The 143,503-nt window shown below is 39.9% G+C and overlaps 6 protein-coding genes across 17 annotated transcripts in view; 4 read left to right on the top strand and 2 right to left on the bottom strand.

Annotated features, from left to right (window-relative positions):
* Positions 1 to 49,961, top strand: part of CAP2 (cyclase associated actin cytoskeleton regulatory protein 2) — a 68,662-nt gene extending 18,701 nt beyond the window's left edge. For both annotated transcript variants that reach the window (XM_005149889.3, XM_031049732.2), the window contains 10 exons: positions 12,954 to 13,031; positions 25,461 to 25,604; positions 25,838 to 25,923; positions 27,810 to 27,915; positions 41,486 to 41,678; positions 42,508 to 42,683; positions 43,894 to 44,017; positions 44,242 to 44,324; positions 47,674 to 47,814; positions 49,358 to 49,961. In XM_005149889.3, coding sequence (XP_005149946.1) covers positions 12,954 to 13,031; positions 25,461 to 25,604; positions 25,838 to 25,923; positions 27,810 to 27,915; positions 41,486 to 41,678; positions 42,508 to 42,683; positions 43,894 to 44,017; positions 44,242 to 44,324; positions 47,674 to 47,814; positions 49,358 to 49,441 — 1,215 coding nt within the window. In that variant the 3' untranslated portion in view covers positions 49,442 to 49,961. The remainder of the gene's footprint in view (positions 1 to 12,953; positions 13,032 to 25,460; positions 25,605 to 25,837; positions 25,924 to 27,809; positions 27,916 to 41,485; positions 41,679 to 42,507; positions 42,684 to 43,893; positions 44,018 to 44,241; positions 44,325 to 47,673; positions 47,815 to 49,357) is intronic.
* Positions 49,962 to 58,107: 8,146 nt separating this feature from the next.
* Positions 58,108 to 66,164, top strand: FAM8A1 (family with sequence similarity 8 member A1). Of its 2 annotated transcripts, XR_004550279.1 has the most exons (6): positions 58,108 to 58,717; positions 61,960 to 62,080; positions 64,159 to 64,282; positions 64,483 to 64,622; positions 64,938 to 65,470; positions 65,852 to 66,164. XR_004550279.1 is itself a non-coding variant. In XM_034069346.1 (5 exons), exons 1-5 carry the CDS (start codon positions 58,114 to 58,116, stop codon positions 65,083 to 65,085), a joined length of 1,137 nt encoding a protein of 378 aa, XP_033925237.1. In that variant the 5' UTR covers positions 58,108 to 58,113; the 3' UTR covers positions 65,086 to 66,164. The 2 variants fall into 2 exon arrangements, 1 of the variants encoding a protein (XP_033925237.1); XM_034069346.1 differs by having other exon boundaries at positions 64,938 to 66,164.
* A 1,649-nt stretch (positions 66,165 to 67,813) lies between these two features.
* NUP153 (nucleoporin 153) lies at positions 67,814 to 111,541 on the bottom strand. Of its 3 annotated transcripts, none has more exons than XM_031049734.2 (22): positions 111,437 to 111,541; positions 96,743 to 96,959; positions 94,261 to 94,506; positions 92,786 to 92,925; positions 92,575 to 92,703; positions 90,901 to 91,017; positions 90,737 to 90,775; positions 90,580 to 90,633; positions 87,766 to 87,912; positions 86,227 to 86,279; positions 83,519 to 83,648; positions 81,816 to 81,947; positions 80,967 to 81,059; positions 80,662 to 80,752; positions 80,269 to 80,385; positions 78,048 to 78,662; positions 76,487 to 76,690; positions 75,030 to 75,875; positions 73,011 to 73,379; positions 70,848 to 71,120; positions 69,396 to 69,555; positions 67,814 to 68,924 (listed from the first exon to the last, which is right to left on the bottom strand). In XM_031049734.2, exons 1-22 carry the CDS (start codon positions 111,539 to 111,541, stop codon positions 68,840 to 68,842), a joined length of 4,362 nt encoding a protein of 1,453 aa, XP_030905594.2. In that variant the 3' UTR covers positions 67,814 to 68,839. The 3 variants fall into 3 exon arrangements, with proteins under 3 accessions (XP_030905594.2, XP_030905595.2, XP_012984708.2); XM_031049735.2 differs by having other exon boundaries at positions 80,662 to 80,749; XM_013129254.3 differs by having other exon boundaries at positions 96,743 to 96,956.
* Positions 111,542 to 113,911: 2,370 nt separating this feature from the next.
* On the bottom strand, positions 113,912 to 127,162 carry LOC101880488 (tRNA selenocysteine 1-associated protein 1). Of its 7 annotated transcripts, XM_013129249.3 has the most exons (11): positions 126,521 to 126,612; positions 125,449 to 125,632; positions 123,714 to 123,791; positions 122,647 to 122,723; positions 122,422 to 122,552; positions 121,692 to 121,823; positions 120,669 to 120,788; positions 118,933 to 119,128; positions 118,381 to 118,426; positions 117,461 to 117,629; positions 113,912 to 114,226 (listed from the first exon to the last, which is right to left on the bottom strand). In XM_013129249.3, the coding sequence occupies exons 4-10, from the start codon at positions 122,674 to 122,676 to the stop codon at positions 117,493 to 117,495; spliced, it is 792 nt and encodes a 263-aa protein (XP_012984703.1). In that variant the 5' UTR covers positions 122,677 to 122,723; positions 123,714 to 123,791; positions 125,449 to 125,632; positions 126,521 to 126,612; the 3' UTR covers positions 113,912 to 114,226; positions 117,461 to 117,492. The 7 variants fall into 7 exon arrangements, with proteins under 7 accessions (XP_012984703.1, XP_030905494.1, XP_030905489.1 ...); XM_031049634.2 differs by lacking the exon at positions 120,669 to 120,788 and having other exon boundaries at positions 126,521 to 126,613; XM_031049629.2 differs by lacking the exon at positions 126,521 to 126,612 and adding an exon at positions 126,994 to 127,162 and having other exon boundaries at positions 113,921 to 117,629.
* On the top strand, positions 126,640 to 134,920 carry PAK1IP1 (PAK1 interacting protein 1). Its single transcript, XM_005149891.3, has 10 exons — positions 126,640 to 126,874; positions 127,639 to 127,801; positions 129,572 to 129,692; positions 129,788 to 129,862; positions 130,501 to 130,553; positions 131,038 to 131,183; positions 131,270 to 131,367; positions 132,106 to 132,205; positions 133,643 to 133,769; positions 134,398 to 134,920. The coding sequence occupies exons 1-10, from the start codon at positions 126,812 to 126,814 to the stop codon at positions 134,556 to 134,558; spliced, it is 1,107 nt and encodes a 368-aa protein (XP_005149948.2). The 5' UTR covers positions 126,640 to 126,811; the 3' UTR covers positions 134,559 to 134,920.
* A 2,439-nt stretch (positions 134,921 to 137,359) lies between these two features.
* Positions 137,360 to 143,477, top strand: LOC101880653 (transmembrane protein 14C-like). Of its 2 annotated transcripts, none has more exons than XM_034068889.1 (5): positions 137,360 to 137,397; positions 137,605 to 137,688; positions 139,850 to 139,951; positions 142,615 to 142,702; positions 142,898 to 143,477. In XM_034068889.1, the coding sequence occupies exons 2-5, from the start codon at positions 137,613 to 137,615 to the stop codon at positions 142,953 to 142,955; spliced, it is 324 nt and encodes a 107-aa protein (XP_033924780.1). In that variant the 5' UTR covers positions 137,360 to 137,397; positions 137,605 to 137,612; the 3' UTR covers positions 142,956 to 143,477. The 2 variants fall into 2 exon arrangements, with proteins under 2 accessions (XP_033924780.1, XP_005149949.2); XM_005149892.3 differs by lacking the exon at positions 137,360 to 137,397 and adding an exon at positions 137,406 to 137,523.
* Positions 143,478 to 143,503: the final 26 nt, after the last annotated feature.

Raw genomic sequence — 143,503 nt, 5'->3', positions numbered from 1 at the left:
AATGTTCACCCCACAGACATTGGTCATATGTACATACCCAGAGTTTCTTTTCTTTATTACATGAAAGCAATGGCATTCTCCTCCTTCCAGGCACAGGCTGTGTAAATACAGTAAGACAGATGAAAGCAGGAGTTATCTTTTATGAGGTATATATGCACTTTGTAAAGTGCAGCTCTGATTTGGCCTATCGTAGAATCATAGAATAGTTAGGGTTGGAAAGGACATTAAGATCATCTAGTTCCAACCCTCAGTGAAGTTAAAAAATCCTAGCTTCCTCATTTTTTTCAAAGAGTAGTTATTACACATGAAATGGCTGTATCTTGTCTTTTCTCATGATAGAGGTTGAAGAATTAGTCAATGACTTTCATAGCATTGAAAGTTGAACAGGATGTGCTGCTGCCTGTGATACACAAAAAAACATTTTTGCACTTTATTTTAGCTAATCTAAACCCAGACTATCAAACCCATTATTTCACTGATTCCTCATTAACAAGGCAATTTGCTTACAGGGCAACAGAATGCACAAGTGTACTCTCGTGTTCATCTTTTGTGCCCAGAGGCTCTGCGGTTTTAGGCATTGTGTTGAAAGTTGAATTAGAGCTCAGAAAGGAGGATGATGTCAACATGCCCAAAGACAAACTTGCTGTCAGGATGCCTTTGCATTTCTGTGGTAGGTATTTTCTGCTACATGAAATAAACACCCAACCAAGTAGCTGCTACGGGACTGGGAAAAACAGAACACATAAAAAAGAATAAAAAGGCAGAGATTTTTTAAAGCATACAAGGTACACTCAGCTGAAAGAAAAAGACTGTGTGGAAAAAAATGGTACTGCTATCCACGAAAAGTAAAAAAAAAATATATATGACCAACCAGAAAAGCAACCTTGGAAATCTATCAATATTAAAGTTTATTTTGTAATGCTAATTCAGCTAGATTTATTACCCTGTGTATGTACGACAACATACTTCCCAACATAAGCAATAAAGAATGTTCATTTTAATATGACAAGAAAGATGGAAATGCAGTATACACTATGTAGCCAAGTGGCTAATCCAGAAAAAAAAGTATTCTTTTTAGGAGCTTTACAACTTTTGATTGCACTGCTCCTAAGTATAGCTTCACTTGTGGCCTGGGCATTGAATCTGGCTTTCAAAACAAGATGGATTTACTGGGTCAGGGGCAGTGGTGTGCAGATGTGGTTGCACCTCTCAGACTGTAAGACACCTGGGAATAAGATGGCTCCTGAGCATAAACATAAACCTGTCCATTGAGAGTCTAGACAAACATCCTTTGAAAGAGTGTGAGTTTTTCCATTAGTTTTGATGGGAGCTGGATCAAGCTGTTAGTTTCTTGACACTGACATTGCAGTAAATACCACTTAGTTGTCTTCTTATTTAAAAAGGAAAGGAAGACACGAAAGTAAAACAGACTCTACTGAAAAATACATGAGATGGTGGCCATTGCTGGCCATTTAGTTGTGTATTGCTGGCATGAGAAACATGCACATGTAAATTTAAGGGTGGAGTGGGCTGCATGGAGACCTCACAGCAGCCTTCCAATATCTGAAGGGGGCCTACAAGGATACCTGAGAGGGACTGTAGTGATAGGACAAGGGGTAATGAGTCCAGACTTAAACAGGGGAAGTTCAGATTAGATATAAGGAGGAAGTTCTTTACTGTGAGGGTTGTGAGGCACTGGAACAGGCTGCCCAAAGACGTGGTAAATGCTCCATCCCTGGCAGTGTTCAAGGACACTGTTGGACAGAGCCTTGGGTGGCATGGTCTAGTGTGAGTTGTCCCTGCCCATGGCAGTGGGCTTGGAACTAGATTGTCTTAAGGTCTTTCCAACCCTAACCAACCATTCTGAGAAGTGGGTGGAGGTAGTAATATGTAATGAAAACATTCCATATGGCATTTCCTCAGTCAGAAACATAACAAATCAGAAACACAATGAGCCAAGGCTATCAACAGTTCTTCATAACTGGTTTTCATGGGGCTTCTTTGCATATGGAGTAGTTCCTGACTAAACCCCTAAGTAGCTGGTTTCAAAGTAGTGCAGTTGATCAGGGACCAGTTTTTTGCGTAAGGGTCTAAAACTGTTGGCCCACTAAAAGCAGGGGTTATATCTGTATGTGATTACCCAGAACAGTGGGATTTTCTGATCACCAGAGGATGCCAGAAAAACTTTATCAGAATGGTTTGAGTGGGAAAACCTACATGAAATGGCAAACCAAAGAAAACTCCATCATGTTTGGCAAGGAAATGTTAAAAGATAACTCTCTCATATGAAAAAAATTCTGATTGTGAAGGGTTCTTTAATTGACCAGATGAATTCAGAATAATATTCAAGTGGGCAGGCTAGACTGAAGGTTCATGTTTTTCTAATTAATTAATTAAACTAATTATTGGAGCCGTTATTCAAGGCATATGTTACATTTCCAGCCATTTGAAGTCTAAATCAGAACTATTCATATGCTCTAGCTTATGCTAATTTTGCTGTCCTCTAAAAATTTTTCACTGAAGTCCTTTAAGACCAAATTTGAGTCTATTGGCAGGAAACCTGTTTTTCTTAGTGGTTTTCCAGTAGAAGTAGTGTATAGACTTACAGGCATAAGTGTCCCACAGGTTGAAAACCACTGTGTCAGCTTAACCAAAAATTACATGATAAAATTCCTTGGCTAAATTAGCTAGCTAAACAACAGGTAGCTTTGGTGTGTGGACCAGCTGCACTCATAGCCACAAATACAGTGTGAGAGTTTCTCAGTGAGCCTGTTGCAAAGTACTGTGTAGGACACTTGCCCAGGGTAAAATCAGGAGGATCTTTTTAGGAAGGATTGAAGACATAGAGTTGGCACAGATCCAGAGTCCATGAGAAAGGCTTGAAAAGGTAATCAGACTTCTGTTTTTCTTTCTGATTCAAAGGAGCCCAGGATTGAGAGGGCATGGGTGGTAATAATCTTGGGCACTCTACCTTAGAGCAGTGAGCTCTGCGGTTCTCAAAGCAGTAATTTCCAGTGAACCACTGGCAAGTTAAACTATCTTGATTCACCAGGAAAACCAAGACAGAGGAGCAGTCAGGCAGTATCCATGTTTTTATCATCAGCATGAACCTCATATTCCTGAAAACTCCCTTTTTACTGGCATCAGTCCTCATGGTTCTTCTTTCTCTTGTGGAAAATAATGATTTTTCAAGTTGGAGTGGTAACACTACTTAAACTCATTTATTCCAAGCTAAGAAATACACATCCATTAGTTTTTTATTACATTTTTCTATGTTTTGGACACATATCTCCCATGCTTTATTGATGGCATTTGTTGTTATCTATTATGAGAAAACCTTTTATTAATTTTCAGTCTCATTCTTTCTGAAAAGCACATGCACACTTTTCACTCATCCTGCCTCCCCATTCCTAACCTGCTTTTATTTTGCTAGTTGGTGGTTGCAGCTGTTTTGAGTATATAGAAATGCTGGGCTTGGAAACTGAGAAGGCTGTTCATTGTAGTCAGCAAAAAAACAATGAGCTCAGAATCTGGCTCTTCAGTCAGTTTCTAGTAAAAAGGAGTTCAGTGAATAATGAGAATTAAGCCACAAGGGAAACCAATGTGCAGTTTGAATGTTGTTTTAAATAAGCTGGGAGTGCTGTCAGAACTGATTGGGGTAGAATGTGGCCACAAATGTGTATTGCCTCTTTTCATCCAGTCTGAATTGCATGATCAATATGGCTGATTTTGGAATGTTAAAGAGTCCATTAGGATAGCTTAAACTATGTCCCTATCCCTGCTAACTTATGTTCATCTACTGACATCCATAAATTGAATTATATACTTCTAAACTAATCTGAAGAGCAAAGCAGTTTAATTTTTTGCTATTTTGTTTCATAAGATTAAATGTATGTTTTATTCTAAATCCCAAAGCTATAATAAAAAGATTGGTTTAGGATCTTGAAGTAGATTTTTGAGGAGGAAAAATTTCTTTCTTGTTGCTTTAATACATGTTCTGTTTAAAAAAAAAAAAACTGTAGGTCAGCTCTGCTCTTCAGTCACATCACTGTGCATTAGCATAACTACTTTGCCTTTCAGAGATGCTGAGGCCCTCTCCACATAAATGTAGGTTTTTGGTATTTAGCATCTCTGAAAAGGAAAGCATGGTTCAGATGAGAAGAAACATTAAATACCATTATAGATGTGTCAGCTTTAAGCTTTAAACTTTCTTCCACATTAGCACATCTTAGTCAGGGTCTGGGATTCTTCTGAGGTAATAAAAGTGGAAGTAAAGCTTCAAGGAGACAGATTTTGGTACTGTGCAAGTTACCTACAGAGAGCTCAGTGGGACTACTTGCAAACTGAGGTGGGCAATGTCACCAGTTGTCCTGAACTGTGTGAGAGGCAGAATGTACACAAAACCGTTTCAATGTAAGAACTGATTTATCCAAGCTCTCTCCCTAAATATAGTGAAATGTTTTAGAACTGGATGGTTTTCCAGTGTTTATATCAGGGTATTTGGTATTTGTCAGACACAGAAAGTCAAGAAATTGGCTCTTCAGTAGAGTGCCCAGTGAACACTGCAAGAGTATTTGTGAAGTGATAACCTTACAAGTGCTGTAACCTTTTTAATTTACAGAGATAAGCAATTGAACTTCCTAGAACTTGCATTTGTTAAATCAGGGACACCTGAATGACATTCTAAAGCCTGTGAAATCATAAAGCTCTTATGAAATTTCTTCAGCATGGATTTGGACCTTTAATGAGAAGGGCTTCTGAAATAATTGCTGGGCATAGAGAGTGGGACTCCTTGGCAGCAGACCTCAGGGGCAAACTTATCAGAGAAATAACTGGAGTGCCTGCAGCCAGTGCAGGCAAAAGCTCATTTGTACAGAAGGCAATGAGACCTGCAGGTCCCTGAAATCTTTGTGGCTGCTGGATGTGCTGGTTTACAGTGTCAGTACCATGGAAGAAATGTAAGTTTGCCTTTCCTCGGTGAAATGATGTCGCTCTGCAAATAATTCTTTGACACATGCAACCAGGTCTTCCAAAGAATTCTGAACTCAGATGTCCATGAGGGAAAAAAAAAGGAAGCTGAATTTTAAAAGTGGTTGATATATACAATAGCCAAAGTTTGGATTTTGGCTATTCCATACATTGTATGTGGTTCCTATTTACTTAAAGAAGTAATGCACACTTTCAGAGACACAGAATGTAGCTCCAAGTAATAGTAGAAACTAGAAGCTTTGGAAGTCTGTGAAATTCATGTACCACAGTTTCTGTTCTTCAATGACATTCTGAAGTGGGCTGGTTTCCTTTTCCCATCTCTCTTTGAGAAACCTGCTTGTTTTTGCAGGCTAGTCAGGATGGAAAGCTAGAAGAGCCCTCTCAGGAAGATTGAGGCTAACTTCTGTAAATGCTGTGCAGGTTGGCATTTGCTTGCTATTGACTCTCCCTAATACTGAATCCAATAAATCTATAACTTTATCATGGTATAACCTTTAACATGTGATACAAAGGATATTCCTGTAATGTCATTAGTTAAAGTTGGGGCTGTTCAGCCTGAAGAAGAGAAGGCTGCGTGGAGACCTCATAGCAGCCTTCCAGTATTTGAAGGGGGCCTACAGGGTTGCTGGTGAGGGACTATTCATTAGGGACTGCAGTGAAAGGACAAGGGGTAACAGGTTAAAACTTAAACAGCAAAGGTTTAGACTGGATATAAGGAAGAAATTCTTTACTGTGAGGGTGGTGAGGCACTGGAACGGGTTGCCCAGGGAAGTTGTGAATGCTCCATCCCTGGCAGTGTTCAAGGCCAGGTTGGATGAAGCCTTGGGTGATATGGTTTAGTGTGAGGTGTCCCTGCCCATGGCAGGGGGGTTGGAACTAGATGATCTTAAGGTCCTTTCCAACCCTAACTATTCTATGATTCTATGAAATCAATTCCGCCTGGAAAATTGCACAATTTTCTGAGTTGTCATTCATTTACAGTATAAGCTTTTCACCTCAACAGTTCCAGGGACAAATTGAAGGCACATGAAAAGCAGCTGATCACTATGCTGGTTTTTTTTTTTTTTTGTTGCTGTCATTTTAGCAGCTCCAGTCAAGAGTGGTGGCCTAGTATACATTTTAAAGATGCATCCTCTGCATTGCAGAAAAGCCATTTGTTTTTATGATGTTTTATGCCTGTTCTCAAAACATTTGTCTGTTTTTATCAGCTGTTTGTTGCTATGATTATCACTAATTGCATATTATAAAGGCAGGACATGACAGCACAAATTCCGCCAACCTGACAATCAATTCTGGGGATGTCCAGTCTATAGATAAGCACCAGGGACTAGAAGATCACGTGCTGCAATGTGCCAATAGCATCTTATAATTCACTGATGTGGAGGCCATTAAATGTAGATCCATGACTGTATGCTGTGCAAGGACAAGGCTTTGAAATCTTCAGCAGGTGAGTGATCCTCTGCAGAAGCCAGCAGTCTGCAATGACAAAACTTGCATCCTTGAACATTTCCAAAACTTCAGAAAAGACAGATATTGAAAACAAAAAAAAACCCAACCTTTTGTTTATAAATAGACCACATCTTCAGTTACTTGTGGACTGTTGAGTTTTGCACGCAATTCTTGGTATTCTTCTATGCTGAATCTTCTGGAATCCCTAACTATCAATACACCACACCTGGGTTTGGAACTTCCATGTCAAAGGTGAAGAGAGGTCAAGAGACTTGCAGATATTTTGTCTTTGTAAAAGAGATTCATGAAGAATTTGTCAATCTGGAAGACACAAAAGAAGCCTGAGCTTTGGGAGAGCTCTGGACTTGGTCTTCTTCTCTAGTAGGTGGAGATGCTTTGTGAGAATACGATCTCCTCCTTCTCCATTTGGCAGTAATCAGTAGCTAAAATGGCCCTGCAGACAAATATTTGTATCTGTTTGAAACTGTGACAGATGAACAAAATAACTGACTGCTTCTGCTAAGATTAATGATTAACTATATCACAAAGCTGACATTTAAATAGTATTCATTAGGTTTTAAAGTTAATGATCCCTTGAGATGAATTATAACAATTCTTGTCACTCAAAACTGGGAGAGCTGAGAGGAAATTCTGAAACACTGGGGCAAATCTTATTGGAGCAAAAGATGCAGAAAATTCTTTATCCAAGGTAGTAATTTTGTAATTAATGTGGAAACAACAATCATGTCTTTAAATACTGCTTTATTCCAGTACATCTGTACAGTTCATGTATCATACAGAGAAAGAAACTGTAACAATCTACCCAAAACAACTCAATCCATGTCTTATGTTATTAGCACTGAAAGATCTGTAAGACCAATATTGTTTGAGCTTGACCAGAGGTAAGAGCTCTGAGTGGTTTAACAGTCAGTTAAGCTTACTAAAAGATGAAGTTAACGAACCTAGATACAGATGCTACTCTGAAACAACAAATAAGTAATACTGGCTAGCACTGTGCTTAGTTACACGTGCACAGTGTTTAGTACACTGGCAGATATAAGCAGCTAGAGAGACTCAGCACTGATATAACCTTAGATTGGTCCTGGACAAGCAGTAGCAATGCTGAGAAATTTTAGCAGAAATTCCCTAATATAGACATAGGCACCGAGGCTGGAAAACACTAAAAAAAAAACCACTAAGAGAGGACAGCTGATTGGTGGTAGTTAAATGTATCTGTCTGAAAATAGAAAAGAAAATATCTGGGGTGGTGTCTGGCTCCATCAAAATCAATGGCAAATCTCACACTGACTTAAATTTTGACTAGAATTTCAATCCTGTTTTCTGCATGGACCAGTAGGAAAAAGGTGACTTTTTTTTTGCCCTTCCCTTTCCGGTATAAGAAGTGCTCTGTTTGGACAACTGCCACTGACTCTTCAGCATTTGGCCCAGTTTTAAAAAAATCTCTATCGGCCAATTAGCTGTACAAAATAAATACTGTCTCTCCAGCTGGCCTGGATAATTTCTATGGCAGCTCCATACTTAATCTAAACTCTACTCTTTTTCCATTTCTTGCTTCTCCCTTCAAGCCACCAGCCACTTCACCACTTCACTTTGAAGAGGCTCTTGGAAGCAGAATATAAAAGGCAAACTGTTTCTCTTCCTCTTGCAGTACCTTCAATTTTAGAGAAAACTGGGGTCTTTGCTCATAACAGTGAAGTTCCATCTGTAGTTGCTACTTGCTGCCTGTCATTGTTTCTTTCGCTAGACCCAAAGGCCCCAAAATCATTTCTGCAGAAACTGTGATTAGAACTCTGGACTACTTAATCCCAATTGTTTTCCCTCACATCCTCTTCACTATTTGGTTTCGGAATAAAGTCACGTTTATTTTAGGAATTCAGAATGTATATAGATCTGTATTTTGATTTGAAAATTATCACTTTTAATGTTAGCATTACATATATATAATGTTAGTATATATGTGAAGGTGTGTATTATTCTTCAACAACAGAATTCAGTGGATTCTAATATTTACACTATGCTTTTCAGTGGTATGACTCTGAGGAACTATGTTATTTAGTAACATTTGACAAATTTAGTATTTTCAGTTCAGTCTGGTAATTTTCTTGACTAATTTTCATGAGGAGATCCCTTATTTGTTTCTCTTATATTTAGTTGTTTTTTTTTTTCCCAAGGACAGAATTCACTTGTAACTTGAGATCTGAATGCATGTGACTGTTTCTTCTTATAGTTTGCCAAACTGTTGACACATAAATAACATTTGTATTTATTAACGCTTGGATACCAGTATGATGGGTAACTTAGACTGAATAAAACATTTAAAATGAGAAGGAGACAGATCTTAAAATCACATCTGCTCTGGAGAACTGAACTTTGCCAGAGCAAACTTTAAGCTTCAGTTTCAGTGCATCTATGTCTGCTTAGCCTGAAGGGCTGCAAATTTGGGTGGAATCTGCACTCACTACTTCAAACAGGTCAGAAGCATGATCACCATTAGACATCTCTCATAGGGCCAGTAGCATTTTTTCAAGCAGTGGCTTCTGGAAAATATTAGTAGTTGGCGTTGTATTGTGACAGAGAAAGTTAAACCAGTTGCTGTTAAAAAGATGATTCTAAATATGTATGATTCCTCCATTAACTTCTGTAGGCTTAACTGTAAAGAGGCCTGTCTTTACTGTTACTGTGAGGGCAACAGAGAGGTCACTCACTGTAGATCAGCCACAGGTTTCTACATGCATGTAATTTGACTGACACTGCATACATGTCAGACTTCAGCTCTTCCAACCATATCAGTCACCTAACTCAGCTCTCAAACACATCTGAGGTAAAGGTTTGAGACACCTTATTCCACACTTTAGTGATGAGAAAACTGATGTGGTGAATGGAATACCACACAGTCCTGGCATTCAGGTATACAATTACAGCTGACTCCTCCAGCCCCTGAAACAAATTGCTAAAAGCAAAGTAGGAAATTATTTTAGGAACTTGCTTCCTTCAAATATTCACCTTAGTCTGATGATTGCTATGTCTGTAGATAGTCCCAAGAATGCCAAAAGGATGACCCAAGTTGAAAATTACTGTTACTTCAAAATATGCCAATTTCTGTCTGCAGATAGATGTGTGCAAGTTTGTGGTCTAGTCTACCCCAATAAATTTAATTATGATAACCATACATTTTTGACACTTGGGCTTCATTACTATCATTCATTATAACTGAAAGAGTTTCAGCTGTTTCATTCTGTGGCAGTCTTTTGCCTGAGCCACACAGCTGTTGAGAAAAATCCCCCTGGTCCATTTTCACTCATTAGTCTTCCACTGGATGTGACAGTCTAATGAAAGAGTCATCTGCCTATAAAAGATAGTGCTGTCTGCTTAGTCACACAGGCTGCCTGCTAAATAGAAGGAGATAGCAATGAAGTGTCACATTTCAAAGACTACAAGAGAGAACTGGAATGGTAATAGACTGAACTAATGCATTCTTAATGAGAGGAAGCTCTTCTATTACTTTACTGGGATGCATGGAAAGAAGTCCTGAATGCTCAGAAACAATAAAACTCAGCCATTTTTAATGCTTTTGGGGGGAAAAAAAAAAGAAGAAACTGTGGCAGAAGTCTTAACAAATTTTTGCTTGTAAATTGCAAAAACTTTTTAGCCTGATTCTTTGCTTAGGGTTTAAACTCAAAGATGAGAGATGCAAGTTCTCTGATCCCTACACACTATAAGCTTTTTGGGCTAGGTAAGTTCTGGACATACAGCACAAGTGTTGCAACCAATATTGTAATCCACTGAGCACTGAATGTTTCCAATATCCTATAGGTACAGGATAATAAGAAAATGCAAAAAGCCACACTTTTGACACATTATCCTTGTCTAAGAAACTGAAAACTCTAAACAATCCCTAAAAGTAATGATTTTAACCACATGTAGTCCCATTGTAATCTCTCCCATTTTTAATTGTACTGTGTGTTTTTAATCACTCATTTCAAATCCATTCTAAATGTGCTGAAGTCAAACTAACAGCCATAAAATCTCAACATACTTTTTCCACCTTTTCTTGGGCATATTTGCCCAGTCCATCATTCCATACTTCTGTGATCTGCTACTATCTCCAAATGATACACATTTAAAATCTTTTCTACTTGTGCTTCCATCTGCCAGCATCTTCAGTACTGTAGAATGCAAATACTATGGACCCAATTATTTTTTACTCTAAGCTACATGTGTTTGACTTCCATTAAAAAAGATGTAATTCCCATTGATTTATCATCATTCTATTTAGCCATCCATTCAGTATCTTTATGTACATCAGATTCCTTGAAACTGGGGAAAAGCATTTGTCCAACAACAGGTAAGCTATATGTCAAGAGGAATGCAGGCATGTCCAGCTCACCCTTCAGGTCACTGCCATGGTCTCACTTCATCAGTTTATTTCTTTATTGTTTCAGTAGCTAAAAAAAAAAAATAAAAAAAATGCTTTGTTTTACTTTTCTATGCAAGATACAACAAGGCCTCTACCCATCATTCCTTTGCTTCTGGAGTTTATAATGCCTGAAAAAAAAAATTCTGGCTAATCAAGGCCTCTTTTCACTCTTTGGGGGTTTCGTAATTATTCTTAGTATCTTGCTTTAGTTCTTTATTCATTAGGAGACTCCAGCCCTTTCCTACAATTCCTCCCTCCTGCCCAGCAGGAGTAGATTATTTCCAAAAACACTAAGCTTAAAATAGCAGACTTTGTTGTTCTATGAATTTCTGTACTAAAAGGTCTATCTTCTGAAATGCTGAAGAACATCTAAAATTGCTGTTATTTATATCTGTGTCTGGAAGATTTAAGTTTCCTATGCTCATACAATTTTTCCCTTATTATTTATTTCTTCATTTATAGAGATGATTACCCTCTTCCAAATCTCAGCCTGTCAGACCATAATATCCTCTTCTCCCCAAACACTGTCCAAGTTGGGCCTCTTTTAACATCTTCCTTGCACTAATTTTCATCCTAACAGACAGGTTATCTTTTATTCATGCCATCACATTTTAAGATGAATAAATATAATTTTGGCTGTTTTACTTTGCTACAACTTCAAATTTGCTGACTTTTATATATTTTAAGTTGCATCCACATAGGCCTGTATATAAAATTTCCTTGTTTTCTTTTAGATTGAAGAAACCCCAAGTAAAAACATCATGAGCTTCCCCAGCCTTTCACAAAATTATTATAAATGCACCCATTCATATTAGATTAACTTAACTGCATTTGGTTTGGGTTGGGTTTTATTTAGCAATATGCACCAGCTATGAATAGTACTTTTCTATTCCAGTAATGCTTTCTCCTAGTCACTACTCATTCACCTGAATGAGGTATAGGTGATACTGAAACAGCAGTTAGATTCTAATCAACGTGCATCAAGTTGTGGCTGTTCAGCCTGGAGAAAAGAAGGCTGCATGGAAACCTCATAGCGGCCTTCCAGTATCTGAAGGGAGCCTGTAGGGATGCTGGGGATGGACTATTCATTAGGGACTGTAGTGAAAGGACAAGGGGTAACGGGTTGAAACTTAAACAGCAGAGGTTTAGACTGGATATAAGGAAGAAATTCTTTACTGTAAGGGTGGTGAGGCACTGGAATGGGTTGCCCAGGGAGGCTGTGAATGCTGCATCCCTGGCAGTGTTCAAGGCCAGGTTGGACAGAGCCTTGGGTGGCATGGTTTAGTGTGAGGTGTCCCTGCCCATGGCAGGAGGGTGGAACTAGATGATGTTAAGGTCCTTTCCAACCCTAACTATTCTATGATTCTATGATCATGTACAGAAAATGTGTAGTGTTCAGAAAAATGCCAAAAGGCCACCGATTTGAACAGCAGGGAGAACCTGTAAGTATAGAGATTTACCTCCCCTCCACACTGTTAGCATGTAAACATGTTGTCACATGCAGCTTTAACCCAAACTATAGAGTTCTGGGGAGGAAAATTGTACAAAACCCTTCACCTACCATCTCTTGTAGCCATTAGTCTTAGGGTGTGCTTACAGAGGACAGGCAAGGAATGAATTACAGCATTGTCCCTCAGCAAATATGTCAAGCTCAACTCTTCTTAAACTTCCCTAAAGCCCAAGTTACAGTTCAACAGATAGTTTGCGAGTTGCCGTTCTTGATAGTAATACATTTTTTCATGTGCACGAGCATATACCCCACCATTAAAATGCTGAGACATTTTCTATTGTGTTAAAATTAAGTTCTGCGACTGATCTTATCAATGATAATGAAAAGACTGCGTACCAACTAATTTGATTTCCTATCTGAAGGAGATGGGGAATTTAACCTTAAATTAAAAAAAAAAAATTATAGCTAAGCCAGTACTGTAGTACATATTTTCCAGTCAGTGTTGCTGTGATTTATGTGAGAAGCAGCAAGAAAGATTGGAGCTGTCACACTTGACTTTGAGCTGCCAAGAAGAGGTATTAGAGGTTACAGGCTAAGCTTTAATTTATATTCCTCCTTTTGTTACAGGCAGAGATGGTACGTGCTGCTTTCCAAGCACAGAGATCTTTCCTGGTGTTAGCATCCCAATGTCAAGAGCCTCAAGAGGTAAGAAAAGTGACCTAGAGTTGCAAGAGGCAATGTATTAAAAAGGCTGCGCTCCTATATGTTATCAATCCCTGCATTTGCTTTTATTTGTTACTTTATTTATGTGGTGCACTTAGAGGCTTGCTTTCAGTTTTATTAGCATGGTGCTGCAATAATGAGAAAGGCATGGTGCAGAGTTAAGAAACTTTTCTGTACCGATACACATAAGATCATTGAAGAAACCATAGGAGGTTTCCGTTTCACAGCTGTAAGTGAGATCAGTGTTTCCCTGGAAGCTGGAAATGCCATGGAATAGAACAGTTTTTTTTGCTAGCCCTCTGTGGGATGCTATATGACAGACTTTGAAGTCAGGGGATAGGTGGTGAGAGGAAAATCAATACTGGCCCATAGACTCAGTATTCTCCAAGCTGAGGTCCAGATTAGGCCACTTCTGGAAGGAAAGCAAAGCATATTGCCAAGAAAAAGAAAAAAACAATTTATATCAAGTTGATTTATATACTTATTTTAGTGTCAACTATTTAAATCCTCCCCTAGAAAACTCAGGAAAGCTGTGGAGCTTTTATGAAATCTCATTTATAGTTTCTAGAGGGCACAAGGTTTTGACCAGTAGCACCTTATCATTCCTGCAAATAGCAATTATGTAGCCCTTCGGTGGGACCATCTTTGAACCTTCCTTTCTGGAGTGTGCAGAGAATGAAGACTTCACTTGCAGTGTCTCTCTGGAAGCTGGAAATGCCATGGAATAGAAGAGCTTCCTACTAGCCCCCCTGGGATGCTATATGGCCTTCAGTTGTGTCTTTTTCCACTAGCTCCCCACTCCATAGTGCATGAAACTGTATTTTCAAATCAGAACTTTCAGCAACTGGTATAAATTAATTTTGCTGTAACTATTGTTCTTAGAGACACAAATTAAAAGATTTTCTAATCAGTATGTTTGAATGCCAAAGATACTCAAGGAAAAAAAAAAAAAAAAGCACAGATATTCCAGGCAAGTCTTTAGATTTATAGATCTGCAAGCAAGAAGGGACCAGTTGTTTTTCCAGCTGTCCCTGATCTCAGAGAGTAAAAGTGGGTCACGACTCATGCAGAACAGGCAAAATTCCCATTGGTACAGGCCTCAGGCAGTCATTTATATTGTCTGCAAATACAGTTGCACCCAGTGGCCCACAAAACTCTTCATGATCATAGGTAAAACATTCCCAAGTGAACAGTTTCTAATGACCCACAATGTAATGTGAAGTTCTGAAGTATTGCTATTGTGTGAGCTCTGGTAAGAGTAGAAACTATGACTCAGCTTGAACTCCTCTGCTGATGTTCTATCAGTATGATTTTCTCTGCTTTTCAAGTGAGAGTGGCAATGGCTTCTCCCCACTTTCACCCTTACAACTTTCTGACCTCAAGTCAAGGCTTTTAGATCTTTTGAACTGGCAAGTTCAGAAACTTTCATAGAAAAATGCAACAAAACCAACAAAAATACGTAGAAAGAATTTCTCCAGGAATCCAGAATGACGGTTATGGAAGCATTAAGAAAAGCAATACATAATAAAAACCTTGTCCATGTGTATCCATACATCTTAGTTCCATGTTATCAGGCTTGCATAGATTTCTGCAACTTGTTAAAGGCAAGAAAGTATACTTTTATCTTCTAACTATCTTTTAGGACTGAGGAAGTGCCACATGATACATGTGTACACATTATTCCATAGTTAAAATACCAGGAATATTAAAGAGTAAAGTTTCTTTCTCACTAAGGACAAACTCAGTCCAGTTACTTAAGTTTTGTTAAAATAAGGACTGCTGGGTACACATTTTTTATAGGCAAACATATGTTGTTATTCATTCCTGTTCTCTTCTTTCCATATATTTTTTCTTTTTGCACAGGTACATTCAGCTTTACTATAGATAGACTTAAAAATAATTGAAGACTGCCTGTTTCGTGCAGCTTGAGCAGTATTTTCCACTTCAGAAAGTGATAGTTCCAGGCACTGGGCTTTTTATATCTCCATAGTAGTGGGGAAAAAAGCCCTACTGTAAAGCTATACTGGTTAACCATTTTGAAAAAGCTGGTTATCATCAGCTAACCCAGAAGAAGGAAAGAAGCAGGGGTCCTTCCCCTCACCCCCAGGACCTTGTTGACTTGATGTCATCTAGGTTCTGGTTGTATTTATAGCCTAGAGCCATGGAGTCAGTGTGGAATCCAAACAGGAAAGCTAATCATTAGTGTACCAGAATGCACAGAGTAGAGAAAAGCAAATGAAGATGACAGCATATCTATAAACGCAAGAGAAAGGAGAGTAATTCTGTCATTCAGCTGTCTAGACTGTTTGCTTTATAATGTAAAGCTGTGAATGAGCCAGCGGGTTGCGATTATGGCATAGTAGCTTTGTAGACATTCAGAGACAGCGGTGTGGAGACTGAGGGGATTTACTGAGTTCCTGTCATGTTGGGATGTCATACATGGTGCCTTTAAAAAAAAGAAGAGGGAGGGGAAAATGCCCTGGAAAAATAAATTAGCTCAGCTCTCGCAGCTTACAAGCTAATGAATAAGGAATTCAAACAAAGTGAAAGCTCCTACATGTATAATAATCCTTAGATTTTTTTTTTTGTGCTCAGCAAAGAGAGAAATGCATCTCGTACAAAAGCAGTATTTTTTCCCCTCTATGAAAATGTTGAAGCCCTAGTATTCATTTAGCTCTTTAACTCCTGCTATGAGTCACTAGCAAACATTTTCAAACAGTTAAGCTTGCTGAAGTTGTTTTGGCAGAGCTTTGCTTCTTGTTAATAATGTTGATATTTTCCATTTAGAATCTGTTGCAGTGCACAGCCTTGTATTATCTGTATATGTGAAAATAGTAGGAGCTGAGAAGGTAATTCCAGCTGGCATGCCAATCCAGCATCAACTGCAATAAATTACTTTGCAGAGAGCATGTTCTGTTACTTTTTATGGTCATGTTCTATATTTGTATGTGCAGTGGAAGAGATCACATGACAAAACCACTGGTTGATATTCCTGTTTGTGTATGTCCCAGTTAATGACTGCTGGATACAGGCTCATTCAGCAGGATAGGATTCTTCAGTTCATCCACTTACTAAAAATCATTTTCTGACGCCAAACTTCAAACATTAAAGCCAAAAATGTCTATTATAAATTGTTTATTATACATAGATAGTACAGAGAAGATGGAGGAGGGAAATAAATCAGGATATTGCTGTATTCTGTGAGAAGTTGTTTAAAAGGTGTTTTGAGACCATACATTTACAAGCTGCTTGAGCAATTCAGAACATGGATTTTAACACAAACCTTCACAAAACTTTATTCCACATACTCTATGCCACATACAATTCTGACTGAAACATTATTTTTTTATTGAATAATAATTTTAAAAGTTATTAGTGTCCTTGAGCAAGTTTATCTGTTTAATTTATGATCATGAATACTAATGTACGAGATCACTGCTCAGAGTCACTGCACTGAAGTCTTTGTGAATGGTAACTTACATACTGACTTTATGAATTGTTTCGTTTCACTTTAAGAGTTCAAACAATTTTGAGAGTTGCTTGAGGGCGTGAGTGATCCATTGTTCCCATAATGGGAACCAGTTAATGAGATAAGTTTTTCTGTGAATCAATATAAACATATCCAGATGAGCACACTCGTGGTTAAGAAGTCCTACAGATTTAAATGACAGATGCAATTCAGACTATAAATGAGTATGTAATTTCTTATTAAAAAATAATGCTGAGTTCACATGACCGCCAGAGTTTATGGATTTAATTACTAACACTGTGCAGACAAACATTCCAACTAAATACCTATCTTAAACATCCAGATTCAACACACAGGTGGGAGGAAAGGAGTGGAAGAAAGTGAGAGGTAAAGGAGAGCTTTTCCTTTTTTTTCCTAGAAAAGGGGAAAAAAAAACCCACTGAAACCCAAGAAACTGCATTTGAAGTTAGACTTTGAGCCATGAGAGCAAATCCTAAGGCTTTTAATTTTTTATAGCCAAGCAAAAAATCTATTGTATTGTAGAACAGTTGTGGTAATTTCTTTGAATAAAGGATTCATTCTCAGAATTCCTATATAGAAATCAAAGATTAAGATTTACAGTTCCCTGCTCTCTCAGTGTAAGATGGTTCATTTTTTTTCTCCCTTCTATTATTAAAGTACTTCAGTAACAGGACTCGTGACACTTCTTATTCTGCATGTTGGCAGCATTTTTGTTCTAATTGCCTTGACTTGCTCATGTAATTCCATTTCCCACTACTTTTCCTCATATTTACTGGGATCACCCTTACTGTTTTCCAGAAATATGAAGAGCAGGATTCTCCTCACATTGCTAATTTATTACTTACGTAAGCAAAAGAGTTTGAGCTAATTTTTGTTGCCATTCTACTCAGTTGACTGCTGCAAACCTGCACCTCTGTATCTAGAAATAGCCTAGGGAAGAATTTGGTCCAGTCCTTTTAAGGTCCTCAGGTCTTATGGAAGGTGTCAAGAGTGACATGGTCAGAGCCTGAGAGTCCCGAGCTGCAAAGCGAGCCCCTTCCCCCTCCTTTTCTCTGAAATCTTGCCAAACCGTTAACATATTTCTGTTATCAGCAAGCCTACAACTGCGCACGACATGTGGTCACAGAAACAGCGATGGACCAACTGACATTTTTCAGTTGCTAGCCTGCTGCCTTACAGTGTTCACAGGCTCATTTTTGGGTATTGTTGCAAGCCCTTACTCAGTTTCAGGTCCAGACAGCCCAGTGACACCTGTTATCTCACAGTTTTGTCTCAGAGGCACTCAGCTGCATTTAACCAGCCTGAAGTTCATGATATTTTGTGATCACAGAATCATAGAATCATTTAGGTTGAAAAAGACCTTTAAGATCATCAAGTCCAACCATAAACTTAACACTGCCAAGTCCACCACTAAACCATGTCTTACAAATATCTCCAGGGATGGTGACTCAACCACTTCCCTGGGCAGCCTGTTCCAATGTTTGACAACCCTTTTGGTGAAGGAATTTTTCCTAATATCCAATCTAAACCTTCCCTGGTGCAACTTGAGGCCTGTCATTTCCCCCTGTCCTTTCACTTGTTACCTGGGAGAAGAGACTGACATCAACCTCACTGCAATCTCCTTTCAGGCAGTTGTAGAGAGTGATAAGGTCCTGCATGAGCCTCCTCTTCTCCAGACTAAACAACCCCAGTTTCCTCAGCTGCTCCTCATAAGACTTGTGCTCTAAATCCTTCAAAAGCTTTGTTGCCCTTCTTCGGATATGCTACAGCACCTCAGTGTCTTTCCTATAAACCTCTGTAGGTATCCTTGTACCACTTCACTTTCCTCACTTGTGTTTTCGAAAACCCCCAGCTCAATAGCCTCTGCAGTATAAAAATAGATGCATTTGAGATTCAGTTCTGCCCCTGGGCCAGTGCATTCAGCTGTAAGAAGGCCCAGAGACATCTAAGGATCCAGGGAACACAGAAAACTACATCTCCCAGCCCCTATGGAAGAGAAATAGAACCAGAAATGCACACTATTGCACACCTCTAGACTGGCTCACATCAACACCACCAGGCACAGACTCTCCAGCAGTTTATATGCTGTGCAAGAGCAGATTCCAGTAAGCAAAGGCTCATTGCACTTGTTTACTTCAGTACATCTATACTTGTACTAAGAACAGCATCATCCCATAAGGAAGACATTACTGAAGACAGTATTCTGTATTTTGTATAGCTTCTCATCTGGGCATCCTATGGACTCTTACTGGAATTTTGCTGTGTCCTAAAATAGTGTCCTAAAACCACAAGGCTAGTTTTCAGTCCCTGAGGCAGCGTTCATATTCAAACTGCACGAGGTCAGATCCCACTGAGTTATGCTGATGGGACATTCCCTTTCCCATTTTCATATTCATTGTTTCTGCTGAACACAAATCCAAAACAGTGCACTCCTTCCTCTGTGCTACACAATTGTTCAACAGGATTTCTGGACTGCACATCATCTTCTAAAAGGGAAAGCACTGAGGACACAGCTGACTGAAAAGCAGAGCTTTTTGGTTCACAGGTTATTTCAATTTTTCTAATTTTTCTTTGGTCTAAATCAAACCACAACCAATGATTTTTAATTCTGAATGTTAGCAGAGACAATTTGTCTCTGGGGAGATCTCAGGTGAGCCACATGAATGTCCAAAGCTGGAAGCCTGCACCTTCTAACATCCCTGTCCTGGGACATACCCCATGTGAAATCTGCTTGTCCTTAACAAAGATTTGTCAGATCTCAGATGTTGTGAACAAAACAATTGTGGCACAACACCATCTTCTGACAGAGCTTTGCTACCTGGAATGCCCCGGACCCACTGACATGGACTATGGTCACACAACAGAGATTGAAGAGTAGTAAACCAAAAGATTGGTAACAGTTCATTAGTGTAATTGCTCCTGATTAGATGTGGGATGTTGCCTGTGTGCCTAAAGCAGAAGGACCCTTCTTCTGCTAAATATACTGCCCATGGAGAGCTGTACTGGACTGGAAAACAATACATAGAGTGTTCAAGTCCAATTTAAAACCAGCTAGATTCCTGGCTGAAGTAATTTCATGTGATTCTGCATTGCTGTAGACTGATGCATGCAGTTCACATCAGGCCCTGGATTTCTCTACTGCTTAAAAGCTATTTGTCTTTCACTTTTCTCTCAATTTGCCCTCCCTATGAGTTTGCATTCCAAAATAAACCCACAAATGAATAAACTAGTAATCTGTGTTGTGGGGTGTGGTTTGGTTTTCCCTGATTTTTTTCCACAAAGCACAGAATTGCTACAGATAATACTGGCTGTTAGATTGAGAGTTTATGTGCTATCTAAGAGGCATAAAAGCCAGATACCAATTAGGTCACTTTGGAAGTGCACAAATGTGTCTGAGCTTCTGTGCTATAAAGCTGACCAGACATTTCTGCAGATCCGTTTCTCTAGGTCATAGTCCTACTGTTGCACAGCAGTGAGTTGAAGTGGCAGACCTGTACTATTGACAAACAAATCAAACATTTGTTACATCATTATGTTGAAAAGCTGCAGTCTAAGAAAATGAGACCAGAATAAATTAATGTGTATGTGTAGTTAGGTAGGAGGAGACTTTTGAAGACTGAAAATATCGGAATACTAGAGGTACATGAGTGTAATGATCTTAGAGAAAGATCTCACTGATGGTCTCTACTTCCCATCAGAAAATGCTTGCAAAAGCACTGGATTAAGGTGCAGTTGGTTATACTGCAAGTTTAAGAGCAAAACTGTGCTAGCAAATATGGAAAACTTTCTGCAAGGAGAGATGGAGATAGGCAGTGCTAAAAGAACAGTTTGGCAGCTGCCAACAGAAGCTGATAGTATTGCACTTAGGAAGTAATAATGAAAAGGCCAAAAAAAAGTAAGCATTTGAGGACTCTGGATGCAGCACTTGGGAGCTCAAAGTTACCAACTAGCTTAGGTTCACCTCTGGAAAAAACATGTATTTTCTCTGTACTTAAAGGAAGGTTATTCCATGGCCTAATCTGAATGCTGATTCCATTCATACTGCTGACACAGCTACAACAAAAAAGACAAGCCTTTCTTAAACCACATATATACAAAAAAGAAATAACTTAAATTTAATGTCTTCTTTACAGATTGCCTATTATGAAATACAAAATATGGGAAATTATAGTTAATCTAAAACTATTTTATTTCTATAATCATAGCCACTCAAAGCTGAAATGGATCTTACTGGTGGTCACTGAAGCTACCTGTATCTTATTCTTATAGACACAGGATGGGATTCTGCTTATCAGCTTTAACTATCAAGGCAGGCAAGTTGTGTAAGGTGTCTTTCTAGGCTCTCTTTACAGTAAATGACAGAACCTCTGGAGTACATTCTTCACATCTATTAATGTCTTCTATTATCTAGTCTTCTAACATCTATTAATAGATAGAAAGAATTCCTCAGGGGCATCTCTTTCTTCATTTACAATGAGAGAATCAAGATTCATCTGAGAGCAGATGCTCACCTTTTACATTGTTAGAACTGAGTGTGGTGGATGCTATCCATAGCATCTTTCATCCCGTGAAAGGGTGAAATGTGGGATTGGACTGTACTAAGCATTTGCAGAGATAATGGCTGTGTCTGCATTACTGTTTTAATTCACAGTGGGACTATATTCTTCATTTAAATCAACCCCATTTACTATGCTGTGATTCACATTTAGAGAAGTCTTAGGGTATACAAAATGGGTATCTTTCTGATGAAGTGAAATGGAAAATACACTCCCAGACAGCACCTAAACTGCAGTTTACAGCTAATCCAAAATAATCCCCAGCAAACACATATAGTGTGAATGTCAGTCCTCAGCACCAACTGGTTTGCTGTACAGAACCATTCTTATTAGGCTGCACTACTTGCCAACATACACAAAGACAGCTGATTCAGATCAACTCCATGTTTCAAACTTCCTTGTGAAAAATACATCGTAAGTATGATGGAGATTTTGAACTCACAGAAGAAAAGAACAGAAGCATAGACCCTGGAATAAAGGTTGTAGTCATGCTGTTCTGGTTGCAGCTGAGGAAAATGAAGGGGCTGCTGATGCCAAATGCACTCAGCTTTCTTTTACTGCTCCTATGCCAAAGATTGCCACCCCCTCAGTTAGCATAACTTAAAAGGGTATTTGTTCCTTTGCCATGTTTTTTTCATAATCGGTCAGGTTGATTTAAACAGTATAATAGTGAGGTCTGAAGTGTGTTGCCACCTATCAACATAAAAATTCTTCAGTAAACAACCTTACCCTCAAGCCCATGTAAAATTAGCTTAAAAATACATAAGAGCTTTAAAATCTGTATTTTTATTTACCTGCTGGCTTTTGTGCCTTTGTGATTCATGCTGGCAGGTTTCTGAACAACAATGATTCTGAGAAAATACCCATTCTCTCAAATTAAAGCTGAGGTTTTCAAGTAATCATTGGCTCAAGCAGCCAGAGTTTAAGCAAACCACTCAGTTTAGTGATTTCACAGGCAAATCACAAGAATTATAACCGCCAGAAGTTTGGCCATTCTCCTGAATTAAACCTGTGTGCCCCAGTCCTGTTAAACCTGTCATTTGGGGAACTTCCTATGTGAATATTACAAAAATTAGAAGAAGAAGAAAGTCTGTTTGGTGCAGTCTGTTGGAATACTGGTATGCCAGGCCATTTTATGAGACTGGGCTGAGACTGTCAAGTCTCTGAAGCCAAAGCCTAAGGCAGTTCTTGTTGCTTGCTGTAACTTTCTTGGAGCGTTTTCACTAATCATTGCTGTAGTCTTACTACTCTTGCTTTTCTAGTAAGAATTGTAAGCTTTGGATCAAGGCTGGCTGGTTGTTCAGGTATTAATGTCTTAAAAGACCATCTGGTTTTAATAGTTCATAGAAAAGGACAAAGGCATACTGGGAGTTACTTTCGATATTTCTAAATTGTTCCACTATTGCGTTTTTAAACATTTCAGCAAAACTGATATTATAATAGGAGTGGTGTTTATACAAATACTCTTAAATTTTTGTTAAACAACTGTGCTCTGTATTAAATGACAAGAAATTTTATCTAGCGCATGCCAAAGGCATTCTGAAGATTTTTCCAACAGCTCTGATTCATCTCTTTGAATTCATTTTGTCTTAGAGATACAGTATAGACAATAGTGTTATTAACAATCAGCTATTTTAATATTCATTGCAATAAAGAGATTATTCTTGTAGAACTCTCAGCATAACTGGTTCTGCATTGTACAGACAAATAAGACTGACTGACTGATTACTGCCAGAATTAATGAACCTTTCTACACCCATATGCCGTATACACTATCATTCATCTGCAGTTTAATCACTAACTAGAAATTTAGAACTGATTGCAGAGAGACAGGACTCAATGAAGATATTCCTTGCAGCCTGGTATTTTTCGGTATCCAGCCCTACCACACAAACTTGGATCATGAGAAGCTTGCACAAAAACTCATGCACATTTTATGCAGCCAGGCAAGCAGCAGCCATTGCAGAACTAGCTGAAGGCAGGCTGGACTGATCTGCCCATCTCACATGAGACAGAGCTCAGCAAAGCCGCAAGCTCTTTGTGGCTCTTTCTGGTGTCACTGCAGTGGCAAATGAATGATTGCTTTAAGCCACTTTCCTTAGCAATATATGTACCACCTTTAAAGTTCCATGGGACACATTTTCTGTGAAATTACATAAATCCACTACATTTTTATAAACAGTTGATTGACTGAACAGGTTAAGTGCTGTGTTATGAGGGATAGAAATTCTGTCTGTACCACTGATAGAAAACCCCCACAAAAGTGGTTAGGAGTTTTTCTAGGAGGAGGAGGAGGAGGTGTGGATCTTATGGTACCATTCAGGGTAATGTTTGGCCCTAATTTTGCCTTCTTATCAGTTGATATCAAAGTGTTCTACAGAATAAAACAGTTCCTTGTATGGGGAAGTTTAAACAAAGAAAGGTAACAGCTTTCCTGAAACCCGATGATAATTTGGTGGGAGATATGCAAAGAGAACCCCCATTTATGGACTCCCACTTCTGTGCCCTATTCATAGGTACGTGCTGCCTCACAGTGCTGTCTAGATATACCAGGCATCTGTCAAGCTGTATTTTTTGCCCTGATATTCTCTTTGGCTGGAACTGGGCCATGAAGATTCACAGTAAGCTAAGGACTGTAAATATCCCTTAGACTTTATGGGAGGAAAAACTGGCATAATATCAAAGAAGAACAAGCACTTTCTTAAATTTCAGTTTTGTTAACTACTGTCATACTTGAAAGATTTCCCTGCAAAATAAGAAAGAACAGACCAGCTGCAGCGTGCTGTAAACAAGCAAAAATTAGAAAGAAGAATTCTTGCAGACTTTATCGTGTTATGGCAACAAAATCAGCTTTTGAGAACTACAAATCATGGAGTTTTCAGGGCTTTTTCAGACTTAATGACTTGCGCTGGTCATTAAGCCATCAACAAAACCTCTTTAAGTCTCCCAGTAAGACTGTAAATATTTGTTTTCTTCCAATTCACTTTGTTGTAGGAAAAGACCAAGTATCCCTATGCGTTACAGATGCATAGGCCTTTCTCAAAATTACATAATCACTAAAATATTCAGGCTCCATAGTTGGATTAAAATTCTTTTTAAAATGCAGATCCTCTTTTTGTCATCTTGTTTGGAGTCTTCTGACCTATGTTGAGCCATAGCAGACATGCTTATTTTAAGGTAACATAAAATTCTGAAAGCTGAGGTCTTGTGGAAGGATGGAAAGAAATATCTTACACATGACAGAGATGAAGCAAGACATCTGTGCACATCATCTGCTATGTGTCATGACAGCATTAGTGCTCAAGAATATGAGGATTAGTTGTCTCCAACAAGCACTTAGTTCCATGAAAAAAGTAGTCCTGAGAAAAGGTGAGAAAAAACATTCTGTTCAGCTATATCCTAAGTGATTTTTGAGTGAAGTGCCAGGGAAAATCTCTTTGGTGGGACATTGTATAGGTTCTGCAGGCATCCTTTTGCAGCAAGGAATTGGACTGATTTTATAGAAACATTCTGTAGAGTTGCAGGGTACAGCGGTTGTTTTGCTTGTAAACTAATGACTCCTTGCCCCTCAGTGTGCTGTTTCTGAGTGGTGGAAGAATTCTTCCCTGTAAGTTAGTGCTCTAAATTGTTTTTTCCAGTGTGATTAACATTCACTTTGCACAGAAAAGAGGCTGCATAGATTCTACATTCATTCTGCTTTTTTCTTCACTCCAGACACTATTCCTTCCGCTTAACAGTCATTCCCCTGGATACCATTCATTTCTGTTTGATGCAGGAGAATTTCCCCAAGCCATAGTACATAGACAGTATGTTTCCCATGAAATCCTTCCACATTACCTGCAGCCAAAGGAAATCAAAACATTAAAACTTACCAATAGGGAAAGCTGAAATTGGTATTGCCTTCAGTGTATTACTTTCTCAGTCTTGTTGCCAGATGATAAGAGGCCACTTACTTAACCCACCAAGTAGTTTGTGTATCCTATAGAAAGAACAACTTGGTTAATAACTTAAAAATTCAAGCCAGTATAAAGCCTCCCCAAAAGTTCTAGGGATATCAGATGAAAAATACAAGTATTCTGCTAACTCTGAGCTATGGGGTCTCCATGGGTCTTAACCTGGGCAGCATGTAAAAATGCTGCCAGGGCTGAGAAAAAATTTTTGCTGTAGCACATTATTAATAGTTAATGTTTGTGCATTTTGCCACTGCAACCAAAGGAAGATAATAAATTGTTACTGTAATGTAGAGAATATGCTGACCTTTCTTTCAAGCTGTTAAATCAATGGGCAGGAGGACAATGTTAAACCACAGGGTAGTTTTGGACCACCCATTGTAACAGCAGTGTCATCTTTTCTTTTTTTCCCCAGAACGAGGTGGCAATGCTTCTCAAGCCAATATCAGAGAAGATTCAGGAAATCCAGAACTTCAGAGAAAGGAACAGAGGGAGTAAAATGTTCAACCACCTCTCAGCTGTCAGTGAAAGCATACCTGCCCTTGGGTGGATAGCAGTGGTGAGTGACACACAGGATGGTTGGAAGGGTTGTAAATGTGCTTCTGGATGGTGTGGCCCAGAATAGTTTCAAATCTTGCAGAACTCTGCAGTCTCATCTGCATAGTTCTTCAGTCTACTACACCCAAGAAGGTGTTCTGTAATATACCTAGTACATCAGGGAAAGTATCTGACTAATGTTTTACTTCCTTTCTCCTTCTGTTATTTCCTGCTACCATGGTTTGATGGTCCTAGTCTCCTAAACCAGGCCCTTATGTCAAGGAGATGAATGATGCTGCTACCTTTTATACTAACAGGGTATTAAAGGACTACAAGCACAGGTATGTTGCCAAGCCCCAGTATCTAGTAGCCAGAGAACAGAGCATTAACCATACAGACAGGGTTCACAGTGCCATCACAGAAAGCCTTTTGTAAACTAAAAAGCATTTGATAAAATCTGCTTGCAGTAATATATTTTCTCCTCCCCATCTTTTACCCACAGCATGTTGCAGTGAGAATGGCAGCAGCACCAGCAGTGCTGGTTTTCAGTCTCTGCAAATGACAGAATTATATTTAATTTTCTGGCATTACAGCATCATAAGCTTATATGCAAATGTATATTTACATATCAGTGTGTGGCCAACTAGCTGCCGTGCATCCTTGTCTCATTTGTGCACTCATACTGTGGCTGTTCTTGCTCTTTGCTTGAAAGTATGCATTTAGGTGGTAGATATATACAACTGAGCATCTAATTTCATAGCTACCAGTTTGATTTTTTTTTTCTGTATGACTGGATTGTTTTTAAGAGCACAAGGAATTCATTAAAAAGTTCTGTGAATGAGATTTGTGAGCTGGCAGCAAAAAAGAAAAAAATACAGGTCCTTTCTATGCCCTCTTAGAAAAGTCATATATAAATCATGTTGATTTGGTACTTTTGGAAGCCACATTTTGGCTCTTGGTTTTTCTATCCCAGTGAAGAACAGTATTTGCTATTGAGTTTTTCCTCTTTAGTGAGGAAAACTATATCTATATAAAACCCGGTTGTATAGATTTCTATTTATTGTCTAGGTTTAAATATCCATCCCTGGCAGTGTTCAAGGCCAGGTTGGATGAAGCCTTGGGTGATATGGTTTAGTGTGAGGTGTCCCTGCCCATGGCAGGGGGGTTGGAACTAGATGATCTTAAGGTCCTTTCCAACCCTAACTATTCTATGATTCTATGATTCTATATATTATGTACTATATACAGTATTTTATATTTTTATATATTATGTATTATTCCTGAAGCCTTAGTTTACCTACTGAAAGTAGTACCCACTGGGGTTACTGAAGATATTTAGAATACAGATTGGTACTTCTGAAGAAGAAAATGTCTTACCTAACACTGTAAACAGGGTACATTATTTAGGTATTTAGTTCTTCCCCTAATAAGGAATTCATTTCCTGTTTTTCACAATGTCTTCCAAAGTAGTGGAAGGCTTTCCCTTGACTTCAGTAGGCTTTGGATTAAACACGTTGACTCAGATCCTCAGCAGTATTAAGAATCAAACTCCAAAGGAAATAAATACGAGGTAGACACCCAAATCCTTGTAAACATCCAGTCCATAGCCATCACTACTCAGTAATAATTTTTCATAACCAAAGACTTAATCTTACAAGCAGTTTCTCTCTCTCTCCATATTTCTTGTTCTCACTTACTGTCCCATCAGAAGACTAAGCCTTCCAGATAATGTTTCCAGAGCCAACTGTGACTTGTACTTGAAAAATTCTTTATGTATAAATATTTTAGTCTGATGACTATAACATGATCCAGCATTACCCTGGCTACATTTGAACTTGGAAACTAAAATGCTTTACAGAATCCATGGATGTTTAATTTTCTAAAATTCAGCTCCCTGAAACTGAGTCTGAGAGGCTGCTGCACAGCTCCATATACCTTTAGTGCTTCTTCAGTTGACTTGGAGCCTGATTGGAATGATGACGCACCTTCATGAGTCACTCTGTGCTAGAGGCATCCTTGGCCTTTGTTTGTCTATGGAAGGATCTAAAAGCTTTCTAGTGTAGTAGGCTTCAGTATTTTCAGCACTGGGCTGGCTGGCTGGCTCTCTGCTAACCGATTTGTCCATGGCTTTAAGGCAGACATTGGGTTTTACGTGCTTTAAGCAAGAATAGCAATGCTTTCAGGTTTTAAGTACATTCACACATATAAGTATTGCCTCTTTTTACAGTGACACACGTCACGTTGATTGGGTGAAGTCATATCTGAACATCTGGTCTGAGCTTCAAGCTTATATCAAAGAGCATCATACCACAGGTCTCACCTGGAGTAAAACTGTAAGTACTCTTTCCTTCTTCATGATGACCATAAAATGCCAGTAACCAAGTTGACTTTAACTGCAGGTCATTAGCTCAGGAAAAATAAATATAGAGGCCAGGGCAAAAGTTATGGTCCATGGACTTCCCAGTCAAGACAGTAAAATTTTGAAAGACCTGGAGATGTGTCAGGCCATTAAGGTATAGGTTTGGCAGAAGAGGAAAGAATGATTTGGGACAATTATAGCCATAACTTCCAGCTGCAGATGGTGAGGAGAGGCAGACAATTCTCCAGGCCTGCTCCAGTATAAGGTAGAAACAAAAACAAACCCCAGAAATTTGAAGGATATGCCAGACTAAAGGAAAACTGGGGGAACATGACAGGGAAATAAGAAGAAGGGTGGAAAGAATCCAAAGAAAAGAGAGACAGTAACAGGAAAAAGTAGCACAAGGGATACATACCAATTTCTTACTTCATAGCTAGCTATCTGTATAAAACTTATGCATACAGAAACAATTTCTGAAATACATATAAAGTAAATATAACTGTATGCCTTATTATGCTCTCTATTCCACAAACATCTCTATATAAACAGCTTATGTGTGTTACATGTGAGATGCATAGAAAGATGATGGCCATGAATACTGTTCTCTAAGAGATGTAGCCCCGTCATAGAAGGCCACCAAATTGGTCAGGCAGGATTTTCCCCCAGTAAAGCCATGCTGGCTGTCACCAAGCACCTTGTTTTTCATGTGCCCTAGCATGCCTTCCAAAATAATCTGCTCCCAGATTTTGCCAGGCACAGAGGTGAGACTGACTGGTCTGTAATTCCCCGGGTCATCCATTTTCCCCTTCTTGAAAATGGGGGTTATGTTTCCCTTTTTCCAGTCATTGGGAACTTCACCCGACTGCCATGATTTTTCAGTTATGATGGCCAGTGGCTTTGGAACTTCATTTGCCAGCTCCTTCAGGACCCGCGGATGGATTTCATCAGGTCCCATGGACTTGTGTACATTCAGGTTCTTAAGATGGTCTCGAACCAGATCCTCTTGTACAGTGGGCCCAAGGTCTAGGTTTTCACAGTCCCTGCATCCGCCCTCCAAGACTCGGGTGCTGCGGTCAGAGCCTTTGCCAGTGAAGACCGAGGCAAAGAAGCCATTCAGAACCTCAGCCTTCTCCAAGTCCTGTGTAGTCAGTTCTCCCGAAAGTTTCCGGAGGGGGCCTACATTGTCCTTAGTCTGTTTTTTAGCCACTACATACCTATAAAATCCCTTCCTGTTATCTTTAACATCCCTTGCCAAGTTTAGCTCCAATTGGGCCTTAGCTTTCCTAACTTGGTCCCTAACTACCCGGACAACATCCCTGTATTCATCCCAGGCCACCTGTCCTTGCTTCCACCTTTTATAAGCCTCTTTTTGCTTGTGAATTTTTCTCAGCAGCTCAAAGGTTATCACATGCTCAGCTTGCAAAAGCAAAGCCAGGAGGAGGAAGGAGTATATATAGGCAATTTTTTATTTTTTTTTAATTGAATGACTATTCAGGGGACTGGTATAGACCATCAGATAATCTAATTTCCAGATCAACCTATTGTAGGAACTCAGGAACATAGGGAAGTGAAGTAGAGCTTTTGGATGGAATGTATTTTAACACAGAATAAGGGATGGAAGACCTCTCCTATGAAGAAAGGTTGAGAGACTTGGGCTTGTTCAGCCTGGAGAAGGACAGGAAAGCCTTATTGCAGCCTTTCAGTATATAAAGGGAGCTTATAAGAAAGATGGAGAAAGACTTTACCAGGTCCTGTAGTGACAGGACAAGGAGCAACAGTTTTAAACTGAAAGAGGGTAGATGCAGATTGAATACAAGGAAGGAATTTTTTTTATGAGGATGGTAAGGCAGTGGCACAGGTTGCCCAAAGAAGCTGTGGCTGCCCCATCCCTGGGAATGGTCAAAGCCTGTCTGGATGGGTCTTTGAACAACCTGGTCTCGTGAAAGGTGGCCCTGTCCATGGCAGGGGGATTGAACTGGTGATTTTTAAAGGTTCCTTCAAACTGAAACTGTTCTGTCATTCTGTGGCACCTGGAAAAGTTACTGTATCTCCCCATGTATGGAGCTGATAACCATGTAAGAGAATGTATGTTGGGGAGATAACCATGTAAGAAAATGTATGTTACTTGTACTCAGCAACAGATTATGCAACTTCTCTTCACATCTTGTACAATTACATATTGTACAAGGCCTTATAGTACTCAAGTATTCAAGTGCAAGTTCGAACACAGGAGAGATGATAATCTGTCTGTACTACTTAGTTCGAAGTAATGCAAAAATGCTTAAACATGATAAATTAGAAGACTGTAATTATCTGCTTCTTTGTAGGTTTCTGTAGTAAAAGATTAAAATATTAAACGTGATTTTCTTCCTTAATTTAGTACAAAATTGCACACTTGCTACATCCTACTCTATTATAATCATCAATGTGAGAAGACTTAATGATTTTTAAATTATTAGATAAGGAAAAGAAGTTGTAGTGCCCTGTTAGCCGAATTAGCCTGAGAATCTGGGACAGATTTAGTTTTGGTAATACAGAGAAGGAATCCTCTTCACCCTTAATGGAACTTTACATGTATGGAAATAGTGTTGTAAGATAAAGATTTGTTATATATTGTTATATATTTGTTATATATTGTGAGGTGTCCCTGCCCATGGCAGGGGGGTTGGAACTAGATGATCTTAAGGTCCTTTCCAACCCTAACTGTTCTATGATTCTATGATTCTATAGCCATTTGATTAAACTGGAGGAACTCTCAGTGCTGGTGGGTACTGGTAAGTCTTACTCAGAAGTGTAGCTGTTGCAAATTGTATTTGACTGGTCTTATACTCATCTTTCTATTCCCCATTTTTCCCCATTATTATTATATAGTGTTACATAATTCTCATTTTATCTTATACCCATTTTTATTTCCTATTATTTCCCATTCATCTTTCTATTTACCCATCAGATCTTTCTATTTCCCTCTCTTCAGTTTTGCAAAAAATTGCTGAATGCAAATCTGGGTGTGAGTTGTTTATATTAAGCATAGCTTCCTACCAGCAGTGCTCATTCCATCATGAGTGATAAGCCCATTACAGCATCTGAAGTATTGATTTCACTCACTTCAGATATCACTTAGATCTGGAAGTTGACTTGGAAGTATGGCTCATTTAAATTATCATTCATATAATGTGTGTCAGAAATATTAAATTCAATTGCTGGCACATTTTTATGGATGTATATTTTTTAAGTTTTACTTCATGTAAAATTACATGGGTTTTTCATTTCATGATTTATTTCATGTTTTACCTCAGAATTCTATGTGAATTTAAGGAAATTAGAATCCAGTAAATTAGCAGGTTGTTTAAATAGCTTATTGTTTAAATGTTGTATAAATATTTCTATGAAGCTTGGTAACAAATATATGTAAGAAAGCAAGAGTTACCCAAGTGATAATTTCATTTTTACTATACATTTTAAAGAGAGAATGAAAGTCACAGATTCATGCTGTGTGAAGTGAAGCATAAAGGTCTGCAGAATCAGGGCCTAAACATAAATAGATGTAAAAGCTGTAGAGATATTCCAGACACAGTTGTTAATCATTGCACACAGCAGCTTCTACTTACATGCATAAAAGGAAAAAGCAAGCATTTGGCAAAGCATTAAGAAAGTGGCACTTTTATGAAAGGGAAAGGTTGATGCAGAAATGCTATTTTACTGGAAAGAGAGAAAGAAAGTCAGGTTTTGGCCTGTATAAAAGATATAAAAGTACATTATACCAATAGTTTACCCTTTACAGCTGCAGAAGTCAACAAAGCATTGCTTGAAGCTTTATATAAAAAGCTATTAAGTAATGTATTTGGCTGTTTCTAAAGAGAGTAAAGAGTCAGGGAGAACAATAACTACTGCTTCTTTCAGAGCTGTATTCTCATAGCTTGAACTGCAACAAACCCCCAGGAGCATCTGTCTGCACACAACTATGCTTGGTTTCCGAAAAGGAGGGGACAGGAGTTTTTAATGGGCAGTTGGCCTCTTTACCTCTAGGTTCTGTATACAATGGTACACACAGTTCTGGCCATGCTTTATGGCAGTATCCCAAAGCTGTGCCATTTACAGCCCTCCTGTACCTTTCCATCAAGCTGCACAGGGCAGCTGCAGCTAACCTTGGAACAGATCGCTAGTGCATACAGTAAAGTGTTCCTGGCTCTGGCAGTAAGCACGCAGGCAAACACTTTACAAGAAAGTGAAAGAAATGTCTTAATAAATTACAAGACAGACACTGAAAGAGATGCAAAAGCTTGAAATAATAGCTAAGCAGTTGGCTCTGGCAATAACGGTTACTTCTATCAGCTTCATAATAAATCTGTGATAAAAGCAGATGCTTACAGATCTTTGAATCTAACACAATGCTTTCTCCTTATTCACTTTGAAGTGAATAAGGTATGGGACAATATTTTACCCCTCGAGAACATGCCATTGAAATGTGTGGGACTGTGTGAGGAGAAAGCCAAGAAATCAGTGGAGTTAAGGACCTTGAGACCTTTGTGTATCAGAGCAAGTTTTGCTACCCATATGAAGTAGTGGTACAAAACTGGGCCTTATGTAAATTACAGGCATTTCAAGACATGATTGATACAGTTATAGTATTTGTTGGTACAGTGCTCACAGAAGAAAACTACATATTTAAAGTATGTATGTTTGTGAGGAGGATTGTCCCAGAGAGTAAAAAGCTCCATTCTGTATTTTCACCATCATCTGAAGTATTCATTTCCATTAACTGATTGTACATATGTCAGAAAATATATGCTTGTCAGTGGAAGTCAGATGAATCTACACTATTTCCTTAAAGTGTAATTTTGTAGTTCATTACTTTAAATTTAAATGTGAGCCACCTTCTGCCGCACATATTCTGTGGTGATTGGCAGCTCACTATACTAACTATGCTCACTAAATCTCAAGTTATCAATCCTGAAAATGGGAACAGCAGCAATTACCAACCTAATGGAAATTTGCAGATTTTAATTTGCTACCAGATACAATATTCTCAGATGTCAATGAGTCCTATGCAAAAGCTGTTACTATAATGAAATGTTTTATGTGCCCAGTGTAGCATTTTACCCATGCAGCAACTGTCATTTTTTCTTGCTACAACTTTCTGACTTCACATGAAATCTACATCTGTAACAGTAATCTATGTCTTTTTTTCAATTCTTACTGATAAACAGCAAGTGCCCTGTCTTTTGGGGTTTTTTGGTTGGTTTTTTTTTGCCTACAGAAGGGACTCTATTGAAGTATGGCTCTTTTTTCCCCTCTCTACTGTTTTTTGGTGGTCCAAAGAAATGAACACCTGTAATATAAGTTCACAAGAATGCCTAATAAAAGTTTGTTTGCTACAAGGACTGCATGAGTAAGTTGGAGGAAGTGAAACTTTTGCTCCTATTTCTGCAGGTTAACTTTGCAGCAAGAAAACCAACAGTGATAATGGGAGATTGCTGTAGATTTCTGTACATCAAATAAGTGTTAAGAAACAAATTTTGCTCAAGGATAATTGTCTGAATGTTTCTGTCAGTTGCAGGTAGATCTGCAGTTAGATTCTTTGTATATAATAAACATTTAGGACAAATTTTGCCAGCAGGATTTTTTACAAAGAGGAAATATTTACAAACTAGCAGTGAATTTCATTACACTGTTTAGTTTCCAATACAGAATTTCACTCAAGTGACAAATGTCTCCCCCTCCTTTAAAAATCAAAATAAATTCTTAGGTGGAAGTCTGCATCTTTAGATCTCAGAAGCAGCTGAGATTTATTTATACCCTGTTCCCATTTAAGACAATACAGTATCTTCCAGTCTTTTTTTTCCTGAAACATCTTTTAGAAACATTTCTAACTCATTAGATAGCACTCTAAAAACACTCTTTAAAAACTGAAATTCTCCACAGGCTGCACACCAAGAAGGGCCATCCTAATTCCTACATTACCCTAATTGAGTAAATTACACTAGTGTCAGTACAGACTTTGGCCATCTCATTCTAAATAATCACCTCCAGGGATTTTCTTACAAAAATGGCCCTATCTCCCTCCTGTACTATAAAATATTTCCCAGAAATACATCATCTCACTACATAGGGAGGTGAACAAGCTGCAAAAGACCAACTTCTGCAGGCAAAAGCCTCCTATTATCCTTCCAGTATCTCTTCTCTGCTATGTTTACTTTGACCCACTTATCAAGCAGCCACTGTCTGAGCCACCTCACTAAAGCTAAAGGTCAAAACTGTAGTGCCAAATTCCAGCCACAGCCACAACTGCAGTCCCAGGGGCCTTATTCAGATAGAAGTAAGGGCAGCACAGATATACTGATTTAAATGCCGTTATCTTGGATAAGATGCAAACATTTTCAGTGCTCAATTTTTCTTAGTCATAGCCTTTCCTCTCTTTTTCTGTCCCCTTCCATTCCTTTCTCTATTTCCATATACTTTTTTGTTGAAAAATTTGCATCCTTTAACCTCTGCTGTTTCTTTCTCAGACAATAGGCAATGCTCAGGTTTTGGTACACTGTCAATTCAGAAACTGGCCATCCTGGCAACTCTGCAATCGTTGCCTCTTTGGTGGAGATTGTCTCAATTATATCCAAGTCCCTTTGAAAGAAAGCAGTTTTACTCCCTTACCCCAACAATGGCTGACAATGTTTGTCTTTACTGGGTATCAATGGTGTCCTTTTAACATCAGTGACCAAACACCATTCAGAGGTATTAAGAGAGAACCTAGGAGAGGCTTGTTTGACAACAGCTGTCAAATGCAACCTGACCTGTAACATAATGCAACCTAGTTCCAGCAGAAAAGGAAAATTGTAAGTATATAAAATAGATAAAAAGGAAGAGGTACATCTATTAAAACTTTTACTATATTGCTAAAGGGATTGATCTTCTTTTAACTGAATGTTTATGTAACTAAAAGATGCTTTAATGTGTCTGTTGGAGTACATTACTTGTTGACAATTACATTATCAGTTCTCAAATGATTTAGAAGACCTTGCCTGTGTAAAACATTGGGTAACTGTGAAGATGTAAGCACCATTTTAAATCCTGAACAGGTGATAAATAGCAGAAGGCTTCAAAGTTTTAAAACTCAAAAGATAATTCTCCTGAGGCTCAGTAACTAGAAAATAGCTTGGCCTGGTTTTTGTGGTTTTGTGTTTTAACTCCCAAAGATTACAGGCCCTGTAAGTCAGCTGTTTCATCTACTAAATTGCAGATCTCAGGGCAGCATAACCACTTGCAGACAGGTGGCTTAAATATGGTAGGTAATAGAACTGTTGTGCTAAGCTACTTTTACACAAAAAACACCTTAACAAGAGCTCTTGCCCCTGAGTCACAGTCCACCTGTTCTCAGAGGTTGATATGTGATATTTTGAGCTTCATGATTCTTCTCTTTGGCTGTGCATATGTATGGAAAGAACAATACAGACTGCTGTAATCATTTGAGGTGAGAAACTAGGATTACTGTAAAGGGGGAGAGAGAAAACAGGGGTATCTTTTTTTTTGAGAAGAATATAGTTCCCATTAGGATTCCTGTTCATCTGCTCCCATGAAAAGAAGGCTTTTCAATAAATTAAGGAAGGGATTTTATGCCTCTGTCTAAGCCACCTGTTACCTCAGCCACAAACAGATACTCCCCTCTTAATAGGAATGACTAATAAAATAGGTACTATATATTACACATGCATATGTAATATATTTATATGCATTATAAAAACACTTATAATCTGTTTTGTCTTGAGTAAAAATTACCATTGCCGCTACAAGAAATGTGTATTCATTCAAATACTGCTGAGCAGGTTCCCACCACAAGAACTTTGCTCCCCCAGTTTCTGTACTGCACTGGGTGAGCCTAAAATGGCATAAACACGGAGGAACATCGCAGGTGTCTGTACAGGGCCTGGCACATAAGTCCCTCATATCCCCAGAGATACAAGCCTCTGAGTAGGCTCCATGTTGCTACAATGCTACAAATATAGTAACAGTGACATGGAAGGCTAACCCAGGGAATTGTTCAGCAAGAGTGGCTCAGGAAATAGTAACATCTGTGATAAGACATAAAAAGAAATTCTTACTGTTTCTCAGTAGCTGAGTTTAGATCGAAAGACATGTCAAGCTGCATATGGCCACCAAAATTTACTGACTGCATGGCATTCAGAGCACTTGTGTTACATACAAACAGCATTTTATTTCTCTAACAAACAAGACTGGCTGTTGCCCTGTGATCTAGGGGAAGCCTTTAGGAGAAATGTGCTTTAACAAGGCTCAACTTCTCAGAAGCAAAGGGCTTCACTCATCTTTACTGTAATTTTAAGGGAATTAAATGAGATTCAAAATAGATGATTTTTAACAGCCAGCTGCATTAACATAAACACTCATTTCTTTTTTCCAGTGAGCCAGCTAGGTAGCCAGCAAAGAGAAAAAGTACCCTTCTGCCAGTTGTACAAAATAAAGATAGAAATACAACATATTTTGAGGCTGTACTGCAACCTTGTAAACCCTTGGACAGTGATCATACACATTAGAGAAAAGAAATAGTACATATCTATCAGATCCAGCTCCATGAGCAGCTTCAAACACTATCACTACAGGAAGCTACTGAGACACAGTCAATGGGAGGCCCTTGGGCCCCTCTGCAGGTGGTTCTGGGCTATCCAGCAAGGAGCAAACCCTGACCTGTTCCTGTCACCCCCTTCAGAGCATGGTTTAGTTGGAGGGTGAAGACAATTTTTTTCCCTGGGAGGAAATTTCTGGCATGTTCCATCCCCCACAGATTTGTAACTACATGGCTGCAGGAGCTGCATCTGCTGCTCTTGATAGGACCTTACTCGGAGAATTACATTTCTCCATATCGGAAAGCTCCAGGAGCAAGGTTTAAATCACATCAAGTGCACTATGATACAAAGCTAGCAGATTAAAAGTTAATGGCTTATTTTGATATTACATTCTCACCAAGTAAGGCTGAAGCTATCTATTCCCCTGATAATTTTTACAAGTGGTGTATTTGAAAACGATGGAAAAATGGCCACACCAACATGCTGATGGGATCTGTTGGCTATCAGCATAACTTGACGTGATGTCTATAGACACCACAGCACTGAGAGCAGCAGCTGTTACCGAGGCAAACAGCTGAAATAAAAGGAAGAAAGGCGGCTTGCAAATAACCGCCTCTGCTAGTCCAAATGGCTCTTAACACTCTTTGTATAAAGATACGCTGTTGTTAACATCTGCTTGAAGTTAATCTGAAGAGTTGTTTGCAGATAGCAAAGCTGGTAAGCACCTGCTGCTTTAGGATAGATGAACTTTTGTAGGCATATAACATGCTATTTTATTCCCAGCAGCTCTCACAACTACCACCCTATAAAGAACAGAAATGAATGGACTTTGTGAAGGGCACTCTAGTTGAAATTGAATAGGACTATACACAAGTATTGCCAGATACCAGAACAGTCTGAGTCTGGTTCAGAAATACTCTAGAGCCTGAGGATCTAAGTGGTTTTAGAAGGGTGACTAAGGAAAGCAAACCAATTGCTAGTGACTTAGATTGGTAACTTGGACATCTATGTATTAATAGAAATCAAAACTAATTAAAAAAGAAAGTTCCTGGAACTGCTTCACTGGGCTGACTTGCAAAATGCTCTTTGCATCAGCATATTTGAGTGCAGCACAGATCCCATCTTTATGGCATGCAGGGAATTCAAGAAGTACAGTGTGTTTTCTGCTTTTGCAGTTTATTTTTGTGTTTTCTGTCCCCTTGTTAGATTGTCTCTGAGCCACTCTTCCCATAAAGAATTCCACCTCACTTGAACGCTTGTTTGATTTCAGTCAAGTAAATCAAAATGGCAAAGAAAAGATGACAAAAGCCAGAGTGAGACTGAACCCCTCTTTAAAGCAAGTCTCTGTATGCCTCCTCATTAGTGAAACTTGTCTACCTTTTCCATGCCATTCTATTTCAATGGGGAATTGTCCTACTGGATGTGCCCATGCTGTAAGATGGTAGCTCTACAGTGGACCAATTAGTCCCTCCCTGTACTTCAGCAAACTTTTTTGCCTCAATTTGTCCTTCAATTTTGCCTTGGCCTAATTTATGACTGAAACTGTTTCTGGTTTCCAGAATGGCTGTAAATATCCAGACAACAATTGAAGATGCTCTGATACAGTATATGTTAGTTTGTGTAGCTGTAGCTCAGATCATAAACTAAACAAGAATTTGTCATACAGGACAACAGTTAACAACAGCAGTTCAGTCCATCTCTTATTTCTGTGACTGCCCACAATTGAGAGAAAAAGTGCGAAGGGTGACTGAATCCCACACATATCTTCTGAAACCTTGTGACAGCTCCTGTATTCTTAATTAGATCTCACTCATAATCTTTTGAGCTCAGTGGAGCTAGCCACTGATTTTGGTGGAGGGACCAGGCTTTTAAAGAGGAGGAAGCTTAAGTGAAAGGGATAATTTTTTTCCCTGCTCTTGAAACCCACTCAAAGGACTAGAATGTCTTCACTCCTTGGGTCAAGGACTGAGTTTTTTTACTAGAGTTGTCTTTTAATCAGTATTGCTTTGGAAGGGAAAGATGCTTCTATTTTCCCAGATTCCTTCCCACCTCTGCTCTTTCTTGAACAGTAAGACATTCTTCAGTCATACAAAACCACATCCAAGCTTGATTGATGTATTTAAAATCCTTCCTTTCTGTCTGTACTTTCACAAGATAGTTCTTTTGGAGGTCTGGGAGAGAGATCATCCACTTCCAAAGATAAATCCCCCTGAATTTTGCTTTCCCTCAGTTACACAGACATTCCTGTACTTTCACTGCCATTTGGGACACTTCCTTTGAAGCACTATTCAGCAACATCTGCTGGGCCTGCATGATCTGTGATGGTCTTCCATTTGACACTTTAAGCAAAGAGACCGGCAGAGTGACCCACCACTCTGTGTTGTACACTGAATACCCAGATAACTTCTACATCTTTTTTCTCTAATGCATCTTTTCAGCCTTTGCAGAATTTAACTGATAGTAATTCCAAATGAACATGGGAGTCTTACACACACAAGTTTCTAGAAAATCAGAGCACTGTATTTATGCAGATAGCAGCAATAAGGTATGTTTGGGAAATCAGATGTCAACCTGGAATTCGGGAAATCAGATTTTTATCTCAGACTATAAGTTATTAACCACTACCACTACTCCTCCTATAAAGCATACACTGTACTGTGAATGATGAGTGCCATTTCTGGGTATCCTGAGTATTTTAAAAAGCCCTGCACATGCAATGTTCATAATCCTGGATAACCAGGACAAAGTGGATTCAGTTGCTATGGTTGCAGGCAACAGATAGGAAAGATCTATACTGCATCTCAGGCAGCAACAACTGATTGTGCCACTAAATTCACTTATATTCTTTTGGTGTTTTTTATTATAATAATTCACAGTTGTGCTGACTCTGCTGCTGGTAACATTACTGGCATTAGGAGAGGCAGAAAGACTGGCACTGTAATTTGAAAGCCCAATGAGTAAGTTGTCCCTAGCCTAAAACAATGACCTACGACTACTAAATATGTAAACAGAAACACTCTGAGTTAAATGTATCCATGCAACAATGAAATGTGTCCAAAAGCAATCCAATCAGTGCCAATACATCTTGACAATCACAGAATCACAGAATCCCAAGGGTTGGAAGGGACCTAGAAAGATCATCTAGTCCAACCCCCCTGCAAGAGCAGGGTAAATAAATGATAATCAGTTCCAAAAGGGGATTCTTATATGTTTATAATTGATCAAAAAGATTTACTAGCATAGAAGAGAGCTCATTCCAGAAACTATCAAACTGTACCACTACACCGATTTCCTTACTCACTGAAATACCGGGAATGCAACAGTCTTTTTTGTGCAATGCAGTTTTAATGTCACTAACGTGGCAAAGAATTTTGCTATGTATTCATCACTAACGTATTCCATAACAGCTCCTTCAAACGCAACAGTATTTGTATGCTGAAGATGTATGTGCCAAAGGGGGCGTACATTAACAGGTTAACTAATATTATTCCTTTTCCATCCTACTCTAATTAGGGTCATAATGATTAAGAGGTTTGAATGCAGTTACTTACTCAAATGTGCCAAGCTTTTTTCTTTTTTTTTTTTGACATAAATATAAGAGTATGTCTGAAGAATGAAACCACAAAGAGCATGTTCACCTCAGGCCCTTTCCCATTATCAGTTTGGGATCACAGGCCAGAACAAGTTTGCTTTTTAAAATATAGCTACAGTTTTCACTCATGTGAGATGCATGAACCAGATGGATACTTTGCTGTTTCAGTTTAGTGGAAAGCAGAAAGGAATGGCATCATCAGTGGTTAAATATATCCTCTGAGTCCAGTTAAGCAGTATCTATTTACAGTATAGATTACCAGGGATGCACTTCTAACAACCTGTGTCTCTTAACAAAGGAAGCCAATCAGAGGAGCTGTGACTCTGTAAGTCACTGACATTTTCCCATTGTATCTGCCCATCTAATATATATGTACCGGGGTAGTGCATAACGTCTGTATAGCCATCTAAATGCGTCAGAGCCAATCTAATTTTTCATAACAGTTCTTTTGAAAGTCCCTGATCTGCTGTAGAGAGGTAGGATCAGAGTGACACTCAGTGGCAAGAGAGAAAAAGCGGTTCTCAGTTTCTCAGTTCTATCTCTAACATATTACTAGGATGCATAAAATTTTAATCAGATTATTATTCATATTTTCTGCCTGTTTGATATTATTCTATGTAAGCATCATAATTCAGACCTAAAGATGTACTTCTGGTTATGCAAAATGAAAGAAAGATTGGATTACTGACTTTACTAAGGCTGCCCTCACTTGTAACTTGTGTGCTGTGATCGCCTGCAACTGAAAAAGAAAAACGAATTTGAGAAATTGAACTAATATCTCAAAAACAAATTTCAGAAATGAGACTTGAATCATCATAGTTTTACATTCTGTTGTGTATGAAGCTTTGCAGATGACTTGAACAGTCTGAAGAATAATGTTTTACATCTTGCCTACAGTTCAGCATGCTGCATATGTATAACTGACAGTTCATGACCCTCACAGTTATTTGGGTTAGATCAAAACATTTTTTTATGTTTCTGAAGGCAGACCAAGATATTGCTAACTGGATTTGGTATCTGAAAAAAAGGGAGACATTTTTCTTTTTGTGTAAGAAAACACTGGAATAAATTATGGAATCTTTACTATTAAAGATTTCTAACATCAGTCTTGACAACTATTTTGATAAATATTTTAGGTAGAGTAGTTCTGCAGTAAGATAGTGCTGTGGACTGTTAGTCCTTCCAGCCTTGTCTACTTGGGAGCAGGGGAAGATTCACAGTATTATGTCTGATTATGGCGCCAAAAATTCTTCTGAGCTGGCAGCTGCCTAGAGTCAGTCAAACTCACAGCATTCAAGGATGTTAGTAAATAAGAGTTATCATAATACAATGTTCCTTGAAACAGTGTATGCAAAATAATTTCCATCTATGTCAAACAGGGTCCTGTAGCATCATCCATGTCTATGCGGTCTGTTCTAACAAGCAGCTCGTGCCTCTCACCACCACCACCGCCGCCACCGCCACCACCTGGACCTCCCCCCATCTTCGATACAGAAACTCCAAAGGATGAAGGAACTGCATCTCGCTCCGCCCTATTTGCACAGCTTAACCAGGGAGAGGCTATTACCAAAGGTCAGGAGAAATCAAATTTTGGTCCATGAATCAAACCATATCAAGAGCTACCATATGTATTAACCTAACTTCCACTGCATTTTTAAATTACATTTGAGCAACTCCTGAGGTTTCCAGGAAGTTTGATGAATGAAACTGCATACCAAAACCTCCTTCAGGAACAACAGCACTAAAATACATTAACATGCCCGAAATTCACACCATGTATTTTAGAAGTATCCTTTAAATTTTAAGGCAGCCAAGCTGGACATCTTCAGTCCCCAGTAGCTGGTGAACCTCTAAGTTGCAATCACAATAAAAATTTATCCCCCTTTCTGATTCACATTCAGTGTCCCAACCTGTGGCACAATGTGTTAAATGCTAGGTGAAAAAGTATGGCTCATAGATCAGCATGGACTGTAATAATAAAGCTTTTTGTAATAACACTGGACAGTTGTACCTACAGTGGATGGCTGTGATTTTAAATACATAGGATTGCCTTTAGTGCTGCAGGGATATGTCAAATATTGTCATAAATTAGAAAAAGAATCTCATTTTTATGGACTAAAGAGTGATATAACAAGCTCTCAGAGCTCGCTACAGAGAGCGACTAGAAGACATTGTGGCATTTCCTGTTATAGCTCATGCACAGAAAAAGAGGTTTTATAGAAACTGCTAAAAAATGTAGGCAGTTACACTTTAGATCATTACCCAGACAACTTTGAGGAAATAAAGAATTTAAATTCACAGAATAATTTAACACAATTACAAATGAACCCTTCCTGCTTAAATATGAACACCCTTAGGACTGGAAAACATACTCTCCTTCATGAACACCCTTTCTTTTTAGGGCTTCGGCATGTTTCTGATGACCAGAAGACTCACAAGAACCCCAGCCTACGTGCCCAAGGTCCATCTGTTCGTTCTCCAACAAAAAGCCATACTCCAAGTCCCACTTCTCCCAAGAATTCCCCGCAGCAGAGCCATGCCCCTGTCTTTGAGCTAGAGGGAAAGAAGTGGAGAGTGGTAAGTTCCAGTCACACCTCTGAACTCCAGCCTGCATGTTGCAAACCGGGTTGAGCACTGAAACAAATTGCAAGAAGCTCTCCATAGTCTAGGTGCAACAAGTCAAAGTTGCAGCTAAAATGGGATGAGTCTTCCATTGTTCTGCTTTGCTACAGTTTAGTTTTTACTATTCTGTAGCATCTAAAATTAATTAATTTGTCTCTGAAAATCATATGCTAATTCATCTGAAGAATGCTGGAATCAGCATATAAATTCCTTGCAAAATCAGACAATCCTCTAGAAACAAGTCCAGTGGAGAACTCCAGTTAAAATCCCTTCAGTCCATTCGTGCAAGTGAGAGATAAAGGTATTATCACAGAGCACTTTCTCCAGCTTTGTTAACCAATGGAATTACATACTTCTTTTTTATCACTCATTCCAAGCAAGTATGTCTCCCATGCTTAATAGTCAAGAAGTGTTTTCCATTTGCTCAATCTACAGATGGAAAAGGTAGATTTGTTTAAAGTTTGGATGTTAATTTATAGGTGTAAACCAAAGAATGTATGAGTGAAAATTCATGTGATTGAAAGAGGGGGAAAACAATATGCAGCTTAGTCATGAAGAAGTGTATACACACAGTGATTACTGTGGAGCTCAGTTTGCATAAGGTACAGTCAGTTTGCCGGGGTTATGTTGCCTTACAGTTACAGTACCTGGAACTTTCCTTATGCATCCATAGTCTTTCCTGGACATCCATGGAGTGTAAATTTCCTTTCATGCTTCATAATGAAATGTAATTTCTTCACCTATTACTCTTTATTGTATATGGTAATGCCTGCACCAGTTCATAACACCCTGTATAGAGCATTTTATAACATTTGGGAGAACAAAAGCCTTCTCTGTTCTTCATGGTGATGGTCTAAATTGGTTGGGAGCCAAGCAACAGTTTTGTGATTACATTTTAAAATTGTCATTCTTTGCTACAAAATCAATGGATTTTTGTAATGGCCTATGCTAAGTTCTTCAGTTCTGCAGCTCTAAAATATACTTGTGTCATCTAAGGGTGAATTAGGTGAAATACCCAGTCATCGAGCAGATTGCATTTTTAAGCCACAGGAAGGATATTGCTCTGTTGTAACTGAAGATGCAATGACTCGAGGATAAGTTGTTCTAAATTCTGACTGTTAGCAAGTTAAACTCAACCAATTAAATAAACTTTCTTTTGAAACAGGAATATCAAGAGGATAAGAATGACCTGGTCATTACCAACACTGAACTCAAGCAAGTGGCCTACATTTTTAAGTGTAACAAATCTACACTTCAGATAAAAGGAAAAATCAATTCAATTACTATTGGTGAGTGGAGAGCTCAGCTGGGTTTCAAATGCTAGTCTTGAAAAAAATGACTTCTGTGATTAATAATGCATCTGAATCATTCCATTCACTGTAATGGATTGGTCACATGAGTAAAGTCTCTCAGCTATGCAGTACAAGACTGGGGATTTTCATAGTTAATGCAGCAGGTGTGCATATATTTGCTTTTATCTTGCCTTTCTTATTTATGACTGCTTTTATTTTAGACAACTGTAAAAAGTTTGGCCTTGTGTTTGACAACGTTGTGGGAATCGTGGAAGTGATCAATTCCAGGGATATTCAGATTCAGGTAAATATCTATTTGAAAAAAACAAAGATAGAGAACAAGAAGGCAAAAAGTAAAGTCCAACATGTAGCTACAAGAGATTTTAAAAACTCACAGGAGCACAACAAAACAAAGAGATTGATGCATCCAAATATATCTTTATATGCATTAAATTTTGGTGAGCTATTCAGAAAATGCCTATGAAAACTATTGACCCTCACTGAGCAAACCTCCGTTAGCCCAGTCCCTTCTGGTTCCAGTGAAGCTGAGAGATCTGTATGCACTATAAGAACTGTTATTTCTGGCCCTAATTTTCTTGCTTTCACGCTAAACAGCTCCTAATACTTGAAAGTTCAGTGGTGCTTATGGAACAAATCCTGGCAGTTAGCAAATTGATTTCTAAGACCAGAAGATGGTTATTTCTTTTTCTTACTCTCTGACTGGAAATGCTGAGACAGACTGTCAAAGGGCAGCTAGATGACATAAAGTAGGTGCCAGGGTTTTGAAAATCTCCCCCGCTAGTGATGTGACAAATTACAAGAGTAAGTAATGTAGTCACTTGCCTACAAATGGGCTATGAGCCTCTACTGATTTTGTCTTTGATAACTGTTAAACAAAGCTTTATCAAAGATCATCTTCCTTGGGGTTCTCATGAAAAGAAGATAAATGTATTTTAAATCCATACATTGCCCTCCCTACTGGGGACACTTGCCTCATCCAAAATAGAGCAATCATCCCATTCCAAAAAGGTCTAACTATACATGCTTTAATACTGGGTTGTGTCCAAGATACATGACCTAGTCTCAACAGGGACTTTAGGATGTATTCTTTCAAGTGAAAAAGAAATGAGATGTTTATTAAATTATATCAAACTGCTGGTCTTCAAAGTGCTTAAAAGGTTGTACCTGCTGTATGACATTACATATACAGTCCTGCTCCATACATCAGAAATGCTCGTCACAGCCACCACATGGAATAATGGGAAGATACTTCTTTATATTTTGAACCTCATGCAAATGGCTGACATTGCTACTAGTTGTGCATCATCTGCTGAACTGTAACAAGCAGTTTTATTCATGATCCCTACATGACTTCTTATGGCAGAGGCAGTTAGTTAAAGATCCCAGCATCTATTTGAGTGCTTTTTAAAATAGATTATCATTACCTCTAAAACTATTAATGAGAGCTGAAAAATTCTTATGTAATGAATAGTGAAACCACAGCTTTCTAATACTCAAATAAAAGGGGAATATTTTTTCTAAGAATCCAAATTCTTTTGAATAGCAGGTTCTATTAATATTACATAAATCTTCTATGCCATAGAGTGGAGTTCCACTTAAGAAGGCAGAGTCTGGCTACATGCTATATGCCACTTGAAGCAGGCAGTTTCTGTACGGTTTGGCTAGGACAAGTGCTGAACACCTCAACTTTCTCAATATTTTGAAGACCTGGTCTTATAATTTCCAAATACATGATACGTTAATGCAACAAATCTCTGTAAGTTCGTCCTACAGATTTTGCTATGGGTACTCAGTGCCATATTGCTTGTCTATCCTTTCTCTCATTTATTACTATAATGCAAGAAAACCGACCACTTGTTCTTTTGTTGCTGTCACATTAAAGGAACTGAAACTGAAAATATGTTCTTATGTTGAATGATGGGAGAAACTTTTTCATTAACAAGTACATATCTATCACACACTGTTACTGTTTTATGGCTTGGAGTAACCTCAGCCCTTTTGATGCATTGTCCATAGTATGTTGCTGTCCCTCCTTAGAGAGGGCAGGAGGAGAGGAAGGAAATTTTACTGACAACCAGCCAGTTAGCCAGTCAGCCATGAAGAAACCTTTTTATCCATAGAATTGTAAACAAGAGAAGATAGCTTTTCCCCCTCAAGTAAGTCTTGTGCTTGCTTTTAAAGTGACATAAGAAATATCTTTAGGGATTTAATTAAATTGAGCTCAGTACATTTTCAGAACTGTAGCTTGCCTAAAGGATATAAAACCCATTTCCTATTTTATGCTGTAAAACCTGAGAGAGCTTTGAAGTCTTTAGAACATACTACAAATCACTTGTTGAATACTGCTGTATACTGGGATCTTTCATTTGCCCTTACAGAGTTGGAGATGACATGTGTGATTTCTTAACCAGGTCTCCTGATGAGGAAGGTGAACATGGCCTAAACATCAGCACAAAAGTGTCACTGAAATTAGACAGAATCAGGGAAGCACTTTCATCAAATGGAATATTAAAAGCTTGATGTATATAAGTTTGCTGTTGTGTATAGGTCTTTGTTACCACCACCAAGAATTTTCACTGTGTCTAACAGATGAAATATAAACATCATGCAGGCAGCTGACACACAGATCAGATGTGTGCAGATTAGTTTGCCGATGACACCAAGCTGTGTGGTTCAATTGATACACTGGAGGGAAGGAATGCAATCCTGAGGGACCTTGACACGCTTGTGAGGTGGGCTGATGCCAACCTTATGATGTTTAACCATGACAAGTACGAGGTCCTACACCTGGGTTAGAGCAATCCCAGGAACAGCTACAGGTTGGGCGGAGAAGAGATTCAGAGCAGCTCTGTGGAGAAGGACTTGGGGGTGTTGGTCAATGAGAAAATGAACATGAGCCAGCTTCAGTGTGCGCTCACAGCCCAGAAAGCCAACTCTATCCTGGGCTGCATCAAAAGGAGTGTGACCAGCAGCTCGAAGGAGGTGATCCTGCCCCTCTGCTCTGCTCTTGTGAGACCTCACTTGGAGTATTGTGTTCAGTTCTGGTGTCCTCAACATAAAAAGGACATGGAACTGTTGGAACAAGTCCAGAGGAGGGCCATGAGGATGATCAGGGAACTGGAGCACTTCCTGTATGAAGATAGGCTGAGAAAGTTGGTACTGTTCAGCCTGGAGAAGAGAAGGCTGTGTGGAGACCTCATAGCAGCCTTCCAGTATCTGAAGGGGGCTTATAAGAATGCTAGGGAGGGACTCTTCATTAGGGACTGTAGTGACTGGACAAGGGGTGACTGGTTGAAACTTAAACAGGGGAAGTTTAGATTGGATATAAGGAAGAAGTTCTTTATGGGTGCTGAGGTACTGGAATGGGTTGCCCAGGGAGGTTGTGAATGCTCCATCCCTGGTGGTGTTCAAGGCCAGGTTGGACAGAGCCTTGGGTGATATGGTTTAGTGTGAGGTGTCCCTGCCCATGGCAGGTGGGTTGGAACTAGATGATCTTAAGGTCCTTTCCAACCCTAACTGTTCTATGATTCTATGTTGTTGGCCAAAATTAGACCTGGCAGGCAATGAGAATTTTATTAACAGTATCTTTGTGTGCATTTTAAGTTTGATATTAAAAAGATTTTATTTTGCAGGTGATGGGGAAAGTGCCAACCATTTCTATTAACAAAACAGAGGGCTGCCACATCTACCTCAGTGAGGAATCATTAGATTGTGAGATTGTGAGTGCCAAGTCATCCGAAATGAACATCCTCATCCCCCAAGATGGTGATTATGTAAGTGAGATATTTTAAAGCTTTCCTCCCCCTTCCCCACCAGTCTTGGTAGCTAACAGCCCTTAAAATGCTGGGAAATAGACTAATACACTACATATACCACATCACCAAATAATTATCTAAAACAGTTGAATTTCGATGTACAGCTATCTCAGCTATCAGTGCAGGAAGAACTCCTCATGTTCTGGGGCATAAAGGAATTTCAGAGATCAGATATGATGTTCTTTCTTTCCATTTTGATAGCAAATGCCTTCATCTCCTGTCCATTTAATTTTCTTTTTTGGCATCTAAACATAATTTCCCAAAGAACTCACCTCATACAAGAGCACTCAAACCTGAAGGTGATGATGCTAACAAAGATAACAAAGATAAATATATTACTACTACAGATTAAATAATACAATATACTTTTTTCTTTTTCCAGAGCTGTTGGTAGATGGCTAGCACCTGTAGTACATCTTAGTATTTTTAACATAGATCCTTAAAAGACACTTAAACACATGCATTTTCTTGGCTCCTTTTCTGTTCTAGTAAGATTTTCATACTATGCCCACTGGCAGTTCTAGTGAAGTCCTGCTCTGTCACTTCACACACTTGCAAGGGATCATGCAGGCAGAGGACACTTGTAATGGTGTTGAAATTGCACTGAATTGCTATAGACAGAATATAAATTTCTCGTTACTCTTTTGGGCTGGAATTTTGTTTGGTAAAGGGATTTAAGCTGTATAAAAGAAGGCATGTATCAGAGAATGCTCATGCTCTGCGTTTCCAAAAGTGACAGCTGGATGCCAGCTTCAGATAACTAAAAAGGGAATGATTTTCAGTGGGTGCATATTCACCTATTTCTTAAACAAAAAAGTCCTTTTGACCAGTCTCACCTCAAATCACCATAACATCTGAAATTAATACCTATGGAAACACCTATTTGAGGTCTGAATTAAAAATAATACCCTTCTCTTCACGTTGTATTTTGTTTACTGGGAACAGAGAAAGACCCAACAACATCTCCCATCCTTTCACCAAATACACAGAATAGGAGATTTTCTTAGATGCTCTGCTTCTGTTTGCATATTCCACAAGGGATGCTGAATCTTTCGAAGTGTATCACACTTAAAATGATAGTTTGTGTGTGTGTGTGTTATTTTATTCTTCCATATTGTAATATTGCTTTCATCCTTAAAATTAGATTTCTCGCTAAATGTCCATATCTAAATCCTTCCTACTGTCTTCCAAACCAGCCAATGATGGAATCTGAAGTAATTTCTGAGGCTTATTTACTTCGTTGTTCCAAATAATGGTGTGAGAGGGATTATTGCAAAGTAGTACCCTAGCGAGACTATTTGAAACTGGGTAGCAATAAGGCTTTTTCCTGTGTGGCATTGTAAAATAGCTTCCTAGGGTAATGAAGAAGGCTTCTCTCTAATCCTGGCATGTCTGAGCTATCAATGCTTTCTCAGTCATGTAGCACTAATAGTATTCTGCCGGTTTTCATGAGGTATCCACTGTTTATTTAACCATCATTGTTGCTTTTGTTTCTTATCAGAAAGAATTTCCGGTTCCTGAACAGTTCAAGACAGCATGGGATGGATCTAAGTTGGTCACTGAACCTGCAGAGATTGTGGGTTAACTTCCTAACACCATAGAGCACTTGCTGACCGCGACCAGACCACAGCCAGCATGAACAAAGCAGTAATGTAAAGAACTAGAAATAGCAGTAGCTTATACTGCTGTGATAGGCCTTCAAGCATTAGCTCTGCATGCTAGAAACAAGAACACATCTGGCACCCTTTTGTTAGGCATCCCAATACTCTTCATGTTTCCACAGTTTGTCTTCACATACATTTTTAATTCTCCATGATTTCATATGAATGTAATAGACTAAAACTTCCATCCTCCAGTCATATCATTGGTTTGAAACACTGTATGCATTAAGCCAAAATACTGCATGATACACTTTATCATCTTGCTTTAGTGCATTCCTTTTCATGTTTCTGCTAATCAAAAACATCATTAAGACTTTAAGATGTTTATTTTTACCTATGAAGCAATTTCTGTATGATGCAGTAAAAATGCACCCCTAGAAAGTATGCAGTTCCTTGTAGTTCTGTGGCAACCATAATGGGGTTTGTTTTAAACAAGCAAAAAAAGGACAACTTTCAGCAATACATTTTGCTAACAGAAGACTAAAGAAAATCTGGTATTTTAATCAAACACTTTTCTAATATGGATATTTAGAAGATCCCTGTGTGAAGTAAGATTATTGTGTGAAGTAAGATTATTATGGTCCACACAAACTTGCTGTTGCCTTCTCATTTCTTGCAATTAGTAATTCTTTTTAACCTAAAACCTCATTTAAGCTAAAACTTCATTTAAGCTAAAACTTTGCAGCAAATCACTTGAAGATTTTTTGCTCCTTGGATTTCTTTTTTAATTTTTTTTTGTGAGACAGTCTCTTCATTCTTTAAAATTTCACGCTGTGTCTTGCATCCTATTCAGAAGCCTGAGGGAGGCGTCTATGTCAGGTACCAGCTAGTTTCCTTATTAGCAGCGTTGCTTTCAAATATTGCTCTTGTAGCTCATATTCATTTAAAATATCTTCCTGTTTCTTCCCCTGTTTTGTAGGACTTTCTCAATTTCAAATATGCCCACAAAGCAAAGCCATACATTTATGTCGTACTAATTCTGAGCCCAAATAAAGGGGCAATTTCCTGGTTAGCCCTTTGATGCTACTTTATAGTCCCTATTAGAGATGCTTTTTTAACAAAGGTGAGTGTTGTATACATTTGTACTATTTCAGCACATAGTATGAATAAAATTTTAACAATTTTAAAAGTCAGCTTGTTTTTTGATCACTTGTAATACTTTGTACCAGTGAAATCACAGTGAGATGCTTGCAGAGCTAGTTACAAGCTAAATTTTGTGCCTAATTTACCTTGAAAAGTACATTAATTCTTGAGGGGTTTTAAGTATATCTTTGATTGTAAACCCTATACAATGCAACTAGTAGTGCTCATTCCGTAAGGTTTTGCTATCTAATGTTTAATCTATGTGTATAATGTGTTTGCTTTAATACATACCATTTTTTCAACAGTAAACTTCTTATAAAATAAAAAGGAAAATGTACTTGTTTAAATACAAAGTTGTTCAGAGCTTGCTTCATTGCAGTGTTTGTCCTATCTGCTTTTCCCTTAAATGCTGTTTCAAAAGCTTGATTGAGGAAAACATAGCTCCTCCTCCCATTTCATTAAACATTTATCACTTTTGCTGCCATAAGCCACCTGATGGTGAACAGTGGGTATTCTGCACGCTGGCAGATAACTTGAAGTTTTGTGCATATAACTTTGGTGACAGGCAGAGAATTGAGCTTTTTATGATTCGCACTTTTAGGTACACCTGTATCTTCCAGAGATTATGCCTAGGAAGATGATCTTTAAGGTGAATGTTTATAAAGTTAGCCTTCTATTTTTAGCTTTTCCCATTGTTTCCTTTTATGGCTTTGGATGTGTCCCTCCTGTGTTAACAAACCACGAGTGATCAACTCCCTGTTTCACTTGGATGTGCTTCATATCTGAGAAATGGGCATCACATACTTGTCATGGTAAAAGGATTATTGAAGGATTGTTTAATCCTTAAATCATCATCTGTTCCATAAAATAATCTCATTCTGGAACACTCTGACCTGAAATCCTGACTCTTGTTTTGATCCAGCATCTAATAGGGCTCAAGTCATTATGCATCAACAGGAAGCCACTTAATGCTTTGGAGGTGTGATGCAAAACAAGTGTCAAAAGCTTGATGATGAACAGAAAGCAGCAAGACAGTCCTGAGTCACTACGTGGGCAAGTGATTTTAGTTCCTCATAGGGATTTAACTCCTCCCTCAACACCAGTGTGAAGGCCACTCTGATTCTTCTTTCAGATGTTTGAAAACAAACTCCCTTGTGGCTAGACGTTCTCTCTACCACTCATGTTCCTGCAACATGCAAGACCCGCATGCAATTTTTGACTGGTTTCTTTACAGGAAGAAGTCTTATGCAGTAACAGTGTGTGCCTGACAGTCTGAACACACCTGAGAACTTTTGTCAGAGGGCAGAGGTTTAAAAGATAAGGAAGAAGGCCTTGCAGGGACAGACCCAAGGTAATTGCTTCAAGTGGAGAAAAGGCTAAGGCTAACAAGTCCATGCATTATTGGTCACCAGAAAAATAGGAAAGAGACTTTTAAAATATACAAATAGCTTTTATCCAGTATTTGTAGTCATCCACATGAAAAAAACTAATCTGTAACTAGCTGTCAATCACCCAGTAAAATACATGTAAAGAGAGTGAGATTATTAAGTGTCCGAATGTGAAAAGCTTTTTCTGTTTTTCCTATGAAAAGCTTCAACAGATCTCATACTTTCTTAAATAGAACCTCTGTAAAAGTACTCATGAGTTACTCTCTACAAGTACCTCATGAATTTCAACAAGGGAAACTGCAAAGGCCTGCACCTGGGTAACAACACCCCCGTGCACCAGTGCATACTGAAGGCTATCCAACTGGAGAGCAGCTTGGCAGAAAAAGACCTGAGAGTTGTTGTGGACACCAAGTTGAACATGAGCCAGTGATATGTACCTGTGGCAAGGAAGGCTGATTGTATCCTGGGCTGCATAAAAGGAGAAGCACTGCCAGTAGGTCAAGGGAGGTTATCCTTTCCTTCTACTCAGCATTGCTGAGGCCACATCTGGAGTGCTGTGTTCAGATCTGGGCTCTGCAGTACAAGAGAGACATGGAAAAGGTCCAAGTGGAGGGCCATGATGATGAAGGGACCGGACCATCTCTCCTATGAGGAAAGGCTGAAATTGCTGGGGCTGTTCAGCCTGGAGAAGAAAAGGCTCAGGGGAGATCTGTTAATATGTATAAATACCTGAATGGAGAGTACAAAGAGGACAGAGGCAGGCTCTTCTCAGTGGTGCCCAGTGACAGGACCAGAAGGACAAATTGAAACAGAGAAGGTTCCCTTTGAACACCAGGAAACACTTTTTCACTGTGCAAGTAACCAAGCACTGGCACTGGCTGCCCAGAGAGCTGGTAGAGACTCCCTCCTTGGAGACATTCAGAAGCTGTCTGGACATGGCCCAGGGCAACTTGCTGCTTGAGCAGAGGGCCTGGATGGACCAGATAACACCCAGAGGTCCCTGCCAACCCTCTCTCTGACCCTGTGATCTTGCTTAGTTATTCAGAATATTGGTTACTAAGAATTAGTGGGAATTACAAGTATTGAGGTAGTGACTCCATGTAGCCACAAGATGGCAGAAACCAGCTGAGGCCCAGGCCCTTGCAAATCCTTACTGTTAAAAAAAACCTGCTGGACTACGGTATTTACAAAGGACATGTATACTGTTTGTCAAAAAACTGTGAATTCTACTCTCTAAAAGTCACTATAAGACATTTAAAGATTAGTTTGACTTTGAAAATGCCATCTTGGTAAAGAATTATGATGAACAAGGAAGAAAGAAAACAGTTATTTGTCACCGATGATTCATTTGATCTTTTGGTTTTTTTAACACTGCTAAACATATGTCAATTAAAAGCACATTTAAAAAAATATGTGATTGAATTTAAAAGTAATATTTAACAGAGCTATTGAAGAAAAAGGAGTAAACAATTTCAAGTCTGCAGCTGAAAATCAGAATTTTTTAAAGTGTCTAGAGCATTAGAAACTTGCTAAGGCTTCCCAGTATCAGAGTTATTATCCAGACAAACCATTCTTGTTCTGAACTCCCTTCTGAGTCTTCAGTGTATCTGCATGTGTTCCTTCAGTATTACTGTACTATGTGCATATTCATAAACCTGTGCATCATGTTTCTTTCCCAGAGATCAAGCATTAGTCTGTTTGAAATCCTCCAGGAGCCCTATTCAGTACACACCCTGAGCACACTCTCCTGATGCACTGTTCAGCTGGGCTACTTCTAAAATGTGGAAGCAACTGCCCTTGGACAAATGGAGGCAATGTTTACTCGATTACATGGTATGCCAAAAAGCAGAGCAGTTATCAAGAGCATACAAGACAGATTCTGTTCCCCTGCTGACGGTGATATGAGCCCACTGCTGTGAAAATATCACCCAGAAGTAGCTACTGTCCTCAGAAGGTGCCTATAAACAGGCTCCTGACATACAAAGCAGTCATCAGATAAAAACTGTAAATAACCCTCCCCAGGGAACATACTGACTACCAGAAAACAAGAACTTGATGCTTCTTTATGGTTGAAACAATTCTGAAAAATCTTTCTGGGCACCAAAGTTTTGTAGAATTACAGAGAATCATAGAAGCATAAAATAAAAGAATGGTTTGAGTTGGAAAGGACCTTAAGATCATCTAGTTCCAACCCCCTGCCATGGGCAGGGACACCTCACCCTAGACCAGATCACCCTGTCCAACCAGGCCTTGAACACTGCCAGGGATGGAGCATTTACCACTTCCTTGGGCAACCCATCCCTCACAGTAAATGCTCCCTACTCCACCAGCCAAAACTCAGGAGTGATCTAGACTTAAACCAGCTTCCCTAAGTCTTGCTGCATGCTAAGGACCCTACCTGACCACCACTGACCACCAAAGACTTTCCTTCTCAAAGACCCTAGTCCCCATGCTGCTTTAACAGATGCACACTCATATTTTCTCACAGGTAACACTGAAGAATGGGATGGGGAGTTCAGTAACTGGTAATGCTTCTGAGTGCCACACTCTTGAGGAAAGCTCTTTTCTAGTTATTCTTCATTCAAATCAGGTCAAGGTAAAAGGCAGGTAAAGGTATCTACACACAACTCCCAAAACAGACAGTACTAGTAAACAGGCAACCACACTAAAATTCTATGTACCCTGCTCTTATCTTAAAGTGGAATAGTTCCTTTTTTTTTCTCCTGCTGATTTGCTATGGTCTATTGATAACCGTGACTCTTCTTTCTGTCTGTATTATACTTGAAGTCAACTCTATTAGAAAGAAAATGCATCTCGGTAGACCTTTTAGAGACAGTCTCTCTTTCAAAATCCTTGGATGGATGAGACAGGTCATTTTCAGAGTGAAAGGTGAAATTTAATTTGGGAGAGAGTTGTGCCATTTTTCTACACTGAAATACATTATGTTTTACTTTATATGTATGTAAATGCATACATTTGGAGGTTTTGGCTCAAGTTTCATGTTCTGTACCTGGCTGGTTGTCCCAGCAAGGGGTAAAGTTCTCACTCTTTGGTGACTCAATCTGTATGTTTCATTAATGAAGAATCTCTTTAACCAGTATTTGCATTTAGTTTCCCTCTGTACATGAACATACTTATTTTACATACTTACATTGATACAGAAGTCTAAGTATCATGAATATATGTAGGGTGCTGAGCACAGCAATGATTAACCACTTTGGAATGATAAGAGGCAGCTGTTGATGAACGTCCAACAACTCTCATCCAAGGTCTCTTTAAAAGCACTCCTATTATTAGAACACTTCAGCATGATGCAGAAGATGTGATCTACATCCCCCAAGCAAAGGAAGGAGCTGAATTTCATTTTCATCCAGATGAATGCTTCACCAGTTCCTTGGTGTTAACATCTTATTGTTTAAAACCCTGCCACAAAAACAAGCAGCTAGAACGTGTATAAAAATGAGCTAAGATACACCTCTGTAGCTCTAAACACCACCTTGATTTACAGCAGGCATGGATTCTATTACTTCCTAGTGACAAGAAGAGACTCCCTGCTCAGGAGATTTTCAGCATTATCTGTATTTAAAGAGCTTAAGATGGGATTTCAGATTCCCCTTAGACCATAACTATTGCAATATCAGCTTTTAGGTGCTTACCTCCCTCTTTTGATCTAGTTCAAAACATTTCCTCTTGCCTAAATCTCATTTCCAAAAAAAAAAGAGGTTGAATGCCACAGCATTCAACCATTTTTTTTCAACAACTGGTACAAGGAACTACCCAAGATAATTTCCCTTTCTGACTTTGCTCGCAAGAGTAAGTAAACTAGGAGAAAGAGGTGCTACAGAACACTAAGTACTCCCATAACTTGTGTGGCAACCTGACACAGTAACGAAATAAGACCTCTGAAAAGCCTAAGTGAGTTCCCCATCTTAGGCAAGCCCTGTGGTTACAGCACCTCATACTATCAGATGCATCCCAGAACAGAATAATCTGAAAGCTTGCAGAATTTGTGAGTGTTTTGTGATTATTTTTTAAGGCAGAAGAACAAAAAACTAATGAACTGAAATATCTGGGTGTGATGAAGTATTACATTGTCTCAGCTACTTCTTAACTCCTTTGTTCCCTGTTGTCAGTGACTCCATTTCACCTGGAGTACCCAGCATAAGCGCACAGTAAGTTCTAACGGGTTATGCCAGTTTAATGCTGCTGCTGAGCCCAAAATTTACCTGTGACCGGCAACATTATATGAAACCTGTGAGATCTTTCAATTGTACCTGGAGAAAAAAAGAGAAGCCTGGCACTATTTGGTCCTGAAGGGTTTGTTGTGAAAATCTATTTTTTTTTTTTAAATAAAATTAAATAGACTGTAGCTGATGAAGGAAGAAGTGAAACATTATAAAGGAAAAATCTCTGTTACATTACTTTCACTGTCAGTTTTCCAAGCTAGTTTTCCTACTAGGAATTAATAGCTGCCTTAAGACCATGTTTTCTTCTAAACACCTGTCTACCTTCCTTTCTTTTTTTGATTCTTCATTGTTCTTCCTAACCATGCTAAAATTTCCTATGCTTCCCATTTACCCATTTTGATTTCACGGAGGCCTATGTTACAAAACACATGCCAGTGTAATTAGAAACATTTCTACATGATGCATGCCAGTACCTAATGCAACTGCACTTAATTAAGATGGCATGGGTTATTTGCCAAGCTTTTGTCAGTTCACCTTACCTTGTCTCTGTGGGAGACTCAATGTGTAGAAACTACTTTGGTTTTTAAGTAAGGTAGGGTTATATGGGAAAATAATATATTTTAATTTAATCTAACAGGGAGAGGGAGAAATTTCTGTTTTTTTTCAGCTTTGCTGTGTCAAAAGTGGGAAACGCTCCATGTTTACTGTATATACTAGTTTGTTCAGTATGAAGCTATGTTAACATCTGTGTTATATGGAACTTGTGGTCAGGTTAAGGTTCTTTACAGTACACTGGGAACTTTAAATATTAAAAACTAATTTAGAGAACTGTGTTTAAACTTGCTGCAGGGTTCCTTGTTCTTCAGCATTTTTGCACAGAAAGAACATGAATGTGGTAAGGGGAAAGATGAAAAGAGGGAGATGGGAAAGAAAGCAACGTTTAGACAAGTCAAATGATAGAAGTACACAAGAGCAGTTTAACACCTTCTCTCTCCCCAGCCAATTTCAACCCACTTTCTATTATCAAAGAGAAAGTGTCTGGAAAGTTGCCAGAGGTCAGAAACCACAGCTGCAGTCGCAGGTGGCAGTAAGTGGAAGGATGGACACTTTGACCAGCTACACCTGCTCAGAATCATAGAATCACAAACTGGTTTGGGTTGGAAAGCACCTTAAAGATCGTCCAGTTCTGACACCCTGCCAGACACTTTCTGCTAGACCAGGTTTCCCAAAGCCCTGTCCAGCCTGGCCTTGAACACTGCCAGGGATGGCGCTTCTCCGGGCAACCTGTGCCAGGGCCTCACCATCCTCACAGGAAAGAATGCATGCAATGCCTAATTTCTCACTTGGGTTTATCAACTCCCCTACCACACCCCGTTAAGGGTAATCTATGTGTGATCTGGGCCAAATGCAGCAGGCGGCTGGAGAGAGAGACAGACCCTGGGAAGAAGCGCTTTCACAGCGGCTGTCCGGTTACGGAATCAGGGCTAGCGCGAAGAACCGCGTACTCCTGGGGACAGCGGGGGTCCCCAGGGCCGCTCTCCTGAGCGGATCTCAACTCCCCGGCGCAGCGGCTGCGGGAAAAAACGGCTGCGGGGAGTTATGCTGCTTGTGCTAAGGAAAAAACTACATGCCTTCAGTAGTACAGCATTGACAAGACACCTCGCTCGCGGCGGGACAGCTACTCCGCCTCGGAGGTTGCTTTTTTACCTCAGCAGCGCCTGGAGCCGTCACAGCCAGGCCGCGGAGCTGCCTCAGCACTAGGCGATACCACCTCAACGGGTGGGGGAGGAAGCCTAGCTCTTCCCCGCCGCAGCCGCGGCAGAAGTGGGTTGCTGGGGAGTGGTGCGCTCCCGAAGGAATCCGCCTCCTGTCCATGCACTTTCTCCACCCCCTCTCCACCCAGCGTTAAGTGGGACAGGCGAGGCGTCTCCTTAGCGCATGCGCAGTGAGTGCTGGTGCTCAGTGTCTGACGGGATGGAGGAGATGGCGGAGCGTGGTTCGGCTCGTACCGGCGCTGGGGCGGCGGCGATGGCAGAGAGCGATAGTGAGAGGAGCGACGGCGCCGCCGCCGGAGGAGAACCCGCTGCCGGAGGAGAAGCCGCCGCCGCAGCCGCATCGTCACCGCCGTGCTCCCCTTCGGTGGCCGCTGGGGGTGAGGGCGGCGGGGCGAAGCCGCTAAGCGCGGAGGAGTACGCACGGCGAGTGCACCAGTGGTTGTGGGACTCGTACTGCGGGTACCTCAGCTGGCAGAGCTGCCTGCCTGCTCTCCTCGCCGCCGCGCCCACCGTCGGTCCCTCTCGTGTCGCTGCGCCGCCGCCCCCTGCCTCCTCGCTGCCGGGGGCCGCCGCCTACTACAGCCCCTTCTACTTCTTCGCTCCTGTGCCTGCCCACACAGCCCCTGCCCCTCCAGGGCCCCGAACTGCCCCAGCCGCCGCCTCTGCTTGGCCGGGAGCGGCGGGCAGGTTGGCCCCCGTGCCCAGAGCGGCCTCCAGCAGCGCCGCCAGCACCAGCGGCGCCCCCGGGGATACGGCGCGGCCGGCAGGTGAGTGGGGGCCGGGGCCGCGTCTGCGTCGTTTCGCGTGGGGAGGAAGGGAGCGGCCGGCCTGGGCCTCAGCACCCGTGGGAAGGTCGGCCCTGGAACCCGGGTTTTCGCCGGCATCCCGGCGCGGTAGGCCTGGGAGTGGGGGCGCAGGCGTCTGTCCTCTTCCTTTCCTCCTGTCCAATGCTGTCGTCTCACCCCACCCGCGGCCCCTTCACTGCAGTTCCGGGAGACGGTGGCTGGAGAATGGGGTAGGGTGGGGGAGGTTGCAACGTTGAGGGTCGCTGCACTTCTGTGGGGTGGGGAGCTGAGAATGTCGCTGTGCCTTGTGGCAGGTGGCAGCCCCGATACCGAGTTTGAGAACTTAATCCATAAGCAGGTTTGAGAGGGTTGTCTAGAGTGTACAGCTTGTAGCTTTAGTGCTTGTAAGGTTTCTGGGGATGTAAAGGAGTTCATTCTTTCCAGTGAAACCTGTGGTCACAAGCTTGTAATCCGTCTTCTTTTATACGTAGCCTGTTTGAATGATGAAATTCAGATTTCCAGTTTTAGTAGGCTCTTGGTGCTCAAAATCATTTAATGAAATTGAAGTGCAAAAATAAAAATATGCTTATATTAAACAAGGTAGTGGCAGTACCTGAGATAAACAAAAGCCTGTTATTGCAATAAATGCTGAAGATAATGCATAGCAGTGCTTCTGTTTATAGTTTTTCCAGGGCAAGGCACGACTTGCTCTTATCACACTAGAGATTAAGTCTGGACCACAAACATTTCTTCAAGGAGCTCCTAGGTGACATTTTCTGAATGTTTGGTAGCACCTTGAATGGTAGAAACGGTGGAACAGGGCACTGCTGAAGGACATTGGAGAAAAGCCAGGTCTCCTTTCTTTCTGCAGGGCAAAGTGCAGCACTGCTGATCTGTAACGTTTTTATAAGTGCAGTGTCAGGGTGTGTGGGGAGAACATTTTTAATTTTTCTTTCTTTTGAAGCGAGTCTGGCTTCTGAACTTGCTTTTTTCATGTGGTTTTGGGCAGATGTTTAAACAAGGCTATAGCACAGAGTACTTTAATTGTGCTCTGATTCTGAGTTACAGATTGCTTATAAACAGATATTGCCAGTCGTTGAGAAAGAGAATAGAGACAACAGCTAGACTGAAATGGTTCTTGGAATTTTACCTAGTTCTTCAGCAACTAATTCCACATGTTAAAAGTAATTTAGGGCATGAATAGCACTGCATGCTACTGAACATGGTTATTCTGAATAAGTACTGTTGCAACACCTTCTTAAAGAAACTCAGTAGGTGGTACAGTGAAACAATGCAATTATAAAGAATCTTGTACTGGTGCTTTGGCTCAGGATTGCCAATGGATGTGTCTGGAACAGATAAAGTGATTACAGCTTTTCTGCTGCAGATTACTGGCTGCACAGCAGGCTCGGCAGGGCAGGTCTTAGACCTGTCCAGTGCCACTGCAGTTCACAACCCCATGTGCTTATGTAAGCTGAAATAGTGACAGCTTATGGTACTGTTGCAGGTTTTAAACTTGGATGTCAGAAAGTGGGATTGGTAATTGCCTCTTCCAGTTTGATCTGCCAGCAGGTGTGTGTCAGAGCACCAGTATTAACAGCACTCTGGGCAGTAGCAGGCTTTTTGTGGATGTTGATCGAGATTTAAGACGCTGCCTCCCTTTGCCCCTCCCTGCTTACTGCAGGAGATTATTGTTCTGCTGAAAGCAGCAAGGCAAAAAGTGTGTCCAATCCTCAGCTGCCTTGTGGCCGACTGGTGCAAACCCAACTTTATTAGTAGCTTAATGTAAAATCCGAGATGTTGAGCAGAGATAGAAGCAGGTAGTGTTGGGCTGTCCCTGCCATACAGATATTAACCCCTGGCAAAACAGTGGATTTCTGATACAAGGAACATCTCAAATCACTGCAGTGGAAATCTGCCAGAGTCTTAAGGATTCTGCCAAAGATTCTTACTGTAATGGAGCCCAGCATAATTTGAACAATTCTTTTTTCTGTCCCCACTGAGCTTCTTCCTTATTCAGTCATTGAATCTAATATATTGACCTGAAACTGTGCCACTAACTTCAACAAACTTGCTGCTTTTAACAGAGCACAAGAATGCTTTTATCTGGTGCTGTGTGCTCAAGCTGGAATGGGGAGGCTGGCTGTGCTTCCTTCTGCCTTAGTTGAAGAGTCTTTTATTAGAATTTAACTGACAACTTGGATGTGCTTCAGTAATAAGAATTGAATCCATTTTGCTATTGCATATGTAACAGTCATGCTACTTGGTAGTACTGATGCGGAGCTATAAGTGAAACAGGTATGAAATGATATATGTTAAGTATCCATTGATTTGGATATGTAACAACCAAGGCATGTTAAATAAGAACTCACTTGTACCTAATTACTGCTTGCTTATACTTACTGTATTTCAAAAGTGTCCAAGTGTCATGGGCTTTCAGCTTTGCTTGCATAGGTTGTGTGAGATCATGACTGGCAGTATCAGTCTCAGCAGTTGCACTGTGCAGGCTTGTTCTAAGTGAAGTTTGATAATGTTTTCTGAGGTTGGAGGAAGGAATGGTGAGACAGCATCAGCAACAAAAGGTTGTAACTGTGAGCTTGAGTCCATTTGCACTTGGCCAATGAAATAAAAGTGTGTTCCATTTTCTGGCTCAGGGTAGGGCAGCATGTTGTGGTTTACTATAATCAGTCTATAGGTATGTGTATGTCAGCTATGACTAATATTTTTACCTGCTCTTGTTTCTGGATCTGACTGGAGGTAGATTAGGCCGTGTTATGCTTTCAGAGAGCTGATCCTTGGTACATATGGAAGCCTTGCTGCTGAGCGATAGAGAAGTTGTGGTACATATATTTTCTTTCTTTTATCTGAATTGTCATATTTACTGAAATCTGTTCTCTACGAGGCTGTACTAAAAAGAACACAAAAGTTGATGCATCTTCAATGTACTCTGATTCTGTAGAGGGAATGGAATTTTGCCTGCAGTTCTGATTATGGGGGGAGTCAGCATTCTGAAAGTTTCATTTGAGAAAGTTCTTATAACTAAATATAAATAATTCAGATCATTTGTTATTCATGCACTTTTAGAAGTTTTCTCGACTATGAAGTGAGCTGGTGTCAGTATCTTGATTATGTTCTTGCAGTGAGGGTAATGTGACATGTTCTTTAGATTATTGTGTTAACTTAGTGCAATGAAATGTGGGTAAAGTTGACTGTTTCTGTTACAGGTCGGGAGTTCGTCATCCCCTCATTGGCACACAGGTTCATAGCGGAGATGGTGGATTTCTTTATTCTGTTCTTCATAAAGGCAACTATTGTTTTAAGTATTATGCACTTCAGTGGAATAAAGTAAGTTGAACAACTTAAAGCTTTGTTGTATATAGCTTTAAGCTCTTCATGCTCCTTGGGGTGTTATGATGTGTGTATGGGGTGCTTATGCATATGATGGCATTTAATTGTCCAAAGCTGAGGAAGAAGCACCACTGGGGTAACCTCCTTTTAAATGCTTCCTGGTTTGGGGTCAGCTGATGGAAACAAAGAATTTGTGCAGGTGTCTTCATAGGCTCACAAGCTCCTTGCCAAGGATGGGTCGGACTGACTTTTATGTGGCAACAGCGAGATTTTTAAGAAGTCCTTTAAAAATGTCAAAGAAAAAACAGACAAACATAAACTTAGCTTTGATTTTTATTTTTAACAGCCTTTAAAAATGTACTGGGATCTGCCTCGGATGGCGTTAATTTTCTTCATAGCATCTCCTGTGGTGCTGTGTTTTACATTTGGGACCAAAACAATGCTAACCCACAGCAAAAAAAAAAAATTCAGATCTTCACATCAGCTATGGATGTACTTTTAAAATACAGTCTGACTGCTTGGAATGCTACTGTGCTGTACTGACTGGACAGAAGTTGGGGCTCTTAGAGTACAATTGGGCACTGAGTGTATCAGTTACATACTAGACTGAAAGAGTCTTAATTTACATTGTTATACTAAGAGGTAAGCATTTACCTCAAAGGCTGTTTCTCTTTTATCTGCTGCTTTAACTGTAGGTATCTTATTCTGCAGCTCATTTAATTCCTCTGCTTTGGTGTAATCAAATATTTGCTGTAATCAAATATTTTTCTCTGATAAAGAGACAAGAGCTTGGTGTAGGCAGCAATTCCATTACTCACAGTTCTCTTTAGTTACCAACACCTCCAGCTCTAGCCTGACGGTTTGTATGTCCCTTCTGTTTTCAGTAGCTTGAGAATTATACAATGTGCAGTAGTGGGAAGATGGGGAGCATGTGCTTCTGTAAAGTAGTGAAAATGATGGCAAGAGAGGGAAGCTTCTTCAATTAAATTACAGTATATTCAGTATTGCTACTTTTTCCAGGGCCAATAAGTTCCTTACAAGTAACTCCAGAGAACTGTTCTCTCTGTGTGTGTGTGTTTGGTTAGGTCTTTTTTGGCTTGTGAGATATGATGTGCTTGAGCTTAGACTGAGTTGTCCTGAAAAAAAGAAGTTCTCACAGGCTCAAGATAGAGACTTCAGGCAAAGGTAGTATTGAAGGGAAATGCGGGTTGTACCACACTGTTTTATTAATTCCTTTTCTTTTTTGATCCATAAGTCTGAATAAAGAGGAAGGCAAGGAATACAAATCTAGATGGACTGGTTTGAAGTGGGACTGCACATTTTCTGTGCGAGTAGCAGTTCTCATTTAGGTGTGTGAATGAAAAGTTCTTGACTAAACACATGGTGCCAGTGTGTCCACTCTCCATATCAGATAAGAATGTTAAATCTGTGGAGTTTATCTTGTGAAAATAAGGAGTTGACTTAAAATTGACGCTTTGCATAGCTTTGTTAGGGTGAAGAACTGAAGGTTTCAGTTGCTTAAAGTTAAAAATTTCCTCTTGCATGCCAAGGTGCCTGCCTCTGGGAGAGTACGGTGAGCAGTAGACTGTTGAGAATGAGAAACGCTGATCATGTGAGGGAGGATGGGTCTCCCTTGCTTGCTTAGGGAGACTTGCAACTTCTCCCTTGCCTTTATGGAGAAGAGTGCTGCCTTCTTCCTTAAGAGTTCCTGTACGGGAAACTTGTCTGCCTCCCATTATACTGAGTTAGATGATCACACACTGAACCTCTCATTTATCTCCCAAGAAGTGTGAGAGTTCCCAGAACAATTTTGCAGCTCACTACACAGGGACATCAGTGTGCAACAGTGGGCATAAAGAATGAGCTTTTCGTAATAGGGTAGACCAAACAAACCAAGCAGCAGCTCAGGAGGGCACATAGTGTTCTGAATTTTAATGGTTTGTTTAGCATCAGGCAGGCCAAGGAGCTTTTGTTCTTTACTAATACCAAAGCTGAAGCAGTGAGTTTTAGTATTAAAGGGGTACTGTTGTTATTGCGAGAAGGATGGTTTTAAAGTTTGGTCTTGCTCTGTACAGGGACATCTCCAAATTTGCCATGCATTACATCATAGAAGAAATAGATGAAGATACGTCCATGGAAGATTTGCAGAAGATGATGGTAGTGGCTCTCATCTACAGATTATTAGTTTGCTTCTATGAGGTAAATACTCATAAGCATTAACTTCTATAATGCATAGTTGTCACTTGTGAATAAATGTTTTTTAAAAAAATCTATCCCCATTGGCCTGTAAAGTTAATTCTCTTTACAGTATTTCAGATTATGCTGAAGCTTTAGACACTCCCACAGTTTTGAGGATAACCAAGCTTGCTAGACCAATCAAAATGACTTCTCTTTTCCAGATAATCTGTATTTGGGGAGCAGGTGGAGCAACCCCAGGGAAGTTCTTGCTCGGACTGCGAGTTGTGACATGTGATACATCTGTACTTATTGCGCCCAGCCGTGTGCTTGTCATTCCATCTTCAAATGTCAGCATGACAACGTAAGTGCTCCTACCTCAGTCACATTCCTTTCAGGTTATTAGTGTGGGAAGTGTGTCATTTGGGAGGAAATATGCTGTTTCTTTGGGGCTGGTTATTGCAAGAGCTATTGTTGGATTCTGTGGTCTAAAAATAAGAGAACAATTATTCAATCACATTAATATTTTGAGGTCAGGTGCTAAAATTTTTAAACTCTGGAGGGTTGGGTTTTTTTCTTGTATTTGCTGTGCAAAGCTGAGACACTGAACTTGAAAGTTAACTACTAATACAAACAGAAAAATGAAAATAAGGCACTGAATGTTTTATTCTCATTTCAGGTCCACAATACGAGCTTTGATCAAGAATTTTTCTATTGCTTCATTTTTCCCTGCGTTCATTACACTGCTGTTTTTCCAGCATAACCGAACAGCCTATGATATTGTAGCAGGAACTATTGTGGTAAGAGTAAGAAATGGAGTAAGATGATACCAAACTATGAGATTTCCAGACTGGTTTTGAACATCCCCTCCTACCCTAGTGAACTAAGACCTACCCCAAAACTGAAGTCAAGGTGTCCATCAATCTTTTGACCAAATTAAATGGAAACTGATTCAGAAGCTAAAGAAAATGTTTTGCTCCTGAGTGATGCCAGCAGCTACCTTTAAAGTATCGGAGTTTTCATACATGCCAAAGAATTTTGAGAAAAACTATGTATTCAAGCTGGGAGTATTAACCTGTGACTGATGAGAAAGCAAGTGGCTGTATTAACTGCAGGAAGGAGCTGTTCTGTTCATCGGCCTGTCCAAAGCAGATACCTAGAAATACTCCAACTTCAAAGAAATGTTGCTCCTGCAGTTTTGGATGTTGGCAGGTAACTAGAAATTCCAAGCTGTTGCCCAAGTCATATGATAAACTCTGAGGGGAAGAGAACTGCAGTATTAGACAGCAAAACATAGTAATTGCTGTGTGCATACAGAGAGATGAGTAGTGGTTATCACATCCCTTAGTATTGCATAACAGATCATGTTCCCTTGCCTCTAAGTATTTCACCACAACATTGATGTGAAAAGATTTTTTGCATGATTGTCCCTTATTTAACATGTTGAAGCTAATAAAGAGGTGAAGTAAGAGCTGTTTTACTCTGGGAAGCATATGTTACACTGCAGTGTTAGTGAATCAGTGAGTGTAAATAATTTTGGAGCTATGAACAGATGATGCTAATGGAAGATAACTCTTGTGCTTCTATTTGCAGTGAAAGCACTGGCCTATTTCTTGCATATAATACCAAGGGAAACCACTGAGTGTGTTGCAGGAGCATGCAGAAAACATTAAGTGAAATGTGTTTATGGGTGTAAATCTCTGGAAGTACATCTACTGGTTATTTTCACTTTTTAATTCTGGCTAATTGTTTGTATATTCAGGATCACTTAAACACTGAATAAAGAAGCCTAATATTTTGCATGGTTATGTAGCTTTTGTAATCTAATTATTCTGTTATTAGTGTATTGGGAAATGAATAGAAGCAGCAGTGGTAATGTGCTATTAAAATTTGAGTAAGAGTTTGGAATTCTTCTAGAGCCTAGTTTTTGTGTGTTTCTCAGGCCTAACTTGCCACTCAGTGGCTGAAGGTTTTGCTCTACTTGGACAGTGGTTGGTTGACAACAGAAATATTTGAGAGCTTCTCTCTTGTCTTCAGGTGAAATAACTTAATCAGTAACATTTTAATATTCTGCAGCATTTAGCTCAATGAGGGGTGGTGGTCTGTGTATCTAACCTTCATTTACAATGCTGTTTCAGGACCAGATCTATTGCTTAATAGTGAAACTAATCAGGAACTATTTGTACCAAAATGCCTCATAATCATTTTGATGGTTACTGTTGGTTTACACTAATAATTTATTATCAAACAGAAAGACTTCTACTCTTAAATGTACCATTAGCATCAGAGCAGTGTTACTGACATGCATCACTGAGGTAAAAATAAATCTTAAGTAAGAAATGGCAACAAGCCGGCATGACGGAGTACCCTGCTGTAGTGGTTGGACCACCCACAGTGGTGATGATCAGCTGAAACAACTTCACCAGTACCACTCAGGCATCCTCTCAAAGAATTGCACCCCTGACTTACTTAAGCATTGATGTGACAAGTTCAGGCCTGGCACCTGGCCTCACTGAAGCTGTCAGAACTAACTGCCATCCACTCTAGGGTGAGGTTTGCCTCTCAATTCCAGAATAAACACTAGGATTGTTGTTCTGTTTACCATAGCAGTACCCTAGAAATCAGGATTCAAGATAGGGGTGAGGAAGGGAAAAAACAGCACTGGTGGCTAAAAACTTTATTGCTCCCAATTCAGGTATAAGGGAACATACCTCTTTCCCTGCAGGAAAATACCACTCCCTCCTCCCCTGATAAACTAAAAATGAGCACCTGCCCATGGAACTATGTATGTATTATGCTGTTGCAAATACTACACAAGTTGCATTGAAGATAAAACTTGTTTCTGGTTATAGGATTGAGTCCTTGGCAAGTGATGGAGCCAAGGAAAAAAATAAAATTGTAACATTTTTCTGATTTAGAAAACTGGAAATACACAATTGCTTGACTCCACAGCAGCAGCTCATGTGTCTGGTTTTAAAGTCTAGTTGCCAAATATGTTCTATTTCCAGTAGTGATTGGAATGCTACACATGAAAACAGAAGTCAGATGCCTCTTGTTAGGTGTAGTTTGTGGTTAGAAAAGTACCTCATTTTGTAACACCTGCACCTGTATCTGCATAAGTGCTGAGTGGCAAGGGGTAGAAATGCCTCAGAACACACTGAAGCCTTATGCAGGTCTTTTCAGTTCTATAGCTGTAGCAAGCAAGCTGTTCTCAACCATAATCCAAATGCTGTGGCTTAATACAAGTTCAGCTGTGGAAAACCCCCTATTTACTCACTGACAATTGGGTGTCTTTTTCCCCTCTTTAGTTAGAATAGTGGGGAATGTTGGTAATATTCACTTCTTAAAAATTAACTGCAGCCAGACAGCTGCCAAGCTTGGAGCCAACAATAAAACTCCCTCCAAACAGGAAACCTCTGACTAATTTAACATCCCTTAAAATTAGTGTCACTGTCAAAAAGCAGAGGTTGGAGAAAGCATGTGACATTGCTCAGAACAGCCAAACATCTCTGACAGTTACAGCTGCAGATGCTGTTGGAGGTAAAAACTGCCAGACAATATTTCATAGTTTTTATTGATGGCATTTATCCCATGGTTTAACATGTTAATTATACTGTAATAAACATGGCTTTAATATTAAACTTTTCCTTATTATCCAAAGTCACCACAGTCCATTTCAGTAAATATAAAAATATATACTTAATACTTTGTACAATACTGGTTTTTGGTCCAAACAAAAATGGATCAGAAAAGCCAATAAACTTACTTTAAGAATTCCCAATTTTAAAGATTTTCTAAATGGATTTAGGCAACTTTGAATAATGGGATTTACATAAAATCTGAGACAATACTAAACAAAAATGGCCGTAACACACAAAATTAAAATTTCCATTTCACAGATCTGTTATGCCAAAAAAGTACATAGAGAAACAAAATTGTATTTACACATTTCATAATAAAATAACAAAGGCGAGACAGGTGATAAAGGGCTGTAAGAATGAAAATATAGAAATAGCATATAATTATTAAATGAAGAACTACAGATCTAACAAGTCCTTAGCATGGATCATCCTTTAATCAGTCTTCCTCTATCAGAAAATTTTAGTGCACAATACACCCAAACTCACTCACTTCACACATACACCGGCACAAACTCAGCATAGAAATCATTCGTTACCAACATTCTCTACTCTATACAGCATCCCTCGCTGATATAATTACAATGTCGAGGCGTCAGTAAACGCAGATGAGCGCACATAGTGGTGCAGATGAAGAGGTATTGTACAAGCCATTCACTGTGCAGGCTCTACTCACGGCTACAGCCAGACCATGCCGAGTCAGTGAAAGAAGGAACTTGCTGGAGTCTAAAATAGTTTTGCTCGAGAACGGCCCCGTTGCCAACTCTATTCATTACCAAGAAAAAAAACCTAACTGGGGAGAGGGATGGGAAGGAAAGGGCAGCAGAGTTCTATATTCCTCTAGGCAGATCTCTCTTCTGCTAACCCAGCATGAGGTACGATCCCAACAACTGAACAATGCAGGGTAGTAACTGCTTCGGAACTTGCTTTACCAATTGGGCGGTTATTTTCTACGTCTAACTGCAGTCTTTATCTTCCGACCAGGAACTGAAGATCCGGAGGCAGAGAAAATGTTTTTCGCGTTACTCCTATCAAAAGAAATTAGTAGTTCAGAGTTTAGGACAGTGCAGCTGAAAACTCAGTAGCAGCACTGAGCAGATATTCCTGAACAACCGTTTCATAGTCTTGTCTCCCTTGTTAGCAGCTGGCAATAAATGGCTTATGATGAACAGGAAGAGGAGGGTTCCAAAAACCAAAGCCAACTAGAATCTCTTACTCAGAAGGTAAGTAGCAGCATAAGGGCTAGATACAGACTTTATACCTTTCAACAACAAGACAGTTATGCATATGTTGCTGCATGTGTAGCATTTCTGACTGCTGAGCTCTTTTCAAGATAGCACTGCTTAGTGAGCCAGTCATGCTACTATGAGGAAGGATGCCTAGCTTGGTCTCAGACTCCAGGGTTCATCTGAACACCTCATGATTTACAGCAGCAGAGGCTGAACACTGGCCACCATTATCACCCACAGCTCAAGTGTAATTGTGATACAGTCTCTTACCCCAATGTGAAAGTTGGAGGCTGGTTGAATGAAACTCCTAATGAGCCAGAAGGCTGTGCCGGTGCTGCTGGTGCAGGAGGATTCGCACAAAAAGTAAATACTCCTGGGTTACTTGGGAAGTTGAAATTAGAAGTATTACTTCCAAACTGGAATACAGAACCTGGAAGAAGGGGTGGAAGCAGAAGTGAGAAACGAAGTTGAAATGGGAATTTGTCTTTTCCAGCAAAATCCTCACTTCCTGCTATCTTGAATCAATTTTTACAGGTTGCTCCCAGTGACATAGCTGGGGCAGGGGGTGCTCTACAAATACCCCCCATCACCACAGGAACAGCACATAGAAGAATTCATCCACTTCAATAGAAAATCGTAAAGTGATTCTTAAAGTAACATTGCTAGCAGACTGATTGCTAACTTCTTTACGACCGTTACGTTTAGACCCCTGCATACCGAAGCTTGTTTATAAAGTCTTAAATCATAGCGTGGAGTCGTGTAGATTTATATTTAAGTAAACTTTCTTGTGTTCATGCAGTCCATGTTGGGACTCCATTTAACGTGTTAACACAGCAGCTCATCTTAAAAAAATACCCATGAGATTCCTATCATCAAAGTAACTGATAAGCAACACCAGAGAATCCAGGGAGATTTTTATCTTTCAACAGCTACCTGATAAAAGGAAGACCAAGTGAGAGATACAGTGTGCCAACTAATGTGCTCGTTAGTACAAAGGTATCGGTTACCTTTAATGGATGCTATTTTGCAGAACTTCTAAAAAGAAAAAAGGAGGCTTTTCCCTTCAAGTATTTGACATGATGATATCAAATACATACACTCTGGCAGTGGGGTTTTCTTTTTGAATAATTACTAGGGTGGAACAGGGCTTTCTTACACTGAAATTTATAAGGATCACTCTGCCCCTTTCCAAAAAAAGGGCTTTATTCAAAGTCTCAATCTGCAAGTGCTTAAAATGGTCCCAACCATATTCTCGTACAACAAAGCCCCTGGTCCAAATAAATGGTGAAAGCCTGTTAATGAAGTCAGATAACTAGGAACTACTTTAACAAATCCAAACCCAGTAATGTTGTGTTGCTTCTGCAAATCTTAGCAGTGAATACTCCATGGCTCTCAACACTTCCTTTTAATCACTAGATTTCTGAGGAAAACAAACACCACTATTTAATGGTTGGGTTGCAACCTCTGTGTCTGCTAAGTCTCCTGTGGGGAAGGCTTCCTGTGAAGCTGGCATGCTTATGGCACATCCTCCACAGCCAGGAGTGAGTCACAAATTACTCAACTCCACACCCATTATTTTTACCGAGGGTCATTCTTACACTTAAGTACAGGCATAAGGCAAAAGTCTTCTCTCTCCTTATAATTTAAGGCGTTCTTCATGAAAAATCAAATAGAATATTATCATCTTTGAGACCAGGAGGCAAGAGGGTGGTCTGCACTCACCAGCACTGGGGGTAGCAGAGCCAAAACCAGGCTGCTGCGCCACTTGCTGTCCGAACACAGAGGGCTGAGTGCTGCTCGTCACGGAGCCGAAGGCAGGAGGAGCAGGCTGAGTGCCAGCTGAAAACAATGGTGTCGACAGGGATCCAAAACTTGGAGCACTTGGCTGGCCGGACCCTTGGCTCTGGCCAAATGCTGGTGGCTGACTGGTGCCAAATGCTGGGCCAGCAGCCGGTGCAGGAGGCCCAGAGCCAAACACAAATGAAGAGGACATCCCTGGGGGAACAGAAGAGGAATGTCAGTATGTGCTTTTATATTCTGCTCCAAGGATGAATCTAAAATCAAAGGTTCTAAGACCCCACTGTCTGGTAACTGAGCACTCATCTGAATTTCAAACTAATTGTGTGAGTATCTAAAACAAACACTGCCTCAGCCACCACAGGAATCAAACCTCTTCTTGTAAGTAACATGAGAAACACTATGTTTACGTCAGACAAAATCAAATCTCAAACACACTGTCTATCTCGCCTCGGATTACTGTGTTAACATTCATGTTCTGGAAATAGATTCCTACAAAGAGTACATTTTAATTTGTATTTACTAGAAGCTGTTTATAACACACACAAAGAATATTCGTTCAAATCATATTTTTCAAACATGCAAAACACAGCTCCTGATTTACCAGGATCAGGACATCAATCTTTCTTGTCAGCAACTGCACCCCTCCCTGGCCAAGTGTTTATCACTATTAACTCTGGAGGCTAAATCAAGCTTGCAGTGATCTCTCTATACTCAAATCCTTGGTCTAGCAGAATAGCTCCCTATGTAACATCAACAACCCGCTCATTTGTTTAGCTGCTTCTGTTCTGCATGGCCAGCAGAAATAACAAAACAAAAATACATGACTGAACAATGACTGTGAATGTACACAGATCTGCAATGAGAAAAGGACATTTTAAACAGCACTTTAATGCAATTTAAGCAGCCTTCATGCAACAGAAAATACCCTCTATTGCACTCTATCTTGGAATTGCTGCTTTTCTTTCAAAGATGATGAACAGATATGCCAGAGAGGCACTCTTCATCAGGGACTGTAGTGACAGTACAAGGGGCAAACTGGGGAAATTTAGGTTAGATATAAGGAATAAATTCTTTACTGTGAGAGGCTGCCCAGAGAAGCTGTGGCTGCCCCATCCCTGGCAGTGTTCAAGGCCAAGCTGGACCTGGCTTTGAGCAACCTGGTCAAGAGTGATGTGTTCCTGCCCATGGCCGAGGAGGTTGGAACAGGATGATCTTAAGGTCCTTTCCAACCCAAACCGTTCTGTGATTCTTTGAAAAGTTAATATAGGCTTCTGCATGAAAAATAATCATCCTTTGTGAAGATGTTTGAAATACAGTGTTACCTACTAAGGAAATGACACTAAAAGTTACCGATTTGTAAGCAAGTTAAATTGATCTGCTGAGTATTATAATTTAGGACCATTTTCTCCTTGTTCTGATATACAAAAAAGCATGTAAATTTAATTTCTGTGAATTACAAGGTTGAGCAAGCAGATCAAACTAGATGAAGTTCAATCTTATTTCCCACATACAGCCAGGCTAGCAGATGATTTAGTCTTGTGTCATACTGCTAAATTCATACAGTGGGGCAATGAACATAAAATGTGAAGGAACTTTATAGATTCTCATTCATCTTCTCTAAATTACTAGAAAGTTAAGAAGCACTGGGCATAAAGCTTATTGGAAATCAATCCTGCAGCAGCAGCAACTGCATGTAGGGGTAATGTGTTTATGTATACTTGTGAAAAAGGATTTTGCCAATCTTGACATTATTTACAACAGTTGAGGTTTAGGTATGGAAGAGAAACACAGAGGAAGTTGTAAGCTATAATTCTCATGGTGAAAAGTTGCTACACAAATTGAAATCCAGTAAAGGACTGTCCTTTGCATAAAGCAATGCTGCTGCCGTTTCATTCCTAAACTGTATTCCACAGAATGTGAAAAACCGAGCCCTGACTTATATCGTTGAATGCAAATACTCAGTATTTTTCTCTACTGCCATGCATTAGGCCTACACATTCTCCAAAGTGAAGTATTAGTGAAACAGCATTTCCTTGGTTGACTATGTTATGGCAAAAATGAGAACAGCATCTATATAAAACGTACCTGTTGAACTTGATGTGGTTGTGGCTCCGAAGGTGAAACCTGAATTTGCTGCATTGGTACTGCCGGCTCCTGAGCCAAAGAGAAATGAAGTAATACCTGTGCCAGTGCTGGAGTATGTGGTTGCTGGTTTGTTTTCTTGAGAGAAGCTGAATGACTGAGAGGCTGCAGATTCTGAAGAATTGCCAAAAACAGAGCTGCTCACAGTGTTGCTGGATTGCCCAAACACGAAGGGAGCGGGAACTGGCTGAGGATTTGAGGAGGAGATGGCGCTGCCGAACACACTGCTGCTGTTGGCTGAAGTAGTGGGTACGACTGTGCTGGAGGAACTAGAGCTCAAGAAGCTGAAGGATGGCTTTGCTGCTCCTTGATCTGAAAGGAGGAACAGTACATAAACCACCACAGAAATGCCAAATGAAGTACAGCAAACAGACTCCTGTTTCAGTCACTGTACAAGAGCAACCCTGAATGAAGCCCCAGCTACTCTCTCAGCTACTGCTGCTTACGTAAGATCCAGATTTAATATGCTGGTTGCTGCCATCCACAATTGAAAGAATTAAAGAATCGTGAAGAACAAGGACTCCACTGTAGTCTAGGCTTCACTGGTTATTAAACACTAAGCATAGGATGTCATTACCTGAGGCAGTCAGTACTAACCAGTCCTTCTGAACTCTTCAAGCAAGAGTATTTCAGATGTTCTTAGAAGAACATCAATCAATCCCCTGCAACAGTTTTATGGCTTTGCTCAACTGAGTATTGAGAAACACGTTGATATAGTTTCATTTGTAATTTGTTTGAAAACACAGCCCTGTGCCTATGGGTTTACGTCAGGCAAAGCTTCCCATCCTCCAGCCTAGCTCTTACAAGCATAAGCTCATTGTACTTTAGCACCTGCAAGACCTGATTTTAGGAGCAACCGAGAACAACCTACCATGAAGACCATTTTACAAAGTACTGAGTGCAGCTTTACACACTTAAAATAGAGCTGTTTCTTTTAAAGCTAGTAATTTTTCAGCTTCCCCTAAGCTGCTGGTCCAATTCACATTAATAATTTGTGATCTTGTTTTCAATTTCCCACTATCTTTGTTTCCTCAGCAGTTATGGCCCCTTTTCATCTACACCACTTTTAAGGGACTATCCCATTCTTAAGAATGCTTGTTAAAACTGCATTTTGCACAAAAAGCTTAATCAAATTTCCACAACTAAACCAAACTCCAGAATTTTACCTGGCAGGAAAAAAAAACCCCAATCCAAATCACACACCTCCACCTCCCTTCCTACAAAGCCCATAGTCCTCAAATCACTGTAAGAATACTGTGATTAAAATCAGCATAACCTTATGTATTGCTTTTATTCAGGGTTACTTCCTGATGTCCTTTTCTGTATCACTTCAGAAATAAGAAACTAATTCTGTTCTCTAAAACACAGTTGCCAAGTCATGCAAATGGAATTTAACAATCACAGGTTTTCCACACAGTTGATCATCACCAAAGAACTTTAATCCTCCACTGCAACTTTCAGCAAATTAAAGGAATACAAAACTGTGTAATACTTATGAAGTGACTTTTATTCCTCTGTAGCAGCAGAGAAACTGCAGTATATCCCATAGCATAGCTGTGAGTATATGAAAGTAAGATATTCCTTCTCTCATTCCTTTTCACTATGAAAAACAATACTAGTATGAGGCCTCATACTGCACAGATTTTATCACCAGCTGAGCTGGTACTACAGAGACAACACAACTTCTGTGTTCATACAAGAAACATGCAGGTTCCGTAAGTTGTGGCAATTTTTTTGTCTAAACCTAGTGTTAAAACTCAATGAAGTCTAAAAAGGAATTGCTGCGTATTGTCTACACATCAATAAACAGAACTAAAGGCATGCTGCAGGTACTAATTAAGCGTTTTCTACAGCTCTAATACATGCTATATATCAAGTCCCATAGATTTTGTCCAGTATAGCCTCAGAGGAGTTAATGATGGACACGAGGAGACAAGCGAAGCCAAAAGATGTTCTGCTTACCTGAAGTACTGGTTTGTGCCCCAAATGCAAAAGACGGCTTTGCCTGCTCACTTTCCTTCTCCGATGGTTTAACAAAACTAAAATTGAATATAGGTTTTGCTGTGCTCTCCTCTTTGGTATGCTCAGCTGTCCCAGCTGAAAAGACAGGTTGTGTCTTTAACTCTTCATTGTCAGCTTTCTTTCCAAACCCTAATGGAGCAGCAGGAGTGACAGAGTCCTGTTTCTCTTCTGTCCTTCCCAAAACAAACTGTGAGGCAGGTGCAGACTCCACACTGCCAAAAGAGAATCCTCCCTTCGTCGGAAGTGTTTCCTCCTTTTTCTCATCTGACTTCTTAAACGCAAAAGCAGGTGATGCTACCTCCTTTTTTGCCACAGTTCCAAAAGTAAAGCCACCGATCCCAGTTTTATTCTCATTGGTAGCTATGGAAGAAGTAGAACTTGTACCAAAACCAAAGCCTCTCAAAACTGGTTCCTCTTTCTTTTCCTGCTGTCCCACGCTTGCTGTCCCAAACTGAAATGTTGAAGGAGCCTGACTGCTTGTAGATGGAATTCCAAAAGTAAAACTGTTACTTTTGCTTTCTTTTTTACTGTCTTCCGATTTAGAGTCTGAGGAAGAAACTCCAAATTTGAAGCCCGCTGAACCAGTAGGAAACTTAAATCCCCCAGTCACAGTGTTGGAGGATGTAGATTCAGATGTAATGCCAAACTTGAAGCTTCCCTGTTCTCCAAATTTAAAATTTCCTGTGCTACTTAACGTATCAGAAGATTCAGAGGAGGATGATGACGGGACACCAAATGTAAATGATGGCACTACAGCATTTGTGGACACAGCAGCTGCACCAAAGCCTGCAGAAATATGCAATAATGTGAAGTTTGCAATGTAAGATATAATACATATAGGCTTTAGCTACATGACTTGGAATATAGTCCTGAACTTCCCAAGGTCAAAACTATTTTAAAAACCCCAAACAAACAAAAAAAAAACCAAACCCCCAAGCAAACAGAACTCCACTCTTCCACTCTATGTACACCTTTTCGCAATGGCAGTCTTCTGTCCACCACCTGGCTTTGAAAGGTACACTGCTAAATTCTTTGAAAGATCATGCTTTTAGCCTAAACTCCAAATGAACACATAAGGTTTGCACAGAACGACTATGTCACTACCACATCTTTTTTTCTAAAAAGCATAACTTTTTTTCCAGTTAAAGGGTGTGTAAACATAAGCACATTACCCGACTTAAGCGATATTCCTAGACAAAAAATGAATAGTTTTGCTGTACATCAAAGGAAAAATAATTGTATTTAAAAAAAAAAAACAAACCTCAAAACCCACACCACACATACACACAAAAAAATCCCCCAAAAAACAAACACTGAAAACCTGAGCAAAAATAAACTGCAGAATGCACACTTTTTAATTATCATTTATGGAATATATTTATTTCATTAAGTATTACCTTTGAGCTCTACTTTGGTGCCTGGCTTTGCACTTCCACAAGCTACACATTTTGTGGCTTCTGCTTCGTTTTGGACCAAGCAGACCTCACAATCCCAGCTTCCTTCAGGCTTTTTGAACTTGTCTAAATCCAGAAATCCTCCAGATCCGCCAGAAGCAGCAGAAAATGCAGGAACACTGCTACTAGTCACAGGCACTGAACTCCCTGAGAAATAAGCAAGATAGTTAATCATGGTGCTTACACGACAGAAGTGAACATGAGCTTTTAAAGAAACTCTTAAATGCTCACTATACTACAAAGTGGACAAGCATAGCAGTAAAAAAACATCAATCTACAAGTTCATTTCAGTCAGACTCAATCAGAGAGTGTGAACAATAGAAACACTTAGATACTTTATTATAATCTATATACGGTTTTAAGCACAAACTGAACCAATGGCATTTAAACAGCAACTGCAGTTCATACAACACAGCCTGTTTCAGATGTAAATTACAAGGTACTGTATTCAACCAAAACTATTGAAAGAACTTCTGGTGGCATGAGTAACCTGCAGTCAAAATTAGCAACCACTCAAGTTAATGATCACTGTCAAGTAATGCAAAGCTGAGAATTCACCAGAACGATTCATCACCAAATACCAGAGACAGATATGTTAAAAACCACATTGTGACAAAAAAAAAATGCACAACAAAACAAAACAGAGAAGAACTCAAAGCTTCCAAACCTACAATTCTGTGCTGACTACATAAGCTTCATTGTGCTCAGCACCTGCAGAAACCTTTGTAAAGAGGCCTGAAACACACCTGCCATCTGATTTTTCTCTGATGTTAAGAAAGTTAACAGTAAAATATTTTTTTGTGTGCTTTAAAAACAACAAACCACACTCAAAATCAACTACAGTAACATATAATGGGAAGCACCCCAGTGCTGCACTGAAGAAGGCACTCACCTCCCCATGGACAGGAAGGGCCTCAACCTTCCAGAACAAGGTCATTCATGTTCTGGAGGGCTACCACTGGCTCTCACAAGCATAGCTCAAAATAGGGTTTTGTTTTAGTGTAAGACAACTACTTAAAGACTACACTGTCTTGCAACCTGTCTTCATACCTGCCTGCTAAACTACACACAAATGCTGAGTGGAGACATTTTTAGCCACGTTCTGTAAACACTGTTTCAACTTGCTTTTGAAAGAGAGAAAGATCCAGTAGTTTTTAACTTTATGTCTATAGAGTTCACATTTTTCCCCAGTGAAAACTGAGAAATAGATTTTAAGTTAATGAAGGCCTCCAGTTTAGTCATTCCTCATTACTGCAAAGCAGGATGCATTTGCTTCAATTCAGCTCTGCACTAATACAGCTCACAATCACTTCAATTCATGCGACAGACTGGAATCTGGGCTGCAACCTCCAAAGTGCCTATAACCATTTCTGCAGACAGTCACTAATCCATCCTGCTAGCATACAGCCGTGCTGCTGAAAATGTTTTTAATATGTAACATACTTTATTCTGTTAAGAATGCACAGAAGCTGAAATTGGAACAACAGAAAAGAGAACAACATACCTGGTTTCTCAGACTGACAAGCTACACATTTGCTGTCTTCTGCCTTATTTGATACAAGGCACACCGTGCAATCCCAAGAACCTTTTGGTTTCTTAAACTTGTCTCCAAAACCCAGAGTGACTGTTGTGTCAGTGCTACTGGAGGAGGATGTCGCTGTCACTGCATTGTCTGTGACTGCTGGCAATGTCAGGGCAGGCATTACTCCTGTTCCGGGCTTTGGTGTGTCACATGCTACACATTTAGTAGCTTCAGGTTTGTTCTGGACCAGACAGGTATCACAATCCCATGTGTTGGGCGCTGTTTTAAATTTGTCTTCAAAGCCTAATGTCCCCACTGTAGAAACTGCTACCTTAGAGGCAACACATTGACTTGAGCTTATTGTCTGTTTCGTACTCTCAGTTGTTGACACTTTAGCAGCTTCACATGTTACGCATTTGCTATCCATGGTTTTGTTTTGCAGACATGGGTCATAGGTGTCAGACTGCCAAAATGAGGATGCTTGTTTAGAGGTGTCTTTACCTGCAGAAAAACTACTTATTGCAGGTCTTGTATAGACCACTGTGCTTGTAACAGGCTGCGCAGATGTAGGGGAGTGTGTTTTCACAGAGGTAAAGCCTAGTGAAAAAATAAACAGGAAGAGATCCTATGATAAAGCAGTACCCTCATTGTATGTAAGCTACTTAAAATCTAAATGACAGAAGCTTAAATCAAGTGCCAATGGTTACTTTACATTCTGATTAAATGCAAGAGGAAGTCAATGGAAACCTTGTAAAGGGATATCTGTAAAGGGATAAAATTTCATATGCTGCACTGGGACGTAACAGAACATTTATTTAAAGCTTGATTTAAATCTTCATTTCCAATAAAGTTTTAAATACAAACTTTCACTGGTAGATACAAGTGTGAACAGTACTGAAAGCTGACTGTCCATCATGGACTAGAAATAAGCCAATTTAATTTTAAGACAACATGCCCAATTGAATCAAGTTTCTAAAGCTATTTCTGCCATAGTAGCTGACTCACATTTACTTTAGCAGCAGTTGGTACTTGGAGAAGCGATCAGCATGGTATCTCCCCACAGATACTGAGTATTAATTAATAAAAATTAAGAAAACAGAACAACTGTTGTCTATCATGTTTGCTCAAAATGCACTAGACATAGGCCAACTCTTATTGCAAGTTGCCAATTTTAACAGAAAGTAAGAACAGCCATATGGAAACGCTAAAGAAAATGCTATGGCAATGCATCTTAAATAGCAGCATGAGTTATTGTAAAGCTAAAATTAAGATATTTTTAATGTATTTATTAAGTTGTTTGTTTGGGTCTTTTTTATATCAAAAAAGAATCTCTGAACAGTGGATTTAGAACCTGCTTCTCTTAAACTGCTACAGAAAGTTATCATCACTTCAAGCATAGGTCTTTCCTATGCGCAGTGTATTTTCTCTCACTTAGCTCCTTCAATATAAAAAGGCACTGCCTTCCTAAGCATATAGATTTGTCACTTCACAAAAAACATCTTGGTGCAACTCAAGGTTTATGGAAAAGATCAAATGCAATAAAATCCTTTTTCTTAAAACAAAAAACATCATCTATATACATACACTTTATTAAGCAGTTGAAAACAACTGTAATTACTTAAAAGTAAAAATTAGAATAAGGTTTCTAAAGTGAAATAACCCACTTTATTTAAAAATTATATTTAAATCCATAGTTAACGTTATCATTTAAGGCGTTATCATAGTTAACGTTATCTCAAACAAAAAAAGATTTACACCTTTTAAAACATTTTTAGGAACAAAACTGTTTTTACTATTGTTAATTTCCAGAGATGGTGAAAGTTGGAGAGGAATGTTTGTAAAGTATTTTACAAACATTTCCTTTCAAATTCCATAATTTCTATTATTTACAATGAAACCCTGATTATTTGCCTAATTCATTTTATACTTCATTAACAAGTGCATCCAAACACATAAAAGAAAAGTAATGTATCTGGTCTGAAGTTGCAGCTTTCCTCTCAGCAATAAAAGCCACTTTGAGATCAACCTTAACAAATGCAGTTTAAGAATGATCTCCTATGTCTGTATTTATGGCTAGTACTGCATTAACTGTGACAATTGGGGTTTTGGTTGTTGTGGTGGGGGTGGATTTTTAAAAAAGTAATGCAGTTATATGTTAGTATATGTTTTGCAGTATCTTTATAAAAAGCATTCATAATCTCACCAGGGCTTTTTAGAATGTCTAGCACACTTCCTTCCTTTAAGAACTTTGCAGGTTTGGAGGGGCCATCGTATTCTTCTTTTTCCTTCTTATTGCTGGTACTGTTTACAGTGGCAGTATCTTTAAAAACAAAAAATACATTATTCACAAGGAAATCCACTTAAAAATATATTCACATTTGCTAGAAACATGTCTTTACAAATTTCATGCCTCTTACCTATTCTACCTTGTTTACAACAGTTTATAAGTACAATTTGGTTAAAGCAGATGTGTCACTGAAAACACACTTTGCCAGGAATTGTTAATATGCTCAAAAAGGATAGATTTGCTGTTTAATATACAAAGAAAATAAAATCAGCACTTCAGATCTCAAATGCTAAAACTTCAGATCCTTACCTAGAGTAAGGAAGGATGTCACTGGTGTATCGCTGGATCCAGAACACTCTGCTGATTTTGCAACAGGATCACTAAATGTAAACCCAATCTGCTATAAGAGAGAGAGATTTTTCAGACTCTGAAACTAAAGAAACTTTAATCTGAAATCCACTCTTCAAGCCTTTGGTATACATGCTGGATGAAAAATTATAAGACAGAAACCTGTATATTTGTTTTCGCCATTATCAGGGCCAACTTCGCTTTCTTGTTCTGCAATATTCTACTATAGCATTGATAAAAAGATGAGCTTTACTTATTTTACTTACAGACAATGGAGGTAGCATTTCCGCCTCAGTAGATTTCACAATTGGAGATGAAAATCTGAACACAGGACTGCCAACATTACTTGCTGGTGGTACCTGTATTTTCGAAAGAATTAAGGTTTGTATCACCATGGTGAAACAACAGCAGCTACCTGAATTCACTAACAGGTGTCCTTCACTGAAGTTGGGTAATCTGATGTTTGATACTTATTTCTAACCCACAGACCAGAGTTACAGTGAAATAAAGTTTTCAAATAGGCATATCTACTAGAGTATCATGAAAACCAAAACCCAGAAACTAAGATAAATCACTGAGATGTATTTGACATATATACATCTAAGTAGTATGGAAAAGCAGACCAGGCAGCTAAAGAACCTTAAGCTAACTCAGCTCAACTGTAGTCAGAGCTTCAGCAAATACCACAACATGTTAAAGCAGGCACCTGCTTCAAACCATACAAGAAATATTTCAAGTACTCTGGAAAAGATGAATGTTTATTTTAGTGCAATAATATTCTGATTATTGCACCCTAGGCTCATATTCCACCCTAGGCTTATATGACCACTTATGCTAACTCCAATTTAGTAACTTGGCATAAAATCCCAACAAAATCTCCACAGCATTTGAAGCAGTTATACAGTTATCTTAACTAGAAACTTGCAAAGTATAATAAGATGGACAGAAGCCGATTCAAAAGCTTTATTCCCCACCATCAGCATACCTAATTTATTCAACAGAATATAAACTAACGTTGGTTAGTTTCATGAGCACCATGGAAGATGTTAACATACAACAAACCACATGTATACCCATCCTAAAAATGTATTCACAATATAAAACCAAAGAGTTACCTTCACTCCTGTTGAAACAGTGTTTGGTGATGATGAGACAGTACTACTGGCAAGAAAATTAAAGCTGAACGAAGGCAGCGATGCAGTACTGACAGGTAAGGGTACTTTCGGTAGTACTGGTTCTTCCACCTCCTAGGTGTAAATTTAAATTATTGTAATTTTAATTTTCTTTTTAAAAAGTTGTGAATTTTATTTTTTCACTTTAACCTGAAAGTTACAACTTTTTTTTTCTCTTTTACAAGACCTACTTGCCTTCCTACCCCATCCCACTCTTAGTTTCCTCACAAAGTTAAACAGACCTACAGATTAAGACAAAACAAGTTTTCAAAATGAATCCTAACCTCTCCATTTCAGTCTGCCACATCATTTTAAATTTATGGCAGGCCTGTTTCCATGTGATACTACTTTTAATCACCTGTCCAGAAAGAAAACTGAAAGTTAACTCAAAATTGTTACCTGTGCTGAACAAAGAGGGGCACAGATCAGATTTATTTTTGTTTTCTCTTCTTTAGTTATTAAGTTATCTAGAGAAACATCATCCTTTCCAATTATCCTCTCATCTCTTCAATTAAGAGTACACTCTCAAAACAACTGAGAAAGTGTTCCTCTTGCAAAATTAGGTAGGACAGCTGTCAAAAGTGTCTGGAGCCCCTACTGCACTGTACTTGGAAAATGGTAATGTTTAAAGTATGTGGGTTCCATAGAGTATCAAACCAAAACACAAAACACCAAAAAACGCCTGACTAGCAGCACAGAAGATCATACTCTGGTAAATCTAGTCCTTATCATGTATCAGGATGCAAATTCAAAACTCAGAAACCAGTGTACCTTAAAAAGGTCTTATTGCCTTTCAACGATTTGATTCCCAAGATTTGATTAGTTAGGTTTAAATGGAAATAGCCAACCTACTCATAACTTGCACAGTAATACCAAGATCTACTCAGAAGTGACTATGCAGATATAAGTTGCTACTACAAAAATTTAATGTAGCTGACAGCTTATATCTTTCACAGTTTTGATTTGAAATCTATTGGACTTCAATATTCAGACCATTTGTATCACAGAAATGTTCTCCAGTATTAACTATTTCTTCACTGTTTTCTTACTGATGTAAATTTTTTATATTTAAGATTCAATAGTAGGCAGTCTGCATTAAAAAAAAGCAAGAAAAATGATCTTTGAGATAGCCAGGACCATAGTTTTATTAAATGGAATTTTCCCATTAAATCAAGAAAAAACCCTCTCATTATGAGTTTGGTTCAGTGCCAAAAATTGTGTATTATCATCAGCAGACACACAGAATACTATCTTCTGCTTCAGACTCTTGCCCTGTATCTGTCTACATGACTCAAATACGAAATAAAAAAATCAAACTTTCTTTACTTACTTGACACTTGTTTCATACATCACTCCCTTACAAAAACTCTACAAATGTACCTCCACCAAAATTTGTTCACTTAACTGTTAAGGAGAAACTTTATAGTACGAAGCACCTCCAAGAATATGACTAAAGATTTCAAAAATGTAAAACCAAAGCTAAGGCATTTAAACAGATAAATAAACTGGAGCCTGCCCTGAAACACAGCAAGAAACCCACAAAACTGAAATGGCATTATAAATTACTATGAGGCAACAGAACTGGCATACTCAGCTAGTTAACTTCGGTAACCTCAGTGAGAGCAATTAAGTTAAGCGTCCTTTACCTGTTGTTCTTGTCCAGGTTTTGATACATAGTGCACTCCTCTTTCCCTTCTCATCTTGCCGCCACCACCACCCACTCCTGAAGACAGACCGTTGGATGCAGGAGTACTGAATTTGGGGTAGGTCAAATTGCTGGCACAGAATAAGAATATGCAGGTTGAGGAAAGGGATGGAGAGGTAGCAAAAAGGAAAAATAAAAAGAAAAAACCATCAACTTATGAACTAATTGTTTCAAGCTATTACAGCCACTATTAGTCCTAGAACTGACACCTTCCAACTGAAATCAGAAAAAACACTGTTCCACAAGCTGCTCAATGCTGGTAAATATCTCTTAAGTAAGAGCAGCTAAGAGAAGAACAGCTAAGTAATAGCTGCTATGAGAAGGACATACATAAGAAACAGTCACAACACCCATAAATGGATGATGACTAAGCCAGAAAACCTGAAATAGAAGAACTGATTTAGATTGTTATTTTCTAATGTTTTCTTTTAATAGTCCAGACAGCGGAAATTTTGACTGCCAGTTCTCTGAGTCTGTGATGAGCATGTAACTTTACAGGGACATGATAGAATAACTAAAAATATAGTGGGGGGGAGAGAGAAAGAGAGAGCATGCCTCTGTGTGTGTGCATGTGCACATGAAATGATGCAACAGCTCTTATGGAATAGAGAGACTTAAACTTGTCTGGCAAGGTAACACAGCAGAAGTTTCAGAAGCAGCTCTGGCTTTCCTGGGGACATCAACAGAAGTAGCAGAGGTGTCTGGGTGTGCCAACATTCCAGAAATCTTTTCAGACATGAATACAGATCCCTTTTGTAAAGGCATATAAAGGCATTTCTCTGTTCATTACGAAAGCCTAGATCCAAACAAGAAAGATTTCCTAATAAAAGTTGGAAAAGAAAAACCTCTCCAAAAAATCAAAGCAAACAAGCAAAAAAAAAATCCCAAACCAGAAGTAAACTAAGGAATAACAATAAAAAGCAGTATAGCATCAAAATTAAGTATCCCTGTGAATAATTACCATACCAAAGCTTATCCTGCAGCCAAGCAGTTAGCTATTACAACAGTACATTTGATCACTCTGTAAGACACCAGCTCAAGTTTCCAGAAGACTGAGGAACAAAATTGGTCTGAACTTGTTAGATACCTGCAGTCTGCTTAGCAGTATAACCAGAGAGGAAGCCAGATCCTTAAGGCCATATGCTCATACTTTTGTCTAATCCAAACTGACAATCAATTCGATAGATTGAAAAAAAATCTCATGTCAAAATTGAGCTTTATTCAGACAACTGTAGCCTGTCTGTAATAGTTCACATTCCTCTCTTCTGTTAGCACCTGTCAGCTTCTAAGGGGCAAAGACAGTTTTCTGTCTTCAAGCAAGTAAGTCCAACCTACAATTCTGACTCAGGTTTAAAAAATAAATAGCCCTTGGTAGGCTGAACAGAGATGTACTGAAGTACAGCAGATTAGCTGCATAAAGGTGGAAGGCCCACATCTATTTGAAGGAAGACATCTGGTTCTTTTGTTGCATGTACTTCCTTATCTTGAGAGCCCTTGTAGCCTTGTCCATGACTATGTCTCTATACACAATGGAATGTTTGTTTAATCTGGTATCAAAGGACCCTGGCCAGCTGCCTCTCATCAGTGTTGTGCTCCTGCTCCACAACATGACACCCAATGGAGACTGGCTTTCTAAAACTTTTTTTTAAAGGGACCACCTACTCTATAGACAGAAGTGGAACATACAACTTGTGAACCAAATAAAGAGCACTATCTGTTTTCTGGATTTCCCTTCTAACATGAAGAAGAAAGGATTCTACAAAAAAAAATTAGAACAGTTTGAAATCCCACAATTAAAATGTAACATCTGTTTGCACTTGTGCCAAACACTTACAGCCACCCCTGAAAAGGTGGCTGCTGTGAAGTCAAATTATTAGATGCCAAAACAAAGGACTGGTTTGTTGTGGGTTTTTTCGCAAGCCAATGAATGCCCAAGGAAACATAATTGCTTGGAAGATGAACACAGAGACAACAAAACACAGTTCCCTGCCACTGTTCTTTGAAATGGATGAAGCCTCCAAAAAAGGTATCCTTTGAATGCAAAGTGTCTTAATTCAAGCACTACCCAGAAGAGTAGTTGCCCAGAAGTGAGAATCATCAATATTATCTGGAGGTGAAGTCATTCTACCTAAACCAAGCAAGTAGTGTAATGCAAGACTATCTCCTCAAGAAGAAATACAATTAACTTGCCTGGAATTCTGTGTTTTACAGACAAATTGGCATTTAGCCTCAGATATTTCTAAATGGCTCCTGGTTTTCATGCAAACGAGTGACTTTGCCATGAAAGGGGTATTAGTAAATTATCTTCCTACAAGTTTCTGCTTTAAAAAAAAAGCCTACAAATTAAATATACACCTGAACTGTAAGCCACTTCTTATAACGAATCTTTCAGGAAGAATAGTTCTTTTAGGACAAAGTTTTCTGACTCCAAATAATTAAATCATTAGCTGAAATGAATAGGTGCCCTCCCTCCAGTGAACATCAAGATGCACAAATGGTTAAAATTGTCTTGTAATACAATCTTTTCACTGTATTTTCCATTCCCTTCACTGAGAACTGTTACTGGCCTTCCAAAAGAAGGCAGGCATGCAGACTATACTGACAAAAGAGAGAGCTTTCAAGTGTTTTCAATTAACAGATTTGACATACCTTTCAGATGGGTTTACTCGCTGTTCTGTAGGAAAACTCTTCTCTCTCATGCCCTGGAAGTTAAGTTTGATTTATTTCAAGATTTATGTGAATGTATTTATAAAACACATACAAAGAAAAGACAACCAACCAGACATGGTTAATGTTGTTTATAACACTAAATAGCCATGATCTACTTAAGCTTCTTTTCTAACCACTATGACAATCTGCTTTGATCTCTCGCCTACAAAGTCACAGAATCATAGAATAGTTAGGGTTGGAAAGGACCTTAAGATCATCTAGTTCCAACCCCCCTGCCATGGGCAGGGACACCTCACACTAAACCATATCACCCAAGGCTTCATCCAGCCTGGCCCTGAACACCACCAGGGATGGAGCATTCACTACCTCCCTGGGTAACACATTCCAGTACCTCACCACCCTAACAGTAAAGAATTTCTTCCTTATATCCAGTCTAAACCTCTGCTGTTTAAGTTTCAACCTGTTACCCCTTGTCCTGTCACTACAGTCCCTAATGAAGAGTCCCTCCCTAGCATTCTTATAAGCCCCCTTCAGATACTGGAAGGCTGCTATGAGGTCTCCACGCAGCCTTCTCTTCTCCAGGCTGAACAGCACCAACTTTCTCAGCCTATCTTCATACAGGAGGTGCTCCAGTCCCCTGATCATCCTCATGGCCCTCCTCTAGACTTGTTCTAACAGTTCCATGTCCTTTTTATGTTGAGGACACCAGAACTGCACACAATACTCCAAGTGAGGTGTCACAAGAGCAGAATAGAGGGGCAGGATCACCTCCTTTGACCTGCTGGTCACACTCCTTTTGATGCAGCCCAGGATACAGTTGGCTTTCTGGGCTGCGAGCACACACCGAAGCCAGCTCATGTTCATTTTCTCATTGACCAACACCCCCAAGTCTTTCTCCGCAAGGCTGCTCTGAATTTCCTTATTGCCCAGCCTCTAGCTGTGCCTCGGATTGCTCCGACCAGGTGTAGGACCTTGTACTTGGCGTGGTTAAACTTCATGAGGTTGGCATCATCTTAAACCTGGTTATTACAATCATACTGATATTGGAAACATGGGGTTTTTTTTTTCCTGAAAGAGATGCCAATCTTGTTTCAAGGAAAGTTTACCAGGAACTCCATCTACACCAAAGTGATCAGAATGGGTTACTGTCAGAAATCTCAGAGCCTGTACAGAGTTTATACACAACATCAGCATGTTCCATCGATGACAGCTTTGTGTACAGGAACATACAAAAAGGAATGTTGTTTCTGCATTTAAACATTTTTTCACTGAGAGCAGCCTGCCCAGCAGTGCATCATCACATTCTGTAGTTAACCCCCAGCCACTTACTGTTCCAAAAATACATTTAAATCCATAAAACCTCAAAGCATTTATTTCGAAATGGCTCTACCCCTGCTTTAATGCTTACCTCATGCTATTGGTACTGTTTGCCAAGAAAGAGCACCTTATTAGAATAATTGGTTAGAGACATTCCAAAGTTATAAAAAGCAGGCAGATAAGGACCAGAAAGTGACTTACTTTGTGCTTTGTATCTACCCTCTGGTGAATTTTGCTGGAATCAGTAGCTGGAGTCAGAGATGGTTTAAAGTACTGGGTCCGACTCCCTGACAGAGAGATTGCCTTTGGTGTCACAAGTTTCTGGACAGGTGGAAGCTGCGATTCCATCTTTGAAAGAGAAGCAATAATCAATTTATCCTTGCACCCATGCAAAGTGCCACAGCATTTACTGATTAAGAAAGCTACAGAACTTTAAAACTCCAGTAAGCCTCAGCACCCAGTGAAAATTATTTAGAAGTGTTGAAAGCATTTAGCTTGCAGATGGAAATCACCACAAAACCTGTTATGAAATCCAAAAAGCAATAGAAGTAGACAAACTCTGACTGAATCTTATTTTAAATTTGGCAGTTATCTTTATAGACAAAATAAGTCATGTTCCTATAATCAAAATAACTCATGTTACTATAATATACTTTCATCTTTTCCTCTCTTCTGTCCACACCGTAATATTTTTTTAATTGACTTAATCCATTCGTTTAACATTCAAAGTGTTCAGCAGCTAATGGTTGCATTTTTCCTCCTTTGAAACAACAATTTAAAAAAAAAAAGTTGTAAAGTAATTTTAAAAGTCTCGTTTATTAAAATATGTTCCAATGTTTCATATTTGCATTAGATACATTTAAAAGTACTGGTTTGACTTTGCTTGTCAAAGCAATTTTCAGACAAGTGCTAATTTTTAATAGAAAGCCCTGTAGATTCTGCAAAACTGACTTAACTGAATTGCAAACCAAAAAGCTACAAGGTTTACCAATGACTTCATCTCCAGTTTTAGGGATCAGAAGAGTGAGACTTCAGATGCATGCTATTATTTAAATTAACACCAAAAGAAAACTGTGTTTACAGTGCCGCTTTAATTTCACAGTATCTCCCAACTCTTGGTAACTAATTTCATGTGGTTAAAAGTACTTCTTTCTAAAATTTATTAACTCATTTTGAAACCATGAGTAAAATGTAGTTCATGTAAGTTCACAAACCGATTCTGAGTCAAGAATGGTCCACTGCTCTTTTTAAATGTAAACGAAATTGAGTTAGAACAGAATAGTTGGAAAGGATCTAAACAATCATCTAGTCCAGCTGTCTGACCAATGCAGGGCTGACCAAAAGTTAAAGCATGTTGTTAAGGACACTGTCCAAATGCTTCTTCAACACTGACAGGCTTGAGGCATCAATCACCTCTCTACTAAGCCTGCTGCAGTGTTCGATCACCCTCTCATTAAAGAAATGCTTTTTAATGTCAAGTCTAAACCTCCTCTGATTGATGCAGCTTTGAGCCACATGTCCTGTCACTGGACCCCAGGGAGAAGAGCTCAGCACCTTTCTCTCCCCTTCCCCTTCTCAGAAAGCTGTAGAGAGCAATGAGTTCACCCCTCAGCCTCCTTCTCTCCAAGCTACACAAACCCAGGGTCCTTAACTGCTCCCAAAGTTCATTCCCTCCAGTCCTGTCACCAGCTTTGTTGTCCTCCTCTGGACATATTCAACTCCCTTCTCAAACTGTGGGGCCCAGAACTGCACACAGTACTCAAGGTGAGGCTGCACCAACACTGAGTACAGTGGGATAATCACCTCTGTTGACTGGCTGGTGATGCCGTGTTTGATGCACCCCAGGATGTAGCTTGCCCTCATGGCTGCCCAGGCACACTGCTGACTCACATTGAGCCTGTGGCCAACCAGCATCCTCAGGTTGCTTCCTGCAGGGCTTCTCTCCAGCCACTCTGCTACAGTTTATACTTGTGTCCAGTCTTACTCTGTCCCAGGTGCATAATCATAGAATAGTTTGGGATCAAAGGGACCTTTAAAGGTCATCTAGTCCAACCCCCAACTTGCAATTTGCAGGGTCACTTTCAAGTACATCAGGTTGCTCAGAGCCCTGTCCAACCTGACCTGTTTCCAGGGATAGGACAGAAGGATGCTGTCAAGGGCAGTATCAAAAGCCTTACTAAAATCCACCACCTTCCCTTCACACATAAGGCAGGTGAATTTATTGTAGAAAAATATCAAATTGGTTAAGACAGGAATACACAATGAAAAAATTAAGATATTTAACACACCAAGGGCTATTCTGTCTGGTGCAGATATTCAAAATAAGAAAAATACCATAAGGAATACCAGCAAAAAATTTGGCTCAAGTGCTCAAGCGTTCTGTCAACCACACATTTGCTTTAGTAGGAAAACACTCAACCTTCTCCTCCCCTTCTCAGCCAGGGCTAACCTTCCCCTGCCAAACTTCATGAATTACGCATACACAATTTCTCTGCTTTTACCAGCGACAGCTGCATGCAACATTCACTTCTGACTGACGTCAGGCTCTACGCTGTAAATCTGGTAGATTTTTCCTAATGCCTCATCACAGGTGTAGATCCACAATTTAGCTGAGAATCCGTATCAGCTTTGTTTTCAATTATTTAGATAACATTTATGGTAAGAAATTGTATGCTCTGTTTTTCAATGTTCTTGTAATTTAGCATATGGGGAATGATGATACAGAAAATACAAGATGTTTGTAAATTCTGAAGTGCCTGTAAAATTAATTATACTTCTAATCAAGGGATTAGCATAGAAACTTCTTGAGAGATTGTGTCCATAAAAAACATAATTCTAAACCTGAGAAACCTTCACAATCCTTCTAGTGTGGGTAGAAAAGACATTTTTAGCAACTTCCACACAGCCGGGGCAGCTACAATTCATATGTATGCTGACACTGAAGTTTGTGACATTTCTTGTAATATAAAGAACAGAAAGTCATCTAACTCATCCTAAGATGTTACTGGTTCTTACCTGGTTTCGCTTGGGTTGGAAGGTAGTAATATTCAGCCCACTCCTGTCCAGAGGCTAAGGGGAAAAAAAAAGGAGTAAATATTAGAGGACAATCTATTTTCTTTTCCCAAGAGAGGGTTCCATCCACAAAACTGTGGGGGGTTTACAATCAACTTACAGAAGACAGTGGACTAGAAGATGGAATCCTTTTAGCATCCTGTTAAAAACAGTGAAATAAATTAAACTGGATACTATGTAAGGAAGATCTTCATCCTGTTCTAGCACATTTACTATGTTTTTCAAACACACGAAATAAAACAGATTAAAAGAAGCGTCATTTACCGCCAAAGGACTTGACATCTTCTCCAATGACTGCAAGATGCGCCGTGCTGTGGAACTTGTCACACCACAGGATTGCACATTTGCTTGTTTAGCTTTCATTTGTCTTCTTACTGGTGGCTGAAAAATTAGCATTGCAAATATTGTAACACTGATTTTTTAAAGATGCGTGTATTTTATGCCCTATGGCTATGCTGATGACAGAGAAATGCACTCACTAGGTATTCAAGCCATGAAGGGGAAAATACACTCTACTGACTTTACAGAAGATGGGCCCCATACATCTTGCATGCAGGACAAAGCAATGAAAGAAATAATAAACTGTAAAAATTCATAAACGGGAAGACGTTAGACCTGTATGGTCTCTGAAGCAGTAATTAGGAAAACAGAACTGAAGCAAAGGCTTGTGCTGTACAAAGTACTTTCACTAACAAAACAGATCTCAGAGTTTCTGGATGGTGTAAACGTAAAACCAGCATATACAATCATCATTAGGAATTTCTAGTTTTACTTCTCATTTCCTCCCTTCCTCCAAGACTACAGTTGACTGCAGATCTTTTTATTCTGTTTAAAAAGATCTGATCTGAACTGAACTGTAACAATCTAAACATATAACACTGAAAAGCAGACTAGTTTATTTGTACCACATGACTTTACATAAAAATATAATATTAAAAAAAAAAACACGCTTCTTTTAAAGTGTTTTTTTTAATTATGTTAAAACCCCTCATGTAACCACATCGTCCTTATCAAGCTGCTATGTGCAGACAGACTAAACAGCACGTAAAAAACACCAGCAAGACTTGCTGTAATCTACAGTATGCAGCAACAAGCAAGCTGATCCGTCCTTCAAAAGCCTAGTATTTTCATTCCTCCTTTCAGCACAATCCACATTTATTTTGTGGAAAATAGAAACAGATGACCAAAGAGGGCTCCTAGCTTACAGGAAGTTCTGAGTGTTCTGAAGTTTAAGTGTTTTAAGTGAACTGTTAAGTTTTCAAGGTTTCTCCTAAGTCAGGAACGTGGAGATCCCCTTTGTTCCATGGCAGAAATAAGCTGCCAGAATAGGTCCAGCAAACTCTTATTTCCAGTTTCTTAAGTAAAGTTCCTTGTGACTTTTGATATTATTTTTTAAAATAAAGGTAATTTCGGCATGAACACATTCTGACTGAACCGGATTTTATTGACTTCCTTTCAGAATCAACCCTAGCTACTGAGAGTTGGCAGCATTTTTAATTTTTTACACAATATATTCATAGCATGAGTGTAGGTATGCTTGTGCAAGATATACAGACAAGTATCAGGCAGGTAGCTTTTGCTACTATGAACACAAGTTATGTCATTGCTGGGTTTAGTTACATGTTATTTTAATACAATACAGTCAGGAGGCAGCCAATGGATTTTTTTTAAAGAGTTTACAACAGAGGAAATCCCAACTACAAACAACTAGCCAGAATCTAAGATGTTACTGTCATTCTTGTGCATCACAACAAGAATTTCTACATAAACTGTTAAAAAATAATTTAAACAGAAATTCTTTCCTACTCTTGTAGGTTGAGAGGGCAAAATGGGAACTGTTGCCACATTTTCAGCTCCCTGCTCACAGCTCTTTTGGCAATGCTACCTCTTCTGTATTTTGCTTACATTTTCCCTCAGGACACACGGCTATTCTCATACCTGATAAGGAGCAATTCGTGCTTTTGTCTCCCTTGCTGCTGCAGCTGCACCACCGTAAGTGGTCTTTCCAGGGTAAAATGGAGAATCCCCAAGCTGGCTTGTCTTAAAGACAGAAGCATTTCCAAGTGACTACGGAATGGTATTAAAATAAATGGTTAGCAAAATGGCTACAAATTCAAACTATTTAAAATTGATACTGTGCAGTACTTACAGGAGAGGGAGATCCAAAAGCAGATAAATTGAATGCAGGTTTTTTAGAGCTAGCTGCAGGATGTTGTGAGAGGGAATGAGATCTTTCAGCTTCTGTGGACCACAGCAGTGGTGCTGAAGTATTTTTTGAAACTGTGATATCTGCCAAAATGACACATGCTATACATAAATGCCTTGTATACATAGAGAACTTTAATACTGAAGATCACACTAACACCAGAGTTCTTTAATACACAAAAATAAGTCTTACAGAATTAAAAAGTCCCCTAACATGTATTTCTCAAACACTCTATAATCTTCAGAGTTTTTCAAACACATAAATTTCACATATTGTATGAAAAACAAGTGTCAACTCTTGAAGTCTGTTCACAGAACTGCAAATACGTTACCTTACAGTAACCTTTCAAAAGCATGCACAAGTTAATATACTTCCAATGCAGAGCAATTTTTTTTTTTAATTCTTTCACAGTAAAATAAAAAGGAACTTCATAAACACTGGTGCATCTACAGTAACACAAAGTTTTTCCTATGTTGGTAAAGGGTTAGAGGCCAGCATAGGTCAGAACTGCACAGATTTTAAACCTGAAAAATTCCTCAAAGGCTGAACTAACAGAGTTTACAACCTATTCCCCATGTATGTTTTATGGAAACACACCAGAAAGCTCTAGTGTATACTTGGGTTATATTGCTGAACTCTGTCAACATCTACTCTGCATTGTGAAAACATGTTCTCCAGAAAACTTGCTGAGCACACCTCAATCTCCATTTATACTGGGGGGGGGGGGGGGGGGGGGTGGGGTGGAGGGTGAGGGTGGAGGGAGCGGATGGGAAGGAGAGGGGCTAGAAAAAGCTGCAAATCTGTTTGCCCTTTCTCAGTGAGATCCCTTAAGTCCCCATCTACACCAATACAATGGTTTGGGTTTTGTTTTCCTTTTTTATTATGAAATGGGGTATATTCCTTACTGAATTCAGCAAAAGACATGGCAGTATTAACAACTCTTGTCTTCTACCAGGAAAGGACAAAAAAGCAGCCCAGAAATTGCTCCTTTATTGACTCCTGGTGAAAACAGGAAAATATCTATTTGTGTTTCCATCTGACACCTGTATTTATTCACAGTCAAGCAGTTGTCAGTTAAACATTGTGAATCACTCTTCCTTCTAGGCAATCAACCTAGCTGTCCAGCTACAGACAGTCATCTTCAGATCCTACTATCCAAGTTCAAGATTTACAGACAACCTAGCTAAAACTGTGTTCATCAGCACTGACTCAACATCAAGTCTCATAAATACATTCCAAAGCATGGTTATATTAAAAAGGTGACAGGATTATATACTTCTTAAAATGCTAAAAATTAAATTCAATTCTAACACCCAAAGCTGATAGTTACCCACTTCATTTACTAAAGTGATGTGGAATATTAAAGAATGCGAAGTACTTAATGTTATCAAAAATCAGTTAGGGAACATGAAAGTTACCTTTATCAGATGCTCTAGAGGAGAAGCCACTGGTTGTTGAGATGTTATCATCATCATGCTGAGAGGTAGAATCTTTTATTTCTCTTACAAGAGACAGTCCAGGACTGCCAATGCCAAGTGAAGATGTAGAAGGCTGACAATGTGGTACTGTAGAATCCAACACGGTACAGTTCAAATGGCTCCGATGAAGAGAGGGCCTTGTTAACACATCTGAGTAGTTCAATGCAGATCTACTTGTGGATGGTTCTAAACAAGAACAGGGAGGCAATTAGCTTTCCTATAGGCAAGCTCACAGAAGCCAAAACCTGTTTTCTATCAACAGCCATGCTATTGCCAAGTTTCAAGCACAAAAATAGAGAAGCCAAATTTAACTTCTTCCTCACCCAGATAAGGTTTCATCTGTCTGATTACAACAGCAACACTGCTTGTAATACTAAGTATTAATGTCCCATTAAGAAGCAGTTAATGATGAGGTTTTACAACACCAGATTCTGACCCTAAGTTCAAGTCCTGTAACACCGGGTCTTTCACTAAATCAAAAATGTGCATCCTTCTTCTGCAGACAAAACTTGCAATAAAAGCTTTATAAAATTTGAAGTTACATGCCAAGTTACAAACAAATCTGCAGTTGACATAATCTTATAACACAGATGATTTTAATCTGACTACATGACATGAAAATGGGTATTTCAAGAGATTTTCTGGGGGAGTAGTTTCTTTTGGTGTCATCATCCCTCTCTCCAAATTCTACAACATCAGGTCATGTTACAGGCAAAACATTATCTCTATCCATTAACTTTTGAGATGTGGGCACAAAGACAAATAAGCCCCATGGCCTCAGTTGCAAGATAGGCATTCTTTGCCTCATGAACCTCTTCAGTGTCCTGCAAGAGGTGGTCTCACAGCCCCAACTTGTCACCCAAATGGAACATCTCTTAATATCTTGCCTGATACCCATGTAAGGCCACAGTCTCTCCTGGGAGTTCTGGATATGAACATGATTTTGAGTCACCATCCTCTTGATATTTGCACTGAAGCTTATAGCTAGTTCAATCTTCATAACCACCACAGTACTAGTAATTAGGTCTCCAAAGCACTGGTAGGTTTTTAGGACTGTCTTGTTTGAGATAAAGTGTTATCATGTCAAAGGCTGGCCAAACAAAGGAATACAGACTCTAGCACACTGGTAACTCAGAGCTGAAGAAACAAGCATTCAAAAATAACAGTAATAATTAAAAATCTTATTAACTATAGCAAGAAAGGTTGGCCTACAGCATCCACAGACTGCAACAAAAGCTATTAAGGGTTCTAGGGTGTCCATCTGCTCTTAAATTTTTTTAGAGCTAGAACGTTTGCTGTGCAGCTGTTCTTATTGAAAGGTCCTTTCACACAGCCAACATGTGTTCCTCACTCATGAAGACCTCCTCTATTCCTTTATCCAAACTCATCCTCCAGCTAGAGCTACACAAAAAACAATAAAGCTCCTTATTTACAATTAGATGACACTGGTGGCAAAGGTATTTCCTCATTATTTTCCATTCTGCCAACAACAGAAGCAACTGACTTTCCACACAGATGGCTATGTACACGTGTTCAGACAAAACTTCTCTACTTAATTAAGTTCCACAAAACTGCTAATTTAAGAGAAGCTCAAATGAGAGCATATGCAAATTTACAGAGGAGATCTATAGAAACAGTGAGATATAAAACACGAATCTTTTATATGTGAAGGGCTGCAAAATTCTTTGCGATGGGTCCAAACAGGTTTCAGGACCCCACATTAGCTATGCACTTACCTTAATGCTACTACCTATTTCAAAAAAGAATGTATTTTGAAAGAAAGCATATGAAAATTCTGAAAGAATCTTATTTCAAAAAGAATGTCACAAACCAAGTTCCTCAGTTCTTCATTAAACTAGCAAGGAACTAAACTGAAGAAGCCCAAAGGAACAAACACCCTCCCCCCAAACAACAACAAAAAAAACTCAGGACATGAGAAGGAATTTTTCTCTGTCACCTTAGCATCTGGTCTTTTGTTCTGAGGACACAAATCAAATTAATGTTTTACTACCTTAGGCAATTAGACAGACATTCATTGCAGACCTTTCCAAATGAAAAGGTGACCCAGCACACTTGCAAATTAATATCATCAAAATTCTGCACCTGGCTAATTGACTACCTGAAGTTAACTGATGACTTCCACAAGCTGCAAGACAACCGCCAGTATGTTTTGCAGTTATGTGTGCAGAAACTGCATAACATAACTGCAGCTTCAGAAACAGTTATTGAGAAGGGAGGGAGTGTTTGGTGGTTTTTTGAGGCTTTGGTTTTGCTGGTGGGTTTGGTTGTTTTGGGGGGTTTATTTATTTATTTTTAATTCTGTCAAAATGCTCCTTCCAGCTTCCCTTAGAAATTTAGATTCAGAGCTAGAAATCTGTGAATAAATACAGATGGCCAGAATGCTAAATGATTTTTCACATACCATCTAAATTAATTCTTGCTGTTTCAGGCGTGACTCTCCCATCAATCACGATGGTATCTTCATTTGCATAATCATGGTGATAGTTTACTGGATTCTCTTCCTGGTCTGTAGATTCATTTGCATCTACACATTCATCTTCACTCTTATTGAAATACTTCTGCAACCATCCTGGTACAATGTTTTTCACCGATGCTGTCATTCTGCTAATGATTCCCTGCTTGAAAGGAAAAAAACACTTGTTAACTACAGAAACACAGTCAACAGCATACGCTACAATGCAGCCATGCACACACTCTGAAGACAGGCATTAGATAGCAGATATTCAGGATAAGAATAATATAGAGGGGGCTGATTTTTGACACAGGATCTTTACATCGCTGGGACACATGTGACAAAAATTCACCCAATATTGATTTGGTACTAATCTACCAGTTTCTGCACTCCCCAGTGACCTTGACAACATTCAAGGTTCTCACATTTCAGCCAAAGCTTACAAGAGACTTGTCAAGTCACAACAAGGTCATCAGGAAATTCTATTTCTAAGTAACTGCTGATGTACCTACTGATTTTGAGGATTCTTCCTCTTAACACCTTCACTTCAAAAACCATCAAAACAAGAAGCTCAGCAATTCTTTGCAGTGACACTAATGACAAGAATAGCTGCTACAATCAGCGAACTTAAATATTTCTGATTTTTCTAATGCTGAACTGCAATAACAACATGTATCAAAAAAACCCACTGTTATGTTCTGAACAGTCACAGTACCCTGAAAGAAACAGCTGTAGTTGAATAACAGACGCCTCACTACAGGACTGTATTAAAGAGATCCATTTTGACCAAATTTCATTTCATGGTACGTTAAAAGTTTTGGATCTCCAAACCATAATATTCTGCAGCTACTAAATACATAACAGCCATTTCCATCCTGACATTCAACAATGCTTCACAAGGCTTACATTCTACATTTAAGAGATGTTTATTTACCATTTTGCTTTAGGCAGTCACTTGTCCCCCTGATGGAGAATCATGCCCTCAGGATTTCAACACACCTTCCTGTCAAATCTCAACCCCGTTCATCAGATCACTTGCAGCCTGGAGCTCCCTCCCTCTTATTCGGACTGCAGTCAAAGAACTAGGTGTTAAACTCTGCAAGCTGCTTGCAAACTGTAATTTCAACACTTTGGAAACTGAAAAGTAACAAGAGTTAAAGGGATTTTTGCTGAACTCCGTTATCAGCTGCTAACACATATACCAAAGGCTCCAGCAAGGTACTTTGGTATTTTTCTGGGTTTAGGCAACAAAATTTTCTAGTCAAAATAGTAATTCAGGTGTAGAAATTGAGAATATTCTTCGAGCATGTAATAGTTACAGTCTAGTAAGCAACTGTGAAACCAGAACCCTGCTGTATTCAACTTTCTTCAAAAAAAATAATAGCAAACAAATGAAAAAAGAAGCCCATATCACTTATTCAAGTCTCTCATACACAATGATGCAAACACCAACTAACTGGAGTTACAAACAAATTAGGCACCCTTGAATCTGGAGTTAAGAAGGGGTTGGAGAAAGGAAAAAGGGAAGGTAGAAAACAGAAAGCCTTTTCACAGAAAATCAACTTACAATTTTATGTTTTTCATAATGATCTGTAATTTAATCTCATACTTACACAAAGACAAAATATCCAGAGACAGTTTAAACCAGACAGAATACTGAGTTATAAACATATCCATCACAATTACCACACAAGGATGTACTCCATGTACAATGCTTAGGATGTTGCTGCTATTCTACATAAATACTAAGCCTCAGCTTTCCAACAAAAACTAACACTATGTAATACCAGAGTTCACAAATAGTTCAGTGCACAGTACCAGCAAAGGGGCAGCTCCCCAGCTCTGCCCTCAGCCCCTCACTTCCACCTTTGCCTGTGACACTGTCCCACTTCTTAGGGAAAATATTTTGCTGTTATGAATAAAAGTATATTAGGAACTCAGAGAAGTGAATGCCAAAATAAGCGAACTGGTAGGACATAAACTGCATCCAAGGCAATGCTCTTTCCAAAAAGTTGGCCACTACTGCATTCAGCATTGTTAGAGAGTTTCTCCATCAGAGAATAGACATTATTTGCCATAAAACTGACCTAAATGATTCTTTTTGCTCCTAGGACTGAAAGCTACCTGAGACTCAAGATGGAAGAAGTCATAGGCATCCAGAAGAGTAAACACGCAACTATTATTAATCTAAATGAATGAATGGAGAATCTAGCTAGTTAATAATTAATCAAGATGACATTTTACCATCCACACCTAAAACCATACTGGTTTGACCCTTTCTTGCACATGGCAGCCTTGCTAGCATGTCCATATCATCAGCACTAACACTGATCTAAGGTCTCAAACTAATCCAGGAGCTGGATCTCACTCAGCCACACTGTAACAAGTGTTAACAGGCTGCTCCATCTGGCTTAGGCTCAGGGGAAGACCAAAAGCATTGTTTTGTGCTCCAAAATACTGCTGGCTTAGTGACAAAGCAAGGAAAAGCAAAATACATGGAAACACACCTCCATTTTCTGTCTGCAAAATGTAAATATTGATTAAAGGCACTGTGAAAGATCTATTAAGGCATTATGCATGAGCCATCATCAAACACAGTTCTTGCTAAAAAACCCCACATCCTTACTAAAGTAAGCCACACACTTCAGGGTATGCCCATTCTCACAACAGAAAAAGAAAGCAAGAAAATGAAAATTTCCTTATGGGACCTCTTACCTGCCCATCACAGCTGAAAGCCACCCAATAAAGCCCTATGGCTGGACTCCTGTCCAAGGCAGGCAGTTAAGGCACCACTGACCAACTGCATGTTTTAAACATGCACACTCCCATATTCTTGCCAGGACTTCAGCAATGTCATGCCTTACACTGTCTTTAAAGATGGCTGATTTTAATCTTACCCTAACTTTTCGTTTTCTTATTCTTCAATTTCAGGACATGTGTTTGAACACCCTTTCCCTTTTCCTGCACATGCACCATAAGCCTACCCTGTCAGCAGCAGAACACGCTCCCTACCCCTCCTGTGCCAGCAGTTTCATACTTTATCATCCTAGGTTCCTCGGTACTACCACCTCCCCACACAGGTATCACTAATCTTTCTATAAGGCTAGCAAGGATACAGCACAGCTCACTGATACAAACAAATCTTCAGAGGCGAAATACAAAAGACAAGGCGCAAGACAACTCTAACAGGCTTATTCCTCCAGCAAAATCAGAGCAAACTGCTCAAATTCCAAACTCCTCAACCACAAATGCATACCAGTCCTTCCTGAACACCTTCATAAACTACCTCTACACTGAACATGCTATGGAACAAAAGCTCTTCTAGTTTCCAAACCCAAGCTGGAAGCAGAGGAAGTGGCACTGGCTGTTACGAGTTTTAATGCTCCTAACAGCTCATCTCTAAAGGCCATAGAGGCACCAAACTTAGTATTATGAAAGGGCAGTAGGTGCAACCTAGTGGCAATCCCGACTACATGTAGCAGTGTTTTAGTCAGTGAATGCGTTTTAGTCCTTAACTTGATTTCAGCAGTCTTAGAGCTGCTGTCAGTACCAACAGTTGCTGCTCACCTTAAGTGCTCTCATACTCTATTCTTATCCTAAAGTATCAGCAGAAAAATAAACAAATAAACAAGCAAACCTAAACCACAGAGAAAAGAAATGTGCTGAAAAGATCCAGTACTTAGGAACTGCTATTCACAACAGTTTTGCAAATTCCATGCATCATCCTAGGTGTCTGCAGCTCTGCTAGATGTATCTGCGCCTATGTATACAAACACCACAACACTAGCTACAGTTTCAGTTACTCAAGGCATATTGCCTTGAGATGCAATTCTAAGCAAAAGCTATATAGATAGAAATACTAAATAGTAAACAAACATGTATCATAATTTCCTACTTTAAAATACAATTTTTTCAAGAGTTATATAAAGGAAGAAAATCAACAGTTATGGTCACAGTTCAACTTACAAACTTAAAAGTAGGCTACTTGGCCAAAAATATTTATGGAATAGGAGTTTTCCAAGCTCATAAGGGTCTTTCAAATAGCATGGAAGATAGGGGATGGTGTGTGCTGGCAGGAGTACTCACCAATGATGCATTACTGGAAAATACATATTTTTTGTAATTTACTTGGTTCAGTTTGAGAAGCTTAGGTAAATCCCAGATGTATAAAAAGATGCATGAAAAAATATATTATACAAAGCTCATACACTACCATGTATTTGTCAAGAGATGCAAAACATGCAACCAGATAAAAGAGCTAGTTTCCACTTCACTGTATGCAAACCTCTGCAAAGCATCAAGTTTTTACCTCCAGGCCTCTGAGATTTGTTTCCCATTTCCAAGTTCAAGTTATTAGAACATACGAATCAGTGATTCCTCAAAAAGAAAACTGCACCTAACAGTGAAGTTCACCATTATAGAGCAGATCTAACCACTTCCAACCATCAAAAAAGGCATTTTCGTGCCCTATCCATCCCCCACGGTTACCTCACACCAGCTCTGGCGCATAACAGCTACTCTCCATAGTAGCTGAATTCATTAATCTGGCAAAAAAGTACATGTTTCTCTGCTGGACTAATGAGTTCAACTGGCTCAGCATACCAGAACTGGCCTGAGAGACAGCAAGATCAGAGAGCCAGGACAAAGAAATAATATTTATCCATTCTTTTAACCATCCTGTGTCTGTACCGCCATTAAAGAGATTGTCCCTTTTTCCTTTCCTCAAATCACCCTTCCTTTGTTCTGCTGCTAGCACACATATGCAGCAAAGTGACAAACTGTATCAGGGCTCCATCAAAAAGATCCAGCCAAAAATTCATCTACACACTGTGATGGTGAGGACTGCCCTTCAAGGGCTTCAGGTCACTGGTCCAGCTTACCATGTGGCTGGGCTGCAGGAACAGAAGTGTGAACATGACATGATTGTCTCTTGCAGCAGCAAACTCAGACTGGCTTAAACAACTCTGCTTTTGCTACTTGGGAAGTGGTTTCAATTTGGATGAAGGACAGCAGAGTTTGACATTTCATTTAGAAAAAAAAGACAATAAAACTATGACTTAATATGAACAATATGTTCCAGGAATGCCATTAATTATGTAACATTTGAAAACAACAATTTTCTTTAAGGCAAGTGGACTAGATCAGATTTATTTCTAAAAATCATGAAGAAGGGATTATGATACCAGATGCCAGTATATTTCCTTTCCATTGCTTGAAGTGAGCCTTACTTTCCTATGCCTAGTTAGCTTTAGAATAAGCAGTACAGGGAACTTCAGGTGCTGTTTTACGTTTTGGCACTGCATGCACATCTGTACCCATCATTATCGCTTCCATCTGAGTGCAAAATGCCAGCGTATGCCCTAGTAGCTAAATCAGTGCTAACCCACTAGGTTAAATCCTTGTCACACTGAATGGTTTTATCTGAGGTTCTGTCCACGCCTTCAGCTGACACAGTGACATTACACTATGACATTACAAAGAGCACACAAAGTACAGGGCACTTTTCTTCCTTATAAAAGCACTACATTAGGTTCTAGTTCATCCTCAGCACCGATCAGTGATGAGCACTGTAAATTACTGAGGGTATGCTCAGGGCTACACTTTGAGACAGAAATCTATCACCATCAAAACAAAACAAAAAAAGTTAGAGATCAAAGAGAACTACTTTCACTTCCAACTTCACAAGCATTTTTAAAGGGATTCTTTCTTAATTTAAGAAAGGACTGTAAGCACAGTTGCTATTTATTTATTTATTGAAAGACCGCCACACTTACGCAGTGTGGCTGTAGTCAAGTTTCATAAACAGTACACAGAATTACATTATTTCAAATGCTGCTTAGAATATTTTTCTTTTCCTGTAAGGGAACCCTACAGTCTAAACTGATATTTTTATTTAGCAACAATAGCTAAAAATAAAAATAAAAAATCCATCGCATCGGAATAGCAAACTCTGACATAAATAGACAAAAGTTTGAAGTTTTAAAAATCAGAATAATCAAGAAATTATTTCAAATAGCACTAGATGGCCTTTACAAGGCCATTAGTACAAGTTATCAGATTTAGCACAGTATGCTAACATGTATTTTCTATTTAGGACTCAAATACACAGTTCAGGCATAAAAGTATCTGTCTTGTAGGTATTCTCTATACAGTAAGACCCAATTCATTACAGCATTTCTATTTCACCAAATAGAGAAGATTTCCATTATCAGTTATTTCTCTTTCCTGCATTTAAGGCAAATAAGATCTTTATACATTAGACCTGTAATTCAGTCTCAAAGAAAAGACCAGATGAACTGTTTAACCATTTGCTTGATTTACTGGACTCTTGGAAGCCACCAGGCCTTGAGGTCTAGTAGTGGGCAGAGTCAGGAGACTCATCTGCTTCCAGCAAAGAGTTTGTTTAATTCAAAATACAATCACAACTAAAAGCAAAATCAGTTCTCCGGGACACTCTTACCCAACTCTTTCCATAGCAGGGCTATGGAGATAGTAATGAACAATCTCAGCAAGGAGAAATTTTTCTACAGGCAAAGCTAGTGTTTGTGCTAAAACTGTCAAGACTTGAGTGCATGCTGGTATCCATGTATTTGTGTAAGTTTTTCCTGGCAAAGATGAACAAAAAGATGAACTTCTGCTTACTTAAAAGAATAATGATGGTCACAACTAAGCCAATCACAAAAACACTGTAATTAAATGCAACACACAATTATAAGGTACAGAAACTCAAAGGAAACTTCACCCCCTCAGAAATTAGCAGTTACCCTAACACAAAAGCTTTAGTGCTGTTGCATTTGCTAGACAATAGGGAAAAAAGTCTTTTCTTGTCAAAAGGGGAATGTATTTGTAAACTCTCCAACAAAAACAAAGCCAAATCTTACAGTTAACAGATCTTTTAATTAGTATTTTTGCACAGTAACCTAGATATACCACAGTGACAAACACTGTATCAGCAAGTTGCAAAACTACTTATGCTTCAGGCAAAGTCAAACAAGCTAGCTCATGCTTGCCTTCACTCAGTTTTAAGATGGTCCGACTGATTTGGCTTAAAGGGTTTAGAGATCACATACCCAGTCCCTTTCACCAACAAAGTTGCTTGTATAACAATCTCCCACCAGAGGTGATGACATATAATGTGAATAACACTACCTTCAAGGGGCTCAACTGTTAGCAAAATTACCATCGCTTTGGCTTAAAAGGCGCATTTAAATTGTACCTTCAATTAGACACTTATAATGGCAGATAAGACCTGTAGCATTTAGGCATAAGGACAAGGCAAGTAAAGACTTAAAAAGCAGCACTATAAATAAAAAAAAAAAAAATTTTATCTATTTAGGAGTGAGTCCAGTGGAGGCTACAAAGGTGATCAGAGGTCTGGAGCATGTTTCTTATGAAGACAGGCTGAAAGAATTGGGTTTGTTGAGACTGGAGAAAACTCTGTGAAGAACTTATAGCAGCCTTCCAGTACCTAAAGGGGGCCTACAAGAAATCTGGAGAGGGACTTTTACAAGGACATGTAATGACAGGACAAGGGGTAATGGCTTCAAACTGAAAGAGGAGAGATGTAGATTAGATATTAGGGAAAAGCTCTTCATTGTGACGGTGGTGGCATTGGAACATGTTGCCCAGAGAAGCTGTGGCTGCCCCATCCCTGGCAGTACTCAAAAGGCCAAGTTGGACAGGTCTTTGAGCAACCTGGTCTAGTGGAAGGTATCCCTGCCTGTGGCAGGGGGCTGGAACTGGATGATCTCTAAGGTCCCTTCCAACCCAAATCAGTCTGAGATTCCGTGATAAAATAAAATATGGAATGTAGTGCCAAGAGGGAAGATACCTAGCACAAGAGATGCATACAAAAGAAAACAAGAAATATATTTAGGACAGCTGTTCACAAAAATGCATAGACAAGTAATCTAATACCAGAACAAGTAATTAAAAAAATCTAACTAATTTTTCATTAGAAGAACATTGTGGACACTTAATTCTTCATCATTGAGGACTTGTACTGTTATAAAAAGCACAGAAGAAAGTTTTCATACCAAGAAATGTACACTGACAAACATCTCCTTCTCTCATGACTGTATAAATATCACAATTGAACATATTGTAGACGTACAAGAGCTACACAATAAATACTGTATCGATTACACAGAACTTTAAAATGCAAAAACTCAAAAGATTTTTTGCAATTTAACAGCAGGAAATGACCACAGAAGACTTTTTGGGGTTTTGGGGGCTTTTTGGGGTTTTGGTTTTTTTTTAGAAAAGAAAGAGAATAGCCTCTTAGCTATGCTGTTCTTGAGAAGCAACCCTGCAATTTACTCTAGATAAAATCCAACAGCGAGATGGGATGCATTACCTCTTCCCTCAAAAACAGACAGAATTAGAGGATGGACCAACAAAAGGATTACCAACCTAGAGTAACATTGACATTTACACCAAAACCACATGTCTGTAGGTGTTCTGCGGTCCAACAGCAGCACTCACAGAACCACACAGCCACAGAAGCTGTATGACACCGCAGGTCACCTACTCCAACCTCCCACTCAGAGAAAGGCCAAGAACAAATTGCTGTGCCCACCTGGGTTTTGAGCAGCTCCAGGGATGGAGACTCTCTAGGCAGTTCTTCCAACATGTTAGCTTTCCTCACAGTTAAAAGATGTTTCCCAATATGGAATAAGAATTTTAATTTTTGCAACTGGAGTCCATTGTCTCTTTTCCTATTGCAGTGAACCTTCTACAATAGCCTTGGTGTACCTTCTTTATATTCTTGTTTATTATCTTAAGCTGAATACACACAGCTGTCTAAGACCCCTGGTCCTTTTTGGTGGCCCTCAACTAGACTCACTCCAGTATGTAAACATCTTTTTTTTTGTACTGGAAAGACAAAAATTAGACACAATAGTCCAAATGCAGTCCTAAAAGTGTTGAATAGAACAGAGAAAATACCTCCCTCAACAGCCTTCCCACATTCTTACTAATATCATCCAGAATGCAGTCGGGCTTCTTTACCTCAGTGGCATACTGCTGACTCAGGTTCAATCTGCTGTCCAGCAGGTAGGTGGGGTTGTTTTGTCCCAGATGAAGGACTCAGCATTTGCCTTTATCAAACCTCATGAGGTTCCCAGCAGCCCATTTCTATCAAGATCCCTCAAAGGCAATCCCATCTTTCATTATACAATATGGCTGATGTTCTCCTAAGTTTGGCATCATCCTAGAGTCTGTTGAGGATGCATGCCATTCCTTCATTCCATGTTGTTAATAAAGACATCAATATCAATCTCTAAGAGCCTCTACTCACAAGCAGCTGCCACTAGAATTTTCTGCTGCTGACTGACAACCCTTTGAGGCCAATGGTCCCAACTAATTTCCCAACCACTTTACAGTCCACCTGACAAGTCTGAATTTCACCAGCTGGACTACAGGGATAACACAGGAGACCATGCTGAGGTCCTTGTTAAAAGTGCAGGTAAACAACATCCACTGCTCGCCCCAAGTCCACTGAGCATCCCACTGCAATATGCACTTGTTACAGAGGCTGCAGTAGCCCACATCTGCATCCCTCTGAAATAGCTCTGCTCAAACTTTTTTAGGCATGCAAAGACATTCTGAATTCTGTCCTCTCACAGTCCTTTGAATCAGCAGCAGCTCAGTTCCTCCACGGCAGGGGAGCAAGAACCGGTTCTAATTACTGACTGGAGGAATAAATAACTCTAAGGAAGTGATGTGCTGCCAGGAGCCAAAGGTAATTTGAAGTGTCCCAGCTAGCACAGTCTATTTCATCTGCTTTTTTCCTCTCCTAAAGTACCGCTCACTAATACTGGCTTTTTTCCAACACTTCACAGCCTCCAAGGCTGTCATGAAAACACTTTGATAGACGAACCCCAAAATATTAATAAAATGCTATAGCAATCATCATTTCGTATTTGTTGTAACGCTGGAAGTACTGTTAGCCTAAATGAGAGAAAATTATCAATATCAGCTTAAAAAGTTCTTCCCAGCTAGGATACATTTCTGTTTCCAGTAGCAGCAGAAAACCAAGTACCACATTTAAACATCTGGTTTACTACTACGATCTGATATTGCTGGGACAGAGACAAAACCTCTGATGTTAACTACTACCCCATTCATTTAAAATAAATTTTTAAATAAATATTAAACATTTCTTCAAATCTATTAATTTTAATGTGCTAGCCTACTACTAAACCAAAACAAGCAGAGATGCATACAATTCTAAATACAACCACCTAAACAGGCTTATAGGTACAATCCTACTGATAGGAGTTAAGCCAATACAATTACACTCATGTTGGTACCTATGAACATTCTTAATAAAGGTTATTTAAATTACTGTTTTCCTGCTTTATGTTTATAAAACCTTACCTAGTTTACATTACTCAACATAGTACTCTAGGAACTCTTTAGCATGAGAGTTTCATAATTTCCTCCCAGAATAAACCTGGCGGTTTATAAGATCCCATCTGCCTACTACCTGCAATCACCACCCAACAAGAAAATGTCATGCATACTCCAAACAACAGTTTACAATTGGCCTACCTTCAAGACAGCAGCAGGTGATAATGTAACAAGACATTGCTGCGTATAGTCTGAGCTCCAGATCCTGTGGCTACTTCATCTGGGAAGAATCTCCCATGATTTCTCAAGTGACTTTGTGAAACTCACCAATCCAGACAGGACTTAAATGATCAGGACTAGCTAATGTGCCTTGCAGCAGCTGCTTAGTCCCCTCTTTCAGCTAATATCCTAACTATATCATCACAAGACCAACTACAAACATGCAGAAACTCAGGCTGGTTTCTCCAAGCAAAACACCTCTGGACCGTTTTCTTGTGTATCATGTAGCACATCTACATTATAAATATACACAGGCAAGTACAGGTGTAAGAAAAAAAAACAAAACCAACAACAAAAACTTATCGCTCCACAGCAGAAGTTTCAATCTACAAATATTATCTCTAATATCAAACAGCTCCGGGCTGAAGCTTAACATAAACATGCAGGTTTATGGGAAGGTTATAAAGACTTTTCAGGTAATTGTTTTTTTCTCATGCTTAAATCTGCTTGTATGAGCTTAAAAATCCAGGTGAGTCAAAGTTCCTTGACATTTTCATTTGAATGGTTAATTATCAAATTAAAAAATAACCAAAACAAGTGGTTTTAGGCTCTTCTCATGTAAGTCCCATTTAGAACCTTTGAAATCTATGTTACCTGCGTAAGAATGGCACTATTCCAGGCTAAACCAGTGCACACACACAAGAGCATAAAATTAAACATAAAATTAACAACTGGAATATACAAATACTGAACTAGAAGCTGTTTAATACTTCAGCAATGTAAACAGTCATCCCAATAACACCCGTACCATGTAATCCCTATCATCAGCCTACCTACATGACGAGGACAAACCAGCATTCAGAAGCCCCAGGGCCACATCCGGAAGATGAAACCCAGATGTGAGACACAACAGCCCCTTGCTTGCACATGTTTACCTCTCAGAGAAGCTGTAATTTTAACCCACGTGCCTAAGCTCCTTACACAGTACAGAGGGAGGCTGGATATTTCAGCATGAGATGGCTGAGTAAACAGGTAGCATGCTAAGCACTGTGTAATCTAAAGTCAACATATATTCACAATGGAGGTGTCAACACTTAGCAAACTAGGAAAGCACAGTCAATGCAGAGGGACTCCTCAGTTCTACCCCCAGAATGCCCAACAGAGAGCTACAACAGGGCTCTTTCTGAGATGTGATTCCTACCTCACAAACCTTCACAGTGGGTGAGTCTATACCACCTTTACTTAACAATGCTGCTACCTTCTGCTGTTGGTTTACTATCACTGCTGACAGTGCACTTTTTATAATGCAGGATGGTAGAAGGGAAAATGCCATGGCTTAGTTCCTTCACAAGTCTGGGACTCTGTTAGCCATATCACCACTTTCCAGAATACGCAAACTGCAAGTCAGAGTCTTCTCTTCCAGGCAGCGCCTCTTTACCTCTCCTATTTGAGGCTGCTTTCAGAAAAGGCTCTAGATTTAAAAAAAAAAACCCATGCACAAACATAATGATGCACGGCTCTGAAGTTTAATGATCAGGCACTTGGGGAGAAAAGGGCAGAAAATACTGGGCTTTGCATGTTTGCTCCAAGAAACATCTAACGCAAAACATCTTCTGAAATCACGGATCAGAGCCTGTATGTCTCCAGTCTTGGAGAGCAACATCTTAGACATCCTCTTTCTGGCTCAGTGAATCATGCTTTCTTTTTCTGGATAGTAACACAGCTTCAGCCAGGAGAACTGAAGACAACACACAGCTTGGCAACTGGGATATTTGCCCAGAAAGTGGAAGATGTAGGTTGATCCCTCCAGGCAAAAAGGCATCTGAAGCAGGGTCTACCACATTCTGAACAAATGATTTAGCTAATAGTCATTAAAAAGCAGCAACACCTCCTCTTCCAACTGTCTTCTAAAACTGTCACTGTACTTTATAGCAGACTAACTGCAACACATGCTGGACACGATCGGAGGGAGAATTCTCACCTGACTGAACTCCCCAGGAGACTACAGCAAAATAACAACACCCAGAAAGCTGTCAGTCATGAGCCAGGCATCATGCTCACCATCGCTCACAGAAGTGGAAAAAAAAATTAAAAAATCAGATGTCCCAGGAGCTTTAAAGGTATCTGCTATACTGAGTACTGGGCTTAGGCACCTTCAGAGCTCAATGAGAAGAGACTGAGTTTTCAGGACTGCAGCTTTGACCACAAGCACCTGTAAGAGTTCTATTAAAGCATCTCTATGAACCTACTTATTGATAACAGTTAGGGAGATCAGAATCAGAAGTATAACCTCATGTCAGGATTGCATTAAGCACTTTGTCTTCCCAGACTCATTAGCGAGAGACAATTAACACTAAAGTGCAGAATACTTCTGCAGAGTGGGCACTGTATTGAAAATAGGCACACTTGTCAATTAACTCCCATTTAAATTAGCTATCTACCCAGAGCTCATCTTTTAATGTAATGCAGGTTAGCTAGCTGCACAGGGTTAAAAAGCTATCCATTAGAACAAGTGGGCATGTCTGACATCTATCAGTTTGCCTATTTATTTAATCATTACAATTCCCCTCCCCCCCCAATATATTACTGTTAATTTGATCTATTAATTTGCAGCATCCATTCTCTGGGTAGAATCCCACAGATCTTCCCAAGCACGTGCCTGCTTTGGCACATCATTTAAATAAACCTACCAGAAAAAGTGCTGAGATAACAGACAATGGAAAAGTCAGAAAACTATCTATACTGACTATTTTAAATTCAAGCATAAAGTTTGTTACCTACACAGGATCAACACACGTGAGATGTGGGAATTTCAACATTATTCCATCATTCACCTAAGAGCTGTTGACATCTGCTCTGGAAGCGCAGTAATCCTTTGTATGAAGTCACTGTGCTAGCTTTACAAGCACAACACTGCTGTACAACACTACATGAAAGACTAAGTGTAGTACTTCCCAAATTACAGAAACTAATCAAGCAATGACTTATGCACAGCACTCCCTCAATTTTGTACATAATACTCAACCCCATAGCTTATGTTACCGATGCAATAATGTAAGGGTTTTGACTGAACAGTCAATTTCAGGTTCATAAGTACACGTGGAAGTAATTTCCAGAGCACTATCTCTAGGCATCTTGCAATTTCTTGGCTAGCGGCAGTTGGGAATATCTCTGCTTCCTCCCCCCCTCCAGCCACTCTAAATGGCATGGGATTCTTTTTTGTGCCGCAATTTACACTAGTTTTTGTTATCCGTCTACTCTGTCCTACAATACAAAGGAGAGCAAATGCCTTATGAATTACATTTCACTTGCACTGCATCAGCACATTTAGTCACAGGAAAGAGGCTGAAGAAATTACCAGATGCAGAGCTGAGGGCTCTGCATGCAGCATCCCACAAAAAAAAATCAGTCGAGGATGCCCGACTCAAACTCATTTGCTATTTGAACTTTATCAAGAAACACAATCTTAGAAGCGCTGCACTTAAATCTGAAGAGTAACTACGCCTGATAAGCCAGCACTAGTTTAACGGGGGGGAGGATAACAACTCACTCCGAGACGGGTGCATACAGACAGCAGTTTACTCTTCCGGGTATTCGCCCCGGGGGCATTAAGGAACCGCACAGCTCGGAGACAAAACGCCGCGACCACTCCGCCGAGGGGTGCCCGGCCCACCCGAGCCGCAGGGCGGGGAAAGGAGCTCTTAGCCGCCGCGGTAGGTTACCGCCTTCGCTCACTGCCAAGCGGGGGCATCTCCCCCGGCCCAGCGGGAGACAAAAAGAAGGCGAGGATCCCCCCGCGGGCCGGGACTGCCGGCGGAGCGGGAGCGGGGAGAGCGCCCGGAAATCCCACAATGCCCGCGGCCCCGGCGGGAAACCCTTCTGCACTCCTCGGGCCGCTCCACCGGGAAACCCCGACCCAAAGCCGCGCACGTGTAAGGATGGGTATGGAGAAAGAGGGAACAAGGGGGAGGCTCCGCCGCGCTAGGCCTGCTCCCGCCGCTGAGGGGGCTCAGGGGAATAGGCCTTCCTCCCGCCGGGGGTGACCCGCAGGCTCCCGCCGCCGCGCCTCACCTGCTTGTTCCTCGCATAGGGAGGCTTCGCGGCGCCCAGGTGGTACCGCCGGGTCCGAATCTTGCCTCCGCCGCCGACCCCTCCTCCGCCGCCGTCCGAGGCCATGATGGGATCCGGCCCCTCTACTGCCCCCCTCCCCCCCCACCGCTGCCCCGGCCCCGCCGCGCGCGCGCGCCGGGCCCGGCCCCCGCCCCCGCCGGCCGCCTCGTGCAGGCGCGCTCCTGCGCTGCGGCCCGGCTCCGCTGGCCGCTCAGCGCTGTCACCGCCTCGGCTCAGCCCCGGCCCGGCCTGCGCGCAGCTCCTGCCCGCTCGCCCGCCACGCGCCTCGGGGCCTTGCGCTGGGGGCTCCGCGGCCTGCCCCTCCCCGACCCTCCGCCGCCGGTTCGCTCGGCTCGCGCACCGGAGCGGGCGCGCGCGCGCGTTCCCTCTCTGGCTTTCCCCCTGCGCTCCCTTCGCCCGCTCTCCGCTCGCGGCCCCGCACCGTGCCGCGCTGCACCGCCCGCTCGCGGCCGAGCCGCTGCACCCCTCCCCCCCCCCGCTCCGGCCGGCCGACCAACCAACCACACGGCGTCCGCCCGGGCCGCCGTGCGTCACTACCCCGCGCTGCCTGCGTCACAAGACCGGGACCGACCGGCAGGCCTCGCGCGCCCGGGCACCGCCCGCTCGCGGGGAACGGGAGGGGCTATGGCACAAGGAGGCCGTGGTAACGTCCGGGCCCCGGGGGCAGCGCGCTCGCTGGAACGCCGGGATCCGCAAAGCGGGGTGGGGGGAGACTCGCACCCGGGAGCTGAGGTGTGTGACGGGGTGAGGCCGTGCCGCTCGGCCGGTGGGGGATAGCGCTCCTGGAACGCAGTTTATCCAATCCCTGTCCATGCTGGCGTAACGCGGGCCGCCCCGGGGAACGGGGATTCCCGTGTTCCTGTGGGGACGCGGAAGGAAAGGGATAGAACCGGCGGGACAAGAGGGGTTCTCGGCGCGTCGCCATTAGGCGGAGTTGCGTGAGCAATGCAAGTGAGAACCTGCAGGTCAGTTGTTCGCTTTTGGCAGATTGGAAGCAGGTAAGTATAAAAAGCTTCGACACAGCCTTTTTCTCCTCAAAACAAGAAGACGACCTCGTTACTAATACAGATTTTTAACATGAAAAAGCGGTGTTGTGTGTGCGTGGGTTTTATTCTGCTAAAAGTTGAGGAAAATCTTACGGCTCTACATCTTAAGAGCATTGATCCACCCTGGTAATGATGGAGCAGAGCAGAAAACTACAAACCCCTTCCCTGTGTAGAAGTCAGTAATAAAAAGTCACAGAATGTACCAAAAAATTACATATAGAGAGGTGCTTCACAGTGAAAGACGGAGCTGTGATGTAGTGTGCAACCCCTCAACCAGAAACAAAAGCATTTGTCACAGCACACACCTTAAGTGTGGGTTGGAAGGGACCTTAGAGCTCATGTGGTTCCAACCTCCTGCCATGGGCAGGGACACCTTCCACTAGACCAAGTTGTTCAAAGCCCTGTCCAAGAACACTGCCAGGGGAGGTGCAGCCGCAACTTCTCTGGGGAACCCATGCCAGTGCCACACTTATGTGGGGGGACTGGGGGAACTCAAACCAGTACAGGTGATTCCAAAGGCTTGAAGAAATGCAAACCACCCACAGCACTGAAAGAACAACTCCCAGGATGGCTGTTGCTGCCCAGTCTTAGCTTTGTGATGTTTTTTAACTTCATCAGTATCTTCCCAGCTTTCCTACAGAATGCTCCTCCATTTCTCAGTCCTGCTCTCATGGTTACCTAAAGATGAGCATTTCCAAAATTCCCACAGTGTGGAATTACTTTCCAGGTATTTCTTCTCATGAATTACAGAACTCCAGTCTTTTCCTCTCCTACCCTACTGCCAAAAATACAATTGTGTGTGAAGTGGGATGTCTCACAGTGGTAGACAAACCCCCTGCAGATGTAGAACTTACAGGTGTAGAAGTCACCTGCAAGAACTGCCTCACCGCATGTAAATTGCTTATGTGAAACACCTGCAGCCCAATTTTAGGACAAGGCTCCATTTCTACAATATGCTATTAAAAAAAAAAATCTGTGTAAATTTAATCACCAAAATACAAGAAAAAACCTAGCATTTTAGCGTGGAATTGTAACTCTCTTCTGTCCAGGAAGCAATTACCCTGCTAAATTCCAACTGAGGGGAGGGCAAGGAAGGATGTATCATATTCACATTATGGGAAGCCCAAGATATACTAAGGGACGCCAACTGTGTGCCTTTTGGTAACAGATGTTCATCAGCAGTAGTAACACTGATGCTTAAGATGATACCTATGTGGGGAACTGACTAAAACCACTTCTGCACAAAACACATTAAGAGCTGGGCAAATTGAAGACAAGACTTCCCCTTTCCAATGCACACCAAATGTATTGAGCAACCTGTACACATGATTTTCTCTTCCATGGAGGTGTCAAAGGCAGCTACACTATGTTTGCTCTGTAAATTCAAGTGCTGCTTTATTTACTTATTTTACTTCCATTTTACTTGTTTAGAACAATTTCCATACAGTGACATGCCTTTAATGATACTCATGACTCAGAAATACTTGTTGATGTAGTCAAACAATGTCTATTGACATGAGCCACTGAACTTAAATGTTATTAGAAGACGAAACAAAAGGCAAATATATATAATCTCCAGCAGAATGATAGGGATCATCACCATTTGATCAATCTTCCCTGTGAGTTATATATGCAAGTTACTTTGAGGTAGCACTAGAAAGAAGCTGTTGGTCCAAGAGCATCCCTGCAAAAAGAAACATTCATGGCTTAAGTACCATTTAACTGTTTTGTACCCTTTCTAAGTAAGTACTCTTCACCCTTTTGGGCCGGTTTCCTCCCTGCTGACGACAGGTTTAGTAGCCCCTCAAGCCATCCTACAAAAACCTCTTTGTGCAGAGAAGTGATAGAAAAAAAACACAACTCAAAGAAATGAGCAGGTTTTGAGTAAAGGCACTATCACAGCTAGGTGCAATAAAGAGTTTATAAACCCAGTATTAGATATTCTTGGGGAAAAAAAACCTTCATCAAGCTTAAAAAACAAACCACCAACCACACATTTCAGCTGGGTAAAACAGAGGCAAAACACAACTAGAAATGAAATAGACTGGTGTTGAAAAAGTTGCTTCTAAGACGTGTTTTGTTTTTAAATGCTCCCATTGCAATCAGATCTTTGTAGAACTGATGGCAGACATGAGCATGTGTTCAGGTGTTTCTTAAACTAGCTAATACAGATGGGCAGTTGTGGAACAGCTGTAAGTTTACTCAGCAGAAAGTCTCAGCAACTTTCTCTACTTGTGATGCACTGTTTCCTGTGTTTGGGGTTCATGGGTAACACCACACCAATACGGGAAAGAAATTCTACAGTGCCTTTCCTGTAAAGAGGATGTGCTGCACACACGATTTTGATCCCACATATGCACTCCTAACTGGAAGGAGGAATAAGCTAGCAAGGCTCAGGAGAGAGAAAAAGAGGTCAGTGAACTATTTTAGGACAGTATCACATGGGCTGTCTCTCAACAGAATCTTTCTTGCCTCATTTTTCTCATATGTTGACTGTAAGAAAATACAGCCCCAATATTTCGCAGGTTGGGAGAAACAGCAAGCCCAAACCACCTCTTTCACTGCATTACCCTTCACAGAATTTTTGCTATATGGGTACTTACAGAAGGCACATGCATGTCTGAAACAGTCTCCTTCCAGAGACCTTGTTAACAGGTAAAATATGCATAAGTGGGGTGGCTACAGACTGTGACTTTGAGGTCTACATACTGTGGTAGTACAGTGTCTGATTTAAGTGAAATCCCATAGCTACATGGGCTCCTTATTATATAGTCAACCTCCCAAATACAAAAAATTAGCACAGATGCTCCATAGGAGTTCTGCTGAGCCAATGCATATCTTTAGCATCTCATTTTTAACTGGTAATACAAGAAAAGCTTTTAACTAGTTACTTGCTGCAATTTCAGTACAATGTTAGGTGATGATATGCAAGCCACTTTGAAGTATGATACAACACAGCACAGACCTGCAAGCTGCCATGCTGCTCATAGTGATGGTGATTGATAGGTACAAAATCCCATAACAGACTTCTTTGTATTACCCAGCTCAAGCAACACAGCTACACACCACAACTGAAATGGCATCAAATCTTGTATGGTTTTGAAGCTTTAATACTCCCATCCAAATTCAAGAGGCCTGCTCCTACTAACTTGAGTTTCCTCCCTACTGCAGTCCTCTGAAACAATTCTATTGCAGGCACACAAGCACCCCCTTTCCTACCCAGATTCTCTTTGCTTTATTTACTCCACTTCCTGACACATCCTCATTAACTGTCTCTCTACCATCACCTTCCAAAGCCTTACCACTTCACACAAGGGAAAGGTTCATCCCAGAAATCTAAACTCCAAGCAGTTGTAGTTACCTTGCAACTCGCTCTCTCCAAAGCAGAGAAAATAGTTCCTCTAACTGTGATGCTACTCCTCCTGCCTAGGTGAGTTTTTTTGCTGTCTCTTCCTACATGTATGTCTACAAAAAATCCAGGAAGAATGAACTTCCTATAGTACTCCACAAGCCTTTTCTGTTTTAGAATATCTGCATTTCATGGGAGCAATTTTGAAAAATATTTCTAGCTGAAAATTAAGCTGTAAAGAGAATCTGGTTAGCAGCTAGAAATGATCAGCCAACACCAAGACTTTACTCTGAAATACAACATTTTAAATTTAAGAACAGCACATAGGTTATATGAACATGATTTTAATGTAATTCATTAAAAAAAGGCAGAGAACTTCATCTGCCATCACAACAATTATGGTTTAGGTTGCCCCAAAAACACACATGACAAATATCTTCACTAGCTTTAGTAGCTTCCACAGCTATTAGCTCTGATAACCTCTGACACCTGTTTTCTTGGAAGAGTATTCTTCTGTTTCCAGCCCAATTTATTTTATCATGTACATTAAACAGAGTAAATACTTTTGCAAAGACATGGGCTTAAGAAGTCCCTATGACTGGAAAATACTTTATACCCTTCCTCATAAGAGTTTAGAAGACACTACTCAGAAGTTGCTAGCTTAAAGCAGAACTTTCCTCATTGCTACCTCCCCTAGTCCCCTTTGACTCAAATACTGAAAACTCTTCATACTACAAAAATTTTATAACCTCATCACTATCAAACACCTGAGCATGAAAAAAAAAATAGATGTTTAGCAACTTAGGTGAGAAGTTTTACTAGGATAGTTTTATTTCCAATGGTTATTTTCTCAGAAAATTTTTAAGTTTAAGAGCATGTATTACTTTACACCAGTTTCTTTGCTGTGAAGTGTCAAGTTGAGAAGATTAACAGGAGGAAGAGCAGAATAAAATTGTCAGTAGGGATCATCTTTAGTCTTTGGAATGTTTGCAGCTATGGCAGCTGAAAGTTTGCCTTTATCTATGCTTAAAATCATGTATTGACAAAGCAATTTTAACTGATCTAACAGATCAACAGTAGTACAGTGAGTGCCAGCAGACTGCAGGAGCAACCCAAGCATTTCCATGGCAAACTCTGGGAGCATCTTCCATACACACATGCCATCTAATCAAAAGTGTTAAGAGCTTGTAAGAGATTGCCTAGGTAACTTGGAAGTATGTGAGAAATAGTCTTTGCTACTCCTTATGTCCATACCAGTGGCAGGCGGAATATCCCTACTGCCTCCAGCTAAATTCCACAAGCCAGAAGAGAATGTGCTTCACATATGTAAGTAAAATCCCTTGCTGGCAAGTTTGCAGAAACAAAATTTTATTTACACAAGCAAGTCTATCTTTAGACCCCATTGAACTCTTTACATTTCTAGAATATTTACATGATTTCAAGATGCTCTGAGTGATGAACAAAAAAAAATTACAGAAACTGTCAAAAGCATAGCAAAAAAACTCAACCTATCATTGTGCTTTAAAACTTATGATCTAGAGTAATGTAGAAGAAATGTAATTTTAGCACCTTGGTCATTACGGTCATGCTATATAAGACACTTAAATAGCAGAGGGGATGTCAGAAGTGACCGTATCCAGAGGCTGCCAGTGACAATTCATGAGGGAATCATAGAGTTCTTCACTTGTCTCCATAAATTGTCTGTTCATTTCATCAACATCCAAGTAAAGTTGTGGATCTGAAAATAAAAGTCTGATAAGTGCAAGTGGAAGGGATGCACACATACACAGAAAAGTAAATTACTAATGTGTTTTAGTTAAATGTGACAGATTCAATAGTAAAGGTAGTAAGATGTTTTTTCACCTAGAATTTTAACAAATCTGACAAGTCCAGCTTCTTTTGGAATTTGTGTATTAGAATGCTAGCACTACACTGGCATTCCAAGATAAAGAACAGATTTAAGGGTAATTAACTATAGAAATTTCCCAAAATTAATTAGTACTACAATGCATGTTAGAGAGAACAGTTTCAGAACACTGACAAGATTGTCTCTATTTAGGGAATTGCCTGTAAACCTTCCAGGCCAAACAATTAAGTTTTGTACCAAATCTTTAAGCACAAGCTGAATCTTCCTTTTAGGACCTGCAATGTAAGCTTTTACCTCAGGGTTCTGCAAACAAAGCTTTTGCATATTCATGAGTTTAATGCAGAATATGCTTACCAAAGTCAATACACAGGTATCACAAATTCAGTATCAAACCATTTCAGAATGAGAATGAAGGCAAAGTTAGAAAGAAACCTACTGTGGTGTTGACAGTGTCCCATTCTACTTGATGTGGTCTACCACTATCACTTTTAAAATCCTAACCTCATCTCAACTTTAACACACAGAGGATCCCACTGTATCAGCTGAATTTGCAAAACATTCTTCATGCAATACTCATTGGCTTGTATTGTTAAAGGGTGCAAGTATGGCTAAACTCAATTACCTTCAGTTATTAGGTCATCACTGATTTCAGTCATAGCTGAAGTTTCCTAAAGAGAAAAAAAAAAAAAAAAACTCTTGAATTATAATCATAATCCATTTTGGAAAACATCACAAATACAAAAGAACTCCGTACTCCCAAATCAGTCTCAGAGTTTCTCCGACTGACTTTTATGGTAACAGTGTAGTTCATGTTGGAAAGGACTTCTGGAACTTTCACTTGAGGAATTAGCTGATCTAAGGCAAGACCATCCTAAAATAATTCTTCAATTTGCATTAAGCAAAGTACATCAGAATAACAGGAAGAGAGGAAGCCTACACAAGTATGCCATCAGAATTGTTATTTGGCATACATGAATAATGGTGCATTAATCTCTAATTCTACAGATGCAGTACTTAAGCACTTAAAAGATACTTCTTAATGAAGCCTGTTATTTTAACACCCACACTAAGCAGAAAGCATGATTTCAGTTTTAGGACTTTTTGCTCTCACACAATTCACACAGCTTACAATTTGTGAACTTTTTTCTTTAAAGCAAATGTATAGTATCTTTACCTCAAAAACAGCTGGAGCCATAAGAGTATCTCCTAAAGAGCAGTCTCCAACAGCTTGCATGTTATCATAGGGAGTATAGGAGCTGTAGTTGTAGTCAGCGTAAGGATCATAATTCCACTGCGAGTAGTAGTTCTGATAATCTTGGTAATAGTCATTGTAGTTGTATGACTGGTACCGCTGGAATTCTGCTTTCAGTCTGCAACATCAGAAGTTACATAGAGTTAGAATTTAAGAACAATAAAGTGCAAATCCAGTTCTGAAGTTAAACAATTTACTAGCTTACAGACTTCAAAAAGGAAGCTTTTCTGAATAGCTGCCCAAAAGCAACAGTCTAAATCACAGCACAAGATCTCATGTTTATACAGAAGCAAATTCTCTCACCTCTGCAATACCAAAAGTAATCATTTTCATGGATTAAGGCACACCATGATGCTTATTGGTATTCAATTTGAGCATATTTAGTATCTGTACAAGCAAGCTACTGATGGAAATCAAATTTATTAAGACCAGAGACATTTGTCAAGCACAGCTGCTTTAAACATGTGTTCAGTCTTAGTTAGCCCTTCTGTCTTTTGTTTGGTTAATACCACAGGCCAGCTGATTAGTTCTGTCAAGAATGCAAACTGAAGGAACTCAGAAAGAAGGGTTTCCAATGTAAGCATCTTGGTGACAAACTACTCTGATGGCTGGATATTTTGATGCTGAGAAAGTATGGTACTCAGCCATTCAGAAACAGATACAGATTACCAATGTGTATTTTGATGCCTACGTTAGTTTCCTGACTGTGAAGCTACACATGTTCTCAATCAGGTACCCTATGGTCTTGCTACTGTAGTAAACAAACAACTAAATAATGTCTCAAAGTCTTCTGCTAGTAACTTCTCTCCTACACACATCTCTATATGGAAGAAAAATCTGGAAGTACTGCCAACATAATTCTGGACAGTAGAAGTGAGGAAACATGTTTCTCTGTGACCTCTTCTTGTTTGCAAATAATTTAGTCAATATTATTTGGGACAGTGCTCTCTTACATAAGAGCATTTGCATTCTAAAGCAGAGGTGACATTTACAGAATTATCCAGGGCATCAAAGTTTATAAAATCTGGTATCAATCCTCTATTCATAGACTTGAATTGCCTTAAACAACTGACAGAGAGAACAGAGCAGGCAGAGTAATAAACCCTCTCAAAAATCAAGCCATTCTAAAATTCCCTGCTGCCCCAATCACTTGAAAAGCATAATATTCTAAAATTGCTTCAGCAACATCTCATTTAGCTTCTTCCCTACTATATTCTGTATTTCTCCACTCAAAAGCTCCCTTCTCTACAAGCCTACTGTTAAATCAGTTATTTGCTACATTGCCTAAACTGGAGAGGACGGTCTAGAAGAAAAGCTCCCCAGCACACAAAAACACTTCCTGTTCTTTTTACCTGCTTCAGGCCCAATCCTGGAAAATATCTATGAAGCCATTCAGCTTTGCTATTGTAAGAACTAAGGCTGGTTACAACAGCAGCTAAGTCCAAGTTACATGATCTGGCTAGACTTAGATTCCCCCAGCAATCCTGAAAGAGGTTGATGAATCCATTGAGTCAAAACATAGTGTTTCTGCATTTTTTTGTTTTGTAGACTGCATTGTGGGTACAGCCATTATACAGGAGCCACAGACTTTAAAAAAGCAGAGCTACAATAATCTGATTATTTAGAATTATTGCATCCATGCACAACTCATTTGTTACCTTTTAGAAATTCCTATGCTCAGCCGGATTCGTTTTCCCCCCAGACCTGGTGCATTCTGGCAGTCTTGCAGTGCCCTCATCTGATCACCTTGCTCACCAAATCTGACAAAGGCATACCCTCTACAATTTTCAAAAAGGAGAAAACAAATTCTAGTATGCATAACAGTTACAAAGCTAATGAATTAAATTTTTGTCTTCTACAAAAAAGAAAACACCCAGAAAATAGCAGTTACTATAGCTTGTTAGCTAAGCAACCTCTCTTGACATGTGCACTTACACAGAAGATGCTTTCACAAAAATAAAATCTTGGGCCAAAAGCTTGTTCTTTGATAGCGTTACGATGCAATTTGCTGAGAGCCAGTGAAACTATACAGTTTAATTGCTATCTGTGTAAGTAATCAGATTCCATGTTTCTGCATCTACAGCAGTTAATTACTAACCAACTCCTACTACTATACTATCATTCTTTTTAATCTTCCTTTCTCTGAAGCTTCCTGAATTAGTATATTACAGCCAGCATTGAACAGTAAACTCACTCATCCCTGCTTGACTCACTGCCTGGCGAGTATAACTTCTGCTTAGCTTCTGCTAAGTTTATTTATTAACTACCTGTTAATACAGTTTCAGTCTCCCAACCCTAAGATTAGCCAGGCCTTACACTTTTCTCCCACATGTAAAAAGGGAATTACTGTCTTCAGTACTGCAGAAGACTACATGGATGCACTACTATGTGTACACAAAGCAGCACATATTTTGGTGACAGTTCTCCCTTCTCCCACCATCTAACTGCTTTCATGCAGATGCACATACGGCTAAACAGAAGATTATGTTAACTGCTTACACCAGGAAGTTTTAGAAACGTGAGTAGTTATGCCATCAAAAGACAAAAAAAAGATACAATCCTAGAGACTAATCTCTCTTCCTGCCTCTGAAGAAAATGCAGAAATGGTGCTAGTGCAAGTTCCTGTATGTTACTTAATAGAAGCAAACATTGACAGCATTACAAATTTTCACAGGCATTACCTGGAGTATCCCAGCAGATCTGTTGCTATTTTGCAGTCAATACATGAGGGGTATCTCTTTAGGAAATAGTCATAGAGCTGGAAATCATCCACTTCTGGAGTAAGCTCCCCAACAAATATTGAATAATCTGGTCTTTAAAAAGATGAGAGAACAATTTTCAAGCTTGAGACTAAGGTAGCTGATTACAGTATTAAGGTACCTAACATACAGACAGGTAGTTATCACTGCATAAATAAGGAAATAAACTCAGAGGAGTATTGACTGCAAAGCTCTACAGAGTAATGTACAGAACTGCAATGCCACCACTCTCATATTGAGTTCTCAATTTACCTGGGTCTATTCTGCCACTTTCACAATTTAAAAAAAAAAAGGCATTTCAAAGATCCATTTTATAAAAAATTAAGAATTTGTTTTTCTAAAAAAAAAAAAAAAGGTCATTTACTGTCTGAAGGGGAGGAAAGCACAAAAGCACCAAGAAAAAAAAATTAACTCAAGTTACAGCCATGATTCAAAGAAGCTGTAACTATTTTGCCACCACTTCTTAGCAATTATGGCAGAAGCAGACAAAATAGCTTCATTATTCTATTGGTGATGCATTTCCATTAACAATACTTAAATGTATAGGCACCAGGTGTATCATTTCACGATTTTAAAAATAAGCTATGATATTCACTGGTTACTATTAATTTCAGCAGATAAAGGGTCAGAGCTTCTTGCAGAAGTTCTTTACCTGGCTGCAGTACTACTAGGGACGAACTCTATTCTTCCTGGCTTTATTTTGTTCTTTTTCTTTCGTTTCTTCTGTGGCGTTCTCCACCAGCTGTAGGCCTGAAGACATTCTCTCTTTTTCGCCAGCAGTTCCTGTTGGGAGAAAAAATCACGTTTATAGTATTTAGCCTCATTTACATTCCTCCCTCCCACTCCCCATCACCACAGGTGATTTCCCCATATTCACCTTGCCCTTGAAAGAAGCCTGGGGTCCCATTTCTCCCTCCGCCTCCCATGAGGGAAAGCAGCCTCTGGGGAAAACGCCTGGCAAAAATAACAGAGCCAAAGGATTGTATGAACAGCCATATCCCCCTGACTTGTCAAGCTGGCTATAGGATTGACCGCTTCCTCTTGGAATTAGGGAAAAAGCAGACAGCACTCCGATGTTGGCCAATCCTAAATGTTAACTAGCTTCAGGACTGGACTGTGTTCCACTCGAGCTCCAGGACTCCAAAAAACCCTGCAGCAGCAGCAGTTTGAGTGATGAAGAGGCAGGGAAATCACCACTCTTGCCTTGAAGGGATCTCAGCTGTCCCTATCTCCCCTCACCTAGGGATTCTTTTATGTGAGATGCCTTTCCTCACTACCCAGCTCTGACTCACTCTCCCAGGCCAGGAACAACAGGAGGCCAATTAATGGAATGCAAGGAGAAAGCAGACGTGGAACAGGCACTAGCTTGGCTGAGGGAAAAATCAAACCCAGATGCAAGGCCAGGAAGAGGCATAAAAAAGCACCTCTTGCAAAAAAAAAAAAAAATGGAAGGAAAACCAAAACCCAAGGAAACACAGTTTAAAAAGGAAGTGGGGCAACTACAGAAAAAACAAGGGAGACAACAGCCATATTAACATAGGCTGCCTCCCTTGCTTCAGATTCTGAAGAACAAAGACTTCCAAAAATAAGAATGGTGTTTCACAACGTTTTTTACTTACGCACACTTTAACGTTCTTCCGCTAGAACACCTCTATGTGTATCTTACATAGAGGGTGTTATGCGCAAGGTCCTTCAGAAGAACTCATGCTAAAGTAATCCAAACTGGAAAACTTAATGTTATGCCCCCAACCTGCTTCAGTTGATGCAGTTAAGTGTCCCGAGGACAGCCACCACTTACATCACCAGAAGAAATCACAGGACTAAAAGAATGCCCAACTCAGAGCAAGCTAGCTATTTCAGCTTTACGTTTACTAGAAATTCTGAGTATGGTTCTGGAATCGATTTAGGCACTGCAAGCCTGCATTTCTGACCAAATGATCTTACCTGGCTTGCCATGGCTCAAACTGTCTTCCGCCCTTCTTGAAGACTACGGCTGCACAGGTTCAGTTTCAGCTTCTTCAGCTGAAAAAGATGTGGGAGAGGAACAACTAGATGAAGAATCAGAGCCTTCAGACAAATTACTTGCAAAGATGTTCACCTTGCAATTCAGAATTTAATTTCCAAGTTCTAATTTTTCACTGCTAAAGCAACAGCAATAGACAGTATATGACCAATGGGATTATGATTAGAAGTCATCATCATTTTCTTAAAATTTAATAGTCCACAAAGTTTTCCCACTAGCAAATGCACTAGAAAACTAAGAGAGCTTTTAAGTCACCTACACCTTAACCTTACTTCTGAAATACCTACATATAACACAGTAATACATAAAATACACATTCTAAAATAGTTTAAAAACAAGGCATCAAAGATAGGGGCTTCAATACATTTTGTACAGCCCTTCAGATGGCTTGTTTTTGTTTTCCTTTTAGCTAAATTAAAAGATTTACTTTTATGACAAATTACACGGCTAAAAACATGTGGTGGTATCTTCTACATGCTAAAGAACAAAAGAAATAAACCAAAAGGGCACAGTACAGTTAACATCATCTTTCTCTTCACATTTTCTCAGGCACATCTTCTCTTTTGCCTCTTCCATTTCACTCACTACCAGTGAGTTGGCAACAACCCATGACCTTTTACTGCTATCACTAAACCAGTGAATACACTTTCCTGAAGGCATACATACCTCTTTGTTGATTCCTATGGCCTTTAAGCCTTTTACCCTAGTCATCCAGCCCATATAAATCAATACAGAAATGTTTCATTTGCAAAATATTTTGCATCTACTTCCATATACAGCTGTTCATTCAGCAATTCTCATTTTTTACCTCCACTACCTCTGAAAATGGATTAAACTGACCTGACACAGGATAGCTATGTCATAATTACAGCATCCATGCATGTCATTACTTCATCCCTGCACTCTTTGAGCTCAAGAAAGCAGTCAAGTACAAACAAGCCCTTAAATACAAGCATATACTAATGAAATTATCATGTGCCCTCTTACTAAGCCTAACTGCGCTCATTACCTGAATTATGACCTGCAACATCATCCTGTCAAAGAAGGTCATTATTAATAAAAACATCCACACAGTGAAGCATTACTTTTTGATAAAAGGAACCATTGTCCTGGGTTCAGCAGTAGCAGTCATTTTTTCTCCTTCTTGGTAGCTGGTGCAGTGCTGTGTTTTGACTTTTAGGCTGGGAACGGTACTGATAGCACGTATGTTTTGAGTTACTGCTCAAATGTTTTGTTTGTCCAAGGACTTTGTGAGTCTCATGCTCTGCCAGGGAAGGAGGGGAGGCCAGGAGGAAGCAGAGACAGGACACCCAATCCAAGCTGGCCAAGGAGGTATTCCATACCACAGCACATCATACCTCGGGAGGTAACTGGGAGTTGGCCAGAAGGGCTCGGGCTAGCTCTCTTCCGGGCTCGTTTTGGCAGGTGAATATACCTTAGTGTTATACCTTAGTTACTGGACTGCTCTTATCTCAACCCGTGGTAGTTGCGTTCCTTTGGTTCTCCTCCCCATCCCCCTGGGAGCAGGGGGGGTGGGGGGTAGTGAGAGGGAGACTGAGGTGGGGTTTTAAACCACAACAACCATAAACCCCTCCATGCTCTGCATACTGAAATATAAATGTCTGAATTCACAACTTTATAACATTTTTAACTTACCACTTTTTACTCGTGTGGATTTAGCAGAAGACGGCACACACTACAAAGCCGTTTTATTGCAAAAGGCTACCGCAAGGCGAGTGATGCAACTGTTTCTCAATCAGTTACTGTGGACTTTGATGCAAAATTGCAGTTTTGTGCTCTTTCTGTGTCAGATCTTGAAGGTTGCCTCTTGATCTTTTCACTAAAACGCGAAAATATTTTAAAAGTCGTTAAACCAGCATGTATTAACTTAGGTATTTTTCCATTTGCCTTAACTGTATCTACAATCACAGCTAGCTTTCATTTAAGCAGTAGGGCAGCTTTAACCTCCAGAATTCAACCACCTCCTTTATTGGGCTACACACGCATTTCACCAGACCATTTATTCCACGCTTATATCATTACGTTTGCACTGCCAAAAAGGCAGATGAAGCCATCTGCAAATAAAATCACCTGTGCTCACACCGCTCAGCCAAACAGAAGGCGAGCCACCCCTCTCGACGTTAATTTTGCTCACACTGAAGGCGGAGCCGGGTCAGGGCAGCGGGGACCCGCCGAGCCCAAGCCAGGGCCGCATCATGCCGTGACGCACTTTTATCAGCCCCTCGGCACGACGGGAAAGAACGAGCCACGGCACCCGACAAGAAGTGCGCCCCGCCCGGCCGCGGCCCTCCGCAGCAGCCGCGCTTCCCCCTTATTGTGCTGCGCGATAAAACACGAAGCGGAAGGGAAAAAAAATACTAAATAAGGAAAACCCCGCAAGGCCCTCACGAGAAGGCCACGGCGGTCCTTACGCTGCGCCCCGAGGGGGGGGGGGGGGGGGGTGGATAGTCACCGGGAGCGCGGTCGCTTAGGCCCAACAGCCGACGGGCCTAGCCAGGCCTCCCCGCCCCGCACGCGGCCCAGTCGCCCGTGAGGAGATCGCTGAGGCCCCGCAGTAAGGGAGGATGCTGCTCCCTCATCCCATCACGCAGTGGATCGGTTCCCACTCCCTTTCCCGGCGGCTGCCCCCACAGCCCGGCCTCGGTCACCGCGATGTGCCCCTTGACTCCCCATCCCCCCCCCCCCACCAGCCGATCCCAGCACTAACACCTCTCATCCTCCGCGCCGCCATCAACAGCGGCCGAGCCCCGCTTCCGCCCCGCGAGGACCTCCCGCTTAGGCTGCCCTGCGCGGAGCCTGACTCAAGGGGCCCACGTCGCCGCCACCCCCAACCACTTCCTCCTTCGCGACGGCTGCCGGAAGCCAAAGACCGTTCTTCGACGGAGCGCTGCCGGCCTCTAGCCACGGGCCTAGAACCGGCACCGGCGCAGGCAGCGCTGCGGCCTGACCGCGGCTGAGGGCGGCAGGGCCCCAAGCTAGTGCCTCACGTTGGGGTGGAATGGAGCTGGTAGCGGGCTGCTACGAGCAGGTTCTCTTCGGATTCGCTGTGCGACCCACTGAGGTAACGTGGGAGAAGCGGCGGGAACGGGAGGAGAGGCGGATACACCCCAAGGGCCGCCCGCCAACCCACTCCGAGGGGCGAGGGAGAGAGCAAGTGAAAGAACGCATCCCAATACTCACCAACTCGTCGCTGCACGCCCGCAGGGCTGGTCGCAGGCCGCGCTTTTAAAGCGCCTCAGGGGCGGGGCAGGCTCTGGCAGCCGCAGGCTCGGCCCCTCGCTGCTGGCGCCGACGTGGGAGCGGCCCACGGACGCCCTGCTGCTCGGGCCCGAAGGCGGACAGGGCTCCCGGGGGAGCTCCGGGAAGCGCCGGCCGCGTGGTCGGAGGAGGCTGCGGTGCGAGCTCGTTCCTCGCAGACGTCAGCGCGGAGCTGGGAGTAAACGGCAGTGCAGAGGATGGATGCCCCAGTGCCTCGCGGGCTGGTGTCAGGTGGAGGGCGTGTCTCCAGCCTGCAATGGTGGAAAATAGGGAGAATCCGCCTCCCTTGTCCAAGAGATTTATCTCCGTGGAGATCCTTTTTCATATGCAGCTTCATCTAAGCCCAACGCTCATTACGGGAGGCGGTTTTCACTCTTAATTGTTCAGACTAGTCTCCTAAGAGCACATTAACGCAGTAAAATGCCATTATACTTACAGCTAAGTTTAATTCCTTTGCCTTTTACACATAGATTTTTTTTATGTTTTGCTTGAAAGAAAATGAAAGTACAGGATGATGAAGTCGAAGTTAAGCTTCAGAGACATGTTTATTTTGTCTTTCATTTACAGTCCTGGACGGTTGCCCCTGATTTTACACATCATGCACACACTGCCTCATTGTCAGCAGTAGCTGTGAATAACAGATATGTGGTCACTGGGAGCAAAGATGAGACAATCCAAATCTATGATATGAGAAAGAAGGTAGAACATGGGGCACTGCTGCAGCACAATGGTAAGGGAGCTTTTGTTCATAAAAAGCATTGATGTTAGAAACTTACAGTGGAAAAACTGGCATTTGTCAGAAGAAGGAAATTGAATATATATTTTCTTTTTAATAAGTCTTTAACAGTGATGGTGTTGGAGCCATCTAAGTCTGAGAATACAAGCAAGGGAAGCTTTTGAACATAAAAATCAAAAAAATATTTTGGGTATTATTCCACAAATATAGCTGCTTCCAATTATTTTTAGGTTTAACTTTTTATGCAGTTATGGCCCATAAATGGCTCATAAGCCATTTTTAGCCTACCAGGACACTATCTAGACCATGCCTACTCCCAAGAACTATCTTTCCCAGTGTCCTTGTCCTTTCACAGATGTGTGACATGAGCCACACAAAAGAAAGCTTGTGTGTGAGAAGACAATGCTGCTGCCAGAAGAGTTAACCTGGCACATTTCCCACTTTGTGTCTCCTATATTACAGTTGTGTAATCAGTTAATAGCCATCCAAATTATAGAGTCACAGAACGGTTTGGGTTGGAAAGGACCTTAAAGATGATCCAGTTCCAACCTTCTGCCATGGGCAGAGACACCTTCCACTAGACCAGCTTGCTCAAAGCTCCATCTAACCTGGCCTTGAACACTTCCAGGGGTGGAGCAGCCACAGCTTCTCTGGGCAACCTGTTCCAGTGTTTCACCACCCTCATAGTAAAGAACTTCATCCTAATATCTGATCTAAATCTACCCTTTACACTGATAAAGTCATTCTCCCTTGTCCTGTCACTGCATGCCCTTAAAAAATATCTCTCTCCAGATATCTTGTAGGCCCCCTTTAGACACTGGAAGGCTGCTAAAAGATCTGCCAGGAGCCTTTTCATCTCCAGGCTGAACAAGCCCAAGTGTCTCAGCCTGTCTTCATAGCAGAGGTGCTGCAGCCCTCTGATCATCTTCGTGGCCCTCCTCAGGACTCACTTCAATAGGTCCTCATCCCTCTTATGCTGGGGCCTCAGAGCTCGATGCAGTACTGCAGGGGGGGTCTCACAAGAGCAGAGGAGAGGGGGAGGATCACTTTCCTCATCCTGCTGATGACACTTGATTTGGTGCAGCCCAGGATACAGTTGGCTTTCTGGGCTGTGAGTGCACACTGAAGCTGGCTCATGTTGAGCTTCTCATGGACCAACACCCCCAGGTCCTTCTCCACAGGTCTGCTTTCAATAATTAACCCAAACCAAACCAAAGCATAAATAAACACACACACACACACCCCATCCCAAACAAAGCACTCATGTTGTTGTCATTTGTAGCTCAATCTTGATTGTCCTTTTTCTCCTGGTAGCCAAAGTACTTAGAGCTAGACTGAACATGGTACCTGTGTTCAACTCACATATGATAAATCTGGTGCTTATGGTAAATCTGGTGCTTATGGGAAGCGGCATGTGCAATAAATTCAGCTGTGTGCCAAAAGCAGGGCTTTTTAGGAGCATTTCTTATCACTTGACAGAAGCTCTGTGCCACAATGGTTGAGCACTGAACTGTTTCAGAGAGCAGACCAGACAGTTCAGATGTGTATTGGCTGTGGGGCAGCTGATAGATACATTGAATCACATCAGTGGTTGAATATAATGGGAAAGTTTGGGGGTTTGTAAGGAAATACTTAGGAAATAATTCAGATTTACCTAAGGGTGGGGTAATAGCTGGCATGGTTTGTCTGTTAATTCATACATTCTCAGTGTGTTAACTGTTTGGTATGTACAACATTATTAATAGCACTGGCTTTTATTTCTAGGCACAGTAACTTGTTTGGAGTTCTATGGTACTGCACATCTACTGAGTGGGGCTGAAGATGGGGTAATTTGTATCTGGAACACAAAGAGATGGGAGTGCCTGAAATCCATTAAGGCACATAAGTGAGTTTCCTAATTCTGCTTATTCACACAAATTTTCATGTTTATTTTCCTTGTAAAGAGTATATGTGGCTAACACATTGTTTTGGTTTTATCAGGGGGCATGTGACATCTCTTTCTATCCATCCTTCTGGGAAGTTATGTTTGTCAGTAGGAACAGATAAAACATTAAGGTGAGTTGAAACTGATGAAGGAATGCTGAGAGTCATAATACAGTAACTCTTAGTAAATTGTTATAAGCAACAATTCCATTTTGGGACTAGACTTTGCAACGCTGATAAAGCATATTTTCACAGCATATGGTTCAGAGATTCATTGTTTTGTCTTCTTATGTTCTAGGTACCAGCAATATTTTTAAGTCTTTTCAAAACAGCCCTTACTTTTTCTAGCTTCTTGTGCTCTGACTCTTTATAGTCACTTGTAGATGTCTATTTATATGTGCATTTTGGAACACTTGTTTATTCTAAAAGCTGTCAGGTTTAGCTTAGTGTAAGAAAAGTAATTTTTCACTTGTAGTGTTTATATGTTGCTTTATATATGTGCTTTAAAATACATAAAATGCTATTTTAACAGCACAAATTGGTATTGGGCTCCTTTCTGCACTGCACTGTTAATGGTAGGTTCTAAAATAAATATTACAAATTCAACCTTATAGTCTGCAAGTGATATGTGAAGTCATCATTTTCTCTTGCATTAAGAAGGCACAGAGATGCTTAAAAGCTTCCTTTGGATGCGTCACGTCAGCAGACAGCAGTTCAGTTTTACTGTGCTGTTTTAACCAGAATGCACTTTATTTACTGTTCTCTTTCAGAACTTGGAATCTTGTAGAAGGACGATCAGCCTTTATCAAAAACCTGAAGCGAAGTGAGTTTATCAGTCTAAATCCACCAAAAAAGTAGAATTAAATAGTTCTATTTTTTTTTTAAGAAAAGTAGACTGGACTAAACAACAAGACGGTTAATTGCATGCAGCTTTCACAATGTCTTTTTTGCATGTGCAGGCAAACATATATGACTTGTGTCCTTGATAATAATCATTTAGTGAAAGGAAAACACAGTAACAGTAAAGTAAATGTTTTTATTGCTTGAAATTTTATATCAGGACACTTACATAAATGTGTTTTGGTTTTCTTAATACACTTCTGATAATCAGAAAAAACATTGAAGAGCATTGGTTTAGTTGTTTATTTTTTTTTCCCCTGTTATGTTTTTTTCCCCTGAATTTTTCTCAGGCTTAGGTAGAAAATAGTGTCTAGTAGGTTCTAAAGATTCTTACTTTTAGATTTTCATGCAATATTAAGTGCAAAAAGCCTGTGTACATGTGTATACTGATGTATCAATATGTACAGATGCCCACATAATTAGATGGTCCCCTGATGGAGAGAAGTACGTGACTGTGATAACAAATAAAGTGGATATCTACAAACTTGACACAGCTTCAATCACTGGCACTATCACAACAGAGAAAAGAATTTCTTCACTTAGATTTATTACAGTAAGTTGAAAACAGAAAGGTGATGGGGAATTAGCTGGTTTGAAGCACATGAAATTAATTGCTTTTTTTTTTCACCCCATTCCAAGGATTCTATCCTTGCCATAGCTGGAGGTGATGAAATTGTAAGGTTCTACAACTGTGATTCTCAAGAATGCCTGTGTGAATTCAAAGCTCATGAAAACAGGTATTCTGTATTTGTTTACTATTTAAATATTTATGGCAATGCTGAGTACTCAGTAAAGTTCAGTGACTTATAATGTTCAGCATATTTTACTTTTGGTATTGTTTTTAGTCTAGAACGTTAGTTTATTTATATGCTAAATTTAGGACAGACTTGTTTGCTTTTAGTAGGAGCAGTAGTACTGTCCTTGCAAGTTGCAAAACAATAAGCTGTAGAATTAGAAATACTACAGTTCTAAATTTATGAGTTGCACACTTCTGTGTGTATGGTCTTTGCATTTATGAAACTAGGTACCAGTATTTTCCTGCAAGACCATCTAACGGATGTTTAACCAGTCTTACCAATGCTTAAATAAAACAAACCACTTGTACTTCTTTCAGACAATAGGAGGGTAATCACATGTTCTCTGTTGTTACTGAACATAGGATATTTGTCCAAATGCTGCTTCTAGTTCATCAAAACATAAAAGCATTAGCTAAAATATATTGATGTCGTTAATGGTGTGTGCTTAAAAGTTTTAGTGTTATGAATTGAATCCTAACGAGCTTAGCAAAGACGGGCATTCCCACTGTAAATGAGAGCCATCAAAACAGATTACTGTTTCTGCCTATAGTTCTCAGGGTTTCTGTTCAAACTGATTTTTAAACTGTTGCCTACTCCTCTTTTTAATTTCTGTCAGATTTCTGTTCTGAACAGAGCTGCCATGCTATAAAGTAACAAAGTACTACATTTTCTTCACAGAATAAAAGATATCTATAGTTTTGAAAGAGAAGGACAGCACATTATTGCTACTGCATGCAGTGATGGTTACATTAAAATGTGGAATCTGGATCTTAATAAGGTTGGTCTATTTAACTGTTACATTTATGGAAAAATACCAGGCAACCAGAATTGCAGACAGTTCTGTTATAAAGATTCATTTTGAGTCACTGAGGAAATCTTGCTTGAAATCTGGATGTTTTGACCTTCCCTCATGTTACGTTCAGGAGAGATGTGTATGTATATGCACATCTTTTTATGCACTTGCATATTTCTCTATTGTAAATTTTAAAACACACTATAAAATCTGATGATATTACAGAGATCTCGTCTCCTGTTTTTCTAAGTCATGCTTCCCTTCAGACCTGCCTGGCCAGATGTAATGCCTATCTACTCTGTTACATTATGTTCTAAGGACTGCTGTGAATTTTTGTAATGTTGATGACTGCTGCTGCTCTTTTAAAACTCTGGGGGTTGAAGGGGTGTGGTTGTTCATGTAGGAGGCAAAGGTTGTCGTTTTGGAAAAATCAGGTTAATGTACTGCTTACTTTCATTTCTTGTGTTTTCAAACAGTTCTGAATAGCACAGTTCAATAAGGAATCCTGTCTTATCTTTAACATTTCCCATGTTTATGGTTTGCTCTGGGCTTGTCTTTTAAAATCACAATTAGATTTTTTTTTAATGTACTGCCTTGTAATGAAGGATCTACTATATTTCCCTGTATCTTGAATCGTTCAAATAAATACAGCATTTATATATTATTTATATAAGATATATAAAATCTTATTTGAATTTGTCCATTCTTATTTTTCCCAAATGTGTTATTTTCTTCCTGAGCAAGCAAAATTTTTTAAAACTTAAGTGTGGGCTCTGTTCAGCTCTGTGAAGTAGAATATCCTAATGCAAGTAGTTTCTGATAGGCTGATGCTGTTACATTGCACGTTTGTGACACTTTATCCCCTGATATCTGATATCTGTTCAAGTACTTTGCAGAGCTGACTGATAAAACTAGAATTAACCTATTTGAAACACCCTCTGAAGAGATTACTTTTGATCAGCAGCCTTGTCTTTGTAAGGGAGAAAAGGAATCTGAAGTAGTAACTTAATTCAAATTTTTTTAGCTGTACAAAATAAACCCCTATTACTCTACAAAAACTTATGAAACCATTAACTGCTTTTTTATAGGGTTTTTTTTTGGGGGGGGTGGGGAATGTCTGTAACCCTTCTAGTTATTCCTCATGGTAAACTTAATCCTGATATGCCTGAAAACCATAGATCTTGCTTAGCAAGATACGTTCTTAAAGCCAGTATTTTTGTCTGTAAAACCACCACTGAGGAAGGTATCAGGAACAAGAGTATAACAATGTGACCATTAACTGGTATGCAGTCTCTAGTTCTAAACATTGTTAGGCACCAGAAAAGAAGTGGAAGGTGGGCAGTAAGAAACTTTCTCACTTTAAATACTTCAGTAAATTTAAACAAAAAAAAAATTAATTAACCTTTTTTTTTCTATATTCAGATTAAAGAGGTACCGTCTTTACTGTGTGAAGTCAATACCAAAGCTAGGCTGACATGTCTTGCCATCTGGCTTGACCGAGCTTCAGAAATTAAAGAAAACTCTCATAAGGTTGCAACATTGTCTCAAGGTAAGAGAACTGCATGTTATTTCAATTGCTGATGTAACTATGAAATGGAATATAGTAAGTGCGACGGTTTTAGTGTATGCATTGGAAAAAGTTTTGGTATCTTGAAGAACTGGTGATAAGACACTGGCAAGTGATACAGATATCCTTACCAATCTGATAGCATCTCATGCATGTATGCTGGAGGACATAAACTTCTTTTCACTTTCATTGTATGAAAGTTTTGTTTTCTTTGCTGGAATAATTTACTGTGGAAGCTACTGTGAAGCTTTTGAGAATGATAAGAAATGAAGAAATAGTTTGATAGAAGTGCATGTCTTGTTTCCCTATAAAAAAAAATTGGTCTGAGGCCTATTTTTTTACCTAGGTCTGAGGGTAGGTGAGTGAAACTGAGGAAGTCTTGCACAGCTGGATTTTTGCTGTTGTTTTTCTGTATTGTAATCTATTTATATGATCGTTAGATATTTTCATATCACAGGCAAAGCTAGCATAAATTGCACATTTCACTCTAAATAAAAAAATCATTTATAACCCCTTTTATAAAATAAGATACAAATATGTATGCCATTTTAGACTATACAGACTGGACATAAGTATCAGTGTGAATAATTTCTTGCCTTCTTTTTTTCAGCAAATGAAGATGAAAAACCACCCATAGTCAGGAAAAACAAAGTTTGTTGGACTGATAAAAGTGGTAAAACAGCAAAAAGAAAAAGAAAAATTGCTCCAGAGAAGCAAAAATTGCAAGCTTCACTGCAAAAGAAGAAAAAGAAACGGAATAGCTCAGCATGAAGGCAGCTACTTTCTCTCTCAGATAAAAAGTAGATGCTGGTGTTGCTGTAGTTTTTATAAGGATATAAACCTCTGACAATACATATACCTCTGAGCTGATCTGTTGACTAAAAGTAATTAATGTTTTTACCCTAATAAATTGCCTAATCATCCTGGGAAGTAGCAAAAAAGACACGGCACCTTTTCCTAAGTGAATGAGACAAAAATAAATTCATAATATGTTTATATTTTCCTGTTAACAATAGCATACACTTTTTAACTAGCTCTGGAAAATCCAGGTAAAATTATAAGAAATGCTGCATCTGTCTCGGTTACATTTTTGTCTCACTTAAATGCATATTAAAAACACATAAATGTTTTCATTTTGGTGTTGAAAAAATTACTTTTCATTTGACTCAAAATATGATCTGCTTTTGTTACGCATTTTTCTCCTACAACAAGAAGGAATTTCTTAAATTTAGTTAAACTATTATGATCCCATTTCATCTGTACATACATTCACACATTAACAGAAAATTATACTTTCTAGTTCTTGACATGAACTTCCAGAGTTTATAAGCAAAATGTTTGGGGTTTTACTGTATCCATACTTCATGCATTTAATATTTTTTAAAGTCTTGGTACCCATGGTTCACATGATTGAAATTTTTGTTTAGAATATGGTACGTATTTTAGGTGGAAGAGTGCATATCAGTTGGGTTTTACCTTCTCTTCCCCTTTCACACAGTATTTTTTCCAGTCCTTGATCTGAGCTACACTCTTAAAAAAGCACAGACATATCTGACACTTGAAATGTTTGCCATGCTGATAAACGTCGCCTGTTTTACACTTAAACAAAGGGAACAGGATTTCCCCCTTATTACAATTACTATCTTATTACAAATATACAGTGGGAAAAACAAAGTTGAGCTGGAGAGAACATGGTCAAATAGCTATACTAAAAGTTCTCTATATTTCCTTTAAAGTAAGGCATTTTAATGTTGTTTTCCGCACTACCAGAGTAGCCATTATTTCTTCTGTTTTCAATGAGTAATTAGAATTATACTTTATTCTGATTTACTTTAGTAATAATCTGTTCTTCCTTACTTGTGCAACAAGAGAAAAGATAGAGAAAATCAGAAAAAAAAAAGAAAAAAGATTGAGGCAAATCTGGAGACCGGGTAAACTATTTCCTATACATTGAGCGCATGCTCAGCTACTAACCAGTACTTGGCAATTTTTGTTATTTCTTTGTAAATGTGTTCATTTTCAGTCCATTTTCCTTTGTAGTTTTCAAGAACTGCTTAGAATAATAGAGGGGAGGCAGCAGTGCAGAGCAAGAGATGTCAGTGGTGAGAGAGCCCTTCCTATGTCAGAAAAGATAAGTGTGCATGACACTGGTAGAGAAGATGGAAAGCTATGGCTGCACTAAACAGCAGCATCTCATCTGAACCCTAGGTGAGTTCAGCAGCTCCAGCAGCTGTTGGTTTCTTCCAGTTTTCTTGCTTCCCCTCTTGGGGATCCCCAGTGCTGGACTACAAAGCAGAACCTAGTGAAACTTGAACCCCAGGGCCATTACACAGCTTGAACAGAAAGGGGAACCCCATCCAGGATAGCTTAGATATGTATTGGTTGGGGCATTTTTCAGGGAGATAGGGGATTTATATTTAAACCACTTAAGCCAACAAGGGAATTAAACTGTTCCTCACTTTTTGACCATTAGGCTGATTCATAAAGATGAGAAAATCTGAAATGCAGCTAGAGAACTGTCCTGGGTTTAACTGTAACAGTTATTTTTCTCCTTCCTAGCTGGTGCTGTGCTATGTTTTGGCTCTAGTATGAGAACAGTGCTGGTAACACACCAATGTTTTAGTTGTTACTAAGTAGCACTTACCCTGATCAAGGACTGTTCAGTCTCATGCTCTGCTAATGAGGAGGGGCACAAAAAGCCAGGAGAAAGGAGAGACAGGATACCTGAATCAAACTAGCCAAAGGGATATTCCATACCACAGCACATTATGCCCAGTATATAAACTGGGGGAGTCACTGCTGTTTTTTCCAGAAAGCACAAGCCTCTGATGTTCTGTGCCTTCTGTTACAAAGAAGAGCTGAAGCCCCTCAGCTCTGGGGCTTGGCTGAAGGAGTGCTCTTTCTTTCTATACAGTTAAATGTTCATGGGAGTTAAGCCAAATGGAGTAAGTCATGCATAACCATTTACTTGAAGCAAGCAGTTCCAGCACGTGGAAAAAAAACCCCAGTGTTTATCTTTGTAGACCATTGTAAACATCTCTCTTTTTTCCAGAAAAAAAGGGGGGGGGGGGGGGGGGGAGAAAAAGGCACTAGCTGTGCTTATAATTTGAATATTACAGAAATCTTGCGTGAAAGGGCTATACTGAAATTACTGATCAAAGCTAGCAGCGGCCCACAGTGGTAGCTTATGCTATTCCAAAACCCAACGCTGAATTCTCCGCTGTACCACATTCTGGTACACGACTAGGACAGACTGGGTGTACACAAATGCAGTTAGGAGGGTGTTTTGCCTCTCACTTAAAAGAAAAACAGAAAAAACCTCGCCTGCACTGAGGTCTCTCCTCCTTTTTTAGGCACTGAGGCTGGCTCGGGCATCCCCGATACCCCAGCAAGGGGAATCATCCGTAGCTGGGTGGGAAGGCGCCAAGGCTTTCTGCGCCGCACCCCAGGCAGCGGTACACACCACCCCCGCTGCAGTTTGCTGATTAGGTTCCCCCGCTAGTTTCAGAACAGCCGGAAAAGGGAAGCTCTGGGTGGTGCGTTGCTTTCTCGCTTCCCCTTCCGCAGCCCGCTCCGCCCCGGTTTGCTGTGGAGTGCTGTGGCCGAGCGGGTGAGTTCTGTTCGCGTACCCTCCGCAGTAGGGCAGAGAGACTCCTCCCTCCCCTCCATCCCCAGGGCTGCGTTCCCAACAAATCGGGTTTCAGCTGTTGAACTCGGTTTAGGGCTTAGGCTTTAAGTAGGTCTTGCGTGTGGAAAAGTCCCTGTGGCAAAACGCTGTGTTTTGGGATACTGATCCTTACACTAATTTTTTTTCCAGTTTCCGGCATGGCAGTAGACTGGCTCGGCTTTGGCTACGCCGCTCTGGTGGCATCAGGAGGGGTCATTGGCTATGCAAAAGCAGGTACGGTGTGGGAAGTGCTTGTATCTCCCTCTCCTTCCTCCCCCCAACTCCCCCAGTAACTTTGTGTGAGCTGGGCGGCTTTTTACCAAGGCGTCCTATCTCGAAGTTAACGCAGGTGTAAAATTTATCAGTTTGTGTCATGTGCTGCTAACTTGCTGCTGTTGGGGTGTGGTGCTTTTTGGGCTGAACTGTTGCTTTTGGCTGATAAGACAACAATTTGCTTTCTGGTAGATGCTGCTGTTCTGCCTTTGCATTGTGCTCTTTGGGAGAGCTGACATAAATTTGCTTCAGAAAGGCTTTTTTTCCCTTGCTATTTAAATATAAGCATTTTATTATAAATGCTCTGTATGGCTTAAATTACCTTTTTTTGCCCCCTTAGAGATCTATTCACATTTTAATGTTTGATGGCAACAGTATACGGCAAGCTGCAGCATTTGCAGAAGGATCCTTTCTCCAAAGCGAGCTAAACAATGCAAATCAGTCCTTAAACTAGTTCCTTTTCTGGACTCTGCATCATAAGATTACCCTCTGACCTATTGCTTTCCTTCCCTGTCCCTTTTCTGAGTTTGCCCTCCTCCAGACAGAACTGTGGATTCACCCCTGCTGCAATACTGTCTTTTCAGCTTTGAAAATCCCTTATTATCTCATCCCAGATGGGAGGACAGGGCCATGTTGATGTGAGGGTAGCCGGATCACAGGGGTTTTGAAGGGGGAACAAGAACTTTTATGGTGACCTGTAGGGATTAAACAACAAAATTCAAACCCACAACTATCATTTCCCTAGTAACAACTTGGAGAATCCCCCCCAAAAATGAAACCTTCATCCATAAAGTTAAGGTGGTGATACATTCTTTTATCAGAAGGTCTATTTACCCATACAGGTGGTGATCAGCAGTAGGTGCCTTGGGAAGAATGTGAGAACAGGGCAAATAAAAGACTGATTGATTTTCCTCTCTTCATTTAGTCAGTTCTCTATCTCAGTGTTTTGAGACTCAGGAACTTCCTGAGCCAAAGGTGATGTGGTTGTCCTATTAGAGTGTGTATGTCATAACTGCTTAAACAATGCCTTGAGATAAAATTCAAGGGTATGATGGCCATTTCCTGACTCCCAGGCTTGTGGAAAGAATTGTAGGTACAACATGTGGGTTGCTAAACTGTATTCTGTGCAGAGCAGCCTCTTACTAGAGCGCGCATCTTAAAAAGTACAAGAATATCTGTGGCTTTCTGTCATCTTTAACTCTTGCTTTTCATACAAAAAAAGAAGGATCTGAAGCAATGTTATGGTTACTTTGTTGACCACTGAAAAATGTTTACTTTCTGGTTGCAATATGCAATCCTCCTGTAACATTTAGAGGAGATCTTTATCAGTTTAGCTTTGCAGTCTTGAGTCTTTTAAAGGTGACCTGGAAAATGGAGTATATAAAGAACCACCCTTAATAGCATAAAGTCCTGAATTTTTTATTAGCCTTGCTGGGGGCATTCACCCCTCACAGTGATCATACCACTTCATTACTTGACGTGATCTTTAAATCACCAACTTGGATGTGCTATCCTTTATCTTCTTGTGTTTTGGGATTATAATTTGTTCTGAGGACTTGATCCAGAGTTTAGGTGAGTCCAGGGAGCATTCTTCTAAAATCTGCAGTTACCTTTAGATCAGATCTCAGGTGTATTTAAGAGCTTATACCTCTCTCATTCAACTCCATTCTTCAGCAATGCTTTTTGTCTGCACGCCCTTCTGCCCAGTTCAGTCCACATGCCTATTTTTTCTCATCTAAACCCCTTAATATTTAATCCATCTATTTTACTGCTTCTCAAGAAATTCTGATATTACTGTGTTGAAACAACACACTTCAGTTTGCACAAACACTGATTCTTCTGCTTTTCTCACTATTCTTTCCATCATAGACATATTAATGGCTTTGCTGTTAAAGAATTAAATACTAATGCTATTTGTATCTTATGAAAGAGTGTTTGTACATGTTTCTGGGTGCAGATCAGCATTGTCTTAATATTTTAAAAGAAAAAAAAACCCTCTAATCTGCTTTATTACAATGAATGCCTTCTTTTGTTTTTCTGCTAATGTTTGTGATTTACTAAACAAATAAGCTGATGAGCAAGTTTATTTCTAAGCTTCTAATAAATGCATTGTCTCATTCAGGTAGTGTTCCGTCACTAGCTGCTGGCCTTTTGTTTGGGAGTTTGGCTGGACTGGGTGCCTATCAGCTCTCACAGAACCCCAGTAATGTTTGGATTTCTCTTAGTAAGTTGTTTAAAAATTTTAATTAGAATGGATTATATTTATCCTAACATAAAATGAGTACATAAAAGCATTTTCAGAAGAGTTAAACTGATGGTGTTAGAAATCTAGTTTCAATCCAATCCTTAAACTTGTGGGTTTGTGAAAAATCTCCATTAGTGGCCAAACTCAACCGCTCTCCCTGGAGTGTGAGCTGTTAGTGTTATTTATTTTTTTATAGCATATATTGTGAATGTATATTAAAAACTGCTTGTCTTGGTGTGTCTTGCTCAGTGATTTCTCACTATTACTGCATCCCTTTTGCAAGAAGTATACAGTGCTTTGGGTGATAGTTCAAACTGACATTTTTGTTCCTTTTCTAGAGGAAAAACAGAAGAAGAAATATTTGTTATTTATCATTAGTTTGTCGTCTGAATGTCAAAAAACCTACAGGTTATGAAGGAAAATGTGTGCTAGGATGAAGTGAAACTTAGGCAGTTTAAAAGTAACAATCAAACCAAATACCACTATTTCACAGCCTTTAGCAAAATAAATCAAATAAGCAGTTTGTGTTTAAAAACTTGTATGTAGTACAGTGTGAATCTCCTAAATTTTGTCTTTCTGCAATTTACCATATAGAACTCAGGGTTGCGATCAAGTTAGGACAGATTATCATCTATCACTTTAACCTGTATGTGTCTAAAGCTCATGCCAGTTGCAAAATAACATGACTTGAACTTTTCCTATTCACTAATAAGTAGGGTACCTTGCAATTACAGTGGGCTGAGAAAATACATGTAGGAAGTTCCTGTAGGTCAGCTGGTGCCTGACACTTGTTAGGCTGCTGGACCTCTGGCCAGTGTGTTGGTAGTATGCTCTCCATTCATGGTCTATAGAAGATATCAGTGCACGGCAGTTCTCTAGCACTAGCTATGTTTCAATCCCCAGGCTTTGCTGAATTAGTGGCTGCCACCATGCATGTGTCTCGTACTGGCATGTTTAAAGAATCACAGTACAAAGGAAGTGCTAGTAAATTGATGTCTGACCTTTGTGTGTCCTCTTTTTGACTGGATCCTACTTACAACATTCTGCAGGAGACTGGAGCATTTCAGTTCAGGAAGTGTGATTCTCCTGCAGATTGCCCGTACCCCTAGCAGGTTATTTTGTTATTGCTGAAAATAGCAGAGATTGTGATTGGCTTATTTTTGTTTGACAGATATGTTTGAATTACAAATGTATTGCATGCCTGGGGAGATATAACAGCGAAGCAAGCTTCAGCAATGCCATTTCTTCTTCCTCCTTCTTGGAACTGGAAGTTCCTTTCTCCCTGACTTGGAGAAGCTAACTGTGGAGAGTCACTGCTTAGTGCTTGGAGAGCTGCCACAGACTATAGCATTTGTTCACTGAAGCAGTGACACAGTGTCTAGCTCTTTGATATGTGAAAGTTGGAAGTGAAAGCAAAAGGCACAGCATTTCTCTCCACTTCAGCATTGTCTGCAGTGCAATCCACTTCCACATTTACTAGATAGGTCAAAAGCTGTGCATGATCAAGCCTAAATAATTGGAGTAAACTGTGGATACAGCAAGCTTAACAGGAGTGAGAAAGTATTTTCCCAAATGTGAGGCAGTCAGAAACATTTCTATAATTAGGTAGTATATGGAGTCTTCATCCTTTTTGTGCTGAAAGTTTTATGAGAAGGTGTATTCTATTTCTGTTTCAGACAAAATTGCATGTAGTGAAGTGTGCATATGAAGACTGACTACTGATTAGAGGTTGAGGCATTTGAATACTGAAATATTTTAGTTCTCTCTTGTTCTAATCTCTTGCATATCTCCTTATATGAGATTGCTAGATGTCAATGAGAATATCTAGAGTGGTGTTAGGGAGGGAGGATGCCATGATTGGGATTTGATATGAGCTGGGTCATGCAGGACCAGTCACTCCTCAGAAGCAATTGGAGAAGAGTGGTTGGAATAACATGTTGTGTGTAGTTGTTACCACTGGGTAGCAGATTTGTGCTAAGACTAAGGATTACATTGGTATGTTTTCCCTGTAGTTTTCTTAGTATTCAGTGTTTCTTTGAGCTACTGCATTCCAGGGATTGGTGTTTCTGTTTTACTGACTCAGGGAAGCTACCTGGCTCTGTGTCTCTGTCAGTTAGTCAGGATATGTTTAACTCTCTGATCTTAGTAGAAGGTCTAGCATGACTGAAATGGATTGATAAAGCTTAGTACTTACATAACACATTTCTCTTTTAAAGTCTTTTGCAAGCATAAATCAGTTAATTCTCTGAACATTACTACAAGTTAGACACAAAAATGCTCTCTCCCTTTTATGAAAAGTGAGGGAATTATGTGCACATTTAGTGGTTCACCTGTGCAGAGGGAATGAGTGGGTTCCAGAGGAATCTAGCATAGATTTTTTTTCTAGTCTCCAAAGAGGTATGTTTTGACAAAGAAACTTGAGGAGTGTGTGCAGAAGCATATGGAGTGCACTGCTAGAACTTGTTTCAGAATATTTACTCTTCATGTATTGAGGCGTTCCAAGGTTTGACTCTTTTAATCTATTGCATGAAACAACCCCCTTTCACTTCCTACTGCTCTCTATTCTGTTAGTTCTGAATTGTACCATCTCTCTTACACACATGCATCTCTGCCTGACTGTACTCTATAATCTCTCATTTAAGTTACATCTGGAACACTGACTGCCGTCATGGGAACAAGATTTTACAACTCTGGAAAATTCATGCCTGCAGGCCTAATTGCTGGTGTCAGGTACAATACAATATACTTTTTTCTTTAGTTTCCTATGTGTAATTTCTTATTAGTTTAATTAAACAGAGATGGAGTGAATAATGTTTTGTGAATTTTGTTTTCATGCAGCAGTTACATGGGAAGTATTTGAAAATGAATTGATATTATTGTTATTATTATTACTAAATTCTGTGGGTTTTTCCCCTCCCTTAACAGTTTGCTAATGGTTGGAAGATTAGCACTGAAGATGGTGGAAAAGACCCATGACAAGTAACTGTCCATTTTAAAGTTTAGTATCTGAATAAAGAAATCTGATACTGAAGTTGCATGAATACAGAAGCAAGAAGATGGAACAATTTTCTCTATCAAGACAATTTTTGTCTTTTTTTATATAAGGGGAGAGCAGGATGATGGGACAGATAATTTACATACAAGGTGCTATTTGTTTCAACGATCTGGTAGAGCTGTTATTATGTAGTGAGAAACTGGTTCTGGGTTTGAGCTTTCCAGATATGTTTCAGTGTATTTTAACACTCCCAGGTTTTGTATTCCAAAAGATGCTGTATGTAGTATAGAGGACCTGTAATTAAGAAAGTATCCACAAAGAAGCACCAGGACTTAGTGGCTAAATCCAGCAGTGTATCTTACACCTTTCATACGAAGTATTACAGTCTGGTTTACCTGTTGCATTATGAACTGATACACCATGTCTGTGTAACACCAGATTTTCCCTTTTTATTGTCAAATGATGGTACAATGTTGTTTTTCTACAAGTAAAATATCTTACAAATCTTTATTTGCCATGTCTTTGTATTTTTTCTG

This window comes from Melopsittacus undulatus, chromosome 1 (genome assembly GCF_012275295.1).
Source record: "Melopsittacus undulatus isolate bMelUnd1 chromosome 1, bMelUnd1.mat.Z, whole genome shotgun sequence".
NCBI classification, from domain to species: Eukaryota; Metazoa; Chordata; class Aves; order Psittaciformes; family Psittaculidae; genus Melopsittacus; species Melopsittacus undulatus.
The sequence above is the reverse complement of the archived record's forward strand: the minus strand, read 5'-3'. Positions and strand labels throughout refer to the sequence as shown.

Bases quoted from the DNA above. Each gene is read 5' to 3' on its own strand.
- FAM8A1 (XM_034069346.1), top strand. From the start codon at position 58,114: ATGCGCAGTGAGTGCTGGTGCTCAGTGTCTGACGGGATGGAGGAGATG. The intron at 58,718-61,959 runs GTGAGTGGGGGC...TTTCTGTTACAG, and splicing joins GGATACGGCGCGGCCGGCAG to GTCGGGAGTTCGTCATCCCC. The intron at 64,623-64,937 runs GTAAGTGCTCCT...TTCTCATTTCAG, and splicing joins TCAAATGTCAGCATGACAAC to GTCCACAATACGAGCTTTGA.
- NUP153 (XM_031049734.2), bottom strand. From the start codon at position 111,541: ATGGCCTCGGACGGCGGCGGAGGAGGGGTCGGCGGCGGAGGCAAGATT. The intron at 91,018-92,574 runs GTATGAGAATAG...CTAATTTTTCAG, and splicing joins CACGAATTGCTCCTTATCAG to CCACCAGTAAGAAGACAAAT. The intron at 83,649-86,226 runs GTATGTCAAATC...ATTCTGTGCCAG, and splicing joins CGAGTAAACCCATCTGAAAG to CAATTTGACCTACCCCAAAT.
- LOC101880488 (XM_031049629.2), bottom strand. From the start codon at position 122,676: ATGGGACCCCAGGCTTCTTTCAAGGGCAAG. The intron at 119,129-120,668 runs GTAACAAATGAG...CTGATGTTGCAG, and splicing joins AGCATAGGAATTTCTAAAAG to ACTGAAAGCAGAATTCCAGC. The intron at 117,630-118,380 runs GTAATTGAGTTT...TTTTATTTTCAG, and splicing joins TGATGACCTAATAACTGAAG to ATCCACAACTTTACTTGGAT.
- PAK1IP1 (XM_005149891.3), top strand. From the start codon at position 126,812: ATGGAGCTGGTAGCGGGCTGCTACGAGCAGGTTCTCTTCGGATTCGCT. The intron at 126,875-127,638 runs GTAACGTGGGAG...TTTCATTTACAG, and splicing joins TCGCTGTGCGACCCACTGAG to TCCTGGACGGTTGCCCCTGA. The intron at 130,554-131,037 runs GTGAGTTTATCA...CAATATGTACAG, and splicing joins TATCAAAAACCTGAAGCGAA to ATGCCCACATAATTAGATGG.
- LOC101880653 (XM_034068889.1), top strand. From the start codon at position 137,613: ATGGCAGTAGACTGGCTCGGCTTTGGCTACGCCGCTCTGGTGGCATCA. The intron at 137,689-139,849 runs GTACGGTGTGGG...TGTCTCATTCAG, and splicing joins CATTGGCTATGCAAAAGCAG to GTAGTGTTCCGTCACTAGCT. The intron at 139,952-142,614 runs GTAAGTTGTTTA...CTCTCATTTAAG, and splicing joins TAATGTTTGGATTTCTCTTA to TTACATCTGGAACACTGACT.